The 134,421-nt window shown below is 55.6% G+C and overlaps 4 protein-coding genes across 4 annotated transcripts; 2 read left to right on the forward strand and 2 right to left on the reverse strand.

Annotated features, from left to right (window-relative positions):
* Positions 1 to 3,946: 3,946 nt before the first annotated feature.
* On the forward strand, positions 3,947 to 9,242 carry ARSI (arylsulfatase family member I). Its single transcript, XM_030329404.1, has 2 exons — positions 3,947 to 4,280; positions 7,634 to 9,242. The coding sequence occupies exons 1-2, from the start codon at positions 3,961 to 3,963 to the stop codon at positions 9,039 to 9,041; spliced, it is 1,728 nt and encodes a 575-aa protein (XP_030185264.1). The 5' UTR covers positions 3,947 to 3,960; the 3' UTR covers positions 9,042 to 9,242.
* Positions 9,243 to 16,489: 7,247 nt separating this feature from the next.
* CAMK2A (calcium/calmodulin dependent protein kinase II alpha) lies at positions 16,490 to 76,141 on the forward strand. The gene is given in 20 exon segments (XM_030329429.1): positions 16,490 to 16,718; positions 30,407 to 30,501; positions 37,675 to 37,734; positions 44,277 to 44,331; positions 45,189 to 45,254; positions 45,375 to 45,447; positions 48,475 to 48,577; positions 49,890 to 49,973; positions 50,104 to 50,198; positions 51,467 to 51,589; positions 51,965 to 52,048; positions 53,529 to 53,571; positions 56,020 to 56,060; positions 61,662 to 61,710; positions 68,998 to 69,073; positions 71,693 to 71,787; positions 75,906 to 76,021; positions 76,023 to 76,058; positions 76,060 to 76,104; positions 76,106 to 76,141. Coding segments are annotated over 20 exon segments (1,437 nt in total). The 5' UTR covers positions 16,490 to 16,656.
* Positions 76,142 to 87,036: 10,895 nt separating this feature from the next.
* Positions 87,037 to 106,454, reverse strand: SLC6A7 (solute carrier family 6 member 7). Its single transcript, XM_030329416.1, has 14 exons — positions 106,328 to 106,454; positions 101,122 to 101,305; positions 99,341 to 99,472; positions 98,925 to 99,159; positions 98,363 to 98,501; positions 96,808 to 96,942; positions 95,221 to 95,324; positions 94,966 to 95,090; positions 93,948 to 94,060; positions 93,567 to 93,698; positions 92,989 to 93,088; positions 92,713 to 92,813; positions 92,000 to 92,167; positions 87,037 to 88,742 (listed from the first exon to the last, which is right to left on the reverse strand). Exons 1-14 carry the CDS (start codon positions 106,358 to 106,360, stop codon positions 88,533 to 88,535), a joined length of 1,911 nt encoding a protein of 636 aa, XP_030185276.1. The 5' UTR covers positions 106,361 to 106,454; the 3' UTR covers positions 87,037 to 88,532.
* Positions 106,455 to 112,442: 5,988 nt separating this feature from the next.
* CDX1 (caudal type homeobox 1) lies at positions 112,443 to 128,248 on the reverse strand. Its single transcript, XM_030306679.1, has 3 exons — positions 127,804 to 128,248; positions 113,163 to 113,308; positions 112,443 to 112,643 (listed from the first exon to the last, which is right to left on the reverse strand). Exons 1-3 carry the CDS (start codon positions 128,246 to 128,248, stop codon positions 112,443 to 112,445), a joined length of 792 nt encoding a protein of 263 aa, XP_030162539.1.
* Between the last annotated feature and the right edge of the window lie 6,173 nt (positions 128,249 to 134,421).

The raw sequence follows: 134,421 nt of genomic DNA on the forward strand, positions 1-134,421 counted from the left end.
TGGTAACGAGGAGTGCAGTGTTTTTTTAAGCCCGACAGGAAGTAACAACACTATACCCCTGCTACATCTGATCTGCATTTTGTGTGCAGATGTTAGGCTTTTGGTACCGTTTTTTAAAAAATGTTTATTTATTTTCAGAGAGAGAGAGAGAGAGAGACAGAGAGAGAGAACACTCACAAGCAGGGGAGGGGCAGAGGGAGAGGGAGAGAGCGAATCCCAAGCAAGCTCCGGGCTGACTCTCGGGGCTCAATCTCATGACCCACCGTAAGATCATGACTTGAGCTGAAATCAAGAGTCGGATGCTCAACTAAGTAAGCCACACAGGTGCCCCTCTGGTACTGTTTTATTTTTTTTTTTAACTAAATTTTTTTAATGTTTATTTATTTTTGAGAGTGAGAAAGAGAGAGAGAGAGAGAGTCGGGGGGGGGTGCGCAGAGACAGAGAGGGAGACAGAATCTGAAGCAGGCTCCAGGCTGAGCTGTCACCACAGAGCCCCACGCAGAGCTCAAACCCACGAACCAGCAGAACACAAACCTGAGCTGAAGTCGGACGCTTAACCGACTGAGCCACCCAGGGGCACCACTCTCATACTGTTTCAATGCAGCTGGTCTTGGGGGGATGAAGGGGTAAGCGTGCATCTATGTGAATGAGGGTCAGATCTTCCCTATCTGTAGGGGGGGATATTCCCGCTGTCATTCACCTTGGAAAAAGGTGGGTCCTGAATTAGAAACTGCAGAGACTAGCTTAGCTGAAGAGGGAACTTCTGTTTCTCTGTGACTTACTTTTTGGGCCTGACCCTGAGACATTTTGGAGTTCTCGGGTCCATCTGGGCTGCAGTGGGGCTGATGGACACCGTGCCGGGGAAGGAGGCAGGGAGGCATCCTGTAGGGAACATAAAGGGAAGACGAGTGAGTCACATCTTAATAGCGATATGACCTGGATTCACGTTACTCTTTGTTTATTTCCCCCTTGTCATCCCTGAGCCTTTGGAAATGTCCAGCTGAAATGTTCCAGCCTGGTCCTGCTGTGTCACGGTATTAAAAGAAGAGTTGAGGGTCAGTGTTTATATCCCTAGGACGTTAGAGGGGAAATGGTGCCCTCTGAGGCCACGTGGGTTTCAGTGAGTATGAGGGGCTCTTAAACGTGAATACTGGCAACAAGAGTTGGGCCCCAGAGTTCCACCTACTCCTCTCCACGTGGTGATTCACCCATCACTGCCATCCTTTTATTAGGAAAACTGCCAGATTTCCTACAAAAGTAATCCCTTAAATTGGCCCGAAATCTGCCTCCCCGTAACATTCACCCACAGGACTTAGTCTCTTCTCCCAGAACCCCAGAGAACAATCGTCATAATTGTTCACATTCATTGAGTACTTACTATGTGCTGGGCATTTTCCTGAACACCGTGTTGTGTCTTATTTATATTCTTATCCCATTTCACAGAAGAAAAAACTGAGGCCGAGGGAGGCCAAATGACTTGCCCAAGGCCTGACCCCAAAAGAGTGGTAGGATTTGAACACATGCAATTTGACGTCGGTGCCCACAGTCTTGAACTGTTAGAAATTCTGCTGGTCTTGTCCCTATGACACTCCCCCTATCCCACCCCCCACTCCGAGATCTGCAGCCTGCGAGCTTGCCTCCCCAGACCTTTTTTTTTTTTTTTTTCTCCAGGCTGCATCCCTACCCCACCTCCCTTGCCGTTTCTCCTCATGCCATTTCTCCATGTCCTCCTGACCGAGGTCTGGGACAATGCACAGAATGCAAGACCCGAGTCCATTGGACCTTCTGTGACTTGTCCCACTTGCCCCCCCCCCCCCCCAGGACAGCCTTCAGGCTGAAGCCTCCTGGAGCACCATTTTAACAGCATTCCCCTCAGGAGGCTGTATTTTTCCTGTCTGTCCTCAACATTTCTTTTGCCAGAAAAACAGACTCAATTTTCCCTTCTGATAAATCTGGTCACCCTAAATATGGGGCTTTGAGCAAACAGGAGCGGCCGGCCCCACGCAGCCCTCATTTCAAAATGTGGATTCACTCGGGCTGCTATTTTGGAGGTCTGGTTTCTTTCCCCACACACAGTGGTTTTAAGGAAGAGGGAAGGGATCATGACAGAATACTAGCAGGGGAAAGATGCTAGCAGAGAAAACACACCTGGCCAGTCTTTGTTTCCCCAACTTCCCCAAACACTGGCGCTTTGAGAAGCTCTGAAAAGGAGGGTCCTCGCTCACATAAAAGCGGAACATACAGTGCTAGGAACTCCCCTCCTGGAGATGAGCATATCCAGCATTTGAGGTCCTGGTAGTAAAGAAGCCTAACTGGTTTTGTTTAAGTCAGCTTTCCCATTTACGAATGCAGCCTAGTAAAACGTCTGAAAACAATGCTGCGGAGTGGAAGTTGCAAAGGGCTCCCGACGGCCTAAACTGTTCCTCAGATAGGTTTGAGTTGGCCTGTGCGGTGCTTAAATGTGCTTCAAATTAGTTGCTAGCACTTAACAGTTGGAATATTTCTCATAATAATCTGGATTTGGGTGTCCTTGGAAAATCGGAAGATCTGGAAACACCGGGCCACATTCTTGCATGACAATGGTCGGGGGGGACACAAGGCTGTGGTCCTTGGCTCCCTGTAGCCCCTGCCTAATACACCATCCCCTGCTTCACTCATTTATGGTACCTGCCTGGCTCAGGAGTCTCTGGGGCTTGCCTTCTCCGCCCTGGAGATTTCCTTGGGTGAGAGTTGGCCTGCCGGATGGGGGAGGCCCATTCATCCATTGACTCATGCAACATGTACTCATGCAGCTTCTGGACCCCGTGGATACAAGATGTGTTCAACAGCCCCCGCCCTCTGGATTTCGGCGCTGGCATTCTTGCTGCGAACCGCAGGATGAGGAGGGGGAGGGGTTGGGGAGAGGGAAGCTGGCAAAGGCTTGAACCGCGTTTGCCGATTTCCAGACCCCCCTCCCCCCCACCACGCCGTGCTTGCTAAAGTCATCCCTGTTCTCCACTGCTGCCTCTACCGCCACTCTAACAGCCACTGAGCGCCAGGGGAGAAGCTACTAACATGCTCTGTGACTTACACGAGTTCCCACCCATCTCAGGGCCTCAGTTTCTCCAATTGCACAGTGACCCGGTTGGAATAGAAAACTATGCGCGTCCCTTCCAGGGCTGGCACGCAGAGATGCTAAGACTCCCAAGATCGAGGAACGTCTGACCGGCCCATTCCGGAGCTGTTCCACTGAACTCCAAGCAGCCCCTCTCCCTCCTTTCCCCGGCCCGGGCCGGGGCCCGGGAGGGGGTCGGAGCCAGAGGGCCGCCCGGGCCTGGGCTTCCCGCCCGGGGGCGGAGCCGCTGCTCCAGGTCCCGCCCCTCCACCTGGGATTCGGCCCGGCAGATGTTACAACTTTCTCGCATTCTCTCCCGCGGTGTCCCCCCCAGGCCCGCCCAACCCGTGCCTCCCTCCCCTTCCCCGCTGGGGTCCTGCCCGCCTCCCTGCTGGGAGCCCGACTCTTCTCCGGACTCCGGGCGGGGCGAGAGGCCGGGCTGGGGGCTGGAGGGTCGGGAGGAGGAGGAAGGGAAAGCAGAGGCGAGAGAAATTAGGAGGCGGGAGAAATCGAGGGCTAGTAGGAAGGGGAGAGCCAGAGGATGGTGGAGAGCACTTTTTGGAAGCAGCCACGCCGCGTCTCAGGCTGGCCCGGCTGAGCTGGGGGAGAGGGAGCGAGGGCGGCGCAGGGCGGGCGCGCAGGCGGCGGGAGGCGGCTCGGCGCGGGCCTGACCTCCCCAGAGCGCCCCGCTGCGGCCGCGCAGGTCCGGCCGCCAGTCCTGGACCAGCCCCTGGGCCACCCCCGGGGCCGCTGAACGATCTCGCAGCGTCCAGGCCGGCCAGCCGGCGGGCGTGCGGGCCGTGCGCCCTGGGCGCGCGAGGCGGTGAGGCCCGGGGAACCCTGTGCGCCGGGACGCGCGGGCCGGCATGGCGATGCACGCCCTCACTGGCCTCTCGCTGGTCAGCCTGCTTAGCTTCGGCTACCTGTCCTGGGACTGGTCCAAACCGAGTCTGGCGGCCGACGGTCCCGGGGAGGCGGGCGTGGAGCAGCCCTCGGCCGCTCCACCCCAGCCTCCCCATATCATCTTCATCCTCACCGACGACCAGGGCTACCACGACGTGGGCTACCATGGCTCAGATATTGAGACCCCTACGCTGGACCGGCTGGCAGCTGAGGGTGTCAAGTTGGAGAATTATTATATCCAGCCTATCTGCACGCCTTCGCGGAGCCAACTTCTCACTGGCAGGTAGGCATGACCCAGGCTGCTGGGGCTGGCCGTGCAAGCCCCAAATGAATCCGGTCTGGAGATTTCCTGTGCATTCACAGTCCCACCCCCCCACTCTGGGAGCTGGGAAGCAAGGACTCAGGGCCAGTTCTGAGACACTCAGACACGACTGTCTCCAGTCGCCTGTGGGATCATTAGTTATGTCCTTTATCCTCTCTGGGCCTCAGTTTCTCCAATTGTACACAGAGTGGATTGGACCATCTTTGAGGTCTCCTCCCTCTGATGTTCTAGGACACACATTACACACCATGTGAAGGAGACATCTGGTCATCCCTTTGTTGGAGGAACACGGCAGTCTCTGACCCTTGGGTTTTAACGCCGCTTCTGTATACAGACCCTGAGGCTACGAACAAGTCATTTCCCTTCTCTAAGCCTCCGTTTTCTTGTCTGTTCATAAACGGAGTGAAGAGGAGTGTTTACTTGAAAAAGAGTGGTGATGGGATGAGTTGTGTGTAACCTGCTTGGCTGTCAATAAATGGCAGCCCCCATGTCACCGGAGGGATTAGGGTCCCCAAACTGTTTGATGGCTGCGAGGAGAGGAAGGAAGCCAGGGAATGTCTAGATAGATAGACATTCTAGATAGAGCAGAAAGATATGCACAGGATGCCGTGACCAGTGGAACCTTCGGGTAGTTACTTCATCTCTCCAAACCTCTGATTTTTCATCTGCAAAGTCCTCCTAAATTGGCCGAAAGTCCCAAGGAGACGTGCTGCTTTCTCCGTAAGGAGTGGCCCACAGGCAAGGCGGCAGGATTACAGGATTAAAAGAGCAGGGAAACAGGAGGTGGGGGTGTAGAAGGCAAACTTTGGCCACTTAGGAGAAAATCCTTTGGCAAGGCTGAAGCTAATCCTCCTTGGATGGGGTCCAAGGCATGCCTTCTCCCAAGTTCCACCCAAAAGCCACGAGTATGATCTCAGGAACCGGAGCCTTGCTGTCCCTGTTTCTGGGTGGGAGAAACTGAGGCATGGAGTTAGGGAGGACCCAATTCATGCCTAGAGTCTGTAGCATCCGTTGGGGAGGGGGCTGAGAGGCCAGGTGGTTGGCAGGGGTCCCAGAGCCGTGAGTCAAAATAGGTGCCTTTTCTTCCCTCACTCGGGCACTCAGCATTTAGCTCCGGGAACAGCAAGAGAGAGCATCGGAGAAGAGGGTGAGGGGCTGGTGTATGGGTCGTGGGCGGGGGCGTTGGTGGTGGTGGTGAAGCCCAAATGTTGACCAACCTCCAGGAGAGGGAAGAAGAATCTGCATTCCTGAGAACTGTGCACAAGTTAGCATTTCTCTCTCGAGAGGTGACTTTGGGTTTAAGCAGGGGAATGAGCAGCCAACGGGGCAGTGTGCCAACCCCCTGATCTGTGAAGTGAGCCGAGTGTGGCTGGGCAGCGTCTGCCCTCCGCCCCCTGCAGCTGGCTCCATCTGACTGATGCTGACTGCTCTCATTAGTGTTTTGTTAATGCATCCAGTCGTGTTGGGCGAAGCTGGAGAGAGCCAGTGTCTCTCATGTTACTCGCTTACAGACGAGCTTCGGTGACTCTGAGCTGGCCCACCCACTTTACAAACCAGTGCTCCGTGGTGCCCAGCCCTAGGAAGAGACTCGGCTGTGACCGGGCGCTACGGTACTTCCTCTGTTAAATGGAATCGTTCATGAGGTTGACTGAGAGGTCTGTAGAGCCAGGATCACCGAGAGGTTTTCAGCCTGAGTTGTGCAGACCTGGGTTCAAAGCTCGGGGCAGCTGCTTGCGAGCTGTCTGCAGTCGGGCCTGTTGCGGTACCTCTGAGAGCCTCGGTTCGTCATCTGTAGAATGGGGATAATGGTCTCCCCTGTAGGTTTTTTATGAGGATTAAGTGAAACGATGCGTGTGGCCTATAGTGTTAAAAATGGCAGTAGTAGCTGATGATGGCTAACAACAATAACAGCTTTAAGTTAAGGAAACTAAAAACAGGAAAGCCCACCTAGTACCTGGGTTAAAGGTGTCAGGCCTTCAGGTGTGGGATTCTAAGACCCTAGTGAAGTTCCAGGCTTCTTATTTACCCTGGGACTTTTAAGACTTGAGTAAAGGTGGGACACCCCAAGCAGATCGCATGGGGGCCTTGACCACGGAAGGGACTTGAATGAATAAATGAGGAATATAGCATTCTGCTAACCATTCACTCCTGCCTCACAGCAGTAGTGTGTGTGAGTGACCGGATCCAGGGGCCACATGAACTTGTGGGTAGGCACATGAGAACAGGTCTTATAAAATCTGGGAACTGAAAGGTTTTCAGAGATCTCCCATTCAACCCAACTCCCCACCTATAGATGAGCAAACTGAGGCCACCATGGGGGAGGAGACATGGCAGCCTCGTTTGCTGGAAGGGAGCCTGTGCTTGGACTTGGCTTGGATTTATGTTCAAGTCCTGGCTTTGCCCCTGACCACTGAGTGACCTTGGGCAAGGCCCTTCCCCTCCTCTGGAACTGTGTTTTTAAAACAAGGTAAATACACTGGAAGTTGACTTGGGTGCCTTCTGGTTCTAAAATTGTCTGGGAGTGCCACCATTCGTTCGTTCTTTCATCCATTCATTCCGTAAGTAATTGAGTATCCTTTTAACATCACCTGAGTGCCAAGACCACAAAGTTGAGTAGAGGACAATCCGATTACAGATGATTGGGCCTAAGAACATGTACAACTGAGTAGAACCCCATGGTCAAGTAGGACAGTGATCAGGTGTACTAAATTTAACCCAGAAGCAAAAGTGACTCATTCTTGGAGAGAGTTATAAGAGACTTTACAGAGGGGGTAACATTTGGACTGGGCTTTGAAGAGTGAGCAGGAGTTTCCCTGGGAGGGCAGGACTTGCTCTAGGCCCCAGAGCAAATTAGTGGCTTAGAGTTTAGGGATTCTGAAGTCTCTGAAGACTGCCTGGGATACAGATCCCAACTCCAGTTACAGATTGTTTGAATCAGTGGGCAAGCGATTTCATGTACTGAGCCTCTCAGTTGCCTTATTTGCAGAATAATGTTAGCTACATTGTCATGATTAACCTGCGTTCGACTCTAAACTCCCCAGCTCCTAGCTGCGTGATCCTGGGCCGAGTGGTTTAACCACTCTGATCCTCAGTCTCCTCATCTGCGAAATGACCATAATATGAGCTCAACTAATTTTGAAGATTCAATGAGGTGATGCATTGGAAGTGCTTGTCACGTGTCGTAATACCTGCCGTACCTTTGCCGGAAGTGCTGGGCCCAGAGCCCACCTCGGGGTGAGAACTGGGGGCTGGTGGGCCAGAGCAGTGCTTTGTAGCTCACCCGGGCCTTCTTTGCCCTCCCCTCTTTCCTCCAGGTACCAGATCCACACGGGACTCCAGCACTCCATCATCCGCCCTCGGCAGCCCAACTGCCTGCCCCTGGACCAGGTGACGCTGCCCCAGAAGCTGCAGGAGGCGGGTTACTCTACCCACATGGTGGGCAAGTGGCACCTGGGCTTCTACCGGAAGGAGTGCCTGCCTACCCGCCGGGGCTTCGACACCTTCCTGGGCTCGCTCACGGGCAACGTGGACTACTACACCTACGACAACTGCGACGGGCCCGGGGTGTGTGGCTTTGACCTACACGAGGGCGAGAGTGTGGCCTGGGGGCTCAGCGGCCAGTATTCCACTATGCTCTATGCCCAGCGTGTCAGCCACATCCTAGCCAGCCACAGCCCCCGGCGGCCCCTCTTCCTCTACGTGGCCTTCCAGGCGGTGCACACGCCCCTGCAGTCCCCTCGTGAGTACCTGTACCGCTACCGCACCATGGGCAACGTGGCCCGGCGGAAGTATGCGGCCATGGTCACCTGCATGGATGAGGCTGTGCGCAACATCACCTGGGCTCTCAAGCGCTATGGTTTCTACAACAACAGCGTCATCATCTTCTCCAGTGACAACGGCGGCCAGACCTTCTCGGGGGGCAGCAACTGGCCGCTGCGAGGACGCAAGGGCACTTACTGGGAAGGTGGTGTGCGTGGCCTGGGCTTTGTCCACAGCCCCCTGCTCAAGCGGAAGCGCCGGACCAGCCGGGCGCTGGTGCACATCACTGACTGGTACCCGACCCTGGTGGGTCTGGCAGGCGGCACCGCCTCGGCGGCCGACGGGCTGGACGGCTACGATGTGTGGCCGGCCATCAGTGAGGGCCGGGCCTCGCCGCGCACAGAGATCCTGCACAACATTGACCCCCTCTACAACCATGCCCGGCACGGCTCCCTGGAGGCTGGCTTTGGCATCTGGAACACTGCCGTGCAGGCCGCCATCCGTGTGGGCGAGTGGAAGCTGCTAACAGGGGACCCTGGCTATGGCGATTGGATCCCACCGCAGACGCTGGCCGCCTTCCCTGGCAGCTGGTGGAACCTCGAGCGCATGGCCAGTGCCCGCCAGGCAGTGTGGCTCTTCAATATCAGCGCTGACCCCTACGAACGGGAGGACCTGGCTGGCCAGCGGCCTGATGTGGTCCGTGCCCTGCTGGCCCGTCTGGTGGACTATAACCGCACAGCCATCCCTGTGCGCTACCCGGCTGAGAATCCCCGGGCCCACCCTGACTTTAATGGGGGTGCTTGGGGGCCCTGGGCCAGTGATGAGGAAGAAGAGGAAGAGGAGGAAGAGGCAGGCAGGGCTCGAAGCTTCTCCCGAGGACGCCGCAAGAAAAAATGCAAGATTTGCAAGCTGCGATCCTTTTTTCGTAAACTCAACACCAGGCTGATGTCACAGCGGATCTGATGGGGAGTGGGGGGAGGTGAGGATCTCTGCCTCTCTAGATGTACTTCCCCATTCAAACCTGGCCCTGTTCCTCCCCAGGGAGGGGCCTGAGGTCAAGCCCCTGTCTGCAGGGAAATGGGGGGAGGCATCGAGCCCCTCGGTTGAAAGGTGGGGAGCTTGGCTTGGGGGAGAATAAACTAGACTGGGGTGCCTGGATTCCAATCCTGCCTCTTCACTGACTTGCCCTGTGACCTCAAGTGGCCTGCATGAGAGCTGAGCCTCAGTTTCCTCATCTGTAAATGAGCTCTGATGATGTTGTGGCCCTGTGGTGTGAACCTGGTGCCTGGGGCCATGGTGGAGTTGCCATTGACCTTGCCACCTCCCAGCTCGTTTAAAGCCTTGCCCTTGGACCCTGAACCTCTGTGGTACTGCTTGGGTGAGGGGCCCCTGGAGGCAGCTCGAGGCCTGGACTCCAGCTGAAGCATGGCGATCTGGCCACTCTCTGAAGGGATCCTCTGATGCTGAGGGTGGGGGCGCAGGGATGGGTCTTCACATGGCTTGGGCCAGTTCTGGGGCCAGACTGGTGCTGGGGGCTATGGCAGAAAGCTCTCCTTCTGGCCCCCAGGACCCAGAGGATTGACCTGGCTCTTAGCTGCTGCAGGATCAAGGGTGGTGGAAACAGCTGTGCAAAGAGGCCCTGAACCAACAGTCAGGACACTTGGGTGCCTCTTTGACCTTGGGCCCATCCCCTCATCTTTGGGCCTCAGTTTCCCCAACTGCCAATCGGGATGCTAGCCTGAGCTCTGCCTACCTCACAGGGTTGTAGAGAACTGGCCAAGGTAATGGCTGTGGAGGAGCCCGTGCACTTGATTAAAATGCTACTAACATGGAAGCCAGGGCTGTGGTGCGGTCTGTGAACGCACTGGGGCGTGTGCGCGTGCATCCTGAGGGCAATGCGAGCTCACCATTAACCAAGTGAATGGGAGAAGAGGTGGGTAGCCTGCCTAGGAAGCAGCACGTATGGGTTCTGGTCCAGTCCTGCCACAGGTCCACCGTGTGACCTCTGGCAAATCCTGGACCCTCTCTGGGCCTCAGTGCCCCCCTGTGTACAATGGACGCTTTAGGAGCCCCTCCTACTTGGTCATTCTGGACACCCCTGTGCGTGTGTGTGGGGGGGGGCATGGGCCGAGTGGTGGGAGGAGGGGCGTGGGGGGTTCAGAGCCTGCTCGCTGCAGAGCGCGCCTCCATGCACACACTGCGTTCTGCATATCTCCCTTCAGGTTCCAGTCGGTGCAGCGTGTGTAGGCGAAAGCCCTGCTGTGAATTTTGAAAATAGTTATTTTTGTCACTGGCAAAGGAGGCCTGTTAGGACTCGTCAGCTTGTGGATGAGCAGGACGGGTGGGGGGGGGGGTGGGTGCGGTGCAGTGGAGGGGGTTTGGGTGTTGGTTCCAGAGCTGCAGAGGTAGCTGAGCCCAGGAGTGAGAGTCTGGCCTGGGGCTGCAGGACGGAGGTGACCATCCACATCCTGGGCCCCTTCCTCCACCCCTCCAGCTGGAGCTTTCTCTGTCTCTAGGATGTCGACGCCTGGGCTGTGTGGGGCAGGGGCCAGGACTGGCTGAAGCCTCTGGATTCCGGCTACCCCCAGCACTTCTGCCTGCTCAGGAGGGAGACTCTGAAGAAGACGGCGTCCCAGGCCCAGCATATCCCACAGATGGGTTGTTCATAGTCTGCCCATTACCCAGGATTCTCCGGCTCTACTGGGTGCCTCTCCCAGCTATCTGGGCTGTGCCTTTCCAGAGCCGTGTGGAGCCAGGGCTCCCCTGCAGCTCTAGGCTTGCACCAGTTGAGTGGAGGCCTCTCCCATGCCTGCTGAGTTTGGCCCTGCCTTAGGTGACCTAGCCTCCAGCTCCCACCCTGCTTCTCTTATGCCCTTTGGGGGCCATGAGAGCTGGACCATAAAAGTCCCTTTATGTTCTTCCCCAGACACCAACACCTACCCTCCTGTGGCTGACGTGGCCTCAAACATAGAGGGCCCAGCTGGGGCTAGAGGCCAGCCCCTGCTCCTGATGCCCTAAGAAGGAAGCTCAGCCTCATCTCAAGCCCAGCTTAAAGCTTGCCTGGCTCAGAGTCCTACCTAACCCAGAACCTGGCACACAGCCCAAGAGCCCCACTCAAGCTTCAGCCAACGACCTGGTCCACAGCCCAGCAGTCCCCAAGCCTGCCTAACCAAGGTGCTGGCGGTTGACCCAGGGCTGAGATTTGTGGAAAGTACTGGGGTAAGGAGTCACCAGGACTAGAGTGTTGTGAGGGGAGGCTCAGCCTGCTTGTTGTGGTGTCTGCTGGGCCCAGCAGACAGCATGGCTCCTGCCCATCTGCTCCTTTCTTCCTGTGGCCCCTGAGTTTCCCCCAGCCAGGGCACCTGGGTCTGGACTCTGTTTTAGGCCCTTGACTGGCATTGCTAGGCGGATGCTTGGACCACCTACCTGGTGGGGAGGGGTGGATGGGAGAAGAGACCAGAGGCAGCGCTGGCCCCTTGGGTCACAGAGCTGGGGGAGTGGAGTCCAGAGATGCCAGACAGCCCCTCTATTTCCCCTTTGGCTGGACCAGATGTCAGCAGATCCGCCACCCAGATTAGAACCGGGGGTGGCCCTGTCCAAGCTGGGCCCTGCCTGTGGAGTCCTGGGCAGGGACAACCAGTCCCCCAGGAACCGGGAGGGAGCCCTGGACCTGGCTAGAGGGACAGGGCTCTGAGCCCTACCCTGGGCCTTGACAGTATTCCCTCCTCTCGCTTGGTACCTACTGGCTACCTTGGGACCTAGGCAAGCAGCCGTTCAGGGCCAGAAAGAGGGAGGGCAGAGCAGGGTAAGGGAAAGAGCACTGTTCTGGGAGTCAGGAATTCTGGATTATGTCCCAACTCTGCCCCTGACTTCTGCCGCCGAGGGAGGAAGGAGCAGCTTCCTTTCTCTGGGCCTTGGTCTCCATCTGTGTGGGACATGGGCTCCCTCAGGGCCCTTTCAGCCCTTGTGTAGGGCAAAGGGCATAGGGCAGGGGTGCAGAGGTCACACAGACCCCACATGGGTAAGTCATGTCACATCTCTGCAAGATACGCAGCGATCGTACCTATCTCACAGATATCTGTGGTGCGGTATAAATTGTGCAGTATGCTTAGCACAGGGCCTGGCTCTAAAGCGGAAATAACTATTTCTCGTATTTTTGGAGTCAGCGAAGGAACATCTTGTCCCCATATTTCTGAGGAGGAAATGGAGGCCCCAGTGGGAAAGAGACCTGCCATAATCACTCCTAGCCAACAGCTAGACTTGAACTTGGGTCCTCTAACTGCAGGCTGTGCTGTGCAGACGTTGGCCCAGCAGCCACCGTCCTCTGTCCCTTGGCTTCCTGCTTCCCTCTGCTCTGGAAGGAATGTCTCCTATGTGGGACCCCCTCAGGGGACAGCGATGCTCCCTGACCCCTCCCTCTCTCCAGAGTCCGAGGCTGGCATTACTTACTGCAGTTAATTAACCACATCACCCTCCACCTAGACCCTCTGCCGGATCATTTCTCTGTTGGCCCACTTTCCACCGATTCTGCCCCTCACGCTCACTGCCCTTAGTGGGACAGGCCTCGTGGGGACCCTTCAGACGGCACGTTTTCTGTGGTACCTGCCCAGGCCCTGCAGGACCCTGAGGCCCTTGGGCATGTGCCTGAGAGTATGTGTGTGGGCTGTGGAAGGTGGGATGACAGTGGGCTGGCACAATGCTTCCCGGGCTCTGATTGCCCCCACCCCCTTCCCACCTCTGCTATGGCCCAGGAACTTGGCCCTGGTCCCAGTTTTGTTTTTTTTTTTTTTTCCATCCCACCCCATAGACCCAGGGTATAGCTTGCATTCACGTTCAGGTTCTCCACCTTCACATGCCACAACTGTGCTCAGTGACCTCTTGGGCTCCCACCCCTGGCCACCCGCCCGCGGCATGCAGGCCAGCTCTTGAGTACCACATGAGTGTTACAGATGGGAGCACACGTGCTGGCTCGCATGCCTGCCATGGCCCTGGGGGGGTGGGGAGTCTGGCAGGCACAGTCCCCCCATTGCAATCATCGGCTCATTCTCCCCGCGTCGCAGAGGCAGGCCTGGCTCCTCGCTGCCCGCCACCACCAGGCACAGCTGCCAGCCTCGCGGGCACAGGGGAGGCAGTGAATTAGCTGTCGCGCAGGGCGGCAGTTCCACTCCAGAAGGGGGTGCCTGTCCGAGGCAGTGCCCACACCCCTGAGCTGAGCTCTCGAAGGTTCGGAGCACGCCGGGGCAGGGTGTGTATGAGAGTTGCCAAGGAGACCTTTTGTCTTCTTCCTCCTCTCCATGCATCTCTCTGCCAGGTCCTGGACGTCCCCCAGGGCGCACAGGGTCTGGGCCGGGCCAGCCCAGGGAGGGAGGGAAGAGGTACACAGCCGGGAGGCAGGAGGGAGGGAGGTAGAAACAAGAAAGGAGATGAAAAGGAGCAGGAAGGATAGGGAGGATTGAGAAGAAAGGGCTCAAGGGAGGGAAGGAAATGGGGAAAGGCAAGAAAGAGGAAAAGGAGAAGAGGAAGGAGAGCGGAAAGGGGAGACAGAGGTAGGGAAGGACGGACAGGGTGATGGGGTGACGGGGTGGTGTGAGGCCAGGTTGCTTTTGCCCCCTGAATCCACATAGGCCACCTCCATGGTCCCTGTCAGACACAGGGAGAGAGCCGGCCATTAGCCTCTGTTCCTCTCGTCCCTCTGGCTCTTGCTGCCCGGTGCTCTGCCCGGTGCTCTGCTCTCTTCTGAACATGCTTCCCTTCACCAGTGGGGACTGGGGATGGGGCGAGCCAGGAAACAGGGTGGTCCAGCCAGCTCCCAGAAGAGCAGGACTATCACCTCCTTTGTTCAGAACTTCAGACTCCCATTAATACAGCCTTGGGGCACGTTTGCTATTTGTTTTATGTGTTAATTTCTAAAGCCTCATTCAGTTAAGTTGGCACCAGTGAGCTAGAGGCCTTGTGAGCCCTCTCCTAGCCTCTTTGTTCTCGTTCTTTGTTCTACCAGCAAAAGGCTGCAAACCAGGCCAGGCCAGGGTGATGCTCAAACCATGAGCTCAACTCCAATGGGGACTCAGAGAACCGCGCCACAAAGTGCTAGGACTAGAGGATAGTCGTGTGTGCTTCCCTGACTCAGGCAGAGCGGCGTGAGGAGGGAGGGGCTTCTTATGAGTCCCTTAATAGTAATAATTGCCCATCAATGAACACGTACAGCGTGCCAGCTGCTGTACTCATCTGCTCCTCTCATGTAATCCTTAAACAGCCCTGGAAGTAGGGAATATTATGAACTGTATTTTGCGGATGAAGAAACTGAGGCACAGAGAAGTTAGGCTGCTCATCCAAAATCACACAGCCTATAGAGCATGGAATTCCTCTCCTCTCCCCTGGACAATGACTGAGGTAGCTTCAGTGGTCACTAAAGGCTGTTGCAGCACCTTCACGAGTGGAAGCCACCTCCCGGGGAGGGCTAGAGGGCCTGGGCAGGGAGGTGGGGGTGCGGTCCTTCCCCCACTTCCCCACGTCTGCCTCTCTTGTCTCTAGTGGTGTTCCGTGCCCAGCCCGCTCCCACCAGCTGTGCAGCCCCCGAGCACAGGCCTCTCTTCTCTGCCTCTGAATTGCAACCGTTGGCGGCAGGAGCGGGAAGCATTGTGCGCAGAAACAAAACTGAGTGGTTTTTCCTTTTTCTGAAGGTGGTAATGGTGCAATTAGTGGCTAAGCCATTACCCCTCCTCCCTAGCTCGCCTCCCCTCCTTCCCCTCGGCCTCCCTCCCATTTCTCTCCTGGGAAGAAGTGGCTGCATCAGAGAGCTAACCCCATCATTCTCTCCCACTCCCAAATCCCGGGAAGAGGGGCAGAATTGTGGGAGAGGGGACCCAGATGTCTCCCGGGGCCCCTGGACCTAAAGTAGTGAGTCAGGGACCCTCTAGGGCTGGGGATAACCGACAAGCAGACAACGTGTCCAGCAAGTGAGGTGACCAGTAAGGCAAGCTGGAGGCTCAGAGGGGTGGGGTAGAAACGAGGGTTTGGATCCTGGATCCTTTTATCCGACCTGTGCTCATTGTGGGCAAATGCTGGCAAGAGACCTCAGCCTGGTGGGCTGTGAAATGAGCTTGCGTGGAGGAGGTGGGTGTGAAATTCTGAGTCCAAGCTAGTGATGGGGGTGGTCATGGTCCTGCTTTAGACCTTCCTTTTCCTCTTCCAGAAACTAAAAACAGGCCTCATGTTTACATACTTCCCAAAGGCTTCCACAGCCCTTAGCCCACTCCTTCTTCACAACCTTCCTCTACAGTGGCAGCTTTGTTCTGTTTTGTAGAAAGGGCGCTGGAGGCTCAGAGAGGGGCAGTGACTTTCCCAGGGTCACACAGCTAACAAACGTCAGAGCGGGAGTTGAACCCAGATCCTTAACTCCAGTCCTTTTCCTTCCTAAACCCCAGGGCTTGGGTGAGATCTTGGGGCCATAGATCTGGCTGCTGCCCTGAAGAATCAAACTTGGCAGGGAAAATGAGAATGAGGAAAAGGGAATGAGGATTTCAGGGCAGGCCCATGGCCACTCCCCTCCATGCCAGGCCATGCCTCCCTCCCCACTGCCCGCCTCTGCCTCTTTCACCTTGACTTAAAGCACAAGCAGAAACTGGGACGTGAGCCCCAGGAGGCCAGATCTCCATGGTCCCACTGGGAACATGGGCTGGAGGAGAGGGGTGGGGATGAGCGGGCAGGCAAGGCAGTTCCCTCCAGAATCCGGATGTCTCCTCTGCATTTGTCCCCCAAGCTAGAGTGCCAGTGTGATGGACAGGGGTAGCAGAGAACAAGAGCAAATGGGGAAGACAGAGACAGAGGCCAAAACAAAATACAGAGGGGAGCAGAGAGATAGTTACAGACTACAGTGATCCACTGGGAGAGAGATCCCCATGAATTAGCCATCTTTTCCTGTAAACCTTAGAACCCGGCTGTTGCCAGGGCAACGGGGCAATACCTGTCTCTCCAGAGGAGATGAAGTTGCCAGGGTAACTGTATCCTGTCTTTCCTGGGGACCATCCCAGAATGTGGCACCCACCGGCCGTTACCATGGCAACTGCCTTTTTGCCCCACTTAATCCCATCCTGTCTGCTACAAGGGACCCACAGTTGGAGGTGGGGGAGGTGGGAAGAGAGAAGATCACTTGTGGATTAAGTTGGTTCTTCTCCCCCTCTCCAGACCCCTCCCTCAGTCCATCACCTCGGGGGGTGCTGGGTCCACCCGCCCTGGGCCCACACAGGCCTGCAGTATTCTGTGTGGTTAGGGCCAGGGCGTCCGGGAGCAGGTTTCGCAGTGGAAGGCAGGCAGGTGTTGGGGAGGCAGTTACCGGGGCAACGGGAACAGGGCGTTTCGGAGGTGGTTGCCATGGGGACCTGGATGCTGACGAAGGCTCGCGAGGCTGTGAGCAGCCACAGTGCCCTGCTCAGAAGCCCCGGGCTCGTCAGTCAAGCTGGTTCTTGGTTCGCGCTCGGCAGCGCAGGCAGGCGAGTGGTCCTCAGTTCCGGGTGCAGAGCAGCAGCGCCCCAGTCCTGGTCCTCCAGCTCCAAGCCTCGCCTGCCCGTCCAGCGCCAGGATGGCCACCATCACCTGCACCCGCTTCACGGAAGAGTACCAGCTCTTCGAGGAACTGGGAAAGTGAGTTGCACCTCAGAGAGTTCTGGAGGGTGCAGGGGGTCAGCGTCACGGGCAGGGGGTGTGCACCTGCGTGCTTCCTGTGTACCCATAGGGAGGAAGTCTGCGTGTGTTTGGGGACGCTTGCCTGTGCAAAGTGCCCGGAGCTGGGTGTAGGCATGTTTGTGGGTGCACAGATGTGCCAAGGCCAGCCAGGTGAGTGTGTGTGTAGGGGTGAAAGGTGGATGGTGCATGCCGGTGCACGCGTGCATGCACACGCTCACACACACACACACACACACACACATACATGGGGGCACATGACTGGGCACACACAGATTTTTAGAAACTCAGGGTTAAAAAGACATCTTCCCAGGCTGCTAAGTCCAGGGCTGGAACCCCCTGCCGACTTTCCCTTGAGGTGTTCATCTGGCCTCAACTTGGACACCTCTGATGGGAGAGAGTTCACCACCTCCCAGGCAGTCCTTTCTGACTTTAGGCACCAATGGTGACTGTGCAGAGTGGCCAACTTCTCCCTGAAAGCGCATCCCCTCCCCACCTTCCTCCTCCCAACTCCTCTTGGCGTGAGGGCACCGGTACAGCAGGGGTTAATAACCGAGGGACTGGTGAGGCTTCCTGGGTATTGGGAGGTGAGGAGGGGCAATCAGGCAAGTGGGGTGGGGGGGAGCACTACCATTTCAGGGGCGAGTGGTATACGGTTTCTGGTCCCTTGGCAAAGTTGTCCAGCTCCGGAGCTCATTTTATGCCTCTGATGACTGGCGGGGGGAGAAGGGTGGGAGCGTACGGGGGGGAAAAGCCACCTGGGGTGGCCCAGTAGGTCGTGGAGTGTCAGGGAAACACTCTGGCTGCCCCCAGCTAGGTGTGTGGAGGACCCAGGGATGGATCAGGGTAGGGGTATAGTTTGGAGGCAGAGTTTGCCCCTTGGGCAAAGCAGCTCCAGCGCCCCGGTGGTCCTTGCTGTGGCAGCAGGAGTGCAGGGGAGAGGGGCCCTGTGAGCAGATATGTGCCGGGGTGAGGTCCGGATGCGTGCACCCAGTGCACATTTTGGTGTGTGTTGTGTAAAGACTGACTCTGGGGTACACTTGCGTGCCCCGAGAGGGTAGGCAAGTGTTCACATGTGTGCAGCAGGAGGGGGTTGTGGGGTGTGCTTCGTGTGTAAGGCCGCCAAGAGTGGGCCCGTGCAGGTGGCCCAAGGGGTACCACCGGCTGATTTGCATGGGGGTGAAGGCGTGAATAGGCGTCACTGTGTGTGCCCGAGTGTGGCAGGTCAGAGCTACATGCACATCAGCAGGCAAATGTGTGTGGGGTCTGGGTGTGTGCAAACGTCCGTGTCTGTGTAAGGATGTCTGTGTCTGTGTAAGGATGCCCGTGTGGGCTTTGGGCACAGTGGTACCTCTCTGAGGTCTGGACATGCACATCCGGGTGTGGATGGGGGGCCACGCACACGGAAAGGTTTATGTGCGTGCATGCGAGGCCTGGGCCAAAGGCTCGGGTGGGAGTGTGGGTGTTGAAGGCATGTGTGAGCTTATGCTGGTGTCTGCATATGTGTGGGAGGTGGGCCTGTGGCTGTGTACGAGTAGGTTGCCTGCACACACACTCACATTCACATCCCAGGCTATCCCGACACCCTCAGGTATGCCCTGGGGCCCTGTACAGACACACACCCATGTGCAGATGTGTGCTCACTCTTGTCTGCAGACTTCCTGCGTTTCTGAGTGTGTTTTGAGCTGCTCCAGAGGACTGAAGCTGTCTGCTAAATGTGCGCAGGGCCCCTTCTCAGCCGGGCTCCGGTGCCCACGGGAGCCCAAGGATCCCCTGATTAGCTGGGATCTGCCTTGCAGGGCATGACCAAGGCTCGGCTCTGGGAGGACTGCGTCACAGGGTGCAGTGACATGGAGTTGAGATGTGACTCAGGCACTCAAAGTGAAAATAAAAGTGGTATTTTGCCCCGAGAGGAGATGGCTATCATGCAGACTGGGTGCTGTGGGGGCGACTTGGCCCAGGGAGCCTTCGGGAGCCTTCTCAGCCCCACTGCCGGCCAGGACCGGGGCAGGGGCAGGATTTCAGGGGACAGGGAGCCCTGGTGTGGCCACGGGAGGAGAACCGAGGGTGGCAGGCATGGCCAGGCCTTGTCTAATCCATTTCAGACCTCTCCCTTCTAGAACCATACGGGCTCCTAACCGTTTTTAGGTCTCATATTCCTCCAGGAATCTGACGAAAGTCTAAGTCTGCCTTCTCCAGAAGAAGGCGCAAACCTACAAAATGTCGCATGCATTGTCGGGAGTTTGCAGGACATTAGGAAGGCTGTGATGGGCTTAGGGTTACCGATGCTTGTATCGGAAAGAGAATGAGGCTCCACACCTCTTTTAACCCATGGCTGGGTTAGAAACCCCGGGACATATTACTGAGTGGGTGGGGGCTTTGCTCCGCGCAGCAGCGTTAGGCCAGGCGCCAGGTGGGGCAGGTAGAGGTGGGCCCAGCACACGGCCCAGGGTCTGGATCTCACCATCCGTGGCTCTGCGACAGCGGCCAGACCGCAGCCCCCTGTAGTCTGGAGATTAAAAAAAAAAAAAAAAAAAAGGCTGTGGTGGTGAAATAAGATGGCACGCGTGAAGATGTGGCCTGGCACCCAGTGCGCCATCAGCAGGGGCTGCTGCCGGAATCATTGTTGCCCTCAAAGGCTGGGCAGGCTGGAGCCCTCGGCCGGGGCCTGCCACATGTTTACCTTCTGTCTGGAGTTTGCCCAGCTTGGGGGAGGGGCCTGACCAAGCTCCTCTTCTGCTGGGAGAAGCGAGGAAGATGCCTGCAGGGCCCGGCCTTGGATGCTTGACCCACAGTCCCTGCCAGCTGGGACACTGTGGTCACCATGCAGGAGCTGAGTCCCTTATTCCAGGAACCCGCTTCAGATCACTGGCAGGGGGCCTTGGAGAGGCAGCTGGGTTGGCCCTGCGAGGGTACATGGGAGCCTTTGGACCTCCCGCAGGGCCCTGGGCTGCCCAGCTGGAGAGGAGGGCGTGTGCCTCTCGAGGGCTTCCTGGTGCCCTACTCGGTGAGGACTGGCTTATGATGCAGGCCTTCTAGGAGCCCAGGATGGGGTGGGCTACGGATGTAAGAGAAGCTGTCTCTCTCCCACCTGGCGGTCAGTCAGCTGGGTGGGGTGCGGTCTGGGCAGAGCTCTCAGCAGAGCCTGACTTCTGGGAAGACCACGATCGGGGCAAGGGGTCAGGTTCCAGGAGGCCGGGAAAGGAGGATGTCTCTTCCAGCCGTTGACATTCTCTGGGCTTTGGAATCCCACTTCTAGGAGAGGTTAGGGAGGCAGAGAATTGCTCTGCAGCCGTCCAGAAAGAGCCTCCGAAGGAGATTTTACTTGAGAGAGGGAGAGGGAGGGAGACTGGAGAGAGAGCACAGCCCAGTCTTTCTCTAGAAACTGGGATCCGAAATTGACTCAAGGGCAGTGTTGGGCGGAGGGAGGGGCTCCAGGGGCCAGCCAGGTCGGCAGAGGGACGGACCAGAGCTAGCTCCGGAGCCCCCTGCCCGCTCTTACCCCCACAGCTGTGTATCAGGAGCTGGGCTTGGGCCGGGCTGACCAGTGGGGGACATGGGGCCTAGAGGCTGCTCCCCACACTGGGGGGCCAGCATCCTGGGCGCTTAGGATCCCGCGTGACATGCAGGCTCTAACGTCTGCCAGTGTGCTCCACAATCCCATCCTTCCCCGGCTGAGCTGTTAGGAGCCTCAATGGGGTAATGTTGGGGAGAGGAAACACCTGGCCGTCCATACACCACCCAAAGATGGAGGTACACTTGCATTTTGCTTCAAATAACCTCATATTCACAGCGCTTTGGGGCCAGTGAAGCACCTCTCCAGCCATTAGCTCGTCTCTGAGGGAGGCAGAGGGCTTACTCATCCACCTGCCGGATGAGCAGACCGAGGCTTGAGAAGGTGGAATGGCCGCTGTGCCGGTGTCTGGCATCCGGGACATGGTGGGGAGACGGTTCACGATAGGGACCCCTCTCGCTGCTGTGTCGGGGGAGAGCCCCCAGGGAAGAGGGGCCATGACCTTCTGGGTACGAGAACGCCGAGCTGAGGCTTATGTTCAAACACGATTCTGCCTCGAATTTACCGGGCCACCCTGTGTGGATCCCTGGTCCTTTGTGAGCCCCAACTTTACCATCTGTAAAATGGGGATCAGAATAATTCTGCAGATGCGGAAATGCCCCATGAGAGGTATTGCCCTCCTTAGCTTCCCTCTGTGGGGGACACACATGGGAAATTTCAGACTCAAAGAACATCAGAACTGGAAGGACCATCCACACTCGCTATTTATAACCTAGATGGCGGGACCAACACCCAGAGAGAAATAGCCCAAGGCCACAGGGAGAGGCAGTGGCAAAGCCAAGGTAGGGGACCAGATCGTTCTCAGGGGCCAAAAGCCAAGGATGGGAAGTTGGGGGGGGGGGGCAGGTCTTCAAGGTGGGGAGGGGTGACGGGAACAGGGAAAGGGATAGACTTTCCTTCCTCCCCCTCCGAGCCATCCGAGCGGCAGGCACGCACATGTTCTGGTGCATGCCACAGCCCTCCACCCCCGCACAGCCACCCCCACACAGGCTGAGACACACTGACACTCTGCTGAGCCTCCCTCCTGCCCGCCTGCCTCCCTGCACAAGCACACAGTGACACTGCTGCCAGCACCCCTGCAGTCTGGGGCCCCGGCCCTCAGTGGGGTGAGGCCAGAGCCTTGGAATGCAATGCCTGCATCCGGTTACACGCGCACGCGCGCGCACACACACACACACACCGGTTCCAAGAGGGCATCCAGCCCAGGTCTACCTCCCAGCGCAGGGGGAGCAAGATGATGCTGGCTGCGCTCCTGGGCTCCCCCGCCCTGCCCTTCCCTCTCCTTGTGCAGGCCCCTTTGCCACGGTCCACCCTCTCCAGCATGCATGTTGCCCATGTTGCATTCTGAGCTTCTGAGCTTCTCTGGGGCACAGTAGGAAGCCTGCGTCCCTGGCCAGGCTGGCGCAGCCCCCAGAGGCCCAGCCCGGGCCCTCCGGCCCCTCTTGGGGCGTGGCTGGCCCCAAGGCGTCAGGTGGGGCCCCTGGAACTTTCCTTGCCGGAGAAGGTTGAGGGCCTTGGGGTCACGTAAAAGGAGAAACATGTCTGTGACCCTTGCCTCCCGGCAACAGGTATTTCCTGAGCACACACTCAATCCCACTCAGAGTACTGGAGTGAGGAGTACTCCTTTGTCTTACGGATGGGGAACCAAGGCCCAGAGAGGGCCAGGGCCTTGCCCAAGGTCGCACAGGCCAGTGGCACAAAAGAAGGGGGCACGCCAGCCTCTTTCTTGTCTGGTGCTTGGCTCTAGTGTCTCTCTCTGAACTTCTAGAAGGCTTCAGGGTGTGCAGGTGGATGGAGCCTGAGGAGGAAGCAGGCCCTCATCATCCCCCCCTGCTTCTGTCCGTTCAGGTCCTCTCTCCAAGGTCTGTGAATATCGTTCTATTTCCCTTTTTGTAACCCATTCAAGAAAACCCATGCACAGCCAAAACAAGGAATATGTTAGGACTTCTGTTGGTTCACTGTTCCCTGTGGCAAACAGAATCTTCTGGTTCCCAGACCTTCTGTGTCCCCCACAAGACTTCTGCTGGGTTGGCATGGGGCAGGCCTGTGGGGTGTGGGACAGCTCGAAGACACTGAGTCCCTGGCAGCGGGCGGCTACAGCCCAGGATGGGAGGAGGGAGATGTAAGGTTTCAGTAATAAGGTCCTAGAATTTTCTGGCTGCGAAATGCTATAGTCTGTGGGGTTCTGGGCCGAGCTGCTGTAGCGAACTGGGGAGAAGAGAGAGAACACCAAACAAATGGGGCCCCTAGCCCCCACAGCCCCTATCTCCTCTGATCTATTTGCCACTGGGAGACATGTATAGCTGTGTTTTTTTTTGTTATTTTAAAAGGGCATTGTGGCTTAAAAAGAAATAACTAAGGGGCGCCTGGGTGGCTCAGTCGGTTAAGCGTCCAACTTCGGCCCAGGTCACGATCTTGCAGTTCGTGGGTTCAAGCCCCACGTCGGGCTCTGTGCTGACAGTTCAGAGCCTGGAGCCTGTTTCAGATTCTGTGTCTCCTTCTCTCTCTGTTCCTCCCCTGCTCATGCTCTGTCTCTCTCTCTCTCAAAAATAAATAAAGATTAGAAAATAATTATAATAATAATAAAAAGAACTAAGAAGAAAGAAAGAGCGGGTTTAAAAATGATCGACAATTGACTTCACAGATAGGCAAACTGAGGCCCCAAAAGGTGAAGGGATTTGCTTAAAGCACTCGAAGGGGTTATTACGGAAACAGGATATCCCTTTTGTTTCTCGACAGATCTGACCCCAGCTTTTTAACTGGTCTGGAAATCTAGGAGCCCTCAGAGAATCTCATACGACCCCCTGGCACTTTCCTAGAAAAACGCTTCACTACAACCCACAGCAAGGGTGTATTATTTCTCAAAGATCCCTCTGCCCTAAAGTCCATCTGTGGACCCCAGGTGAGGGCCGCCTCTAATCTGAGAGTGTGGGGTATTGGAGAGAGCAACCGACAAGGAGTCAGGAGTCCTGGGTTCAAGGGCTTGACCTCAGTTTCTACATCTGTGGAATGGGGAAAAAGTCGACGTCACTGGGAAGATATCACTGGGCACACCAGCTCCTGATGCGGTCACATGTGGCCCACCCCGCGGCCCCTCTGATGGCCAGACATTCTGACTCCGTCTGCTCGGGCATCCATACCCCCAGGCCTTCCTCTCTGCTGAGTGATCAGATCAGCTAACTTGGGCTGTGAGTTACCACCGAGAGGTTCCAGACGCTGATGCTCTGACAGATAACGGTTCCTGTTGACCTGGAACTTTCTGGAATCACCCCAGCTCATCTCAGAGAGATGGAATGCTTAGGTATTTTAACTGAGGGTGAGGAGACTTTCCCGAGGAGACTGGACTTTGATTATGAGTTGCCTGTCACGTAGCATCCAAGCAAGATGATGAGTAGCTAGAAACTTGGGACTGGAATTCTGGAGGCAGGAGGGGCTATACAGAAGCAGGTTTCAATCTTGCATGATGGTCAGTGGCTTTTACCATCTGCAGGGGTGGTGGGGTCACAGATCCTTTGTGAAGCTGATGGAAGATATGCATCCTCTGCCCAGGATAATACGCAGACACAGAGTCATTTTGTTTAAATTTTATGTGTGCTCATGACTGCCCAGACCCTCCCCAGAGATCCCAGCTGATGCCCCGGTGGAGGGGCTGGAGGGAGGTGGTAAGAGGTCGGTGGAGAGAGAACGGGGAGAAATGATCTGGGGGGAGATGAGCAGGGGAAGGCACTGGCAGCAGGGCAAGGTCCCAGGGAGAGTGCAGCCACCTAGAAACAAAAAGGGAGGTGGGCCAGATGTCGCCTGGTGTGGGACAGGCAAGGGGGAGCAGGCTCACTGGGGCTGCAGGGGCGGGGGGGAGGGGCACTGGGTGGGCGGGCCTGGCACAGCTTTTTCCAGGGAGCCCGGGGGTGGGCACCAGATTGTGGTGGGTTCATGGAGTGTGGGAGGTGGAAAGAGGAGGCAGCGGATGTCGGACACTTGTTCTGGAAGTTTGGCAGCAAAGAGGGAGGAAGGAAATGGCCCAAGCTGTTGGGTCGAGAGAGAAGTTCTTGGTTTTTAATTTAAAAATTTGGGGTAGGGGGAGCAGGATGGTTATTTACTTTTCCAGAATAAGGGAGACCTGTTGTGTGTTTGAGGAAGCAGCCAGTGAACAGAAGACCCTAGTACTTGTCGGGGCCCCTGACAATCAGACCCCCTAAGGAGTCCAGAGTGGAGGGGGGTGCGGGTTCTGTGACTGTGCTGTTTCCAGAAGGCCCCCAGAAACTGTCTTCTGTCTGCTGAGACCCACGGGCACGCCCTGGGCTCTGGGCAGCTCGGGGTAAAGGTGGGGAGGTTTACTTTAGAGGAAGTTGTTTTGGTAGCAGGAGCCTCTTCCCATCCCTGTGTAGGAGAGACTTCTCCCAAATAGCCCAGGGGGAAGTGTGACTGCGGGTCCTCATCCCCATCTTTCAAATGGGGAAACTGAGGCCCAGAGGATAAGAAGCTGGTAGCCAAGCTGGGCGAGGCCCCAGGTCTCTCAAGCCCCCCCTCGAATGCTCCCCGTGCTCACCTGGCTTCAACGTCAGCATTCCGGGCTGGTTCAGGCCAGAGAGAGTGGTGAGCCCCCCGTGGGCTGACAGCCAGCAACTCCCAGGACACCGAGCCTGCCAGGCAGCCAGAAAGCAATTTCCCAGTGTGAATCTTGCTTTTCACGGCCCATTAGCACGTTCCCACATTCTCAGCCATGCTGGACCCACTCTCACCGTGCCCTCTCCATCTGTCTGTTGGAGAACAGGGCCTCCCTGCCTGCCTGTGCCCCCCCCCCCCAAGAGGGGCACGCTGCTCTGCCCTGGGGAGCAGCCCTTCCCCTCCTCACCGTGGCCCCCACAACCTCCTCTCCTGACTTCCTCCTTCTCTGAGCTTGGCAAACGGGGTCCATTTTGTTTCTGATGAAGCCAGCTGTTCTCATCACTTCGTAGATAATGATGCCTATAAAAGGCAATGTTTCTTGAGCATTTACTAGACTCCAGGGACTGTGCTAAAGCTATTGCATACCTTATTATCTCATTGAATCCTTGAAACAACTGCACAGGGTGAGTACTATTCCAGGCTACACTTTACAGGGGAGGAAACAGGCTTAGTGAGGTTAAGGGGCTTGCTGGTGAGTGGCGGCACCATGATTTGAACTCTGGTTGGTCTGGTTCGGGAATGCCTGTTCTTCTAGAACTTCGCCATCCAACACGGTGGTCACTAGCCACGTATAGCTGTTCGAATGAAATAAAATAAAAAATTCAGTTCTTCAGTCCTCCGAGCCGCATTGCAAGTGCTCTATGAGCATATGAAGCTAGCGGCTGCCGCGTTGGACGACACGGAATATTTCCACCATCCCAGAACATTCTGTTGGACGGTGCTGGTGTAGAATATTAAAGATGGAGAGGGCTCTGTGCTATTTCGCCTCATCCACACCTCAATTCCCGTGCTGCAGATAAAGAAGGGGAGGCCTGTGTTGGGGCAGACCCCTGCCCAAGACCTCCCAGCAGGGCTGAGAGCTGCGATTCTGTCCCTTCTGGGTCTGTCTGTCTCACAGACACACCCCTCCCTGACCACGTTCTGTGACCTGCTCTCCCTTCCTCTCAGGACCCCTGGTCACTCCCTTCCACGCTGACCTCCCCATCCTGGCCTCCTCCCCTCTCTGCCCTGGCCTGTTTCCAAGCTCCTGCCCATCGACCTGCCGGCCCCAACTTCACAGGGCTGCTGTGTTCAAGAAGGAGCTTAGTGGTGCACATGCATTTGAAAGGAGGATGGATGCCTTCTGGGTACGTGGGAGGCTGGTGCCCTCTGGACCAGTAGCTCTGAACTGGTTTTGATAAACTCCTCCCTCTGAGCTGCTGCTAAAAGCTATGCATCCTTGCCCCAGAAAAAAATGCACATACCTACTTTCAGAGGCGCAGGATGTCCTTCAGGGGGTACATGGCCCCTGCAGCAGCACTCCCCATGTTAGAACCTAGTTAGGACCCCCAGCTAGAAGCTGAGACTTACCCAAAAGCTTGGCGCTGTGTTCCAGGGAGGAAGTTTAGCGAATGTGCCTTCTACTGTTTTATAGCTGTGGCTCCTAGGTTCTCAGCTCCTGAGGCAGAGCCCAGGCTCACGCACCTGTCAAGCCACCCTGCACAGAAGTACATGTGCCAGCCCCTTCAGTGCTGATGTCCGGAGACAGGGCATCTAGGAGGACTCCCGCAGAGGGCAGGAAGGACAGCCCAGTTGGCTGGGAAACTATCACCTGAACCCGTGTGTTCAATGAAAACACAGATCCCCTGTGCCTCTGCCCAGAGGTTCTGATTTGGTAGGTCTGGATGGGGCCTTGGAATATGTATTTTAAAAATACCCCCAGGGGATTCCTGAGCAAGCAGTTTGGCAACCATTGGTCTAAGGTCTTTACCTGGAATGGATTTTTTTACTTAGTTTTTTCTACTTCTTACTTAGCATTTATTTCTTTAGTGGAGAAATTATATCCATCCCTCTTTTCCTGTCTTCCTCCCACCACCCTTCCATCCCTCCATCCCTCGCTCCCACATTAATTGAACTCCAGGCTCCAGACCGGACATGGGCTAGATGCTGGTCACTGGGGCAAGACTCCGCCCTGTACCCAGGAGCTTACAGCCTCTCTCCTTCCCTGCCCCCTGATCTCACTGGGGCTCTCCAACCTTTCCCAGAGGGGCCACCTTAAACACTCTGTCCCTTGGGGCCTTTGAGAATCGTGGACTCCAGCCGGGCAGGGACCTGAAGGTCTTTAGGCCCGTCCGCCTGTCTGTCTGTCGTCTCTTTGAGAGATGAGTTGTGTCCTACCTTCTTCAGGTGCCTGTTCCTATCCCTAACACCTCCGATGGAAAATCCCCTTCCCCGGTCTCGTTTCAGTCCCTCCCACTGCGAATTCAATCCACCTCCTGTTTCTGCAAGTAACATTTATGGAAGCCCCGTGGGCAGTAGACATTGGGTTCCCCGGGCACAGGCACGTGGAGCAGCAAGTGGAAGTCCTGGCCCCCAGGAACTTACCGTCAGGTGGGAGGGACGGGAGGAGCAACCAGCCGTGAACTTGGGCTAGATGGGTGGGTGTGGAGCGCTCTGGGAGCACAGGCCAGGCACCCAGGTCTTGCTGCTTTCCTGGGTGTGTGGGGGGGGGGGGTCGGGGTGGGGGGACAGCGTGGTGCCCACCTCAAGGAAGGTCCATTGCTGTGTGAGACTTTCTACTTGCCCAGGAATTCTGGCCTTCTAGGGCTTTCCTAGAGGTCGCATTTCCTGGTCTCCAGCCCCCTCCTGGCACTTTCTTCCTCATCCCTCCTCAGTCTCCCACCCTCTCCATTCATGCTGCCCAGACGTGAAACCAGTGACACCGGGCCCAGGGTGTACGTAGGGAGGGTGTCTGTGCCAGCCTGCAGGCCTCCTGGGCTTGGACCTACCCGTATGCTGAGGATAGGGCATCAGCGTTGGAGGATGTGGCCACGTCAGGAACCTGGGTGTGGCGGGCTCCCTTGGTGAGGGAGAGCAAATACCAGAGTTCCAGACCTGCCTACAGCTAGCTTCGCGGGTCTTCTACGCTGAGCTCCCAGAGTCTTGAGCTCTACTCCTGACTTAAGGAACCCGATTCTGCATTTCGATAAGACACCCTGGTGATTCACATACACCTTAAAACTGGGATGGGCACCTGGGTGGCTGTTGAGCACTGAGGGTTGACCCTTGATTTCATCTCAGATCTTGATCCCAGGGTCTGGGACCGAACCTTGCGCCGGGCTCCGCGATGAGCGTGAAGTCTGCTTAAGATTTTCTCTCTTTGTCTCCCTCTGCCCCCACCCCCCACCCCGCTTGTGCATGGTCTCTCTCTCTCTTTCTCTCAAATACAAAATAAAAATTAAAATAAAATAAAATAAAATTGGGAAAACCTGCCCAGAGACTCACTTCTTGCCTTTAGTCTGTGGTTAGGGGGCTAAGGGTGGTGCCTACGGTCAGTGTCCAGCTCCTTAGGGGCAGGGAAGGTTTATCATCTGTGACATGAAGGAGTTGGACCAGATGACCTTTGTGGGAGGGGGTATGACATAGTTCTTGGCTACAAGATCTAACCCTCAAACTAATTTTGTTTGGCCAGATCCTCTGTTTAAAAAAATTATTTTCTTTTTTTTTTAAAAAATTTTTTTTTCAACGTTTATTTATTTTTGGGACAGAGAGAGACAGAGCATGAACGGGGGAGGGGCAGAGAGAGAGGGAGACACAGAATCGGAAACAGGCTCCAGGCTCTGAGCAGTCAGCACAGAGCCCGACGCGGGGCTCGAACTCACGGACCGCGAGATCGTGACCTGGCTGAAGTCGGACGCTTAACCGACTGCGCCACCCAGGCGCCCCTAAAAAAATTATTTTCAAGAATAAGGTGCCAGTCTTTAAAAATTGGGAATTTTCACATACATATCCAGACTTCTGGCTTTTCTCAAAAAGTTGAACAATCTGGGACATGGGCCACACTCCACATGGCAGTAATCAGTGTCCCCATGCAAGCGCTGAAACTTATCCCTCGCTCCAGATTTTTTTCCCAGCCACTGATACTTTGAGGGTCAAGTCTCAGAAGCCTCTTAAAACATGTGAAAAGAGGCTCGGCCTTCATCAATATGAGACTCACAGATCAAATCTATGCTTAGTTGCCATTTTCCACCTGTCTCACTAGCAAAGACAAAAAAGCTTGATGATACACTGTTGACGTGGGCGAGGGAAATGGTCCCCTCACATACTAGAGAAAATAGGTTGGTACAATCTCTAAGATGGATAATCTCTCATTATCTGTTGAAATTACCGATAACACCTACCCTTTGACCAAGGAACACTGTGTCTCAAAGTTTATCCACAGACAGCTGCACACAAGACAAAAGTAATTCTAAGGCACACATAGAAGGTTAGTCATTGTTTGTAATATGGTTTGAACTAACCTAATTGCCCAGTGATAGGGGACTGGCTAGGTAAATTATAGGACAGCCATATGAATAAATAATGAGGAGCTCTTTATGTGATGATTTGTTTTTTGTGTTTTTTCAAGATTTTTAAAATCTTTATTTTTGAGAGAGAGAAAGAGAGAGAGATTGAGAGAGAGAGAGAGAGAGAGCGCAGGGTAGGGGCAGAGAGAGAAGGAGAGAGAGAATCCCGAGCAGGCTCTACACCTGGAGTGGGGCTCTAACCCACGAATTGTGGGATCATGACCTGAGCCGAGATCAAGAGTCGGACGCTCAACCAACTGAGCCACCCAGGTACCCCTCTTGTAACATACACAATTTGGAAGGAGTATCTCCAAGATATCTACCGAAAAAAGGTAGGGTGAAGGGGTGCCTGGGTGGCTCAGTCGGTTAAGCGTCCGACTCTTGGTTTCTGCTCAGGTCATGATCCCACAGCTTGTGGTTTGGAGGCTCGGGTCGGGCTCTGCGCTGACAGCACAGAGCCTGCTTGGGATTCTCTCTCTCCCTCTCTCTCTCTGCCCTTCCCCTGCTCACCGTCTCCCCCTCTCTTTCTCAAAATACATAAATAGACTTTAAAAAAAAAAAAAGGAGGGTGCAGAATGGTCTGCAAGTTCCAGTACCTTTGTGTGGGGGAGAGTATTTGTGGACAGCTGCTCAAGGACCTGGTAACACTAGCTGTCCCTGGGGACGGGACCTCGGAGACTGGGGTACAGGGGTGGGAGGGAGTCTTTCCAATCTTTTGAACGTTGAACCGTGTTGATGTGTTACCTACTCAAAGAATGAAAAAGTAAAATCTTTCAGAGACCGGGATGCTATGATTCTCACACTACACGATTCTAATGTTTTACAACTTGGAGAGCCCGACTTATTACAACTCTGCAAGGTTCGTCTCTCGTGAGGCCAAGGCCCGATAATCTGCTACCAGTGGTTCTCCCGGGTCTCCAGCCCTGCCCCGTCCCCGAGTCAGGCCACAGTTGTCCCCGGGAGCTCCTGCAGCGCCGCAGGAGGTCTCCCTAGCCAGCATGGTGCAGACGCATGGGCTTTGGTCTGTCCCAGCGATGCATCCCTTGGGCCCTTCCTTACCCCCTGCGCCTTCTCTGTCCTTCCAGGGGAGCCTTCTCGGTGGTGCGCAGGTGTGTGAAGGTGCTGGCTGGCCAGGAGTATGCTGCTAAGATCATTAACACCAAGAAGCTGTCGGCCAGAGGTAGGTAGCAGACCTATGCCTCGCCTGTCCTCTGGGGCTCTTGCTACCCTCTACCCCTTGGGTTAGAGCCAGGACCTGGGTCTGTCCCCGTGGGTGATGCTGCAGGAGGGAGCTGCTTCCTCCTGTGGGTATTATGAGCGCAGACCCCTCCATTTTCCTTCCTTCGGGGATCTAGACCGGAGGCCATGGCCTCTCTGCCTCCCACCCAGATGAAGGCAAAGGCTCCAGGTAGGACTTCCTTTCCCCGTTTTTCTGCCACTCGCTCCCTCTCTCATCTCCAGACCTCTGCACCCACCATTCCCTCTGCTGGGACTCCCTCACCTGGCTCCTTTTACAAGCCTGATCCTTTCTAAATCTTCAGGTCGCAGCTCAATGTCCCATCCTTTGAGAGACTTCCCTGACCCCCAAATCTGAGGGGTCTCCCCTATTTTATATGTTATTACTGTTTACCTTTGTGGCTTTACCCCAACCTGGACTTATCCCATTGACTGACTTGGTCCCTGATTTCACATCCATCTTGCCTCTTGACTTTAAGATTCAAGAGGGTAGGGTGGGTCTCAGTCCCTGCTATCCCCAGTACCTAGGATAGCACCCAACACATCCCAGTGCTCTACCAGAGGCCAGCTAACGCCAAGTACATTCTGCTTCAGCCACGCAAATCCACCCTCTTATCCCTAAATTTTCCCTAGAACGGTGGCTCCCCAAACTGTCCTCACCCCGGGACCCCCGGAGAGCTTCCAAAACTCCTGATGCCTGGCTCCTACCCACCGAGGTTGTGATTTAATCCGTGTGAGGTGGGACCTGGGTTTGGAAGAGATCCCCGGGTCATTCCAGTTTGGAAATGGTCCTAGACAAGCAGCATCTGCGTCACCAGGAGATCGTTAGAAAGGCTTCTTGTTTCTAGACTTAAGGAATCAGGATGTGCATTTTAACAAGGTGCACTGGTGATCCGTGTGGACACTGGAACTTGGAAAGCCTGCCCAGGAGCCTTGCTTCTTGCCCTGAGCACGTGGTTAGAGCAGGAATGGCAGTAACCATAGTCAGTGGGTTGGGGAAGGTTATCTTCAAAACTCCAATTCCTGCTCTGAATGGTGTCTAGCTGCCTTGGGGGTCCCCTGGAGGCGAAGGGAATTCTGTTGGGTGAGGCGGGTGCAGGTGCAGCCTGGGGGACGTCGAGCGAGGGGCTGGCATAGTGTCCAGCGGTTTGCCCGGCATAGGCAGCAGCTGTGTCTGGGCTGGAGCCCAGCAGGTGTGGGGTTCACGGAGGCTGTTACAGGATGTTCACATTGTCCCCCGCAGGCCTCCCAGCGGGCCCTGTGTTGACCGTGTGTTGCTGCCTTTCATCCTCTGGCTCAGTGCCGCTGGGAGCCCAGCACTTTTTCCTAGTCACTGAGTTCCCCCATAGGCAGCCAGTGTCCTGCTGGGAGAAGAGGCTGGGGGTGTGTGTGCGTGGATTCTCTGAGGGTCCCTGAACCTGCCAGGATGGCACACATTCAGCTTGAAAGCTGGTGTGGAAGGGTGCCACCTGTGGAAAGTCCGGAGCCAGAGCCAGGGGCAGGGGTCAGGGCGGGCAGGAAGGCCACAGGAATGCTGGGGTTTGCCTTGCATGCTGTGTGACTAGTGGCACTCTAGTGCCCTCTCTGTGCTTTATGTCTCTAGTGATCAAAGGAGACGTCCCAATCCCTGAGATACAGTGGGGGCAAGATTAGAGCCATGACTCGGGATGGCAAGTTGAGGTAGCTCCAAAATGAGGGAGGGTCAAGAACCAGTGTCTTCCCTTGATGCTGGGGCTCTTGGGCAGTTCACTGCCCCCCCCCACACACACACTGACAGGAAGAGACAGGTGTTTATGGGGGAGAATGGAAAGGGCATTGCCTCTTTTCTGGAAGGTAGGACTAAGCATTCCTCGGGCAGTATAGACTCTGGGCCGTGCCAGGAGGAAACTGCCAGGCACCCTGTCATTCTCTGGCGATTTGTTGAGGTTCTGACGTCCTTAGAGGAAGGTGGTCCAGGCCTAGGTGAGCGTGGAGGGTGGGAGTGGGGAGGTTCTCCGGGGAATCTTCTCAAAGAAGTTTGCCAACTGCCAACGCTCCTGTCCCCAGCGGGAGGGGAGGAGAAGAGCGGCTTTTCACAGGTTTCTTTGTTTGCCACTCATGGTGCCCGGGGTGGGGAGCAGTGTGATGCTGAATATTTGGCAACGTACCCTAAGCTTCTCCTGCTGGCACTCCCGGTGACTTTGGCAGCTCCCCGCAGGGGCCATGCCCACCCGGAGCATCCGTCCTCCCCTGGGCGGGGGCTGTGGCTTCCCCTTCCCCTTCCCCACCAGGGTCAGCCTCTCCTGCTGTTGCATGGCTCCCCAGCCCAGGAGATGTTTTCTTGCATGTATTTTAAAACTACTCTTTTAAAAAAAGAAATGTTTATTTATTTTGAGAGTGAGAGAGAAAGAGCGCAGGGGAGAGGCAGGGAGAGAAAGGAGAGAGAGAACCTCGAGCAGGCTCCTTGTCAGCGCTAAGCCTGACATGGGGCTCAGACTCACGAATGATGAGATCATGACCTGAGCTGAAATCGAGAGCTGGACGCTTAACCCACTGAGCCACCCAGGCGCCCCAAAACTACTCTTTTTAATAAGATACTTATAGTATAAACGGTTCCAAGGAGCCATAAAGACATGAAACAGAAAGTACAAATTTTACCTGTCCCAAGCCCTGCTGAATCCCCCTGGGAGCAGTTAAAAAAATGCAGCTGCCCTATTTCTACCCTGGAGGGTTGGATTCAGTAGGTGAGGCCCAGACTCCTATCAGCAGTGATGATAGCTAGTATATGCCCGGCGAGAACTCCCTGCCGGGGGCTCCAGATGCTTCCTAGCCCCAGCCTCACCCAGCACACAGAAAAAAGTCATTAGGGGCGCCTGGGTGGCTCAGTCGGGTAAGCAGCCGACTCGTGATTTTGGCTCAGGTCACGGTCTCGTAGTTCGTGAGCTCGAGCCCCATGTCGGGCTCTGTGTTGACCATGCTTGGGATTCTCTGTTCCCCCCCGCCCTCAAAAATAAATAAATAAGCATTAAAAAAAAGAAGAAGAAAAATTCATTAACATTTTAGGGCACGCTGGGCACATGGATGTGGCTGGCACAGCCAGGGGAGACTGACTGGGGTACAGACACCTTCACAGTACCCACTCTCTATCCGAGTGCTCAGGGGTCACTTCCTGGCTCCCTGGCGACCAGTCCCAGGACGCGGCATGAGCTCATTCAGGCTACCCCTGAGGTCCGTGATGGGAAGTAGGCAGTAAGACACATCTCTCCCGTCTTCCTCATCTTACTCCCCACCCCTGCCTGGCACTGTTGCTCCTTAGGGTTATTTCTCTAACCGCCCCCCCAGGATCAGGAACCCTGTTGAGGCCCTACAGAGGGTGGGGGCATTTCCTCTTGCAAGACTCTGAAGTCTATTTTTTCCCCCTGGTTCTTGTCCTGTGCCTCCGGCCAGAGTCCCACTGCCCACCTGCCTGCTGGAGCCCACCCCCTCTGCAGGCACAGACTTCCAGCCTGCCCCCATGCCCTGCTCTGTCTTGCCCTGCCCTTCTGGTGCTATCTGGCCCCAGGAACCTCACCCTGAACCTTACTTCCACTCACCCTTGCCTGCCAAGCTCCTGGGCAAGGTAGGACCCCTTAACCCCAACACCCTGGAGGTCTGCCCCCAGGGAGGGGGGGAGAAGGTTCACAAGGTATTGTAGTGGGCATTGGGGCTAATCCTTCCAGGTACCTGGGCAGGAGGCTTCACCATTGTGGGACTATATTGAGCTGGATGGATTGATTTGTCAATTAATTAATTATAAGAATGGGAGGCGATATATAGTATAGTAATTATTAACATGGGCTGAAATCCCAGCGCTGCCATTTTTTTAGCTATGGGACTTTGGACAAGCTGCTTAGTGGCTCTGGGCCCCGGGAGCATGGCAGCGACTGACAGACAAGGTCTTGCTCTCACCGCACCCATTTTCTAAGGGGGAAGACTGAAAATAACACTGAACATATAAATAAACTGGATAACTTCAGGTAGCAAGGAGTGTTATAAAGAAGACAGGGCAGTGGGAAAGTGATGGGGCAAGGGGACACTCAGAAAAGGCACCTCTGAAGAGGTGACGTTGTGCTAGACCTGCCAGGGGAGAAGGAGGCAGCCATAAGAAGACCCAGGAGAAGAGCATTCTAGGCAGAAGGCACGGGGCGAATGCAAAGGCCCGGGGGTGGGAAGGGGCTTGGTGTGCCTGAGGTCAGAAAGGAGGCGGCCACTGTGGCTGAAGCTCCAAGGCCGAGATGAGGCAGGACCCAGCAGGGTCTGGCTGGTTGTGGTGAGGAGTTTGGATTATAAGTACACTAGGGACTGTTGACGGGTTTGAAGCCAGGGAGTGACAGCAACTAATTCATATTTTAATAAGAGGTTCTTCGCTGCCAAGGACTATTGGCTGCATTAGGGACAGCATCCAGGAGCAGTTCCTCAAAGCTCTGAGTACTAACAAGGCTTGACCACCCCACTGAGTGATTCAAAAAAAAATTTTTTTTAATGTTTACTCATTTTAGAGACAGAAAGAGCACAAGCAGGGGAGGGGCAGAGAGAGCGCAAGACAGAATCCGAAGCAGGCTCCAGGCTCTGAGCCGCCAGCAAAGAACCCGATGCGGGGCCCGAACCCACGAACCATGAGGTCATGATCCGAGCTGAAGTCGGACGCTTAACTGACTGAGCCACCCAGGCGCCCCTGAGTGATTTTGATAAAGGGATTGCCCTTTTCATCACTGGGCCTCAGTTTCCTTACCTACATAACAGAGCAAGTCCTCAGAGGTCAAGAGAAACACAGTCCCTACATTCTTCGAGGAATGTTAGAAAATGAAAGCATTTCACAGTTATGAAAACCATTGGAAAACCTATATGTTTACGTAAATTCAACAAATTAATGCTTCTAGCGCTGGAAGTTGCAATGCGGTGTGATCTGGGCATCCCCCTCTTCTCTTCTGTGTGGGAATCGGCCTGCCCCCGCCCTGGAAGATATGAAAGGAGGCTGGGAAGGACGGGGGGCCAGGGGAAGCCCCCCCCCGCCCCGTGTGCACAACCTCCCCTCCCCCAGCCTGTAGTCCACCTTCAGCTGGGGAGCTGAGCTTACGCTCTATGGAAACAGGATTGGACTTAATTGCTTTGCTGATGAAAAAGCCACATTTCAGTATTGATCTTGGCTTCTGCAGCCCATGGAGGACGGCTGTGATTGTTCTAATAGTGATTGCTCTAATAAAGAGGCAGGGGAAAGCGGAGCTGGCTGCCTGGGGACAAGAGCTGGGACTTGCTTCATCCTTATAATCTTCCTTGGTGCCTGCCTGCCCTGAAGGGGTTATTCAGGGACTGGGTTCTAGTCCTGGCTCTGCCTCTGAGTATCTGCGTGAGTTCCCTGGCATGGGCCTCGATTTTCCCATTCAGAAATTGGGGGCAGGTGGAGGGGGTGGCAATGAGTCAGGGTGCAGAGAACAGTATAATACAGGGTTTTAAAGCTCCTCCCCGGAGTCTGCCTGCCTGGGTACAAAGTGTGGCTCCACTGATCACCACAGTTGTGATTCTGAGCCAGGTATTTAACGTCCCTGTTCCTCTGTCTCCTCCTCTGTAAAGCCAGAACGTGACAGCACCTCCCTCAAAGGGCGGTTGTAAGCACTTGAGATGCATATAAAAGTGCCGTGTAGGGGCGCCTGGGTGGCTTGGTCGGTTCAGCACCGACTTCGGCTCAGGTCATGATCTCACGGTCCGTGAGTTCGAGCCCCGCGTCGGGCTCTGTACTGACAGCTCAGAGCCTGGAGCTTGCTTCAGATTCTGTGTCTCCCTCTCTCTCTGCCCCTCCCCTGTTCATGCTCTGTCTCTCTCTGTCTCAAAAATAAATAAACGTTAAAAAAAAAAAAAATTAAAAAAAAAAAAGTGCCCTGCACAGCACGGGGCACATAGTAAATCTTGTAGATTTGCTACCGCCTCCTTTTTTGTTGTTGTTGTTTTAAATTAAGGCATCAACTACTGAACTGTGAGGAAAGCACCCAAAAGGAGATGGAGACATGCATAAAATGGGGACAGGGATGCCCACAGCACAGGGTCGTTGGGGGGATGGAAGGGGGTCATGGGTATGATTGTTCCCAGCAGTCCCAGAGTCAGTGACTATGGGGGGGAGAGGGGGCAGATTCTGAACAAGTCCTCTCTCCCTGGGGGTTTGGACAAAAGTCCTGGAAAGCAGGTGCAAGAGCTCTGGGTAAGCCCCGATGCTGTCACATGCAGGTTCTGTACTACAGATTCTTTGGGGCTCTCTGTGTCCCTGGCCCGGAGTCCCCTGTAAGGGGGGTGGCCCCTGCAAATTAATACGGTTCTTCTCCTGCAGAGCAAATACAGACTCCTTTAGAAAGGTTCGCCATTCAATGGTTTATTCTTTACTTCAATTATTTCTTGAGCACCTACTATGTGCCAGGCATTTGGGTAGATGCCAGGGTACAACAGAGACCAAGTTTTTGCCCTTAAGGGCACGAGCCAAGGTCCCGGTCCATGAGACAAGGTAGGATGTGTTGTCCAGGGGCCCTGAGAACCCAGAGGAGGGGTCCCTACCAGCCTGGCAGTCAGGACAGGCTGCTAGGAGAAAGTGTATCTGAAGACAGGTGGGATGAACGAGTGATGGCCAATGATGGCCGGGTGGGAGGTTGGAAGGGAAAGTTCCAAGCTGAGAGAACCACACAGGTGAAGGTCCCAAGCCCAAGGGAGAGGGTTGTGCTGGGTGGGTCTGGAGGAGTGCCTGTCAGTGGTTCAGTCCCAGCTGGAGCCTCATGGGAGGGGCAAGGCTGGGGGCGGGGCAGGGGCCTGCCCTGGGGGGCCCTTCCGGGCTCTGTGGTTGTGGCTCTGGGAGGTACCTCAGTTGAGAGCCCCGGGAACCAAGGCCCAGAGAGAGGAAGGGACTTCTGAGGCACTGCAACCTGGTCTCTCCCCCTTCTGCTGCATCCCGCTGCCTTTCTGGAGGACCCAGGGCCCCTGCCAGAGAGGCGAGCTTCTCCAGGCGGGGCCCAGGGGCTGCCCTGGCAGGTGTAGATCATAAGAGGCCGTGAAGAGGCAGAGATGGAGTGGGGGAAGGTTCCTCCCTCATCCGGGACTTACCTGGGCATCTGTGTTTCAGACCATCAGAAGCTGGAGCGTGAAGCCCGCATCTGCCGCCTGTTGAAGCACCCCAACATCGGTGAGCTGTGGGGAGGGGGGAGGGGGGTGGGTGGCACCCGGCCTGGTGGGTGTTTGGGGGCTGGGAGGGCAGCTGCTCTCTTCTCTGGGCATCATGGCCCCTGTTATGGGAAAGGGGGTACCTTTAATGGTTTCCACGTTTCTCAGAGACCAGCTTGGTTGAGGGGAAGGTGAAGAAGGGGCCCTTCCTCCCAGCCCACGCAGCTGCCGGCAGCCTCCTTCGGAAAAGCTGTTGCAGGAAAACTCCCGAAGCTCTGAGAGAGACGAAAATAGGCCAGGCTTGGCCTTGACCAGCACGCCCCACTCCCCAAACCTGCCCCATGCTGAGTCAGCCTGGCACTGTGGCCGGGCTGCCTGCCTAGCCCAGCCGCCTGCTTGCCCTCCAGAGGCAGGCTCCAAGGTGGCCCCGGTCCCGGGGTAGACTGAGCCCAGGCCGCCAGGAGAGGCCGGGCCTAGACCACATGTCACTGGCTGGCCTCCCACCTCCCCCTTACATGATTGGGGGGCTGCATCCCTGCCCATCATGGTTCTGAGTTGGGCGGCTGGGGGTGGGGCGTGGGGAGGAAATGCAGATTCTAGATGGAGTTCTGTCAGGGAATGGCTGTGTGACCTTGGGTGGGAGCCCCTCCCTCTCTGAGCCACTTTCCTCCCCAACTTCACAAGGAAGCACCCTCTGGATCATCTGGGCATCTTGTTAAAAGGTAGATTCTGGTTCAGTGAGTTTGGGGGCGGGGGGCAAGGTTTTGCGTTTCTAACACGCTCCAAGGCGATGCCGAGGCTGCTGGTTCCCAGACCACGCTTTGAGGACTAAGGCCTAGGTGCTCTCTGAGGAATATTCCAACTCTGACAGCCGCCACGCCTTCGCCCGTGGGGAGGAAGCATCTCTCTGTGCCCAGAGCCCCAAGGGTTAACTCTCCTGCTGGAGAGAAGCATCTCCATCTGGTATTTATACCCAAAAGGCACCTCCCCTTCCCTGTGCCCAGGGAAGGGGAGCAGAGCCGTGCAAACAGCAGCCAGAGGCTCCAGGGCCAGAATCAGAAGAGGGGCAGCAAGGCAGCTGGTGGGGAGCGAGGCTGGTTGGACCCCCGATCCCCGACCTGCTTGCAGACTCACTGTGCAGCCCTAGGCCGGCTCCTGCCTGGGCGGGGCCTCCACCTCCCCAGCTGTATGACGGACAGGATTGTGAGTGATCTCTGACGATAAAGTCCCACGGTTCTGAGAAAGCCTGTCAGCCCCAGAGGAAGGAGGTGGGGTGTGTGTGTGTGTGTGTGTGTGTGTGTGTGTGTGCGTGTGCGTGTGTGCGTAAGGGGGTGTGCTGCAGCTGTCTCAGGTCAACGCTGCCTCCTCTTTGCACCTCCTTCCCCCTCTCATTCCCAGCTGTGCATGGGGAGCAGTAGTCATGGGCTCTGGGGCTGACAGACTGCAGCTGAAATCCTGGGTTTGCTGCTTAATTGCTGTGTGACCCCGGACATGTTGCTTAACCACTCTGAAGCTCGGTTTTCTCAGCTGGAAAATGGAAATGATACCCACCTCATAGGGTTGTGATGATTAGATAGAGCATAGTACAGTGACAGTCCCGAGGTAAGTGCTTTATTATCATGAGACTGCTCCCCTTTTTCCTCAGTCCACACCTTTCCACAAAACCACCTTACCCGAAAATGTAACCTCCACACGATTCTCATTCCTCTGAGCCATCCAGGTGTTTGGTCAACAGTTTGGGGCCCTATATTTAACATGGCGGTGAAGAGAACGGGGTTTACACGTGGGGTCAAATCCCAGCTCCGCTGTTCACTGGGTGTTTGAGTGTGGGCAGGCTCTGAACTTCTCTGACCCTCGGTATCCTCCTCTGTGAGGGTAATCTTGATATCCACCCTCTACAACTGTTGGAGGGTTAAATGAGAAAGTGCAAGTAAAGCACTTAGCACAAGCCTGGCACATGGGGAAGTCTCAGCAATGATGGCTGTCACCTTTAATATCATTGTCATCTTTGAATCATTTACTCCTTCCTTCCTTCACCTGATAGCAAGGGCATCCGAGGCCCCACCGTGTGCCAAGGCCTCTGCTAGGGGTGGAGGATGTGCGGAAGAAGTGAGGATGGGGGTGGGGAGGGGGAAAGGAAGGGGCGGGGGTGGCTGATACACAGGGAAGTGGAGAGCCGAGCTGAGACCCAGACCAGGAAGACGCGGGGGAAGAACCCGAGCTATCTTAGGGCTGGAAGGGCCCTGAAGGGTGCTACTTCCTGAGCCTCCAAATATCTCACTTCTAAATAGATTATAGATTATAATCTGCCCAAAGAAATGCAAAGAGGTACAGCCGTGGATGCAAAACCCATGAGGCAAGTCCATGAAGCTAGATTGAGTCCTAGCCAGCCTGCTTGGTGTCTCTAGGCATGCTTACTGGCTGCTGCCCGTGTGTGGCCGGTGCCCAGCCCCAAGGGGACCAGGTCAGGGAGGCCGTGGCTTAGCACAGGGCGGCCCAACTGTGCCATGCACATGGGACAGTGCCCTACACTCTGTATTACCACCTGCTGATGGGGCAAACCCCAAAGGCCATCCCAGGGAGTAGGGGACAACCTTAGAGTTTCACAAGTGATTTGGGTGGGCAACAGAAGGGGGGCTGGTGGATAATGAAGATGATGGTGTTTTCATTTATCAAGGTTCTTCCCTGTGCCAGGCACTGTATTGAGGGCTTTACAAGTATCATCGATTAACTTCCAAAGCAGGCCAGTAGTGTTACCGCTACTGGTAGGAAAGGAGGATCAGAGAGGTTACCTAATTTGCCCAAAGCTGCAGAGCTTATAAGAGGCAGCGCTAGGAGGTGAGCCCAGCAAGATTGACTCCAGAGCCCAGGTTCCCAGCCGTTCTCTTTAGCTTCCCAAGTGGACATCAAGAATGTGTTGTCAGGGGGCATTGGATAGGTAAGAAGCACCAGCCTCTAATTTCCAAGAAAAAACTGGTAACTGTTGGAAATATGAAAGGCATGTCAGAAATTCATGAGCTCAGCTACAGAAATGAAAACTAGGTTACAGATCTATTTGATCTATGACAATATTTCTAAAAAGTCAAAAACTGACAGCATAACTCAACGACCACAGTCATGTCAATCTCTACCAGGTGGTGAGACCCTTTCACACCCTGCGGCGGCTCTTGAAAATTTCCTTTCCTCTTTGGCTTTGGACTCAGTTGTTTTTTTTTCTCAGGGTAGCCTTCACGGATGGGAGGGGAGGTTCGATGTGTCTTGTCTCCTGGGCTCGTAGCTATGATGGCACCTCCTCTCAGGGACTATCGCCAGTGCCCTCATGCAGGTGGGGGCTAGAATCCAGCCTGTGTTCCTGTCACCTGGCTTCTTAGAGGGGCAGCCTTTTAAATCAGCATAAAATTACCATCTGAGCTAGAGTCAATGCCTAAGGACCCTCCCCCTCCCCCAATTTTGTCCATTTCTCTGAAACCTGAGAATCTTCTCTAAAGGGGCTGAGGCTTCCGGTCAGAGGGTAGATCAAGGAGCCCGGTCTTCTTGGAGCTCCTCTCAAATGCCTCTTGACCCGGTTCTAAAAGCCCATTCTGAGATGGTTCTGACCGCAGGTTGGCTTCTCAGAGCTTCTCATGCTCAGGAAAGAGAAGTTAAAAACACACATGCCTGCCAGGAACCGAGTAGGCAATAAGGAGTCTACTCCCCAAGGAAAGGGTCTTTTTAAAAACTTTATCTTGTTACACTATCAATGCTAACTTTGTATGATACATGTTTCCATATGATATATGATGTCTGTACCTTCTCGAGTATTTTTTTTTAATTTTTTTAAATGTTTATTTATTTTTGAGACAGAGAGAGACAGATTATGACGGGGGAGGGTCAGAGAGAGAGGGAGACACAGAATCTGAAACAGGCTCCAGGCTCTGAGCTGTCAGCACAGAGCTTGACGCGGGGCTCGAACTCACGGACCGTGAGATCATGACCTGAGAGTATTTCTATACATATTATCTCAGGTCAGGTTTCTCAGAAGCGGAGCCTGAGGCAGGGATTCAGGTTCTCGTGATTTATCGAGGGTGTGTTCCCATGGAAGGCCTGCAAGGAATTGGGTGAAGCACGATGGAAAAAGGGAAGAAATTGAGCAAGGGTGTGGCCTCAGGTCAAGTCTAACTTTGACCCGATTCCAGGTGTGTGTATGGCGTACACACTGGAACATAAATCCTGTCTTGGGGTTGTCCCTCCTTAAAGCAAGGAGACTGCCCCTTTGCACCGACCCTGCCCTCCCACAGTAGTCAGTCCTTGGCTGAATGCTGCAGGTAACCTTGTACACAAGGTGGCTCTGTAGGCAGTGGGGAGTTCTCCAGAGAAGGGGGTCAATGTGAGCTGTTAGCAGCTAACCCCGCTGGCAGCTGCAGGATGGCGACCCCATCTTACCAAAGGGGACCTGGCCAGGGCACCAATACGGGGTTGCCAGATTCTGCACACAGAATATACAGGATGCTCTTTCCACTGCACATAGACATTTCAAAAACCGAGCCTACCTTTGCTTTGAAATGCCTTAAAAAATGGAAACAGGTTAATAGGTAGAGGAATGGGTAGAAACGTAGTGAAGCAAATATAAGATTAATGATAGAACCTAAGTGGGGGGTACACAGGTGTTCACGTGAGTGTATGTTTGAAATTTTTTATAATAAAATGTTGAGAAGAAATTAAAGCCGGATCACATAATATGTACTTGTAGGCACCTGCTTCTTGTTTTTGCTTTGAAATATACTACATACAGGGGTGCCTGCCTGGCTCAGCCAGTAGGGCATGCGACTCTTGATCTTGGGGTTGTGAATTCAAGCTCAAGTTGAGCGTAGAGCTTAGTTAAGAGCAAAATAAACATGTTTAACACGTCTTTCAGTCATTTATTTATTTAAAAGATTTTTTAATGTTCTTGAGAGAGAGAGAGAGAGAGAGAGACAGAGCATGAGTGGGGGAAGGGCAGAGACAGAGGGAGACACGGAATTCGAAGCAGGCTCCAGGCTGTCAGCACAGAGCCCGACGTGGGGCTCGAACACACAAACCTGAGATCATGACCTGAGCCGAAGTCGGATGCTTAGCCGATTGAGCCACCCAGGCGCCCCTCTTTCTGTCATTTATAAACACATATCATCATTTAGGAATTAAAAAAATTTTTTTAATTAAATTTGCATGCCTGAGGTTCCTGCCTGGCTCAGTCGGTGGAGTGTGTGACTCCTGGCCTCGGGGTTGTGAACTTGAGCCCCACGTTCAGGGTAGAGATTACTTAAATAAATAAATCTTTAAAAAAAATAATAAACTTGTGTTCCCTTCCTCCTCCATCTCTGGTCACATTCTCCCCTCCCCCATAGCAGACACCCACTCTTGTGTTTTTGATCCTGCTTCTCCAAACTTTATGTGCAGATAGGAGAGTCTTAAGCCATTTAGGGGACTCAATATTGAGTCAGAAATACATGCCCATGGCAAGAATTCAGATGGCACTAGGGCTCACAGTGAAAAAATAGTCTCAACAACTCACAACCCCTGCTCTCCCGATTCCCTTTCCCAAGGTACCCCAGTGCCCACTTCTCTGTATCCTTCCAGAGAGGCTTATGTCACAGACAGGCTTAAATACATCTTTTATAAAAAGTACCACGCACGCTGTTTTGCGCTTTGCTTTTTTGCCAAACAACATAATTCAGAGATGATTCTGAACCAGTGGATACATAACTGCCGTATTATTTTAACAGCTGTGTAATTTTCCGTTGTGCGATGTATCTTAATTCTCTGAGCCCGCACCCCGCTCTGTGGACATTTTTAGGCTGTGGCTCAGGGAAGGATGTGAAGCTGTCCTGGGAGAAAATGCAGTTGGTTGGCAGGGTGCAGCCCCCTAGAGTCAACCCCAGGCCTCGGGCCCTTCCTTCTAGAATCTCAGGGGGTAATTTAGGGAGCTCTGGGCTTCTGGGAGCCTTGCCCCCGTTCTTGGTAAATGAGGTAGGAAGAGATGAGTTTCTCAGCATGCTCACACTCAGGGACCACTGTCCCCCACGCCCCCCAGCTCTCTTATCTCAGACCTGGATACACAGTGGGGTTAGGCACTCAGGGCTGCATTGGTTGAACACCGGCTGGGTGCCTCATGGAATTCTCACAACAAGCCTGAGGGTCCAGAAGTTTCATTCTCATTGTCCAGGCAAGAAAAGAGAGGCTCAGAAAGGTGTAACAACTTGCCTGAAGTCACACAGCTAGGAAGTGGCAGAGATTTGAGCCATGGGCTGATTCGACGGTGCCATCTTGCCCTGCAAGAAGCTAAGCGTTGGGGGAAGAAAGGGGTCAAACTCTCACCAAAGCGGGGAGGGGTCTTTCGCCTTTAAACCCGGGCCGCTTCTGACGATGCCCGAAGTCAGTGAGCCATCCTTTACTTCGTTTGTCAAAGCACCTGTTACCTAGCTTGTGCTCAGTGACTGAGAAATTGGCATGTTGGCTGTTGGGGGGCGGGGGAGGGGAGGTGAGAGGGCAGGAGGGGGCAGGAAGCGGTGCTTCCGGGTTAACTGGCTGCCTGGGCCCCTCCCACAGTCCGGCTCCACGACAGCATCTCTGAGGAGGGACACCATTACCTGATCTTCGACCTGTGAGTTTGGGCCCACCCCGGGCTGTACAAGGGGTAGGGGGGCAGCCGGAGCCGGGGTGACCTGACTGGGTCCCTCGGCCCGATTCCCAAATGCTCCCAGGCCGGGCTGAATTCCCTCTTCTGAGACCGAAGTTTCCCAAATGTGGTAGGCCCGCCACCCAAGCAGTGCAGGTGGGGTTCCCTGAAAAGGCGACACATACCCGTTCCTCTCCTTGGCACAGCTTTCATTTTGCTTCTGTTTGTGGCCAGTGATGCTGGCTTTGCATGTCTGCTGGTGATAGAAAGTTTCCTTTTGGAGTCATTGTGGAGTTCTTAAAGCCAGTCAATGGAAGGAAAAACAATAATGAAATGATAGGTTCTTGGGTTGGCAGAGAAACTTCAGTGAAGGCACTGGTCCCGTCCATAAAAAAAACCCAGTTAATAGTGGGGGCGGTTCTGCATGTGTGGGTGTGTGGGAAATCTCTGTGCCTCAGTTTCGCGGTGTGCCTAAAGTTCCTTGAAAAAAATCAAGTTTACTAAACAAACAAACAAACAACAGTAACAGCAACAAAACCCAGTCCTTGGGCTTCCAGGAGCCTGATGACCCTGAGTGATACGTTCTGAGTGTCCCATCCCTGTCCTAAGTGCAGCCTGGACCCAGTGGGAGAGAAGGGCAGGTGGCGGAGGGGAGGGAAGTTGGTAGACGGGTGGGCTAGAAGCCAGGAAGAGGGTTCCAACAGGAGACACCCCTGGGGTTCCTCCCTTTGGGCTGAGGTTCTGAGGTCCCTGGGTCCCGTCCTTAGCTTCCTGGAGACTCTTCCGGAAGAGGCAACACCTGGGGCCTTTGTGGGAGGGTGACTTTGTGCCTGTCTCCTCAGGGTTACTGGTGGGGAGCTGTTTGAGGACATCGTGGCCCGGGAGTATTACAGCGAGGCTGATGCCAGGTGAGTGCCAGGTGCAGCCTGGTGATGGTGCCTGGGGCCAAGGGGGCCTCCCTCCCTGCCTTTCCAGCTTTCCGGGAGAGGCCTGCGTTCACACCGTGACCCCTTCCTCTCTCTCCCCAGTCACTGTATCCAGCAGATCCTGGAGGCCGTGCTGCACTGCCACCAGATGGGTGTGGTGCACCGGGACCTGAAGGTGAGCGACCCACCTGGGGGTGCAGCTCACCCAGGGAGGGGCAGAGAGAGACAGGGAGAGAGAGAGAGAATCCCAAACAGCCTCTGTGCAGAACCCGACGCGGGGCTCGAACTCCTGAACCATGAGATCATGACCTGAGCTGAAATCAAGGGTTGGACACTTAACTGGCTGAGCCACCCAGGAGCCCCCAGAATCCCCTGAGTTGGGCAGGGTGGGGAATATAGACGCCACTGTTCAGATCAGGAAATTGGGCTCAGGGAGGAGTATCTAGGCTCAGGATCCAGTGTCCTGACTCCTCGCCCCATGTGCCTTGGGCCAGACTGAGTAAGATGTAGTTAGACTGACAGTGCTGGCTACGAAGGGGTCCAAGGCCCAGCTAGGCCACTCTCTAGCCTCAAGGCCTCAGCTTCCTTACAGCGGGGTTGCCATAGCAACCTCTGCACAGGGTTGCTGAGGATGTCAAAGGAGACAGCACAGTGTCTGGTGCACGGACATGTTGTCATTCTTGTTTCTGGGTCTCTGGCAGGTGGGGGGAGAAGAAAAACAGGTCTCGGGGTCCTCAGAGTCCTTCCTCTTCCCACCTGAATGGGAAGATGGACAGACCTAAGCAGTCGTGCAGTTTAGGGTTGGCACGAGCCACATAGCCTTGACTGGTCGGCACAGACTCCTAGCTCTCCTCTGCTGAGCCTCATGGCATCGAGGCTGGTTACCTCGGTTGGTATCCCCAGTTTGCAGAGCAGGAAACTGAAGCTTAGAGTGTCTAAGGGACCTGCCCAAGAATACGCAGTTCAGCTGTGTCTGAGCTAGGACTGGAGCCCTGGTCTTCTGACCCCAGATCCTGTGCCCGCAGTGGCCTGGCCAAAAAGCCCCTCAATGCAGTTCCTGCTTCTACAGTAGTTCCTTCTAGGTGCCTTTGAACCTCTGCGTTTGGCCTTCGGTGACTCTGAACTTGCTTCTTATGGGGTATCCCCCTTGAACCACTGGGAAATGCTCCTTCAATCTTTCCTGTTGTGGGAGTTTTGTCTGTGAACCCCAGTTCTACCCTTTGGGGTCACACAGATCAAGCCTCCAGCTTGGAGCAGCCCAGAGACCCTAGGGCAGCTTTGTTGTACCTCCTAAGTCTTCTGCAGGCTGTTCTCCTCCGTTCCCAGGCAGGACAGGATTTCCAGGCCCTCTTCATCCTGGGCGCCCTCTCTGGGCGCCCGCCCTGGGCGTCCTCCAGTGGGACCCAGGTCCCTCTTTGGGATGCAGTGCTCTGACCTGAGCCCCTGCCCACCTCTATCATGAGCAGTCCATGGTTTCTCAGCTGAGCTCCCGTGAGCTCCTAGTCTATCAGTCTACACCCACAGGTGAGTGTGCACTCCCAGAGGGTCCTGCCAGACTGCAGGGCAGTTCTCCCAGAGGGCCTGTTCCCATTATAGCTACAGCCCCTGCACAGGAGGAGAAAGGAGGAGAGGCAGCGCAAATTTAGGCCACTCTGCATAGATTAATTAGTGGCATATTCATCAAATCAGGGCAGGACAGCTACCAAGGCCCAGGACACTTTGGGAACGCAGTCTCCAGAGGATAAAAGAGGCCTTAACGAGGGACGGATGGAGCTATATTTGTTTGGGTCCCGCCTAACTTTGGTCAGTGGAAGGTCAGGGGTGGGACCCCTCGGAAGTTCCAGTGGGGAAGGGGGTCAGAGGAAACCAGCTGTCTCCGGGGACTCGGAGCCCACGCCCCCAGCCCACCCCAAGCAGAAACTGGGAGCGCTAATGCTCATCAAGCACACGCTGTAGGCCACTGCCAAGGGCTCTACACAGATTAATCCGCACACCGCTCTGTGAGCTGGGCTTGATCCATTTTTCTGAGAGGAAACTAAAGCTCAGGATTGACATGGCTTGCCCAAGTTCCACAGCATAGAAATGGTGGACCTGGGTCAGAAGCGAGGGCTATCTACCTGCAGGATTCACTTCCACTTCCCTCTGTCCTGTGTAGGGGCATCTCCTCCTCTCCAGACCCAGCAGAAGACAGCAGCCTTGGGGTCCCAGAGGCCAGGCAGCAGATATGAGGCCCTCTCTCAGCCTAGAGTGGTTAAAATACAGCTCTAGAGCCTGACTTTGCCTCGATTCTGGCTCTATAACTTATCAGCTGTGTGATCTTGGCCAAGTCACTTAACTTCTCTGAGCCTTGGTTTCCTCACCTTCATACATATGCCAAATACTTATTAAGTGTCTGCTCTGCGCTGTCCCCTGTCTTAGGTGCGGGTGATGTAGTGGTAAGAAACTCACTTTCTATAGAGGTGACAGATAATGGACAAGCACAACAACAGATGGGGAAACATTACAAATTGTGATGATATCTCTGAAGATAGTCACAAGTTGCTAAGACAGAGGCTACCTGGGGGCTCCTCCTTTGGATAGTCATGGAGGGATCCTTTGACAGGGTGACATGAAGGTGAGAGCAGATGAAGAGAAGGGGTCAGCTCTGTGGAGCTCAGAGAAGGAGCAAGTCAGACAGGGGGAGCGGGAAGTGCAGAGGCCCTGAGGTGGGAACAAGCATGACTGTTTCGGGGAATGTAGGAAGGCTACTGTGGAAAACGGGGAGAATGATGCTGACCCCAAAGGTTGTTGAGGCCGTAAGATGATGTATGCAAAACACTTAGCCTAGTGACTGGCACCTAGGAGGGGCGCAATAAATATCGCTCCTTCTTCTCTATTATAGTGGTGGCTATTCCCCCAACTCCCTGCCCTCACCTCAGCCCCAGCCCCAAACCCTGAGGTGAGGTGAAGGAGGGGATGCGGGGTGGGGAAAAGGTCTTTCTGGTGCAGTAGATGGCGGTGTTGCCCTAGGGTCGTCCCCTGTCTGGGGGCTGAAGCTCGGGGTCCCGTGGCTGGGACCGGAGGGGAGGGTGCAGGGCACCTCTGGATTGTCCAGCTGCTCCTCCGTACGCCCAGGCCCCCGGAGGTGAGGTTCTGAATCTGCTCATCACTGTCTTCTGGCTCTTTCCTCCCCCACTTCACTCTTCTCTCTGGTCCTGGGAAGCCGGAGAATCTGCTATTGGCTTCCAAGCTCAAGGGCGCCGCGGTGAAGCTGGCGGACTTTGGCCTGGCCATAGAGGTGGAAGGGGAACAGCAGGCATGGTTCGGTGAGTGGGAGCAGGGGGTGCCAGGGGCACTGGGGGCCGGCCTTGTGTTGACACGTTGGCCTCTAGGAGAGCCCTGCCCAAGCAGGGGCAAGTGGGAGATGGCTCTTGCGCTAGCCAGGGCTCTGGGAGCAGCGGTCCCAGGCCACTCAGCCCCTGGTCACTGGGTGTTGCCCATCCTATATCCACGGGGCTCAGGCACAGGGACACGGTTATCATGAAAAGAGTACGTGGCTTCTTCACACGCACGTGCACCATCCCTCCTGGCTAGGGGGTTTCCACGGGTTCCCCTAACAGCCTGGGTACCGGGGCTAATTATCCTGATTTTACAAATGGGGAACAGAGGCTAAGAAACTTGGAAGAGCTCACGGGAGATCAAAAGGGGAAGAGCCAGGATCTAAGCTCACACAAGCCCGAGCACTCTGAGATTCTGGCATAATTAAGTCCTTTCCGCTATCTGGGGAAACTTTTTAGTGGGCACTTTTGATCATCGGTTAAGAGCCAGAGCTCTGGGTTCAAGTTCTGACTCTGCCACTTAGGAGGTGTGTGATTTGGGACGAGTCACGTCACCTTGCTTGAGCCTTTGTTTCCTCACCTGTGAAATGGGGGTGATAACAGCACGTTCCTCAGGGCTGTGTGAGGAGTGAGAGCAGACGTGTAAGTGCTCAGCTCCGTGCTTAGCACACACACTTAAGAGATAGTCACTGTTCTTAGGATTATCTGTTAAAGTACTTTGGATGCCTGTTTGTTGCCAGCGAGGTCCTCTCAACAATGCCGGGAGGTGGTGAAGGGAGGCGTCCCTAATCCCTCATTTGACAGATGAGGAAACTGAGGCCTCGAAGAAAAAGAGACTTAAGGCAAAACCAGAGCTGGGGAGAGTCCTCCTCCTCTCCCAGGACCAGCTCCGACAAGGGTGGGGAGTGGGCAAGGGTTCTGCTCGGCTATAGCTGACACGGCAAGGACATTTTGTCTAGCGTGCCACCAGCGCTTGATAGTGGCTGCAGGATGGCTGTTAGAAGTGAGGGATGCTGAGTCAGGACCCCACGGGAAGGACTCTGGGATTGATTGATGACTTCTGCCATAGGCTCTGGAGTGGGGGTAGTGACAGGTGCACTGTGGACTTGTCCAGCCTGGTCTAGAGGCTTTGCTGCCTGGCCGGGCCAGAGCTTCCTGCCCTCGACACACTCTTGGGGGCAGGGAGTGTTTTCCTCATCTCCAGGGCAACCTCATCCCTCTTCCAGCAGGATCTTGCTCTGGGTTGCTAACGTGCCAACCTCTGTGTGTGTGTCTGCCTGTCTGGGTGTCTGGGGAGCAGGGTTCGCAGGGACGCCTGGATACCTCTCCCCGGAAGTGCTGCGGAAGGACCCGTATGGGAAGCCTGTGGACCTGTGGGCCTGTGGTGAGTCTACCCCGAAGTCGCCTCATCCCCCCAGTCACCTGCCCCTCTGCTGCCCTCTCCTTTCCCATCCTTCCCCTCTTCATGGCTCCTCCCCACAGGGGGGTGAGGCTTCTCCTGGTCCTCTTCCCAGGGGTCATTCTGTACATCCTGCTGGTTGGGTATCCGCCATTCTGGGATGAGGACCAGCACCGCCTGTATCAGCAAATCAAAGCCGGCGCCTATGATGTGAGTGTCCCTCCTCTCTCCAGCCTCCCTGTCAACCCCTGTGCCTCCCTCCTGCCCTCCCAACCCACTTAGGCCCCCTGCCACTCTCTAATTGTGGGGCGGGTAGAGCCTGAGGGCTGATGTGTGAGGCCTCGCCTCATGGTTGAGCCTCTGTGTGACGGGATTTAGCCCGGGGCCCCAGAGGGCAGAAACAGCACCCAAGTGGGATGAGAGGTGGAGGGTAGGTCCAGAAGCCAGACTCTCAACTCCCCCCCACCCTGCTCCTGCCAATAGTAATGCACACATAAATAATAATAATACCTAGCACTGATACAGGACTCTTCTAGATGCTTTATATATATATATATATATATATATATATATATATATATATATATATATATTACAGCTAATCTGCATACCAACCTATGACAGAGGTGTGAGTATTAGTCCCATTTTACAGATAAGATAGCTGAGGCGCAGCGAGGTTAGATAACTGCCCACACTGCATAGCCGAAAGTGGTGGAGCTGGGATTTGAACCCAGGCAGTTTGGCTCTAGCGTCTGTGTTCCTAAGGACCAAGCTATACTGATTTTCTTTTAAAAAAAATTTTTTTTTAACCTTTATTTATTTTTGAGACAGAGAGAGACAGAGCATGAACGGGGGAGGGGCAGAGAGAGAGGGAGACACAGAATCTGAAACAGGCTCCAGGCTCTGAGCCATCAGCACAGAGCCCGACGCGGGGCTTGAACTCACGAACCGCGAGATCATGACCTGAGCCGAAGTCGGATGCTTATCCGACTGAGCCACCCAGGCGCCCCTATACTGATTTTCAATAAGGCTGCTTCTATCAAGCTATGCGCTCTGGGTTTCACGTCATATTTAATCCTCACAACATCTCTAGAGGCAGTTTGAGAGTCACATGACTTGTCCAGAGTCACACAGCCTAAGAGGCAGAGCCAGGACTTAAACTCAGCCTTCTGACTCTGGAGTCTGGCCTATAGCCGCTGGCCTACTGCTCCCCAGACAAGGCACAGCCTTAGAACAACAGAGGAAGTCCTCCTTTCCCTCTGGCCTCTGTTCTGATTTGTCCCCGGGGGCAAAGCACCCTGTCCCTCCTCTGGTTCCAGGGGAGTCCCTGCGTTGAGGGTCCCCACTCCTCCTGGTTGTGGATGCCCGAGTGGATGGGCAGTAGGACCCCTGCCTGCTCCCCTGCCAGTCAGGGGCTGGGGGATCGCAGGGGTGGCCTGGGCTAGGCTGGGCAAACCTGGCCCCTCTGCCCCTTCCAGTTCCCGTCACCAGAATGGGACACTGTCACCCCGGAAGCCAAGGATCTGATCAATAAGATGCTGACCATCAACCCATCCAAACGCATCACGGCCGCCGAGGCCCTCAAGCACCCTTGGATCTCGGTGAGCCTTCCTCAGCAGGGCCCTTCCCAGGAGCCCCTCCTGACTTCAGGGTCCGGACCCCCATGGCTCTGCCCCTGGCCCCTCGGGCCCAACATGGGGTCAAGGGAGCTTGCTCACGAGACGCTGCCCAGCTGTGGTTCTCAGGGAGAAGTGAGAACGGGAGGCGTTGACATCATGACTGGTGATGCTACTGGCATTGAATGTCGGGTGCCCGGGGTGCCAAGCACCTGCAGCGTGGACAGCATTCCCTAGAACAGAGATTTGTCCCCCCGCCCCTCCCCCCCAAATCCCTACCACATCTCCTTGAGACACCCTGCCGAGGGGCCCTCGGGCGGGCCTGGCCTCCACTCACAGACCTTTCCCCTCTTCCTCCAGCATCGGTCCACTGTGGCCTCCTGCATGCACAGACAGGAGACCGTGGACTGCCTGAAGAAGTTCAACGCCAGGAGAAAACTGAAGGTAACGGGTCCCCGCCCTCCCGAGCCCCCCCGACATGGAGTAGCTTGGTCGGGTCTCCGCAGAGGCCGAGAGACTCCCTCACAAGTTCTTTCCTTCACTGAGTCAACAAGCATTTACTGAACATCTACTGTCTGGGCTGGGGAGGGAGCGGTGGAAAGGACAGACAAGGAAGCAGGACATTAAGGGGCAGTGGTGAGTGCTGTGCCTGGGCACACCCTGGGGCTGGAGGAGTACACAGCAGGGCCACAGTCGAGGTCTGGGAGGACCACGGAAGCATCCCAGGAAGACTTGCTAGGCAGACGCCCCAAATGACAAGCAGGTATTAGCGGTGTGGAGTCAGTGTGGGCAGATGTTCCAGACGGAGAGAAAAGCTCGTGCAGAAGTCCGGAAGCGTGGTTCCAGAGTGGCTGGTGAGGGGTTCTAGGGGGTGAGATGGGATGGGGCAGGAGGCCAGGGGCATGAGAGATCCGGCTGCCAAACACAGGAGATGACAAGCCAAGAGACGTGGTCAGGGGTCACGGCCCAGAGGAAGCCACAGTGGGACCCAGGTGGGCCCGGAGCTGCCAGCCTCTCAAGCAGGTCATGTGTGCCCCCAGGGCTGTGATAGCTACTGGCCTAGACCTTGCCAGGGACCCCACGAGCAGGTAGGAAGAATGACTGAGGAATCTCCAGCCCACTGGAACAGAGAAGCCATCAGAACGCTGAGTGACAGGTGCTGAGGCCTCAACTCATTCAGAACCTCCTCACCAACTGCTCCCAGACCTGATGTGGCAGCTCAGGAAGGGGACACGGGCCAAGGGGGTGGTGGGCAGCATGAGGCCAGGAGAACTAAGTCCCACTGCCCCCCACCCCCCCAACCCCCACTGGGAGCTGTCGCAGAGGAAATCTCAAAATGTCAGAGCCATTTTTCATGTCTTAAAATCATGAACTGTCAGACTCAGAGAGTGTCCAGATCAGACTGTCAGAACGAGCAGGGTGGTGCCTTAGCCCCCTCATCGAGACAAAAGAGTTTCTTTGTTAACCCTCCACGGCTCTGAGCGCAGGAGCCCCAAGTGGACAAACTAATGATGAACTGAGGGCTCGAATGCACCGGGTGGAGAGTAAAGGGGGCCCGGGAGGACAGGTCTATTGTCCTTGTCCAGGCAGGACATTTCCTTGGCCTTTAGGAGCCCCCACTGACAGGTGTCCCTGAGCCCTTTTACCAGGCCAGTGGAACCTATTAATATCTGCTGCTAGGGTGGCCCTGTTCCAGGAGCTGTGCCAGCTAAGGCCTAGCTCTCCCCGACTTCCCCAGGGAGGCAGGGACAGTCTCTGGGCTGTGGGGTGAAAACAGATGGAGGGGCAGGGCAGAAGGCTTTGGCTTTGTGTCTGAATGCAGCACCTGCCTCCCCTCCCCCCACCCCTCCTGTTTCTCTGTCTCTCCTCTCCCCCCCTCACCTCTGACCTCCTGTGCCCCATGCCCCCTCCTTCTCTGTTGCAGGGAGCCATCCTTACCACCATGCTGGCTACCAGGAACTTCTCTGGTAGGTGGTGGGACCTCAGAGCCCCAAATATATCCCACACAGGTCTGTTGGAAGCGCTGCCCTGTTGGATATCTGGGTGGCCTTGAGCCAGGGGCCTGGGGAGAGTGAGGGTTACAGAGGACCAAAGACTGGGGGCTTAGGTCACTTGCACCCACAAGTGGCAAGAGGTGAAAGGTCAGCAGGCCAAAGGCCCATCAGGAAAGGCTAATGCCCCAACCTCACAGCGATGCTGGGTTCTCAGGCTGGGCCAGCCCCCAGGGGGAGTCCTCCCAAACACTGGGGTACACGTCCAGGCAGGACTGAAGTAGGCCCAGGAAGTAGCAATATTCCTGTTCCCCGCTGTTACTGAGCCCTGTGCTAAGCAGTCCCCACGCTTTCACTCAGGTGGCCTTTGGTGACAAGGCAGTGGGGGCCATTGCTAGGCAGAGAGAGGCAGAGCCTGCTTCTGGTGCAGCTTTGAGCAACCCCGGAGCAAGCCCTTAACCACGACGGGTCACCAGGGAGCCGGGGTAATGGTCTTTGGCCTTGGCCGTAGCCGGCTGGTTAAGGCAGGGAGTACCCAACGACCTGTGGCATGTGGCCCCAAAGAGAAAAGGAAGGGATTTGCATCAGGGCTTAGCAAGAAGCTCCCCTTGGCGCATGGGAGAGAACCCAGGTCAATGCTTGCCAGAGGCTTCTCTCTGGGGAGCCCGGACAGCTGACGGGGCAGCTGAGCAGATATAGCAAAGCTCACCCGAGGGGCCCTCTGGTTGAGGCTGGGCCAGTCGGAGAGGGCTGCTGTGGACACGTGGCCGGCTCCACAGCAAGGGGTCGGCTCTGGGAAGCTATGGCTCTGGCTTCCCAGAGAGTCTATCTGCCCATTGAACCAGCTGGAAGAATGAGACCCACGGGTGGGAAAACTCTGGAACTTCACATTTGGGCTTGCCCCACCGCATTTAACTGCCTTCCCACTCTCTCCTCAGACAAGGATCCTGCAGTTCCTTAAACTGAAAGATGAGCCACCCAGACAGTCAGAGTCTTTTTTTAACGTCTGAAGGGCCCCTAGAAACTCTAGTCCAGATGGTGCCCGTGGGTCAGTTCCCATCTCTTGATGGGCTTGTGGACCAGTGGTGTTTTAAAACAGTGGTGTTTTTGAAAAGAGCTCCCAGCACTTAAAAATTAGGCGATTTCATAGAAAAACTCAGATTTCTGTCTTCTCTTGAAGATCAGAACATGTGACCTCATGGGACCCACAGTCCTGCGGTTGTGGGCTGGAGCTGAGAGCGCCCCCTTGAAGCTGGAGGGGCAACTACTCCCCCTGTTCTTCTGTACACCCCAGTCCAGCCCACGAAGCTCATAGAAGCTTCCGTACACCCCAGTCCAGCCCAGGAAGCTCATTCCTCCCAGCTTTGGGATCCAGAGGCACCCACCCCTGCATTTACTTTCTAAGAGGGAGACTTGCCTGGAAGGGGTCACAGGTAGAGACGTGAGAAGGACTGGGAAGCTGGGCTAGCATGAACCTGTCATTCTGAGCCTCTGGGGCGTCCATGTCCCATGCCGCCCCTTTTCCCAGGCTCCCCCTTTCCCGGCGTCCGGGAGAAGGACTTACAGTGACTACCATTTACCGACCATCTACTGCATCGAGGTCAAGTGCTGTGCTAAGCACTTTATAGTTATCCTGTCTCGCGTAACTTAAGGCATTTGTTTGAAGTCTGAAGCGGCCAGATGCCGGGCTGGGCAGGGCTGGGCATTCCTGCCGATTCCTGGCTGCTGCCCTCTCCAGGGGCTCTGTCCAGGAGGCAGGGAGGGAGGGAAAGAGGAACAACAAGAGGAGGGGCCTCCCTGAGAACCGCTGCTCTGCTTTTCCCAGCACCAGGGACACAGCCAGCCCGAGCATGGGGCTCTGGAATTTAGGGGTAGGGAGGCCTCTGTAGGGGTGGGTGCTCTGGCAGGGATGGGCCCCAGAGCGGGGCATCTGCTTCTCATCACCGGCAAAACGACGCTCGCAGCTGTCCGGAGTGAGTAGGCAGGGCTGACACATGACCTCCGCAGCAGCATGGGGCTAAAATTAGAGTGGGCCAGGGTGGGGAGGGAGCGTCCAGCCCCGGGCCAGGCAGCCAGGCCTCTGGGTTGGCCACCAGCAGCACGGGTGGTGACTGGGATCCAGAGGGAATCCCTGGGCTGAAACAGCAACCCCACGGGCCTGGGACACATTGATCACCTCTTACAACCCATGGGGCCAGAGGGTCACACTCAAGATTGCTGAGAACGGGGGAGCCCAGGCCCACCTAGGGGGCCACCGGCAGGCCAGGCCCCAAGGAGGAAGGAGGAGCAGAAGGAGGAGGTGTCCCCCGGATCACTGAGCCGGCTCCGCGCCCTCCGCCGGCCCTCGGATGCTGCTGTTCCTTACCCTGTGGGCCTTGGTGCCCTGCCTGGTGTTGGTAACCCTCTACTTTTTCTCCTCCGCAGGAGGGAAGAGCGGAGGAAACAAGAAGAATGATGGTGTGAAGGTAAGCCCCCGGGAGCCCGGCAGGGCCAGCGTCAGGCAGCGTTTCCACCAACAGGGCCTGCCTTTCAGGGCTGGGGCGAGACCCAGGCCTTGCTGAAGGTGTTGTGGGCAGATGTGGTCACTCGTGGGGCCGGGCTGTCCCCAGGATTGGGGGGGGGGGGGGGGCGGGGGGGGGGGGGAGGGGAGGGTTGAAAGTAGGTGGGAGAGGCAAGTGGCCAGGGGAGTTGGGGCGGGCGCAAGGAAAGGGGCAGGTCTGAAGATACCTGTGGTTCTCTGGGACGGGAAGACTGGAAAGTGAGAGGGTACAAAGAAGAGACAGAGCTCATCATGAGGGGTGCCCTCCTCCTCCCCGAGTGTGGGCTGGCTGGAACGGGCCCCTGACCCAGTGTGCACCCCAGTCCAACCCACGAAGTCCATGGAGGTTGGATAGCCAATCATCTGACAGAGGCACCCACCCTGTCAAGGCCTGCCGGCTCAGGGCCAAGAATCTCCTCCTCCCCATGACCCAGGCCTGCCCTCTGTCCCCACCCCCGATGCCCTGCCCGAGCTACTTCCGCCCACACCCTGCTGACCCCTCCTTCCCTCCTCTCTCTTCTCCCTCTGCTTTCTGGGGCCTGGCCCCCCCTCCCTCTCCGGCCCCCTCCTCCCCTGCCACTGGCTTGCCTTGTGGGCTCTCCTCTCTTGAGACCCTGCCTTTTTCTGGGCTCAGAGCCCTGCCTGGCCAGGACCCCAGGGCTGGGCTGTGCCCAGGATGCTGGAAGGTGTGGGATGCTGTCCAAACACAGCCATCCAGGTGGGCTGGTGGCTTCATGGCTTCATTGTAGTGGCATTTATGGTCTCAGGCCACTGGCTTTCGTTTGGTTTAGGGGTTGCATGGGAGGAGATCTGGGCTGGCTGGCTGAGGCCAGGATCTGGGCCTCCTCTCTGCCCTTAGTCCTCTGGGGGCTAAGTTTTCCTCATAAGCGCAATGTGCAATGGGTTGGGGTGGGGGGGGCATGTGGACTCCATCATTTCTAAGATATAAGCTTTAAAAACAGAAAAGTAAAAAAAAAAAGCCAACAAAACCCTATCTAATCATTTTTCCTTCTCATCTTGGGTACGTGAGGAATACATAATTAGTTGGTTATCAGCCAAAGTCAGGGTTTTCAAACTGAACTTCTTGGAGCCTGAAGGTTCTGGGGAGGCATCCCTAGCAGCAGGGAGCACGGGATAGAAGCGGGAGGCTGAGCGGAGAAGATTCTCGGCTTCTCACACCCACTTCAGCCAAATCGCTCCATGTAACAGACATTGCAGTGGTTAAGGGAGCCAGGGAGGGCTTAGCAGCTAGAGACCTCAGCTGGTTATTTCATCCCTTGAGCCTGTGTTTCCTCATCTGGGCAATGGGAGTAAAAGGGATTCCCACCTCCGGGGCTGTTTGTGAGGATGAAGCAAACCAGCGTATCCTGAGGATTCAGCAGGGGTACTGGCGTGCGATCCTCGCTCATGAGATGCTAGGCAGTATTATCTTTTCTGTTTTCTAGATTGGACTTGCAAGTAAGATTTCCCTTGAAAACAAAGTTTGATCAAGGAAGTCTTTGGAAACACAGCTCTAAAGCCAACCCAATTTATAAAGTTAACACACACCTATCCCAAATCCTAGGATGGAATCCAGAATTGAGTTCTGGCTGCCTGGCTGTTTTGGGTCATGCATGAGTCAAATGCTCTCCCCCCTCCAGTTGGAAAGGGTAATGGGGGGAGGTACAGTATGAGCGTGGCCCAGTTTGGAGCAGCCGGGGTCCTCTTGGCCCTAGTGGGTAGACACCGGGGGTGCTGGGGTCCCCGGGAAAAAAATCATACTCGAAGGACATAGGGCAGAGGTCACAGGTGCGGGTGGGCTGTGGCTGAAGTCAGCGGAGGAGGAGGGGCGGAGGGAGGGTTGCCCCGTCTGCTTGGCTCTTGGGTGTGGCCCTGGCAAAGGCTGACACAGAGCCGTTGGGTGTGAGGTCAGGTCGTCCCTCATAGCGGGTCTTGGGATGAAGCTCCCTTCTGGCTCCTCTCCAGCCCAGGCCAGGAGGCAGAGGCTATCTGGGGGCAAGGACATCACGTAGCATGGCGGAACTCTGGCTAGTCACCGCAAGGCGTGCCAGTGGGCCCAGCTGGAGAAAGAGCCACTCCTTCTTGCAGCAGCAGGACAGACCCTGAGCGGCTTCTCAGGTGGCTTTGGTGTGGATGAAGAGAAACCCAAAGGCCAGGAATAGCCAGAGTTAACCAGGGGCCTGCCCGGGAGTTGGGGAGCCTAGCCTGCAATGTGTTGCTCTGGGGGGTCCAGTCGTGTGTTTCACTATGAGTGATGCCGGACCTCCAGTCAAGGAACCGTTGGTTTGATGGGCCCCACCGTGCCCTCCTTTGGCGATCTGGGTCATCAGTCCTGCCATCTGTGCAAGGGGAGAATGGTAGGTGTTTCCTGTGGCCAGTGAGTGGCCCTACACCAGAGTGGGCCCTGGGGGGGTCACAGCATGTGCTGCTTGGAACAACACACATTCCGCCCAAGTGGGGACGTACATATTCTTCTTACCACTTGGTCCCTAACGAACCGCCGACTTCATCGGAGGCTTTGCTGAAGCCCCAGTGATTGCTTCCAACGCTGGACGGGAAAAGGGCTGGTTGGGGAACAGAGATAACACCGTACTGTACTTTATGGGCTTTGAAAGGCAACCCTACTTTACGTCTGCCATCTTTGCTAACCCTAGAACCATGCTTTTGCACGTGGTTCTGGGAGATGTGGCTCTGCTTTTGGTGAAAGCCCCTGGTCAGTGCGGGGTTATTATTAGCATCGTCATCGTTTGAGATCCGGGGAAATCGAGCCTTCTGTTGGCAAGAAGTGATGCCCTCCACCCCCGCCTCCCAGCCACCTCTAAGCCTCTGCTTCTATGAAGAGGCGGCCGACCGCTCCCACCCCTCAGCCCCACTCACTGCCCCCTGTTGGTGTCCCATCCGTGCCATCGTGATTCCTCTCCCCCATGTCCCATCCTGTCACTGTATGTCCGAATCTGACGCAGTCTCTGCTCTGTGTTCCTCCTCGTGGTCCCGCCTGAAGCCCGGCCCCCCTGCGTTCCTCAGGTTTCTGCTAGAAGAGGGGATGAGGGGCTGGCCACGGGCTGCTGGCTGTGGAGTCTACCAAGCTGGGGGCAGATCAGGACTGTGAGACTTTACACTGGGCAGTGCCCAGTGAGCCACTTCTGCCACATCTTTGGGGCTCTGGACGGAGAGCACAGGATCTTAGGCTCCTCCTGGCCCTCAGAGGATCCTGGATCTGAAGTCAGAGAGGGCAGACTTAGACTAAGGATCCTCAGAGAATAGCCAGTGCTCTGCCGCCCCCCACCGCCCCCCACAAAGGCCTACACTGAGTGCATCTCAAGACTGTCCCTGCTCACAGTACAGCGAGGAGAACAGCTTCCAGGCCTCTTAGACGTAAGCGCTTCCAGGAAGGACGGGACTTTGCAGCGCCATCAGGCTGTGGGGCCTGGAGACCTGACAGAGGAGAAAGCCTGCATTCAGGGGGTTCCAGCCTCCCCTCTGCTACCAGCTGGCTGAGAGACCTCGGTCAGGTCACTGCCCGTCTCTGGACCCCAGCTTCCATCCGTCCAATTTTAGCATCAGTCTTGACCTACAGCCCCTCCTGAAATGTGAGTCTTTGCACCACCTAGCTTAGGAGTGAGCGAAGGAGAAGACAATCCACACGTGTCCTCCTCTTTCTCTCCTTCCCATGGTTCCCCAGTCCAATAATAGGAATGAAGCTACAAATCCCCCAAAACTGGAGTAGAGGAGGGAGGGCAGGGCCTAAAGACTCAAATTCTGGGCTCAGCCATGCGTCTGGCTGGGCCTCAGTTTCTCTGTCACCAGTAAAGGAGCTGAACAGGCCAATTGCTGGGAAGCAGGATTTCAAAGGCTACTTAAAGGACTGGTTTCCACACCGGGACCTGCTTTGAAGTCACCTGGCGATACTGTTTAAAACAGAGATGCCCAGCCCCGCCCCACGCCTAGTTATCAAACTCCTGAGGGGCCTGGTGATGTTTATTCTCGGACAAGTTTCCCAAGTGACTATGACGCTCAACCCACCCAGGAGTGGGGTTCTTTCAGTAGAGACACACATGGGAGTCTAGGAGGAGACACGGGGCCTCATCTCCAGACCTGAGCGCCCTCTCGTCCGGAAAGAGCTTGGCTTCCGGAGGCCTTAGGCAACTGGCATCCAAGCCTGGGATTGGTTCCTCCCCCGTCAGAGCTTGGTGTAGGGGGAGCCCTGGTCCAGGCGAGGCCCGGTCTGGAGCTTGCCGGTCGGATGGCGAGCCCCAGGCAGTTGTGCACGAGGCCCCGAGAGCTTCAGGCTGAGAGAGGATTGGCCATACTAGGGCAGCTCTTGCTGGTGGCCCTGACTTCGTGCCCCAATGCCACGCTGGCGAGGGACCACAGAGGGTGACCCTGAGGCCCATCATCCTTCCAAACCTCCCCTGTCCTTTTGTTTCTCTGATCCCTGCCGTTTCTTCTGCTTCCCTGCCGTTTTCACGCTGTGTCTTTTCATGTCCCATCTCTTCTCCTTGTTTTTTCCAGAAAAGAAAGTCCAGTCCAGCGTTCAGTTAATGTGAGTGTCTGCCCGTCTCCCAAACGCCGGTAAATGCTGGGCCTCAAAACCCTCGCTCCCGCCTCCCTCCTGCAGGGCTGCACTGGGAACCGGGGCGGGGAGAGGGTGCTCAGGGCGTGCTTGGTACGTGTGTGCCTCGTGCGACAACATGTGTGTTGTGTGTGCGTGTCATTGGCGTGTTTCTGTTGACACCTCCAACTCCATGGCCCAGACCAGCAGCCTGGCGGCAGACCTGAGAGCCCCCTCAGGTATGAAGGTTGATTTGAACCCCATCCCACGTCCAGCCCTTGGCTTCTCGCTTCTCCCCGCCCTCCGCTCTGGAACTCGTCTCAGGGCTTGGTTTGTGCCAGTTGCGGCGAGGGGGGGCTCGGTTTGGCCAAAGGAAGTGGGCGCCAGAGAGGCCCTTCTTGAGCTTTTCGATGCTACCCAGGGCCTGCCGGTGGCAGAGGAGCCACCAGCCCCTGCCTCTGTCGAGGGGATCCAGTGGTGGCATGGTGGCCCACATCCCTCTTTTTCTGACTCCATCGCTGTCTCCCTCAGTTGTGTGGTTTTTCTCCCCCGGAGGCCCAGCCTCTCTCACACTGGGCCTCCCCGCCTCTCTCTCTTCCTCTCCTGCCAGTGCGTGTATTCCTTCCCCGTTCTGTGGCCACCATATGCCTTTTCTGCTCTCCCACACCCCCTCTTGGCTCCCTCAAGCTGACAGGGCCAGGGAGCCCTCCCAACCCTTCCAGAAAGGCCAGGGTTCTCCTTGCAACCATCCCTTCATCCACGCCCCCTGCCACCAGCCACCCGCTCAGCTGGGCCCTCCCCCTCCTTAGGCCTGGAGGTCTGGCAGGGTTTTCAGCGCAGCATCTGGATGGCAGAGCCGGCGAGGCTTACGGAAACCGGGCCACAGCATCAGGCAGCCGGGGCGGCCCCGGAACTGGCCGTGCGTCTTCCCGCTTGCCAGGCAGGCCTCACCGTGTCCCGTGTTCTCTTTGGCAGGAATCTTCAGAGAGTACCAATACCACCATTGAGGATGAAGACACCAAAGGTAGGGGGGGCCTTGCCTCCAGTGTCTGGGCGCCCTGGGCCTCCCAGCAGGCCCCCTTTACTGACAGCCCGGGCTTGGAAGGGCCCCAGTACCAATGTGCGTCCTGTTCCTCCACAGAGAACGTGGCTGTGGCCGCTCATAGCCCGGGCACGCTGCGGGGCACTGTTTCCCCATATGAGGTGCTTGGTCCACTGGTGGCGTGCAGATAGGCTTTTCCTGTTGTAGGGGTCACGTATGTAGTTTGGTACGTTTTAGGGAAAGGATTAACATAGCCAAGTCATAGATGTATCACAGTGGTAGATGTTTTCTTTTGAATTTTTAAAAAATGAGTTGATTTGGGGGCGCCTGAGTGGCTCAGTTAGTTGAGCGTCTGACTCTTGATTTTGGTTCAGATCACAATCCCAGGGTCGTGGGATGGGGCCCCATGTTGGGCTCCATGTTGAGCATGGCGCTTGCTTAAGATTCTCCTTCTCTCTCTGTGTCTGCCTCTCTTCCCTGATCTCTCTCTCTCTCTCTGTCTCAAAAAAAAAAAAAAAAAAAAAAAAAGTTGATTTTAGGAGCACCTGGCCAGCTCAGTCAGTGGAGCATGCGACTCTTGACTCTTGAACTTGGAGTCCTGAGCACATAAAATAACTCTTAAAACGTCACTCTTAAGTGCTACTGAAAGGAACGGAAAATTGATATTCACTGTGCAAAATCTGGAAAAAATAAAGTCTATGTTGCTCATAAAGAAAAAAAAGAACTAGGAGTCCTGAGTTCAAGCCCCACATTGGGCATAAAGCTTACTTTAAATAATCAATAAAAAGTGAGTTGATTTTAAAAACACGAAGCGATGATAGGAAAGGAAGGGGAAGCAACAATTCAGAAAGTTCAGTTGACAGGCGTATGAGAAAGACCTACTGTAGCCAGGGGCTAACAGTCCCCAAAAGCCTTCAGATGGATGAGGGAGAGGAACCTAGATAACTGGGACTGGCTAGTAAGGGAGAAAATAGCAAGGACAGTAACAGGAACAGTGGCTGCCTTTTGTGGGGCACGTGCTAGATCTGTTCCACGCACCTGACATTTACCTGCACTTCACAACACCCCTGTGAGGCAGGTGCTGTGATTGAGCCCCTTCTATGGATTGGGAAACAGAGGTCGAGTAAACTGGCCCAAGGTCCTCTAGCTCATAAGGGTAGGATTAGGATTTGAACCTGGGCAACGTGGCTCCGGATGCTGCCTCGTAACCATGGCTCAAAGGTGTGGCAGGCATGCTTGGAGTGGGAGCAGAAAGGACGAGTGTCGACTTTTGCTTGGGGGACCCCAAATCCCCGGATGAGTTTGTGATGTCCCGATGTGCTGCTTGCGCCCGGCCACCCCGCGGGACAGGGAGACCAGCCACGGTGGGTGGGGGTTCGTTCTCACAGCTCATGGTGGAGACACCTGGGGGGTGTCTGTAATTTAGAAAAACACGGTTGGCTTGGAGAGATTGCAGCTATATCCGTGTCGACGTTTCTCAGTGTAAACATTTGCCTCTAAAAGAATACAATGAAGGGGACAGAGCGGTTACTATGTAACAGATTTTTTTGGTACCGTTGCATTTCCGCCTCTAAGGTCAGTGTGACCCACAGAGCACCATGGCTACCTTCCGTCTCTGCCAGGATGCCTTGGGAGACCAGCCCCACCCTGTGTGTGTCCCTGGGTGGTCATTCCCAGCTGGGCATGGGGGCACTCTATCACCACGGCCTGGGACTAGAGCCAACCAGTCTTCCGTGATGGCACCCTTTAAAAATAGATTACCTCGGGGCGCCTGGGTGGCTCAGCATGTTAAGCATCCCACTCTTGATTTCGGCTCCGGTCACAATCTCACGGTTTGTGAGATCGAGCCCCGAGTCTGACTCCCGAGTACTGACAGTGCAGAGTCGGCTTGGGAGTCTCTCTCCCTGCCCTCCCCCCACTCGCCTGCACTCTCCTCCCCCCCTCTCAAAAACTAAATAAAAACTTACCAAAAAAATGGATCATCTTAAAGAAAAGCTCCCTGTTGGGGTCAAGTCTGCACCCTAAGTCCCTCAGGTATGATTTTCTAACCACATTCCCAGCCCTTGCCCCTGTGGATCCTGATTCCATAGGTTTGTGGTGGACAAGACATGGGCATTTCTAAGGCTTTCCCCACATTAGAGGTTCACTGTCTTAATGATGAGAGGCACTGGGATTTTGAAAGGCTCGTTGTGGTCTCATAATGCTGGTCTCAGAGCAGGACGGGGGTCACGGATGTAAACTGGCTCCGTGCTTCTTCACTGCGGTCCATTTTCTGGGTGACCTTGGGCAACAAACTCAACCTCTCTGGGCCTCAGTTTCCTTCAATAAAGAGATGATGACGATAGTATCCATTCAGCGGGTTGCTGTGGGGATGAAATGAGAGGCTGTGTATCAAGTGGCTACACAGTATTTGGCACATAGTTATTGTTTAATAAATTTTAATTTCTTAAAAAAATTTTTTTTTATTCCTTATTTAGTTTTGAGAGAGAGAGAGAGAGAGACACAGAATACAAGCAGGGGAGGAACAGAGAGAGAGAGACACAGAATCTGAAGCAGGCTCCGGGCTCTGGGCTGTCAGCACAGAGCCCGACATGGGGCTCGAACTCACAAACCACAAGTTCATGACCTGAGCTGAAGGTCCAACACTTAACCACCTGAGCCACCCAGGCGCCCCCTAATTTCTTTATTTTCAAACTGGAGCTTAGGGCTGAATGATAAGAGGCCACATAACATTTCCTTGGAGCATTGATTTTACTCAATGATTATTTTGAGACAAATATTTATATGTTAGACAGAGAAATGTTTGGAACAGAATGCAAATTTGTATGCATTACAAGTGTAAAATGTGACCCGTCGAAGACATTGTCCACATGGAGTAATGGTTCTGGCTGGCGTCCCTGAGACCCACATGTGCAGCCATTATCCTGTCCTCTAGAGACCAGGATGGGAAGATTTGTGAAGTCTTAAATTTTTTGTTCACTTACGCCCTTTTTGTAGAGGGGAATCTGAGGCCCAGAGAGAAAGGGTATATCCAGGTTATTACTGGCAGAACTGGGACCCCGTCCCTGCTCAGTCTCCCACATGTAAAAGTCCATGTCTGATGGAAGAGACACTGGCTCAGCCGGAAGCTTCTCCCCGTGTCTGGCAGGAGAGAGGAGCCCTGCGCCTCCCCAGCTTCTTCGGCCTCAGAGAAAGTTTCAAGAAAAAAAAAAACCATTTTCTGGTGTAATTTGTTAAGTCTTCTTACTAAGTGAGAATAGCAGCTGGTGGGGTAGATTCTGACCTAACATTAAAGTTAATTAGAAATGTCATCCTCTAGGGAACACTTCCCCTGAGCAAAGAAAGAGACATTAATATTTCAGAGCACCTCAGGCTTCATGCACAGGCCTCTCACCCTCTGAGCTGCATTGAGGCCCTGCCAGGGCTCCTTCCCACTTCCCTACCTCCTCCTGGTCAACTCCATGAAAAATTAATTTCCTCCCCAAACCCAAAGAGCTGCCTCGAATCTGGGCAGAGACTTCTGGGAAATGCCCAGCCAGGAATGCTGATCCAATCTCAGTCTCGGCATGCTGTGTGACCTTGAGAGAGTGCCTTAACCTCTCTGGGGCCTCAGCTTTCCCATCTGTAGGGCAGCACTCCTGGATTGAATGAATGGACACCTGGTAGGTGAGAAATGCCAGAGATTGCTACTGAGCAGCTGCTGAATGGATCTCTCACGCAGCAACAGGACTGCTGAGGACATGGAAGGAACCCAAAACCAGAAGAATTTCTCCACATCTCAGAAGCACCAGACTCCCAGATTTCCCATCCCAGAGATGAAGCTACTAGGGGAGATTTCTGCTCACTAGACTTCCACTGCTGGCAACTTGATGTCCTGAGTGGCCGGAGGCAGAGCCAAGTTAGCCATAGTCTCTGGCTGCATTAAGAGAGGTATAGTGTCCAGAATTAGGGAGGGGATAGAGAGTGTTACCCAGACCTGATATGCTGCAATATTCAAGCCACACTGAGGTTTGTGTGCTCACACTCAGAGAGGCATTAAATAGCTCAAGGATGCTCAAAGAGTTGATGGCCAGCTTACGTCAGATCCTGCAAATCCCAAACCCAGAGGCTTTCAGCCCTAAAAGAGAAGACTAGTAGAGGGGGAGGGCCGAGGGTCTGGGGAAACAGGTGCACACTTCAGAGGCCCCAGAAGGCAGAAAGGGTAAGAGAAATATAGAAGGGGCTTTCAGGGGGGAGATTCTGACTTAAAAGAAGGAGGAGGTGGGTGCAAAGAGAGGGAGATGTCAAACAGGGCAGCAGGCTGCAGACCCCCAAATCCCAACCCAGATGGAACCATCACGTATCAGGCTTCTGGAAACATCCCTGCCCAGGCTGAAGACCAGAGGCTGTCCTCAGGGAAAACTTCCAATTCAGAGATTTCCGGATGACAATAATCACAGCTCTTATTTACGGAGTGCCAGGCACTGCTCTAAACGCTTTAGATTATGCATCATTATTACATACATGAGTTGATATAAAGGGTTTGGAACCGTAGCTGGTCCTTAGTGAGAACCATCTATGTATTAGTTATTCCTACTGATACATTCTTAACTCACTCGGTCCTGGGAACCACCCTGTGAGGTAAGTAGTGTCCGTAGCTCCGTTATACGTACGGAGAAACTGAGGCACGCAGAAGCACCTTGCTCGAGGTCACAGTTATGAAGTGGCAGAGAATCTGGATCCAAACCCAGGGACTCTGGCTCCAGAATCCATGCCCCTGACCGCGTCGCTAGCCTCCCTGAGATGGCAGTGAGAGGCAGCCCACAGGAGACAGGGCGTTGATTAAGCACAGGCTCGTGCAATGTCAGGCTGGAAGGAATCGTAAGGTCTGTACAGAAAAGGCTAGGAGGTGGGACAGGTGCCATGGCCTGCCCGGAGCACGTGGCCCGCTCTGGATCGTCAGCCTGATTCTGCGTGGGAGTGGAATGAGGCATCTCCTGGCAGGGATGGGTTTCTTCCCACCCTCTGTCTCCAGGAAGGAGGGCAGAGTCGACCTGGAGGCCAGGCTCTTGGGCTCCTAGGGACAGGGACCACCTGGCAACTTGGGCAATTCTAGTACACAGGGTGAAGACAGCAGCCCCAGGCCCCGGTGTTGGGTCCACCCACTGATTCATTCATTCAAGCCTCCTCTGCCCCCGCCCCAGGCAAGACCCAGAGGGAGCCGGCAGAGCTCAAGGTCTAAGACAGGCTCATTCCCAGCCTGGTAAATCTTAGCAGAGCCAGCAGATAAAGAATTAGCCCCTCACTGTGGTACTGACATTGGAGAAAATCACCAGTATGTCTACGGAGCACCCACTGTGTGCCAAGAGCCGTGCTGGGCACAGGGTCCCTGCCCCGAGAACAGTATGACGACTCTGGTTGGGGCGGTCAGCCCACCGCAGCAGACCGGCCGACCTCTCTCACCTCCGGTTTGCTCATCGCTGATGTGGAAGTGATGGCCACGTGAAGCTGTGCTGTGAGGCTTCGAGATTCCGCAGGTAGAGCACACAGCACAGTGCCTGATGCACTCGTTCGTTCAGGGATGAGTGCCTGGGGGGGGCCAGGGGTCCCATCCCAAGTCCAGGATCCTGTGCAACACGGGCAGCCACGCCCAGCTTCCGTGGAGCACATATTTGAGTTGGGAAATAGATGAGCTTACGGGCCTGATACGTCAGGGAGCATGTGGGTGTGGGGGTCCTGTGGAAAAGGCCGTGGGCTGGGAGCCAAATTCTGCACCCAGTGTGTTCTATGTCCTCGGTGCAAGTCACCCCCCTTACTGGGCCTCCATTTCCCCAAAAGTCTGATAAGGAGGCTGAGTCCCTGGTCCCCAAGGGTTCTTTCAGCCTGGATGTCGTAGGACCCTGTGTCCTCTGGGCCTGAGGTGAGCTCCCTGGCGTGAGACGGGGTGGGATTGCGTGGGCGGTGGTGAGGAAAGGGGCAGGGACAGGGCCTCAGCCAGGCGTGGTCCCCTCTTCGGCCCTAGACTGAGAAAGTGACAGTGTGCCCTTGAACCTCACCGAGGCTGCTCCAGTAGGCCGGAGAGCTGACTGGGTTTGGAGTGAAGCTTGGGCCTGGGGTCGGGGGAGGGGGGGGCGGCCTGCCGCCAGGGAACCATGCGAGGCTTCTGGTGAGACAGCCCTGCCGGGAGCCACGACACCAGGCTCCAGCTTCCTCTGTCACGGAGGCCCAGTGTCCTTGTGGATCAGATGGGGGGCACTGGCCCTTGCTGACCTCCCGGGGTGTCTGTGAGAAGCGGGTGTGGCAACCTGTGTAGGAGAAGGCAGAAAATGGCAGCGCTGAAAATGCGTACCTACAGTGGGCCCGGGGGTTTCGTGCGCATCGCCTCATCCCACCTCGTTACCTCGTTACTGGGGGTGGGGGGGGGGGCACTGTTGTCCCCGTCTGACAGGCCAGGAAACAACCCTGTGGCCTTGTTACACAGCGTGTAAGGACCTGCGCCGGCATTTCCATGAGGTCTGTCTGGCCTTCAAGTCTGGGTTTGGCACTGAAGGGATGAGAGGTGGTGGTGTTTCCATTTCACAGATGGGAAAACCGGGGCTCAGAACAGCACACATCTGATAGGAAGCTGATGCCTAACCTGTACTAGAAAGACCAGTTATTTGTAGTGTTTCAGGGGTGGCCAGGGGAGGCCAGGTCTCAGCAACTGGGATTCGTTAAGGCCTAGAAAGTTCTGAACAGCTCAGTGCCTGATTCCTACAGGCACCCAAATAGACCCAAAACGCTCACCCAGACCTGAGGGAGAGTAAAGCCCTAAGACCTTCCTTGGGGGCCCCAGTTTGGGCCCGGGGTGGAGGGCCCTGGTTCATGGCTACTAGGTCCAGCCCCACCGTTGACCTGGCTTTGATTCAGGCGGCAAAGCAAGGGGATGGGGGCGGGGGGCGTATTTTGGAGACAACCTGGGTTCAAATGAGACCTAACGTCAGAATGTCTGCATGCACGCCTCACTGAGACAAAGGCTTCCACCTGGAGCACCGGCTTTGCCTTCTGCAATTGAGGGAACCATCACACCTTTTCCCCACTTTCCTGGCCTCAGTTTTCTGCTTCTGTGGAAATGGGAGTCATGATACCTACCTCCCAGGGATAACGTGAATATAAATGAAGACAGTCTCCACGAGGCCCTCAGGTCCTAGCACAGGATCTGGCACATGATAGGGACTCAGAAAATGGTAGCAGGTGCTTCATTACTATTTCTATTACTATCATTTCTCTGTGTCTCCTCCTGCCTTACAGTGCGGAAACAGGAGATTATAAAAGTGACAGAGCAGCTGATCGAAGCCATAAGCAATGGAGATTTTGAGTCCTACACGTGAGTTGGCTGGGCCCATTCTGCATGTCATGTCCAGATGGTTTGTTCAGGGGGAGGGGGTGCTGATGGCTAACTTTGGGGGTCCCGGTCTCTGACCCTCAATCACTCCCTCTGCATGAGCTGTGAGTCAGACTGAGCTCATAGGTCTGTTTTGCATTTAGACTTATGCTTTAGTGAAGCTTTCTGTTCATAGTACTTTCTCTGTATTTCGGTCCTCCCTCTCCTCCTCCTCCTCCTCCTCCTATCTTGTTCCTCAGGAGGGGCTCCAACCAAACCCCTTTGCTTCTCCAAGGAAACAGAGGGTGGTCTCCACCACAGCATGGGTCTCCTCAGGAGATGAGTGGGGAAGGAGGGGAGGGAGGTGGGCCGGGCCGCTCTTCAGACCTGCTGCAATGGGCCTGACCTCAGGAGGGCAGGGTAGGGTATGTCCTCCAGGGAGCAGGGGTGAGCAAAAGAACCTCAAAACAGAACCTTAATCCTCTGGGGGAATAAGGCAGAGTGTCCAAAACTAACATTAAATGAAACAGGTGGTCTGAGACTGTCCCCTGCGCATCTGGACCAGCCTTTCGTGGGGCGGCTGTGTGCAAAGGCTGAGCTGGAGCGCCCCCCTAGTGGTCACCCATACGCCCCTTCCCTGGTCTGGCCCAGAAGCAGGCCCCACCTGGGCCCTTAGTCGACCCCAAGGAGCGGGAGGAGTCTCCACCACTCAGGCAGGGCTGACAAGACCCCACATATGCTTTTTGGTGGGCAAAAGCTGCCAACTGAGGCAGAATGACCCTCGACTGTTGGGTTCAGATGAAGGGGGAAAGTTGTAGCCGGGGTTTGGTTCTTGGGCAGCTGGTTCCTGGTTTCCACCGTGCCCAGGAGCTCAAGTTTGTCTCCCAAGGGTTTGGCAGGCCAGGTGCATGGTAATTGTGGGAGAGTGTTGGCAGCAGCCGATGATGGCAAGGCCCCAGCAATCCCCTGGTTATGTCTGGATGAACAAGGACTCTGGAAGGGACAGGTGTGAGACAGGCCACACGTATGCACGTGTGTGTGCACTTGTCTACAGTGCATGTTTGTGACTGTGTGCATAAGGGCCATGCACAGGTGTGTATGCACGTGTGCACCTGGGTAAAGCATGAAAGCCCAGAAACACGCTGTTGAATGCGTCTTGTGGCCAGCCCTAAATGTTAAATCGGCCACAGGAAGAGTCGTCGAGTCTCTCTGGAAAGATGCACCCAAGGAGGGGGAAAGAGAGGTGGCTTCTGTGGACCCCAGCCCCCCACCAGTGCCATTTCTGGGGACCCGCTCTCACCTCTGTGATGTTACTTTCTCTGGCATCGGTAGCCCACTCCCGGTTCTGACCCCTTGCCACGACCCCTGGAGCCTTTGGTACCCTGAGTCTGGCCCTGTGTAACCCTCACTCACTGAGCCTCAGTGTCTCTAGATGTATAATGGAGTTGGAGAAGGTGGTCCCTGAGTCCCTTCAAAGGCAGGGGCTTCTCCAGTGGGGGTGCTCAGTCTCCCAGACACTCAGAGCTCAGACCCCCCAGCCTTGGAGGATTCTGGAGCTGAAGGGTTCCAAGCATCTCCTATGGTCTGAGCAGAGTCCCCAACCCCCGGCTAGTCCGCCTGGAGAATTTGAGGGGCTGAGTGGAGAAGTGCATTGTCTGGGTCACATGGACAGGACAGTCAGGGAAGAGCAGGGAGACAGTGGCTTCCAGTAGCCAATGTCCAGCTCAGACGATGCCGGGCCTGATACCCATCCACCAGTGTCTCCGGTTCCTCCCCAGGGTTGGGATCTTTGCTTGTGCTGAGGTACTTCCTGTCCCTGGCTTCACCGTCATTGTCACAGGGGTCTGTGTCGTGCCACAGATCCTAGAGACCTGGGGGTGGGGGTGGGGTGGGGGAGATGGCCTTTTTCCTTCCTCAACCTGGATGTCAGGTTTCCCCAGAAGGCTGAGACCTGGAAGGGTGCTCTGAGCTGAAAACACACAGCAGAGGGCCTCCTCACCTTGCCCTGTGAGCCTCCCTCCCAGGCATGAAAAACCTGACGGAATGCTATTTTCCTCATGTTACAGAAGAGGAAACTGCGGCTCTCGCTGAGGGCAAAAAGGCCATTTTTAAAGTAGCAAAACGCACCCCCTCCAGGGATGTACCTGTTTGGTGAGCAGAAGTCACTTTGGTGTGAAGGAAAAGGTCCTCCCCACCGGGAAAAGCCCCTCTGGCTTCTGCTGCCCCCGGCGGGGAGATGCAGGTTGGAGAGGCCCGCACAGGCTGAGTCGCTGAGTCAGCCCCCGCCTGGGGTCTCTGCACGACGCTTCACCGCCACTCATGGCATGCTTGGTGGGTGATGTTAGGCCACTAGCCACTTGCTGGGGATCTTATAAACAGTGAGTGGCAGGGCCAGGGCCCGAGTCGAACCCTGGCCTCCCAGTTCTACCACTGGATGGTGGTGGGTGCCTCATAGCACAGTTTGCAAGCCCTGTCCCACCTGCTGACGTCACTGATTCTGTGAGGTGGGTTCCATCCCTCTGGTTTCTCAGGCCCACCCTCCTCCAGTCCAGGCCCTGGAGTTAGAGGGTGGCCCCAAGAGGCTACTCCCAACTCCTCTTTCCTCTGACTTCCTCCCCCTAGGAAGATGTGTGACCCTGGGATGACAGCCTTCGAACCTGAGGCCCTGGGGAACCTGGTCGAGGGCCTGGACTTCCATCGATTCTATTTTGAAAACTGTGAGCAATCCCTTCTCTCTGGGGTGCCTGTTGTCTGCTCTCTGTTCCATGTCCTGCCGGATGGCACAGCAGGGTGACAGGCAGGGCCCCCGGGGAAGCTCAGGAGCCAGCGAAGAGGAAGATCCCGTGTGGACAGGGGTTGGTACCACCTTGGTTCCCTCTCATAACCTGGGCCCATCCGACTGCCGGCTGTCCCTCCGGTGGCTGAGGACGGGGACCTGGGACAAGTGTGACAAGCACTCCCAGCCCTCTTCCCCCCTTGACCCTGGGAGGGCTGGGGGAGGACCTTTGTTCCCATTTTACAGATATGGGAGCCTTCTTGCCGGAGCATGTACCCAAGTTACAGCCATCTAGACGCCTGGGGCTGCCCCAGCTGTCCAACTGGTCACAAGCTGGCTCATGGCTGTTAAGGCCTGGGGTGGGCCGTCCAGGAAGAGGAGGGGACCCGAGCTCACACTGCTGTGCCCCTGCCTGTTTGTCTAGGTCTCTGTCCGCATGTCTGTCCTTACTGGGCCTCTCCTCTGCAGGAGAGACCCTGGCAGCTTTGCAACCAGGGGCTGTCAGGGGCTGAGGCTGGGCCTGACCGAGGGCGCTTTCTGCCTGTGTCCATGTCTCATCTTGGCCAGGGGTCAGACAGGGACGAACCAAAGCACATGCAGGTTAGAATCATCTAGCTCAGGACCTGAGAAGTGGCATATCCAGGGTACCCCAAAGGGAAGGCATATACCACTGAGGCTACCCAAGATGATTTCCGGTGCACGTGGGCATCACTTGAAACAACATTGGTTCACACAGTGAGAAAGTTGGTCCCTTTCTAAATTCTCTTTCAATACGTCTGGTTTCATCAGGGGAAGGGCTCAGCTGGGTGCTGGTCTTAAACATCTCTCCAACCTTCTAATTTATCTCTTCATCAAAGAGAGAACGGTCTCAGGCTCAGATCCTTTGCGGGCAAGAGCTCGGAGCTAGGATTACATAACTTTATTTCATTTACACTGGACTCGTGATTAAACTTGTATTCTGTGATACTGGTTGTTCATTACTGATTGTGCCAGGAAGTCTTCTTTTATAATAAATTGGCATAAATTGATAAAGTGTATTGATTTAAGGACGGATTTTAATGAAGTCAGTGGCACTTGTAGGTGGCTAAAACAAAGGGGGCATTTAAGTGACTGAAAAAGGATCTAGTCCAACTCTATATACACCCAGAAGGGAAAACTGAGGCCCAGAGAGGGGAAATGACTCATCCAAAGGAACCCAGAAAGTCAGTAGCAGAACCCAGTCCTGACTCACTCCTTCCCTTTCCTGCCCTGGGTCACCCCCTCTCGACTATGTGTTAGCAGCCCCCAGCTGGACACTCCTCTCCTGCCTGCACCCAATCTAGGGGCTCAAGAGCACCCCCAAAAAGCTGCGGAGAAGGAAGCTGCATTTTCCCTTGATTAATCAAACTCTGATATTCCAAGGCTAGCAATGGAGGTTAAATTCTCATGTGAAGAGAGGTGGCTGGACCCCAAGTGTCCCACCTCCCTGGAGCTCCCTCGCTGATCACCATGGCCACCTCTATACAGGCCTGTCCTCTGGGGGCGCTGGTTCCCCAGAGTGGACTCCCCAATCCCCAGCCAATAGAGCAGAAACCAGGCTGAGCTGGCTCTAAAGGCTCAGGGGTGGGAAAAAGAAAATAAACACAAAGAGAAGGCTGAACTAGTTGTTGGCCTGCATCCAGGCAGGGGGCCCCATCACAGCACCGGCCCCCTGGACTGCAGGTTTGAACGCCGAAGGGCCCATGAGAGCAAGACCCGGAGTAACGGCCCGCTTTGAACGCCGAAGGGCCCATGAGAGCAAGACCCGGAGTAACGGCCCGCCCCAGGCCAAGTCTCACCATCCAGCCTGTTTTTCCCTGCTGGTGCTGGAGGACCTGGCCCTTTCTCCCACGCTGCCCACAAGGGTGGATGTTAGAAGGCTCCGGTCTAGTCAGAGACACCAAATTAGGGTGGTCATTTCTTTACAAACGTCCGCCAGAACCCCAGCCCTTGCCAACAACAGCAGGGCGCAGTGCCCTCAACAATGCTGAGCTTGTCTGTCCCTTCTGAGATGGTTCTAGATTGTCCTAATTCAGTCCCGTCTGGAGACTGACTTCTTCTAGGTTCTACTGCATTTCCTTCAGGAAGTGGCCCCAGCTTGGGACAAGTCAGATTGCTTCTCTGGACCTCAGCTTCCAGATGTGCTAAAATGGACACGTTGAACTAGACGGTCTGAGTGCCTCCAGCCCTGATTGCTGTCAAGGATAATTGCTGAGGCCTCCTTGCATTTGGTAGGAAGGCCCTGGGTGACCTTTGACCTCGGAGGTCTCTCCCAAGCCTATAATGCAAACGCTCTACATTCTCTCTGAGAGCCCCACATTGTAACAGTCTGTTAGTGTAGTCTACATATGTAAGACTCAGTGATTTGGAATTCTGTAGGCAAAGCCTGGTATAGTGAGATTATAATATTAGGGATGCTTCCAGTAGTCCTGGAAAAAACAAAAAAGACATTTTATGTTTTCTAGGAAATCGGTGGTTCACAAACCAGGCTGGGCTTCAGAATCAAAGGGTGGGGAGGGGAAGGGGGCTTTTTAATAGTATAGATTTTTGAATTGTCATCTCTAAGGGAAGAGATGGGCAGTGTATATTTTAAGTCAGCTCTCTACGGATTTGAACCCACATCTGGGCTACACCAAGAGAAGGCATGAGGGTTCCTCTAAAGCCTGGGACCCTGGTGACCCCTGTCCAGCCCCTCCCTGGGTCATTGTCTTTCTGTGCTTTTGTTTTCTATCTTGCTAAAAAAATGGAGAGTTCCAAGAACCAAAATAATTAATCCTACTACTACTACTAATAACAATAGTAACTCATATTTTGCATAGAGAAAGCTGGTTTCAAGTACCTTTGTCAGTTCTGTCCTGATCATAAGAGTTATGTATTTCCACCTAACTCTGGAGAACTCCACGACCTCACCCCATGACCCCTAATTCCATCCTTACAATTCAAGATCCTAAGATTCTGCAGTTTCAATATTACCCAGGTTTCCATAATTCTTTCTGTTTGCCAGTAGGGATAGCAACTGAGGGGTCCACGGGCCATCTGGACTGTACATATGTTTCATGGGGCTCGCATATTTTAAATTTGAGTTAAATACCAATAATAAAAATGAAGCATTTTCACATAAACATCCAGATTTCTGGATTCTCTTGAAAACTCAGAAGGTGTGGCAACGTGGGTTCCACTTAGAGCTGACCCTTGAGCAACATGGGTTTGAACTGTGCCGGTCCACTTATACGTGCATTTTTCCCAATAAATACAGCACAGTGCAGTAAATGTATTTCCCTTTCCCTATTAACGAATAACATTTTATGTCCCTTAGCTTACTTTAAGAATATAGCTCATAGTACAAATAACATACAAAAGATAGGTTAACGGACTGTTGGTGTTATCAGTAAGGCTTCCAGTCAACGGACGGTTATTAGTAGTTAAGTTTTAGGGGAGTCAAAAGGTATATGTGGATTTTCAACTGTGCAGAGGGTGGGTGCCCTAACCTGCGCCCCCTCGTTGTGTCCAGGGTCAGCCGTACTCGCATATCAGCCACCAAGGAAGCTGTGTACAGGGTGCCCTTGTAGGTGGGACATAGTGTCACCAGTCTCCCCCATTCCTATGGCTCCCTGACTCCGAGGCAAAGGGTCTGTTGTCATTAGCATTTTACACCCAGCTCACCAGCCTCGTTTATGTACACGCCTGGCCCCCGTAGGGAATCTGGGTTTGAGACCCTGGTCTAAGTTCATCTGATTCTGCCATCATATTCCTATACTTCTGTGTGTCTGAGATACCGTGATTCTAAAATCCCATTCCCCTGTGTTTTAAAGAAACTGGCATGCCTGAAATCCATGGTCTCTAAGCTGGGATCTGATCTAGTCATCTAGAAGGTCTGCCCTGACACCTAGCTGAGCCCTGTCACAGACACCCCTCCTGTGGAAATGAAGCAGGGGGCGGGGAGTGCCTCTGCTGAGAGGGTCGCTGGGAGATGGGCAAATGAAGGACGTGAAGATGGCCCCCAAGTGCATCTCCTGTGCCCCCCCCCATCCCCACCTCCAGTGTGGTCTCGGAACAGCAAGCCCGTGCACACCACCATCCTGAACCCCCACATCCATCTGATGGGTGACGAGTCGGCCTGCATCGCCTACATCCGCATCACGCAGTACCTGGATGCCGGGTGGCATCCCCCGCACGGCCCAGTCGGAGGAGACCCCGTGTCTGGCACCGCCGGGATGGCAAATGGCAGATCGTCCACTTCCCACAGATCTGGGGCGCCCTCCGTCCTGCCCCAGTAAGAGCCTCTCCTTCCCGCCATCTGTCATCTAGGGCGATCTAAGGAACGGGGTGGTGTCAGTCTGGAGGGGGACATGTTGGGGCACTTGGGTGCTGGAAGGCCATGGGGTGGGGCTGGAGGACCACAGGGAGGAGACCAGGCCTGCAGGTCCCCGGTGGGGGAGGGGGGGGCCAGGTAGGGTGCTGGGTGGGGCCCACAGAAGCAGCTCCGACTCCATCTAAGGACGGGGGAGGGGTGGTTGCCCAAGGAAAGCATGACGCCCCTCGAAGCAACCGCCATTACCCACAGACATACCATTTCTTACAGTTGAAGGACCGGGCCGGGGGCCCTGTACCGCAGAGATGTCTCTTCGTTCATGGAATGTGGCTGCTGGTTCTCCCACTTGGATTTGGCTGGAATTCCCCCAATCGCGTCACCCCATCCCACCACCATCACCATCACCACCACCGCCACACCTGCATCAAGAAAACCCGTCTGTCCACAAAAGTTATCACGACTTCAGAGCAAATACCACATCTCCCTGCCACCACCTGTCACTCTCCTGCCAGGGCGAGGCTTCCTCGGGCCTGGGTGCCCTGGGTGCCCTGGGTGCTGGCTCCGAGGACCCCCCCCCCCCCCCGGCTGTCGCTAGCCTGCTCTTGCCTTGGCTATAGGCCAGAATGCCCAGCTGTGTGTCCCCCAGGGGCTGAGGAAAAAGAGGGGCAGAGTCAGGAGGAATGTGGATCTGCCCCCACCTTTCTCTGTCTCTCTCCTTCCAGGGTCCCCCTCAACCCCTGAGCCAGCCTCCCCTGTGGGAGAGGGTGAGAGAGGAGCAGACACCAGGAGTCCCCACCTGACACTGCCTCCCTAGCTCTTCTCCCATCCTGTCCCCTCCTCCTGTCCCTGCGGACCCTTCCCCTCAGCGTGTGGAGCACAACCGTCTCAGGGTGCCCTCACTCTTCTCCTCCGGCTGATGTTCACCTCCAACAGTAACTCCCATTCCACCCCTTCCATCAGCCCTGGAGAATTCCAGCTCCGTCACATCTGAGGGAGAGAATCTGATTGCTTTTTGGGGGCAAAGAAGGCAACATTTAGGTATCACTTCTACTTGGACCGCATGCCTTTTTATAGCCAAACTTCTGTGTGTTTCCTAAATGGATTTTGCGTTCCTGGATATCTATGTGATAACTAAACCTCTCAAATTATTGTGGGGAAGGTCAGGTTGGGTTGGGAAGGGACGTGGGAAGAGGGATGAGGGGTAGTTTTTTTCTGTTCTAGGTCTCTTTCTTTCTTCTTCTTCTTTTTAATGTCATCTCTGAGATGGACTTTGTCACCCGTGGTTATCTGGGGTCGAGGTGGACTCAGTCCCCGGGGATGGAGGGGTGCGGGAGGGAGGGGGAAGAGGGCCTCATTGACATTTTGGTCCTAAGGTTCCTTTTCAGGACTGTAGAAACACCAGATGTTAGAGCTAAGAAATAGCAAATCAGGGCAGAGAGAGCCGATGGGGGGGGGTGGGGGGTGGGGCGGGGGGAGGTTGTCAAGACGGAAATTATCTTTTTTTTTTCTTTTTTTCTTGCCTCCCAAACTGAGGTTCCTACTACGACGCTTCCCAGCTTCCCCGGATTTCATTCCACCGCATCTATGTGCCCTCTCAGCCCCTCCCCCAGTCTTTGGGGGTTCACGAGCATGTGTCTCCATTGCCTCTCCCCTCTGTATCTGCTGGTCCAAGCAGAGCACTGGAATTTCTCTCCTTCGCGCCTCGTCCTGCAGCCGTGGGTTCGAATCTCTTTCTTTTCCTTTCTCTTCCCCTCTTCCCCTGGGATTGACTCTGATGTGGAATGCTTGGCACATCCACTAGGATCTACTGTCTGCACTGTTTTTCTTTGCATGACTTTATATGCAGTAAGTACGTCAAAAAAAAAAAAAAAAGAAAGAAAAGAAGAAAAAACACTCAGCAAAACCAATCTACATGTTTTGGACAAAAAAAAAAAAAAAATAGAGGTTGTATTCTCAGTGTCCGACTCGGAATTATGTTGCCGCCTCTCTGTGCTTTTGGCCTCTGTGTGGCCGTGTTTTGCCAGCATGAGATACTGTCCCCTCTGGAGGATTTTAGGGGAGGAAGAGCCACATCCCCAGGGATTTGGAGGAGGCTCTGGTTCCCCCGAACCTCTGGGGAGTCCTGGGTGTTGGCTGGAGGACTGGGGGGATGTTTGATCCAGGACTTTCTGAGTTTTCCCTGATCATGAGTTGTCTGCTGGGCCCTTTGCACAACTGCTGCTGCCCTGGGGACAGGTGAGGCAGGCTATTCTGGGGCTGCAGGCCAGGATAGAGGCTGCCTGGGCCTCCTGGTCTCCAAACTGGTTGATCACGGCCTCTATCCTTGGCAGACACCCTGTTTGCTGAGGCCAGGGGCAGGCACCTGGTCTGCCCCAGGTCCAGAGGGCTTCCCAGTAAGGCCCAGTGATCCCAGCGTCCCAGCAACAAAACCGCCTGCCTCCCTTGTGAGCTGCCAGCTCCACACAGCCATCCCTAAGCCAAAGGTGAGGGTGCAGCCTTCACAGGGGATGCTGCAAGTACCAAGACAAAGTCTGGTCCCTTTTCCAGCCTCAGTTTCCCCATCAGTTAAAGGGTTAAATATTCCTGCCCAGCCTATGTTGCAGAGCTGATGGGGGATCAAAACAGGACGGCGAAGTGAAGCCCGATGTACCTGCAAGAACTGACAGGATCCACTGGCTGGACCCCTGCGTCATTCTGGGCCTTGACCAGCCCCCACTTCTCCCCCACCTGCCCCTCATTCCCCTCTTCGGTGCCCGTCACTGCTTATTAGCAGTGGACTGTGGGGAAAGAGCCATGCTTTGGGGGTTAGTAGGATTCCATCCCCAGTTCTGACCAGACTTGCTGTGTGAACCTTGGGCAAGTCCATTTCCTGCTCTGGCCCTGGGTTTTCCACCAGGGTACTGAGCTGGAGGAACCCCAGTGTCCCGATCTTTATTTGCTGACGTGCCTCCCGTCTACCGTGTCCAGTTCCAAGTGCCAGAGAAATGGAGGCAAGGTCCCTACCTGCCGGGAGGAAACGGCCCCACGAGGAAGGCCACTCCTGTCGGCGGGTAGTCAGCCAGTGTGGACCACAGGCCATCAGCGTGATCCTGAGCAGCACGCAGGGGAGGCTGGCAGACAAAGGGGCCCAGAGCCCACCCCCCACCAGACAGTGAAACTCTGCTCCTCTAAACATCCTGTAGACGCAAAAAAATCAGACCTAAGACCAGACCTAGGCTCCAGCATGCGAACACCTTTATAGGAAAGTATTCTCCCAGGATTACTCACACTGTGGCACTAATCCTGACCCACGGCCTCCTGTCTCCCAAAAGGGAGAACCCTTTGGGGGATGTTTTGCCATACTCCCATGCTGGTTTCTTGTTACTATTTGTCTGGGGGCGGGTGGGGTGGGGGGGGGGCGTTTGTTTCAGTTCTTTTCTTTTCTTTTTTAAAACTATGTGGCTGTGAATTTGAATGACCACTGCTCAAAACTTCTGCTATTGGGTGGGGGGGGGGGGAACGGGGTGTCTGTTTTTATTGGTGTTTTCAGTGCAATAAATAGCTACAAACTTCTGTGCACTTGAGGTCTCCCTGTCTCAGTCAAGCACGGGCACTGGGTGGGTTTTGTTTGTTTCCCAGTACAAGATCTCTCCATTTGCAAAATAAAAGCCAAGGTCTCCCTTCTGATTGGGCCAACTTGGTCTCATGCTCAAGCCTGAGCCAATTGCAGTGGGATTGTGTCTGGACCCTGTGCCTAGGCTTAGAGCCATGGGTGGGGCTGGCTTTCTCTCAGACACATGGGGTGCCCTTAACAAGAGTGGGTGAGGGGAGGGGGGCGGTGGATGCGGGTTGCCACAAACAGCAGCAAAGTCTCTCTCAGGGGTCTTGGGCGAGGCTCTTCTCCTCTAGGCCTCCTAGGCCTCGTTTCCTTGTAAAATGAGGAAATTGTTCCATAAGTCCTCCCCACCTATTCTCTCCCCTCAGCCGAACCTCACAGACAAGCCCCCAGGCCTCCGAAGTCCTGGAGACGGGTTTGGAGAAAGGGGTAAGGGAGAAAATACCTTCCAAACCCACAATCTGTGGACAGAATGCCTGGGGCAGGGGCCTTGGGGCTGGAGAGAGAGATGGCTTGAGAGGCTCCATTGGCCGAAGGGAGGCCCCTGCCATATTAGAGGCCAGTTGGTTCTGAGCCCAGGATGTCAGGCGGACCCAACATGGTGATGCAGAGGCTTTGGCTCTCCTCAAGGCCACGACAGGGTAAGCACCGGTCCTGGTTTGCTGATGTTAGGATTTCCTGTAGTAAACCTGGGACAGCCTTAGGCAAGGCAGGTGAGCTGGTCACTCTCAGCCTGCTGCCACCTAAGAGGCCTGGATTCCACAGGATCAGGGAATGTGCCTTCTGGAGCCCACAGTCCCCTCTAGCCGCATGCTTGGGACATCTGGGACTCCAGAATTCCTGGTACCAGCCACTTCTGGGATCTAGCCTCTCCGCCGGTATGCAGGGTGGCCACGAGGAGTGCTGAGAAGGGCAAGGGGGGGGGTTGCAGAGGAATGTGGGCCTTCTATTTGCCCTCTTGCCTGGAGTCTGCTAACCTTTGGCACCTGGGCTTCTCCCAGCTCCGGCCTTCAAACAGCCTTCGGATCTCCCCACCTGGGCAAGAGGAAGGGCCCGAGGGTCTGTGCTGCCATTGCAGACAATCGCCAGCAGGTGGCAGCACAGGAGCAGGCTCCAGCAGTCCTGGGCTCTGTGCCTCCAGTCCCCAGTAGACCTCAAGAGGTATCCTTTAAAAATTTTTTTTAAATGTTTTTATTATTTTTGAGACAGAGAGAGAGACAGAGCATGAGCAGGGGAGGGGGCATAGAGAGAGGGAGACACAGAATTCAAGGCTCCAGGCTCTGAGCGGTCAGCACAGAGCCCAACGCGGGGCTTGAACTCAGGGACTGCGAGATCATGACCTGAGCTGAAGTCGGAGGCTCAACCCACTGAGCCACCCAGGCGCCCCTTGAGGTACCCTTTAACTCAGAACGCACCAGCTCCACCCAAAACACTACTATTGTCTGACAGTAGTGTGACCCTTTATAGTTCACAAAGTGCTTTCATAATACCTCTTTGTCAGTTAGAAGAGCCTTATCCTGAAGACAATGAGGCTCAGAGGGTAAAAGGCTTCTTGCCAGACAGAACCCGGAATCCCTTCAGGGCCTCTGGTGACCCAGTCTGTGTTTCCCCGTCTCTGAACAGCCAGCCAACTGTGGCTGGGATTCTTAGGAATCTTTGACCATCTGTCCCTCCATAGTCCTACCCCCGCAGTCCCTACCATCCCCACTGCCCATTTGCTGTGAAACCCGCTGGCTCCTCTCCTCTTGCTCAGTGCACAGCGATGCTCCCTCACCCTTCAGGACACAGTTCTGGTGTCTTCTCCTTGGGGAAGCCTCCCTCACACTCTCCCAGCACTTGCTGGGTTAGGGCCCTCTGTAGGCTTACCCAGCCCCCATAGCCTCTCCTCATAGCGCCCTGGGCCGAAGTCACCTAAGGAAGAGTCTGCGAAGCTGAGGGCTCCTTGAAGGCAGTAACAGCATCTTGTCGCTGCTCCCCACACGCACAGAGGTATCATCACGCTTGCTCAGAGTAAACTCCTGCAATGTGTGCCTCAGCAGTGGACGGAGGGATGGCTGGTGCAGGGGGCTGGAACTTCCCACTCCCCCACTTCTGCAGTAACAATGGCGAAGTCTTCCTTCACACGAGGTACCAGGCACCCCTTACTCCCGGGCTCTCAGGATCCCGGGTTTGCCCCTCCGCTGGGCACTACATTTCTCTTCTTTCATTCCATGTACACAGAGACTGGTAGTGGAGAGGGGAAGGAACCTGACCAGGACGGCCAGGGTGTGAGGGAGGGAGGTGGGTTTCGGGATTTTTAGCCCCTCCAAACACCTGCTGGGGCCTGCTGCAGCCAGCTGGGCTCTGAGGAGGGCCCAGTGATGAGCTGGGCATGTCTCCCGTCCCCAGAGAGGCCATCCCAAGAGTGAGGGACATGCAGAGAAGCAGAAGGCAGGACGGGCTGGGGTGGGGGCTGTGGCTGGAGGTGCGAAGTATACAGAACCAGAAGAAGGAGCAGGAGAAGCGTGGCAGCGACTGGGATTGCCCGAGAGGCTTTGTGCACGTGCCCCACAGGGTGAAATGGTGGGGAGGGGTGGAGGCCAGAGCAAAGGCTGAGAGCCCAGCACAGTGGATCAGGGAGGGTGGGGAGAGAAGAGGCTAGGGAGGAAGCTGTTGGGGCCAGAGTGTCAGAGGGCCATGTGGGTCCCAAATGTCCCTTGATGTGGACGTGTCCTTCTAGGGCACAGGTAGGTCCCCAGCAATGGAAATGGCCTTCCCCGGACTGGACCACAGTAAATCTTTTAGGAAACATCCCCCAGCAGGTGCTGGGAGTGTTTGCTCAGGGCGGGGCGGGGCAGGTCAGTCCTGTGGGAATGGCCCCTCCTCCTTGTCCTTCCTCCTGGGACATGCCCCACCCTCCCTTCTTTACCTGGGCCTACCAAGGTCTCAGAAGCCACTTCCCTCTGGGCATCCTAGCCTTACCATTCTTTCCTGGGCTTTGGGCCAAAGCTGCACGATGGATGGAGCTATCTAGAAGTAGACTCCCCCTTCGCCCAAGAAAAAGGGGAGAATTATCATCATCCTCTCCCAGTGTGTCCTTGAGTGAGTTACTCTCCTTCTGTGGACCTCAGGTGTCTCGTTGTTACAACGAGGGGGTTGAGCCTACGGTCCCCAATATGGGAACCGAGTTGGCTATGCAGAGTCACCCAGGGAGTATGCTAAAAATACAGACGTTTAGACCCTCCTCACAGAGGACTGGATGCATTAAGCCTGAGCTGGCCTCCAGGCAGCTGTAATTTCGATAAGCACTCCATCTGGGGATTCTGCACCAACCACCCCATTCTCCCGTTCCCACAGCCGTGCTGGGAGCTGGAGGACCAGTTATCAGTAAACCCCACCCCAGCCTGCCCGCTTCCCCATCCACTCCCCTGACTCAGCTAGATCAATATTGACCACTGGCCCCTCCCCTGCCCCTGCCTCTTGCCACCCCAATCCTTGAAACTCTGTGAGACCCTGACCCCGGGTGAGCCGAGTCAAGGTCAAAGCAAGCCTCGGAGCCTGGAGGATTTCAGTGCTGCCCTACTCCCACCCGGAATCTGCGCCTCCTGCTGGCTTGGCAGGACCTCCCAGCCCATTGGTGACACCATCCAGTTCTTCACCATTAACTCCATCCAGCAAGAGGGTCCAGGTCCTGGAATCCAGCTCCGAGAGATGAGCACCGCTTCCCTCTGTGGCTTTCCGACCCATTCATTTTACAGGTGGGGACACTGAGGCGCAGCCTCCCAGGCCCCTTGCCATGGAACTGGAAGATGCCAGCTCGCCCTGAGGCTTCCACCATTGCCTTGACCCTGGCTCCAAGCACACCAATCCCCACCCTCCTTCTCCCTCTGTTGGTTGGAGGCGGGAGCTGGGCCTCAGTTTCTTTATCTGAACTAGGGACAGCAGGCTCATGAGAACCATCCCACCTGCAGGCCTTCTGCCTGCCACGGTTTGCGCTAAGCACTGATCGCTTTTTAAAAACTATGCACTGAGCGCCTATATTATCCCATGTAATTCCCTGCAGAGGAAAGGCCATTGTTCCCATCTTCCATCTGAGGGTCAGGACACTGGGGGTCAGGGCAATGAAGCAGCAGACCCAGTTGAGTCGTCCAGCCAGTGGACGGCTGAGTCAAGACTGCGCTCCGACTGGCAGAGTCCAAGCCTGCCTTGGCTCCTGCTGACTACAGTTCTGGAAGGGATGCTGCTCACAGATGCGGTGGCTGTCAGTGGGAAGCGGCTTTCTTTCCCTCCAGTAGAAAGCGATCCGGGATGGGGTGCCGGGAGGAGGCCTCGGCGTGGCCAAGGGGGGGCGGGCTGCCGTTCTGTCCTGGGGGAAAAGGTCAGGCAGCAGGAAGTCAGGCGGAGACAGAGGGGTGAGGGGGGGGCGAGGGAGGGGGTGCTGGCCAAGGATCCGAGGGCAGGCAGGCGGCCCTAGACGCCCTTCCAGGGCAGGACCAGCGTCAGCGAGGCCTCAGGCCCCAGAGGGAGTGGCCTGGAGCTCAAGGAGCCAAATTTTCCATGAGCCACCAGCAAAAAATGAGTCTGGAGAAGAGTGTCCACCGCAGAACCAGAACTGTAGGCTCAGCAAGCCAGGGTCACGTGAAATTCAGAGGGGCTGGGACTGTCTTAACTCTTCGCTGGCTGTCCCTAGAGCTACCAACAACTGCTTTCAGTTGCTGCCGCAATGTGCAAAGTGTGACCTGATGCTATGGGTCCCTGACGGCCATACAGCCAGGGAGGGGCAGAGCTGGGATTGCACCAGGTGACAAGCCCCCCACCACGATGCCCTGCCCCAGTCCCAGGTGCCCTGGGCCCCAGGGAGAGTGCTGCACATGTCCTAACTGCACAGAAATGAAGTGGGGTGTCTCCGGAGGCCGTGAGCACCCCATGCAAGCCAGGCTGGCTGTCGTGGCTCGCGCCAGGTGTAGGGCTGAGCCAGGCTCCCTGGGGATGCGAGGAGCCCACGCCTGGTGGAGGATGGAGGGTATGTGGAGGACAGACCTAAGAGAATGGATAGGAGTCCCATGGATGAATGGGGAGGACTCTGGATGAGGAAGCTTGGGCCGGCTCAGGGCACCATGTGAGGTGAACTTGGCTGGGGTGGTAGAAGGGAGCACAGGGGGCAGGGCCTCCTGAGAACCAAACACAAGGTACCCGGTGTGCCCCCGTGTCGGCTGTTGACCCTCACTTGACTTTGGGAATATGGCTGACCCTAACGGGGCCCCCTCCCGCTTCCCTCTCCCCCTTGGGCCTCCCAGATATTTGCTCTTGCAGATCACAGGCTGGAACTGGAAGTGACTGCAGGTGGTCAGCGCCCCATCTTAGCGCTTCCCAGTGCCCGCCAAGAGAACATCGTCTCTGATGAGTTCTAGAACATTCCTAGAACAGCAATGAGGGGCCCCAGGGCACCCTCAGCACACCTGAGCCAGGCACATATGCTGCCTCCCAGGGCCCCCCACTGGCCTCCCCGGGTCAGGGGTCCATGCACACAGAGGTCAGCTGAGAAGGGGAGCAGAACACTGAGTAGAGGGGGGGGCCCTGGATCCGGCCTCCGCTATGCCACGTTCTCACCACAGGACACAGCCCTACTACCCCTTGCCTCTGCAGAGCAGTGGGCCTGCCAGCCACCCTAACGGAGCCACGCTGTGTCACTTGCTTCCCATCAGTTGCTCATGTTCAAAAATGGGAAGCTTCTCACAAAAATCCTCACTCCCAGCTTGTCTTGAAAAGCCAGGGTATCCAGCAACCTGGGCCCCTACTTCTGAGGGTCAGCCTCCCCCGAAGAGAGGCACGCTTTGTTCTCTAGTGCCCCACGGTCCCCACCACTGACCAGCCTCTGCAAAGCACGATCCCGCACCCGCTTCCCTGCTTGCCGGGTTCTGCAGGCGCTGGATTGTCACCTGCTAGGGCGTTCTGGGATTCTAGGCTGGGGTTCTACTCCAGATGGGGCTGACGTCTTCCTTGAGCTGCCCACTACGTCGCCACGGACCCCTCCAGCCAGGTGTTCCTGGTCCCCAGTCAGTTCCCATTGCAGCCGGGCCCGGCTGGGGTCTGTTCTGAGCCAGGGAGATCTGAAGTCAACGAGGGAATGGGGCTGGGGGCACTCGGGGGGTTGGGTCTGGGGGCGTTTGGGGGTTGGCGCTGGCGGCAGAGGTGGGAGAAGGGTGATGTGGCAGGACAGCCTGTCTGGGAGCAGCGGAAATGGGAAAAGCGGGACACACTGGAAGATGGGACCGGGGAGGGCAGACCAGGAACCCGCAGGCCCAGGAGCAAGGGGAAAGTGAGTCTTGGAGGGACTGGAAGTGAAACTGGTGGGCTGCACAAACTCCTGGTATTCTCCAAATCCAGACTGGGAACCTGGGAGAAGAGAAACCTAGACTTCTAGGATCGCCTATTCTGGACTCCCAGGACCCCAGGCTGCACCCAAGAGGCTGGGCAAGGAGTACTCGCAGGACCTTGGCCCGGGGCCTGGGGTCTGTCCTAGAGAGAGCTGGGGGGCCTGGAGAGTGCCCTCTCCTGGGCTGGGGCCACTGTGCTGGCACCAGGGGCCTCTGTTAGCAAGACTGGAGCCTGCCCCCAAGAGTGTGGGAAGAGGCACCTTGAACTGTGAAGGCCATTCTTGTGCCCTCAGCAAATTAGCAAACCCATCACTCTTCCTCCACCTACGGGCCCCAAAGAGGGGCAGGAGGGGGCCTGGCTCTTTGTTAGGGGAAATTTATTAATATCCAAAATAGGCAGCGGCCTTTTCTCCCACCCCCAGTCAAAGCCTTTGCAAACACCTGGGCTTCGCATTTGAAAGGCCCTGGGACTCTTTTATGTGGCAACGTCCTGCCAGGAGGGGGTGGGTCGCACCAGCCTGGGAAACTCTGGGCCCCTCCCAACCCTGGTCTTCTAGCCCCAGCTGCACCTGTGGGTAAGGCTGGGAAGCAGCTGGAGGGGGAAAGGGGACGGCCTCCTGCCTCAGCTGGGTAGTCTCGAGCAAGTCTTCCCCTTCGGTGGGCCTCAGTTTGCCCAGATGTACAAGGGGGGGCAAAGCTGTCTTCAAGGGCTTCCTCCTCTTCACCACCCTTCCTCAGCCCACCCACCCACCACGGCCATAGCACAATGGCAGAGCAAGTGTCAGAAGCCGGGGGACCCGGGGAAGCAAACAGCTGAGCCTCGGTTCCCTCGGCCGTCCAACGGGAGCCGGAGAGCCCTGGGCTGCCCACCTCATGGTTCTCAGTGGTAAGGAGAAGGGGTGAGAAGGATGAGCTCGTTGGTGTTTATTGACAACAAACGGACGGAACATGGATGGGCTGGGGAGACAGCAGGACAAAGGGCACAGAGGCCGGCCCGCTGCACGAGGGTGCTCTGCCCCGCTGGGGAGCACCGTGTGGGCAGAAGCTCTACTCAGGCATTTGCACACCCCACCCTTATCTCTCGGGGGCGAGTGGGGGCCCCAGGACAGCCCCCCTGTGCCGGGGACTGAAGATGCCAAGGCCTCTGGCCACGGGGCTGAGTCGGCTGCCCTGGGCTCGCTGGCTCCGCACCCCATGCCTGGGCCCGGGGACCCGCGTCCCGGAGCAGGGGTGGGCAGCATCAGGACCAAGACAGCCACGTGTGCGGACCATCTCCAAGCCTCTTAGTTGCCTTGGTCGTCCACAGCCAAGGCCAACTTCCCAGCAGTGCCCGGAGCTGGAGGAGACAGTGAGGGCCGCCAGGGCAGGGAGAAGGGAATGCAGGGGCTTTGGGTCCTGACTAGGACCCCTCACTCCCACCTGTCCACTTGTGTCCTCTGTCCTAATCATGCCCAGGGCTCCCTACACCAGAGGGCGGGGGTCCAGTGTGGGAGGCTGCCGGCCCTTTTCTGGGGGGGAGGGGAGCGTGGGGTCCTCCTCCTTTCCCCACCCCACCCCCTCACTCAGGCCACCGCCCCTCTTGCCTGCCCTCCACAGGCCTGCTTCCTCCGCCCTGTCCCCTTGAAGCCACCCTGCACGCTGACCCTGAAAGATATTCTATCAAAAGCACACCCAGATCATGCAAACCCCTGCCCACCCCACGTCCCTCCTCCCCCTCCCCCTCATTCGTCATTCCCACCTGGACCCTGCTGTAACCTAGGAACACTTTGGTTTCTGCCCGGGGCTCCAGGGGAGGCACGGGGGTTACACGGGGGCCTCCATCCCCTGCCCTCCTCTTCCTCTCTCCCTCCCAACTTGCCCCATCCTCCAGGGCCTTCAGGCCCCACCTCCTTCAGGAAACCTGGTGGGCACATGAGTCCTCAGGGGTCCTTCTCCCACCTGACTTGCTAACCCTTGATGCCTGGGGCCTCGTGGGCCTTGCCATGCCCTGGGCGTCCCTGCCCAGCTCGGATTCTGGCTGTTCGAAGTGTATGGGGAGCCTCCCCTAGAAAAGAGAGGAGTCTGGGCCCTGAACGGAGATGAGAAGATGCTCCCACCTGCCACATGAGAAAGGGAGCTGGTTGGCCAGCAGGCCTGGCGTCCAGTCCCCTCCGCCATGTGACCTTGGGCAAGTCCCTCCTCCCTGGCCTCAGTTCATCCATCTGCGAAATGAGGGCTGAGCTCTGAGTGGGTTTGTGTGCACGCGCGGAGAAGGTAGACGGAGGAGAGGCAGAGGCCACAAGAAAGGACTTGCACGGGGGACCGGCATCACCCGGGGCAACCTCCCACGGCCTCGGGGCCTCTCAGAGCCCCAGAGGGCACAGCTACCCTTTGCGGCCGGGCAGGCTGTCCGCCTGCCTCCTGTCTCACATCATAGACTCCTCCTCCTCAGCGATCTCGCGGTCCACCTCGATGGCAGTGTTCTCGAAGCTGGTGATGCCCCCGTACTTGCGCATGTGCACCATCAGTGGCTTGGGTGACTGGCTCCCCACGAGCGTGGCCACGTACATGCCAGTCCGGTTCTCCTCCAGCGATGGGCCCCAGTCCATGGTCGGTCGGCTGGCCTGCTGGAGCCGCTGCAGCAGAGCAAGGAGAGCGGTGAAAACGGCCGGCGCTCGTGGTGCAGTGCTTCCTGGGGCCGGGCACCGGGCAGAGACCTCACCACGGCACCTGGATCAGTGCGCGCAAGAATCCCAGGGGGCCCGGGCGGTAGCACCTTCCCGAGGGGAGTGAGCCACACGCCTGGATGAGAGTCCTGCTCTGCTGTCACGAGCTGGGTGGCCTTTGGGCATGGGATTTAAGCTTTCCATGCTCTGTTTCCTCGTCTGTAACTGGGGGATCATGATGCCCTCACGGGCAGGCCCTGAGATGCAGCACTTAGCAGGGTGCCGGGAACAGGGCAAGGCCCAGTAAATGGTGTCTGCTGTGACTGCAATCCAGGAGCCCACTCTGGGTGCCTTCCCCTAAATGCTGAGTCCTAAGGAGCTGGGCGGTTTGGGAAAGAGCCAGGAAGCAGGAGAACTGAGACAGGACTGTCGCTGACCTTCCAAGTGTCTAACATTTGGCCTCGCTCTGACTCTGATGTCTGACCTTTCCCTCTCAAGCCCCAGTTTCCATGGGAGGAGGGAGGTGACTAAGACAATGACTAAGTCTGGACGTTCTAGGGTTCCTCCCTTTTCCAACTACATTCCCCAAAGCCTTCTGCCTGAGCTGCAGGGAGAAGAGCCCCAGACCCTTGAAGGCAGACGGACAACCAACATCAAGTGGAGCCTGCTGGGTGCAGATTCAAGGAGGATAACGTGTGCAGTGCCCTTAGCCTAAGGCCTAGCATGGCTCCATACTCAAAGCATGGTGACACTTAACTGTTGTAGAGCATGTCACCCCACTGCTCAGAAACTTGCCAGTGGGTTATCATCTCACTTAGAATGGAACCCAAAGTGCTCACCATGGCCTCCACGTCCTGGCCCCTGCCTGCCTCCCTGACCTCAGCTCCGACCACTCTCCTTCTGCCCTCACCTGCTCTGATCCAGTCTTGCCGACCCCCTTGCTGCCCTCAAACATGCCAGCCCCTCCTGCCTCAGGGCCTTTGCACCGACTGTTCTTCTGCCTGGAATGCTCTCCCCTTCCAAAGCTAGATAGATCACCCTGTCGATTTGGCCAGGTGTCTGTCCCCACACACACCCCCACCCCCCTGGGAGGTCTTCCCAGACACCCTGGCCAAAATACCACCTCCCATCATTCTCTATTCCTAAATTTAGGGTTTGTTTTTTGTTTTTGTTTCTGTGTTGTTGTTGTTTTTTTAAGTATAGTACTTGCCACTACCTTTATGTATTTGTTTGTTTATTGTCTGTCTCCCACATTAAAATACAAGCTCCCTGAGGGCAAGGACTTAGGTCTGTTCCCAGCTGCACACTAGTGCCTAGATCAAGACTTCCTGACCTGAGAACCGTGGACGTTTCGGCCTGGAGAGTCCCTGCGTAAGGGCTGTTCTGCGCACTGAGGATGGTTAGCAGATCCCTGCCCTCTCCCCACTGACGCTGTACTCTTACGACAATCAAAGTGCCTCCAGACATTACCAAATGGCTTCTGAGGGCAAAATCGCCCCCGTGAGAATCCCTGGTGGGGAACAAAGCATTCACCATGTTCTAGCCTTACGCTAAATGTGGGCTTCTTCAATCCTTACAGAGTCCCTGGGAAAGGGGCATTATGACTTTCATCCTCTACTCCCACAGATACTATCTGGAGGTAAAGTTCAGCAAGGTCGGTCACCTTGGCCAAGCTCACACAGTGGTCATCCTGGGGTTTGAACCCAGGCAGTCTGATTCCATCCTAAACTTTTAGAATACTCTGCTTTTCTGCCCCTCACAGTTCTGAAGATGCTGACGAGCCTCTTTTCTTCTCACAGCAACCCTTATGGGTAGGTGTCACTGTCCTCACTTTAAGGAGAGAGAAAGCAAGGTTCAGAGAGGTGTGTTAACTTGCTTAGGGTCATGCAGCTGGCAAAAGGCAGACCTAGGATTCCTCCTAGTGTGTCAGTGCTAGAAGCCCTGGTTTCTGAAGGTGGCACTCCGGACCTGGGAAGTCCTCTGCAGTGCTGACCCCACAACAACATGGTCCCGCCACCTGGCTGTCTCCTCCTTTCCTTTGCAGACACCCTGGCTGTCACGCAAGGAGACAGGTTTCCTTTAGAGGTACAGGTGGGGCTCCCGAGGTTCAGAGAAGGCAAGGCGTTTGCTCCTAGTCACACAGCAATTGGAGACAGAGCGGTGGCTGGACTCCAGGACTAGCCTGTGGTCTGGGTGGTGCAGTCATTTCTGCAGGGGGAGGGCTCTGAGCCTCTCTCCAGGTGGAGATGTGAAGGTGGGGTGGGGGACAGCTGAGGTGCAGTGGAGCTCTATGGGAGGTGGGAGAAGTAGGGAGCTGACGAGCAGGCTGGGGGTGGTGTATGGAGGGGCACAGGAGGCTCGATTTGTCACCAGTTCCGGTGGTGTAAATATTCCCACCAAGGTCAGTTTCAAGTTATCGATGGTTTAACAACTGGCTCACAATATCCCTGAGTATTTAACAATTAGCTCTTATGAACCAGCACTTGCTGGCTCTGTTTGGGGGTCCGTAGGCTCTTCCCAGGCCCTAGTAGCCTCCCTCAGCTCTGCTCACTATGACAGCCTCTTGCCCCCAGAGGACTCCACACCCATGGTGTCAGAAGTCCCAAGAGTGTGATGAGGCTCAGAGAGGGGCAGAACACTGCAGTGGTCACACAGCATCACAGCACACCCGCTGGCCCACTCCCCTCTTCTGAGGCCTGCAGATCCCCGTGCCCAGACAGCTTGCATTCTCTGTGCTTTCTAGATCTCTTCACAAAGCCTGGCGTGGGCACGGCTCCCACCATCAGCCCGTTCTCAGGCCACCCGTGGGCTGCAGCAGGGAGAAGAGTGACAGTCCACCCTCTGGGGTCCCTCAGTGTTGCCTTCTGACCTTGAGTTTCATAGGGAAGCTTTGGGCTGGTGACCGGAGTCTAGGTCCTGACCTCTGCCCGACTCACAGTGGGACCCTGGGCCATTCCCTTGTCCTCTCCCCAACACACGTGGACACTGGCCAACATCGGTGGTCTCTGGAGTGTGCTCCCCCTCAGAGGCCTCGAGTGGCCCCGGGGGCCACAGGGCAGGACCCGAAGCCCCTTGAGACTGCCTTACCCCAAGCAGGATTCACAGCTCAGGCTATTGGCTGGAAAAGCCTGCAAGGCCCTGGATAAGGTGCTGGTGCAGATGTGTTCTGTTCCAGCAGGTGGGCCCGGGGCTGGGCCACGGGTCGGGAAGACCAAGGGCAGACTTACCTCCCAGAGCGAGCCCTCCTCCCGGAGCACGGCCACCAGCATGCCGGCTGGGATCATGAGGCAGGACAGCAGGCCCATCAGGATGCCCAGCAGCTCTGCCCAGGCTGGGAATCTGTAGCTGCCGTACTCTGAGGGCTGGTACTTGACGATGCTGTATACCAGCAGGGCCTGCAGGCGGGGGCCCCAGCATCACAGTGGGCTTTGCACAGGCCCCAGGGCTTGGGGTAGCCCAGGTCTGAGCTACCCGAAGGCCTGAGGGAGCCCAGCTCAGAGCCACCCAGTGTCGGAGATAACCTTAGCTGTGCAGAACCTAAGATGGTCCATCCTCGGAGCCTTTGCAAGGCCTGAGACAGCCCAGCTCTGAAGCACCCAATTCCTGAGACAGCCTGTGCCTGAACTGCTTCAATTCCAAGGCCAAGAAAGCACAGACACAAGCAAACACACGAGCCTCAAAGCCCCCGCCCTAAGGCCCCGAGGCCTGAGAATGCCCCACTCATTTTGCCAACCAAATGCAGGGCTAGGGCCAGCCCGGATATAACAGCTGGGGACATCAAGGGGACGGGAGTAGATGAAGATCCTGGTGCCCACCCACCCCTCAGCCCTGACAGAGGCCCACTCCAGGCCAGGGCAGCCCTACCGGCCTGAGTGCCCAGGGCGGGGCCCTACTCTCAGCCCCGGGGCCCCAGCCAGCAGCCTTCTTTCCCACCCATTACCAGAAGCGTGGCCGGGGACAGGAACAGCCAGCAGGCCCTGAAGTACAGGCCCGGCTTGAAGCCCAGCATCATGTGGATGTCCCGGCAGAACCTCTGGATGCCTGCACGGGGGAGGGGAGGAGAATGGCCCCACCAGCAGCCCCTCCTCCACCCCAACTGCCCCGACTGGAGACCCTGGCCCTTGGGACCGGGGACCCAGTGCAGGCGGGCTCCAGAGTAGACTCCCACCCTCCCACGGTGGGGAGCCTCAACGCCGCCTCCCGTGGCCCCTCTCACCATACACCCGGGTAACGGCGAGGCACGTGGTGATCACCACCACCATTAGCCCGAAGCTGGCGCTGTAGTCGTCCAGAAGCACCAGCCAGTACATGCCCCCCTGGAACACAAGTCACAGCTCTGGGGTTCCCTCACCCCGGTCTTGCTCCCTGCTGCAACACCTTCTCCAGGCAGGAGGTGGGCAGGAAGCAGCCAGGCCAGCGGTGACAGCAAGACGGTAACAGTGGGACGGCTGTCTACCTGCCAAGCCCTTTACACACACCATCCTGAGTCTCACAACAATCCTAGACGTAGAGCCCCATCTTATTGGTGGGAAAACAGGCTCCGGGAGGGGAAGCCACTTGTCTTGGGGTCATTCAGCCAGAGCAGGAACCAGGCTGGAGGCCAGGTCTTTTATACTTCCAAGCCAGGACTCTGGGTCCTAGACCGAGCTGCCCTCGGGGAGAGCGCCTGGGGTGGGCCAGCTTCCTCCCGAACGGGAACAAGCCGGTAGCCCAGGGAACGATCACAGACATTGCTGCGGGCGCCTGCCCCTGCCTCACCCACCAGCTGCCCACCCACCCCGAAGCACCACTCACGTCGGTGGTGAGGACCAGCCCCATCAGGTACATGGCCACGCAGATGAGCCCCGAGAACACAGCCTTCTTGGGCCGCAGGTAATACGGGAACTCGTCTGTCACAGCTGTCACAATGGTCTCCAGGAAGGCAAACTGGGGGGAGGGGGGAGGAGGGTCAGAATTCTGCCCCCCTCACAGCACACGTGCACAGACACCCCCAGAGGTACACACAGACACATCACACGGACACATCACGCATAGACACAGCACACACAGACGCACACACACACAGTCGCACATCTCACACAAAGACACACATCACACGTGGACACACACAGACGCACCCACCTCACAGACACAAACACACACCACAGGGGGCCCGCTGGCACACACGAGGCTCACCTGGCTATCCAAGCCAAGAGTCAGGAGCATGAAGAAGAAAAGGAAGGACCAGAAGGGCGACAGAGGCAGCATGGTCATGGCCTGTGGGTAGACGACAAAGGCCAGGCCGGGGCCTGGGCCAAGGGCACAAAGAGTCAGCAGCCTGGGGCACGGGGCAGGCCCCCCACATGCACACTCAAACACACGTGGTCGCTTACATCCACCGGGCCATACTAGTTCAGCCAAGCCCAGAGACGCACGCTATCTGCACACCTCTAACACTTAACTCCTAGGACGCAGGCCGGTGCATTGTTGGTGCTCAAGAAACATAGATTGATAAAATAAATGGATTAACAATGAGTGTGTGAGAGGTGCTTCGGTGGCTCAGTCGGTTGGTCATCCGACTCTTGATTTTGGCTCAGGTCAGGATCCCAGGGTCGTGGGATCGAGTCCCACATCGAGCTCCATGCTGACGATGGAGCCTGCTTAAGATTCTCTTCTCTCTCTCTCTCTCTCTCCCTCTCCCTCTCCCCCGCTCTCTCTCTAAAATAAAAAAAAAAAATGAGTACATGAATAAACCCAAGACCCAACATAAAACCTCACTTGCATACACTTACGTATACCATCATTGACACAAACAGTCCACTAACACACACACTTAGACACGTCCACTGGCACCAGACACTGATTCGCATCCTCATTTGAACCCTCAGTTCACGTGCACACAGACCTCTTGACATAGGAAATGACTCACTTGGACAAACAAGGCAAGTTACTAAGATGTGATCAAACATAAGACACTCTCGCACAGAAATCCATTTATCTCCGGACTCAGGTTGACGCACACCCCCTTTGCACTCGGACACCCAGAGACCGGCAAAGACACACGCGTTCGTGTGCGCGCAAACCCACACACGCACTGGACAAACCCATCCGCGACCTTGCCGGTCCACGCTGTGCTCCCTGGCCCAGCCCCAGCCCCAGCGGTGCCCCCCCCCGCCCCACCCCCTCACCCACCAGGGCTGGCCGGCCTGCCCACCTGCTTTGGCCACTTGGTCCACAGGCACACCCAGCTCCTGAGACATGTAGCCCAGCACGGAGAAGATGGCGAAGCCAGCCAGGATGCTGGTGATGGCGTTGCCCAGAGTGACGATGAAGGTGTCTCTGCCGGGAGAGGTCCGGGCACAGAAGTCCAGGCCAGAGTGAGCGGGCCCCGCCCTCACCCCAGGAGGCCCGCCCTGGCCAGCCACTCTCCTCCCTGCTCTGGCCTCGAGGGCTCTGAGGCTGCACTGACCTATAGATGTTCTGGTGAAACGTGTTGTAGGAGGCAAAAGTGAGGAGACCCCCGAAGCCCACACCCAGGGAGTAGAAGATCTGAAGAGCAGCTTCGATCCACACCTGTGGCAGGAAAGGGTGCAGATGGAGAGCAAAGAGAAGGGGCTGCACACCGTGGCATCCAGAGGGCCAAGGAAAGAGGCAGAAGGAGGTGGAGTGAGAGCGAGTCGGCAGGTCCAGGGATAGTGTGGTAAGGAGCCCGGCTCACAAGTGACACGGGCTGGGAGCAAACCCTGTTCCAGCACTTACACTGCAGGACTGGGGAAAGTCCCTTTCCGGGCCTCAGTTTCCCCAACCAGGATCTAGATGATCGCTAAGCTTGGTCCAGTTCTGAAGGAAGTGGCGTCTCATGTAAATTTTCAGTAGATTCATATTGACAACAAGCCCATTGGAACCCCTTTCCCTCCTCCCTGGAGGTGGAGGGACCTGGATTTGATTCTAGCTCCCCACTTTCTAGCTGTATGGCTTAGACATGCCACAGCTTCTCCCTGAACCTCGGGCCCCTCCTCTGAAATGAGGGTGGTGGTGAGGACTAATGACCACATATGTGCAAAGTGCTAAGGCGTGGTCAGGCGGGCATCCGTTAATAAATGAGAAGTGTTAAAGCCGTCGGTACCATTGTTTCCATAATTACAAATGCCCTCCTTGGGGTGTGGAGTCAGATCTGGGTTGGAATTCTGGCTCTGCCACTCCCTAGCCCTGTGACCTTAAGCTTATCACTCTTTTGGGCCTCAGTTTCTTCATCTGTAAAATGGATGAATAATGTCTTCCCTTTTTTTACATTTCTTTTTTAAGTTTTATTTATTTTGAGAGAGAGAGAGCACACACGTGCTCGCACGGGTTGGTGGGGGGGCAGACAGAGATAATCCCAAGGAGGCCCCACACTGTCAGCGGGCACCATGAGTGCAGAGCCCAACACGGGGCTTGAACTCAGGAACCAGATCATGACTTGAGCCAAAATCAAGAGTCAGACGCTTAGCCGACTAAGCCACCCAGGTGCCCCTTAAGGTTTATATATTTTTTTAGGACTCTACATCAAATGTGGGGCTCAAACTCATGACCCCAAGATCAAAAGTCGTACGCTCCTCTGACTGAGCCAGCCACGTGCCCCAGAATGTCTACTTCATAGGATGGTGAAGAATAAGTGAAAAAGACACACAGTGTAGAGCACAGAGCCGAGCCCAGGGTCTGGTAGCAGGGGCCCATCACATGGAGGATTCCTACCCCCTTCTTTTTTTTTTTTTTAACGTTTTATTTATTATTGAGAGACAGAGAGAGACGGAGCATGAGCATGAGCATGGGAGGGGCAGAGAGAGGGGGAGACACAGAATCCGAAGCAGGCTCCATGCTCTGAGGTGTCAGCACAGAGCCCAACGCGGGGCTCGAACTCGCAAACCGCGAGGTCATGACCTGAGCCCAAGTCAGATGCTTAACCGACTGAGCCACCCAGGTGCCCCCCCACCTTCTTTTCCCCAGGGGCGCCCTCTTTCTATTCCCTGGCTCAGGCCTGACCCCTCCCTCTATGCGCCAGCCCCGAGGGCCTCACCTTGGAAGACAACAGATGGTGGAACTGAGGGGTGAGATAGAACTGGATGCCCTTCCAGGCCCCTGGGAGGGTGACTCCTCGGACCAGCAGCATGAGCAGGATGAGGTAGGGGAACGTGGCCGTGAAATATACCACCTGAGGCACGATAAGTGGGGAGGGAAGGCAGGGGTGACCTTCCTTCCACCCTGCTCCTTTTCCAGAAGTCCCTATTTTACCCAACTCGCCTCCCCAATCTTTGGGTAGGCCAAGATGAGAAGAGCCATCATTCATGATGCTTTTCTTTCCTTCCCTGCGCCCCTCCCTCCACACATGGATCCCTCAGCAAAGTCCTGTCGCTGCTTCCCAAGGAGTCCCTGACCCACCCACTCTCTCCAGCTCTGCAGTGCCCTGGTCCAGGCTGCCTTCGCCCCTTGCCCGGAAGCCTTGCCTTGCAGGAGTTATGAGAGTTTCCCCTCCGATGCCCCTAGCCCAGGAAAGCCCACCTTGCGTGGTCAGCAGCCACTGCACATTCCAAAACTCCCCTCCATCCTGTCTCCACCTGTTCCCAAACCTCCAGCCATTTTCTCAGCAAACGCCACCAGGTCTCAGGCTCGTCACTGTCCCGACTTACACCATGATTGTTTCTCCCCTCTTTCTCATTGGTTTCTACCCTACCTTTCTAGTCTCTTTTGGTTCTGTTCCTTGTGGGCGACCCTTCCCAGCATTTTGCACAGGGACAAGTTCTAATTTATAAATGAGTGAATAAACCACTCAGAAGGTTTCCAAGTCTTTCTAAAACAGCTTCATGGTCCTTCCCACCCTTCATAACCTCAAGTGGGCATCCGTGGCTTTGTCTGCCTCGCATCCATCTGGTCTCCTTCAGACACCAGTCACCTGACTTTCCCTAGCTGGGACTGACCCCATTCCCAGCTCCAGAGGTGGGCACCTGACCAGACCCAGCCAAGCAGAGCACCCCACCCTCCTGGCCACAGTGATCGGTTCAGGGATGGGAACATGACTCAGCCTACACAGTGAGACCCAGTTCTAGGGTTTTTGAGAACTGGAGCAAGGGAGAACCTTTCACCAAGCAGGTAAGATACAAAGCACTCCTGAGAGACCAAGAGAACCACATTCCTGATAACATCCTTTGAACCCCTAGACCCAGCTGTACCTGAAGCACACCCTCTGGACTTTGCAATCGAATGTGACAACTGGGTTCTGGTCAGTTACCTCTGACTCATACACCCACCTTCCAAGCATTCAACAAACACATGTGGACGGAGCCTCTTCAAAGTGCCAAGCACTGGGTCAGGATGCAAACTTGAATAACAGATCAGTCCTGTCCCTGGCAAGTTTCTAGCCACTGCCCACCCTTACCGCCATATCTTTCTTCCTCCCCCTTCCCAATCCCTAGCCAACCCCCTCCACGCCCCCCCCCCCCACGCCCCTGCCCCTGAACTTTTTCCCAGTAGGAAGTCTATTCATCCTCTCAGGCTCAGTCCATGCCCTGCCTCCTCCGGGAAGTCCTGACGCCTCCCAGCCCCTCAGGCCTCTAGGGCCTCCCAGAAGGCCCTACCTTGCCCGAAGACTTCACGCCCTTGAGGATACAGAGGAACACGATGACCCAGGCAAGCAGCAGGCAGAGGCAGAGGTTCCAGCGGATCTCCCCAGGACTGCCAATGCCCCGGCTGCCTTGGATGTGGAGAACGTAGCGGCTGTGGGGGATGGAGATTTGAGAGTCCTCTGGTCACCCTGCCACACGCCACACACGCGGGGCAAAGCTGTGGCCAGCAAGGTTCCTATCACTGTTGTCACCAGCATCATGATTGTCCACCAGCATTTACTCAGCATGATTATCCAATAGGCTGGATGGCACAATCGTACCTTCTTTCCCTTAATCCTCACAGTGACCCTCAGAAATATATGACCAGACCCACGGCAAAGGCAGAGCATCAGAAGCCAAATATATTGGGTAAGGTTGCACAGCTGGTCACTGAAGAGCTGGGATTAGAACCGGGGTCCACCTAACACCAGCACCGGCACTCGGCCTTCCAGGTGCACGCTGAGCCCCTGGGGGACGCCGGCCCATCCTCGCCCCCTCCCTGCTGCCGGCGGCTAGGGGCCCGCGGAGGCCTGACCTCCAGTACTCCTCGCTGGGGCTGACGGTGCTGGTGAGGTTGAGGGGCAGGGCTCCATTGCCATCCTTGGAGCCTCTGTGCTCAAGGCAGAGGTCTGTGTTCCACCAGTTGCCACAGTGTTCCCAGGGCAGGTTGCTGGTGAGGGAGGCGAAGAGGTAGAAGAGGACGTAGGCGATGATCATGTTGTAGTAGATGGCCACCAGGCCTACGATGAGCAGCATGGCCGCGCCGGCACCTGGGGGTGGGGGAGTGGGGGCTGCCCTCAGGTCGAGGCCTCCTGCAGGCCAGGCTGTGTGGCCTCCGGAAGCCATCCCCTCTCTGAGCTTCATCCCCCCGTCTGCCTAGAGGTTGGGGGAAGGGGGCAGCCTCCCTGCCTCCGCCAGGCCCGGACCCCTCCTGGGACGATGAGGCCTCACCTTTGAAGAGGGGGCTGATTTTCCAGACGGCCAGGGGTCCCAGGCTGGAGAACTGGCCCAGAGAGAGCTCGAGGAAAAAGAGGGGGATGCCACAGATGGCCAGCATGAGGAAGTAGGGCACGAGGAAGGCACCTGCGAGGAGGAAGGAGGTTGGGGAAGGTCTCGGGTGGGTCAGCTCCCCTAAAGCCCAGCTCCGGCCCCGCCCCTGCCCTGATGGCAGACACCTGCGACCCCACGGAGCACTTCTTGTGCGGACTGGGACTGTCCTTTTATACCAGCTCACTGAGAGCCAAGGGGGCTGGTGGGGATCTCCCCACCTCTGCAGCCCCAGGGCCCAGAGGAGGGCTGGGCCTCGAGCAAACACTGAGTGAGTGAACGAATAAAGGAGTGAATTCCCTGCCGGAGAAAAGTGCAAACGCCTCAGTATGGAAATGAATGAACACCCTGCAGAATCTGGCCCCGATCTGCCACACCCCCTTAGATGCTTGTGGCTGCCACGGGCCATCCCCTGTGCCCAGTATCCCTCCCCATTTGCTTCTCATACCAGTAGCTGTCTCCTTTAGAGAACTGCCCACCACTATAGGGCTCTGGGAGGACTGTCACTCACAACAGCCACCCCACCCCACCCCCTCAGATGTATTTATCCCAAGCCAAGCCAGTTCAAGACCTTCCCTGCGGTCCTATATGGATTCACTCAGAGAGAACAGTTCTGAGGATAAAGTCATTCCAGAGTTGTCTGTGCCCCGCCCCCAGCCCAACCTCAAGGAGGGAGCCTGTCCCAGCAGAAAATGAGGTGAGCACCCAGAGAGAAACAGAATCAGGAACCAGGGAAAGGGAGAGCCAGCAGAACTGGGGCCATTATCGAGTTCCTAGAGCATCAGAGGCCAGCTACAGTCCCACACTCCGGTCACAGCAATTCATCTTTTCCTTGCCTCATCTACTCCTATTTGGATTTCTGTCGCTCTGCCAATAGGTGTTTCTTCAATGAGTTTGGCAGAAACGGGAAGGAGGCTTCGAGGGTGGGTGGGAACACGCTGGCTCTCGAGAAGCAGAATGGAAGGTGGAATGTTGGGTCCGCCACCAGATGACCTTGGACAAGGAACCTGGCCTCTCCAAGCCTTGGCCGTCAGATCAGGACAATGGTGCCGCCCAGGAGGGTTGTCGTCAGGGTTAAGTGAGAACACCAAGCCCGGGGCCTGGCAGATGGTGAGTGTTCAACCCCAGCTACTGTTAATGAGACATCAAACAGTCACTTGATGGCGAAGCAGGGACAGCGGAGGATTTGTTGAAGATGGGGGAGACTTCACGTATGCAGTCTGAATGGAAGGAACCAGGACAGGAGGCGGATCGAAGATTTGAGAGTGAGAATGACTGATGGAGTGAGGTCCTGACGGGGGTGGGGGAGAAGGGGGGGATGGGAGAACTTTGAAAGCACAGTGATGGCTGAGAGGCAGATAGAGGCTACTCTCAAGAAGTGGAGGAAGCCTCTCTGCCCATCTCTTGGGGTCCGGGAAGGGCCAAGGCCTTGGGGGAGAGCCGAGTAGGTATCCGAACTGGGCATGAGGGAGACAGAGGAGGGGATGAGTGATGAAAAAAGACAAGGCAGAGGGAGCTCGCTTCTCCCAGCCCCGTTCAAAGCCCCAGTTCAAAGAGTTGAACTGCTTTCATTTCTGCTCAAGGTCGCAGGGGAGATGGTGGCCAAGGCCACTTAAAACCTCACTCCACCCCCAGCCGTGGCCTACTAGCCTAGACGCCCCTCAGGCAGGCCCTCGGGCCCCTACCTCCTCCGTTGGTGTAGGCTCGGTAGGGGAAGCGCCAGACATTCCCCAGGCCCACGCAGTAGCCGATGCAGGACAGCAGGAAGTCCAGTTTGCCTGTCCAGTTCCCCCGGTCCGCGGCAAAGTCCACATCCAGGTCCACGTCCCCCTGGTCACTGGGGGTCATCAGTAGGTCTGGGGTAATGGGCTGCCAGTAGGAGAGACCAAAGGGGTGAGGGAGAAAGGTGAGGCCAGGGTAGCACTGTGATGCCTCCGCCCCCCTAAACAAAAATGAGAATATAAAATCAAACAGGGCTAAATGCAAAGATACTCTCCTGCTTGGGAAAATCAACCGCTCTTGCCTGGGCTCACGTGGTCCTATGCAGGAGCGTCTCTGGGTTGCAGGGAACTACAAACGTATGAGGCCAGCAGGATGGCTCAAGCACTAAGAGAGCTACCTGGGTCCCAGTTTGGTTAGCACAGAGGTCAGATGAAGGGATGGTCCTATGTTGATGACGATGCGACGACGATCTTAATGACAGTTACCGTGGACTGAGCTCTTACTACGCGCTCCGCGCACTCAACGTTTCACCTGATTTCATTCTCAAAATAACGCTACGAGCTAAGTAAGTACTGGTCTAAGCGCTGCTTCACTCATGAGGAACATTGAGGCTCACAGAGGTGTCATGATTTTATGAGGCTGGCTGGTGGAGAGCTGGGTCTCGGGCCCAGAGCTTCCTGACACTGGAGCCCGTGTCTTCAACTGCTGCTGCTGGCCTTTTTAAAAAAAATTGTTTTAAAAATGTTTACTTATTTTTGAGAGAGAATTAAATTTCTTAAAAAAATGTTTATTTATTTTTGAGAGAGAGAGTCAGAGTGCAAGCGGGAGAGGCAGACACAGAATCCAAAGCAGGCTCCAGGCTCCGAGCTGTCAGCCCAGAGCCCCATGCGGAGCTCGAACCCACAAATGGTGAGATCATGAGCTGAGCTGAAGTCGGACGCTTAATCGACGGAGCCACCCAGGTGCCTGTGGTGCTGGCCTTTTGTTACTCTATCCTGGGCACCATATTTTAAGAAAGACATAGGTTGGAGCATGTCCGCTGGGGAGGTGGCCAGACAGGACGGTGTTCAGGAGAAGTAGTCACGGGAGGACAGGGGAGAAGTAAGGGCCCTTCGCATAGAAAGAAGAGGCCTTGGAGGGAACACGGGTTCCCCTGAGGGAGGAATTGAATTCATTCTCTAGTGGCTCAGGGAGGCCTATGGAGTGCTGTGAATCTTAGTTCACGAGCAGAAAGAGGCTACTGAGTTCTGGTCTATCTCAGAAAGTCACAATCTTCCTGTCATTACAGGAGAGATACGTGCACAGAGGGGAATGGAAACCAGCAGTCCCTAAGATCCCTTCCTGCAATTTAAGGAGGGTGGGGAAGTGCACTGGGCATTCTCCCTTCAGACTGGGGCTGGGAAATGGAGGTCCTCCTCCAGCCGCTTAGAATGCTGGCCCTGGGGGTGAGTTAGCCTGTAGGGGAGCCCAAAGATATCAGGATAACTATCTACAATTCAGAGAGCAGTCCCCAAAGTGTCTCCTGGAATGGGTCAGAAGAAAGGGACAGCCACACCCTTCCTGCTTGCCTCTGAAATTCAGACCCTTGGCAGAGAAGAATGCAGCTGCAAAGAAGGCCGATTATCAAACCTCATGGTTTTGAGAGAGGAGAAAGGACGCCCTGTTTCCTGCTCAGCAGTGGTTATAGGAAAACAGTGATATCTCTGGACTGGGAGTCAGGAGACTACAATTCTAGTACCAGGTCGGTGCCACTTCACAGTGTGACTTTAGGAAAGAGTTTTCTGAGCCTTGTTTCCCCATTTAGACACAGAAGGCATTGAATAAATCAGTGTTTCCAAAAACACATCCCTTTGGATGTTCACAGGTGCTCAGCGGCAAAAAGGATTCTTGAGGCAAAGGAGTTTCGGGAGGGATCGTCTGGGTGGCTCAGTTGCTTAAGCATCGGACCCTTGATTTCGGGTCAGGTCATGATCTCATGGTTTGTGAGTCTGAGCCCCGAGTTGGGCTCTACGCTGACATGGCTGACAATGTAGAGCCTGCTTCGGATTCTCTCTCTGCCCTCCCCCCGCTCCCGCTCCCCCCACTCCCCAGGCCTGTGTGCACACACTCTCTCTCAAAATAAATAAGTAAACTAAAAAAAAAAAAAAGAAGAAGAAGAAGTTTGGGAAACACTGGGTTAACACAAAGCAAAAGTTTTCTTTACTGCAAGACTTGTCAGATCCTTTAATGGACCAATACCCACTGCAATTCTCCAAATAGGGACTAGAACAGACAGTATTCTGCAATTCTATTTAAGAAAAGGGTTTTAAGAAGCTAGCATGCTGAGCTTTATGCAGAGAAGTGTAGGTCTATCTATTAGTCTTCTGGTTCTAATGGTCTGTGAGGGAGGCTTCACCAGAGGCACTTACAGTGGTTGAAGACCAGATCAGGTCCTAGCACAGGGACTCAGTAATCAGTTATTGATGAGATACTTCCCTCCCCCCCTCAAATTCCCATTCCCGGCACCAGCCAAGTAGGTGTCTACACACAAACTGGGTGGTGACAGAGGAGGCTTTGCAGGGATAAAGACGGGGAAGGGAGAGTGCAGGTGTCACAGGACTGGAGGTGTCTGGCTGGCTGCGGTGACAGGGTCGGGGCAATGGGTTCAGGTGGCAGAACGGGGGTAACAGTACTGAGGTGACTCTCAGTGACAGTGGCGACCATAGTAATGATCCTGCCTGAGGCTGGCTGTTGGCCAGAGGGCCAGCGGCAGCAAGGACAGCCTGGCATAATTATGGGTGATGGTGATAATGAGGAAGAGCGTGAAAAAGCCCTTTCCAGTAATTGGGCTTGCGGTGATCTCAGACATGCTGGGCTGAGGGCAGCAGTGGCCCCCAGACTGATCTGAAACTCACCCCTGCCCTCTGATGCCCCTTTCCACAAGGTCCCTCCCCAGCTGGGTGGGTCCTAGCTCTCTGGAATCACTCCCTGCCAGGCGAGCTCCGGGAGGTATGGAGGAGCAGCTAGTTAACATTGGCCCCTGAAATGGGGTAGTGTGACAGGCCAGTCACCCTGTGACCACCCCCCCAACCCTGTTCAGGCCAGCTGGCAGGAGGGCCCAGTAATGAGGTTCCTCTGATCTCTCCTGAGAAGCTGCTGCCCTTTCTCTGCTCACAGAGCAGTCCCGGCTCTCTGTTTCCATGGTGACAAGAGTTCCAAGAGCAGGATGCTGCCAGCTCTTCTGTCCCCCACCTCCTCCGATCAGAGGGAAGCCTGCTCCTGCTCCAGGGACAGGGGATTGGGTCCTCCAAAGATGAGCCAATCTCAAGACCACCTGGAGCCCCCAACCCCACCATGGATGAATCCCAGGAGGCTGGCACAAAGAGGATGGGACTGGCTGGGAGACAAGGGACCAAATCAATGGGGCAGGGTTGGAAGCTTAATGAGTCGCTTCACACTTCCGCCTGTGTGTGAAGCTCCCACCCCCGGTCCCCCCCCCCCCCCCCCCCGCCGCCTATCCGGAGTCACGCAGAAACAGAATCGTGGGTTTGCCAGACCTGCACCCCCTCTTTTAAGAACCAACAGATGTAGGTCACTAGCAGCAGCAGGGGCCGGAAGAGGTTAGCCTGCCCCAAGCCAAGGCTCTCACACCTTCTTCAGGATGCGAGAGACAATAGAAATGTGGAGTCCAACTTCATCATTGTGCAGATGAAGACACTTGAGTTTCAGGGAGGGAAACAGACGAGCCCAAGGTCAAAGAGCAAGTTAAGGGCAGACTAAGACCTGAACCCACCCTCCCTGACTTTCAGCCCAGTGCTCGTCTCTGAACACCGCTGTTCCTTTGCTGATACCTGGCATTCCTCACTCCCTGCCCCATTCACCTTGAGACCCAAGGAGGGGACACAGAGGCCAGGCGGCCCCACCCCTGCCCTGTTGGTCCTGGGCTACTCAGCCCACCTTTAGGAAAGCAGCTAGCTGCATCTCCCACGTCTGTTTTTGCCTTGTCTATAAAGTGGGGCTAGAGAGACCTAGCCCCCAGAATTTTGGAGGATTACATGAGATAAGGCTTTACAGACTATGGCTATTTACATACTGTGTGGTCTGGTGGCAGTGGAGAGGGGAGGAAAGGAAAGGAGAGAGAGTAGGAGAATGGAAAAGAACGGAGGGCAGGGCCCAAGAAGACCCAAGACACACACCGATGGCCCCAGATGCAGGGGCAGAAAGCGTGAATTGGCAGGGGAGGGAGGGGGGCAATAACACCAGCCCCTGTGAGTTCTCTCTCATATCTACACCTACCGGCCCTGTGGGGTCACCACATCTCCCACCCCCCACCCCCCACTCTTAAGCCCAAAGCAAGAAAACTTGACCCAACAACACAGGCTCCTCGGGCCGGGAGGTCTGACCCCACAGGAGGAGGTGGGAAGGGGCTGAGGTCCCGGCCCAGGGCTCCAAGAACATAGATTTGCCCACCTCTCTCATGCCAGCCTCCACCCCACCCCCGTATCCCTTGGCTCTCCCATTTCCTCCCTCCCTGCCTTCGCCTCCTGCCAGCCCTGCAGTGGGGCAGCCTGGGGTCTTAGCAGGGAAGCTAAAGCCGGTGGGGAAGAAGCAGGTGGTGGGTCCCCGCAGGGCAAAAGCGCGGGCAGGAAAGATAGCGTCCCCCTGCTGGCTCTCCGCCGCTGCTTCAGTGTAGAGCGCACCCGATGAGGACCAGGGCGGCTCCCCACCCCCCACCCCTGAAATTAGTCCAGCTCAAGGCTGGCCCTCGGCTATTCATACATCCCCAACCCCAATCGGCCCCCGGAGGAAACAGGCGGGGGGGCTGGGGAGGGGCGGGCGCCTGGCCCCAGCCGCCCTACCCCACGCCTCCTGGGGTTTCAGACACCTGTTCGAAGGACTCGGCCCAACGAACCTCGGTCCCCTCACACACATCCCGACGCCCAGATGGGGAAGGCCGTGTTGCCAACCCTCCTTCCAACCGCACCCCCCCCCCCACCCCCCTGCCCCAGCAGACCGCGACCCCGCCCCTCCTTGCCATCTAGCTCAGCCCGGACTCCCCCAGAACCTCGCAATGGTCCAGGCGCCCTCCCCGACCCTCCCGGGGCCTGGACGGGGGGCGGGCCTCTCTCTGCACTCCGCCTTCAGGTGTGCCCCCGCCCCCGTGTGCGCCCCCTCGCCCTCGTGCCCTACCTTGCGATGGTGAGCTCCCTGGAGCTTCTTCATCTTGGAGGGCGGGTTACCGGGGCTTCCCGGCTTGCCTTCCCCTGAGAGCAGAGAGCGAGCGAGGGAGCCAGAGATCGCGCAGCCGGCCGGCCGCCGCGACTTTGCCCCGGCGGCTCCCGCGCACCGGCTGGGGGGGCGCGGGCTCGGGCGCAGGCGCTGCCGTCTGTCGGCTGCGGGCGTGGGGCGTGGGGCGCGCGCGCCGGGCGCCACGAACGCCCTGCCTCTCCCTGCGCAGCGCCCCGGGCTGGGGAGGGGAGCACGGCTGCGCCCGCGTAGCCACCCAGACAGACGGCTGACGGACGGACAGCCGGGGGGATGCGCGCGCCCCCGCACGCAGAGCTGCGGATTGGAGGGGCCGGAGCGCGGGAGGAGGGGGGGTCCGAGACGGAAACCCTCGGAGGTCCGGAGGCCTCGGGCCACCGTCTCCTGCGTGACCTTGGGCAGGTAACCTGCCCTCTCTGGGCCTTCCTTTCCCCAGTTGGGCAGTGCACGGACACTAACAGCCGGGCTCTAGGTTCCAGCGATCCAGGCAGCGCCTCCTCTTTGCTGTGTGACCTTGCCCACATTCCTTAAGCGTGCTGTGCTGCCTCTTCATCTGGAGAATGGGGTTAAGAATCTGCCCTCCCTTACAATGATGCGAGGAACCCAGGGAGATTGTGCATAGAAAACAGGTAGCACCGGGCCTGGCACATAGCAGGGGCTCAGCTGGCGTTTATCGACTGACTAGAGGTTGCCCGCTTCTGCCAAGAAAAGGACACAGCAGCCATTAATCAGATATTTTTCAGTCACCCACGGTATTTATTGTGCCAGATCCTGGGCTAGGTCCTATTGTCTCAACACAGGGACCCGGAGAGACAGATGGTGCTATCCCTATTTTACAGATGAAGAAACTGAAGCAGAGAGGTTGAGTCAAGGTCACAGAGCTAGTGAGTGACCCCAGTGACGGAGTCAGGCCTCATGGACCTTCTGGGCTGGTGGAGATCTTGAACATGTCTCCTTAACCTGGGAAAGGTTTGGGCAAGAAGAGACAGGGCAAGCGTCGCCGTGTTGTTGTCATGGCTTGTGACTTAGATCGTGAGCATCTGGGTTTCTCCCACCAGCAGTGTGACCTCAGGACTGTTAGAATTTCACATCTCTAAGATGAGCCAGCAGCCACCCCGTGCCCGACTGACCTCTCCGAGCAGCGTGAGGGTCCGTATGAGCCTGTGACTAGGATAGGAAATTATTAGCTAGAGCATTCATGTTCTTTCATCTATGGGCCTGAACTGGTATAAGCTAGTGGACCCAGCATATGCATTGCAAATCATGCCCCTTTCACTCAAAGGTGTCCCAGTTCGGACACTAAATCATAGGGTTGCCCTACCATCAGCCAACATGGGGAGGTCTTTGGGGAGAGTGAGGATAAGGGTCTGCTGCCTCTCATACCCCCGGAGTCTGGAAGGGGCAAGAAGGGTTTACACTGAAGTGTGCTTCGGGAAAGGGGCTGGCGGGTTCTGGGCACACCTGCTCACCCAGAGGCCCCTTTCTTTAAGTCCGGCCTCAAGGGCAGGCCAGGGGCTCTCCAGATACAGGAGGAAGGAGCCCTTTGGGCCTGAATGTGAAGGGAAGGAACATTTATTGAACCCTACTGTGTTCGTTTGATGAAGGCTTATATCTAATATCTAATTTGTAATTCTTTCCAACAGCTTGGGAAGACAGGTTTGTGCGTCCCCATTTTGCACCTGAGGAACCTGTCTCAGAGGAGTGAAGTCATATGCCCAAGGCCACACAGAGCACTGAATCTCTGGGCTTTGGACAGAAGCCAAGAGGGCAAAAGCCAGCAGCTCCTGAATCCAGGAAGGGCCAGGCAGGACCCACTCCCCCCTCCCCCAGGGACTGTCATCTCTTCTCTTACAGGACAGGCTCCGGCTTTGCTGAACAACCCCCTCCCATTGGTACGTGGGTTTCATCAGATCCTACGGAAGGTCCGGAGAACCACAGGAAGAGGGAATAGAGGGGAGGCATTGGCTTCTTTGGGAAGCCTCACCACAGCCCTTGTTGGAAAAGTCTGGTCTTCATCAAACAAACAAAATCCCAACATCTTCTAGAAGATATTGTCCACATAAGTCAGTCTGCCCACTGAACCCTCAGTCACCCTCAGAACACCAAGCGTGTTGGACGTCCCCTGCAGCCGCTGTCCCCTCTCCCCTCTCCCAGAGGAAGTTTGGTTACTACTTGGCAGAACGACAGCACTTAGGAATCCCAACCAGTAAATAATCTCTCTTTCCCTCTTCCCGCCTCTCTCTCTCTCTCTCTCTCTCATTTCTCCTGGTCTCACATCAAACCAGAAGTCTAATGGAGATGTGTGCTGATTTAAGGAAAGTGTTAGATGAAAATGTACTTCCTTTTATTATATACAGAGATATTTTTAAATGCATATAAATAAACATTTTTAATTTGCTGAAACGTTCAGACTGTATCACTGTAGAGCGTGTGTTTTGTTACACCAGCGAGTGGCGACTGTAAAAAATGAGGAATCAGGCTGCTGGGTCCATCTGGTATGATTCAGAGAAAGTGGCTCTGGTGCGGCCATGCTGGGACAGGATTGCCCTCCAAAGCCGCCCTCTCCTAGGCCTGCTGTGCTCCCAGGTTCTGCATCCCATTGGCGGGGCACCTCATCCACCAGGAGCCACGCTGGTTTCCTCGGACAGATCCCCATCACAATCCGTTACACGTGCGTGTGCACACACATACCCTGGGGGGCGGGAGACCCTTTCTATTCCTAGAGCTGGGCTGAGTCCTCCCCTAGAGTGGAGCTGTGGCCCTCTCTGCTCTGCCCACACTGATCTCTTGGCAGTCGATAGGATAGCTCTACAGACTGAGGTTCTCAGCGGGGCATTAGGGGTCTGCAGATGAAATTGCATGCAAAACATAGTGCTGATGGGCACGCTTCTGATTTGCTGGAGGCCATGACCAGGCCATGGGCCTTTGAGGGGCAGGCCAAGCCATATCTGATGTTTGTCTGGAGCCCCAGTCTCCAGCCACCGGCGTCTGCCCCCCAGGGGGAATGGGGACATAAAATTGCTATATACAAAACAGAAGTAACAGCAGCTCCTCACGAGAGGAAAGCTAGAATACCTCTTAGCACTGGGCTGGCTTCTGGGTCCGACAGGACAGGAGGGGTCCCTTTCTTTTTTTAAAAATTTTTTTTAACGTTTATTTATTTTTGAGACAGAGAGAGACAGAGCATGAGCGGGGGAGGGTCAGAGAGAGGGAGACACAGAATCTGAAACAGGCTCCAGGCTCTGAGCTGTCAGCACAGAGCCCGATGCGGGGCTCGAACTCACGGACTGTGAGATCAAGACCTGAGCCGAAGTCGGACGCTTAACCGACTGAGCCACCCAGGCGCCCCAGGAGGGGTCCCTTTCTTGAGCCACAACACCCCAGGCTTTGGGGGGACCCTCTGAGTGATAGGGAACTCATTGCCTCACAAGGCAGCCCATGACACTGCTTGAAAGTCCCTTTAGATAAAGGTTTCCTCTTTTCTGGAGGTTGACAGGTGATCAACCTCACTTGTGGGCCCAACCTAGCCCCCTGACCTTCCACGTGGGCCCCACCTGCCGCTCACCCAGCCTGCCAGGCCCGGCCACCGCCCTCCCGCCAGACAGAGGTTTTCCTGTGGCTGGGGACAGGCTTGCCCTGCCTCAGATCTTCCACACCACCATCTGTCCTCAGCCTTGGGGTGGTGGGGACATTAGGTGGGCCCGCCAGCATCTCACAGTAGGACACAACAGCCCCGTAAGCAGGTGGCTAAAAGATAGCACCTACCCTGTGCTAAATTCTGGATAGGTCAAAGTATTTCATTTCCATTTGCCAAACGAGGAGGCTGAGGCTCAGAGAAGCTAAGTAAGTTGTCTGAAGTCTCAGAGCTTGGAGGTAGTCAAGCCGGAGGCCAGGCCATGTGACAAAACGTGCCGTGAACACCGAGTTACAGCTGAAGCATGGCCCTCCAGCTCACAGCACCCCCACACTCCAGAGTGTGTGGTGCTCCCTGGGGTGCTAGCAGGGGCTGGTAGGGGGCTCCTGGGTAGCAGAGCATGGAGAAGGCTGGATTAAAGAAAAGTCAAGGGGTTTCTTTGCTGCAGGACATATCAGAGCCTTTGATGTGTTTACGTACCACTCTCGCCCCCAGAAGGGTTGAGTCTGCGGGACTTGCCAAACTTACTTGACCTGAGCCACTTCTTAAATGAGGCCCAGAGAGGAGATGCAGTTACCCCAGGGTCACACAGCAAATATTTGTGAAGGTCAGAATCCGCACGCTGCCAACCACACCTGCCACCAACCTTCCTCCTCTGCTCTTGGAAGCATAGTCCTTTCCCTGGTACCGCCTTGTTCCCAGGCCTTAGATGCCCACCATCTTCGGGGAAGCTGTGCTGTCTCCCAGGCCACCAGCAGGAGGAGGGGGAAGTGCCTGCTGCTCCCAGGGGCTTGTGTGGGGACTGGATCCACCTTGTGCATTGCTGCCACATGCCCCAGGAGCAAAGGGCAGGCAGGCAGGCTGCACACACTTTTTATGGCTGGGCCACATCCCAGAACGGTAAACAGGGGCAGGCAGCTGGCACCAGAGGCTTCTCAGGAGCGAAGGCCCCAGACTTCTGCCCGCCCCTGGAAGGGAGTTGAGAACAGTAGCTTGTCTCAGGAGTTAAAAAAAAATTATATTTTAAGTTCACATTGTTAGTACTCTTTTTTATGAGTATGTTGGTCTTTTTTTGGTCTGACAGCACCTACTAGACCTTTAGGCCTCAATCCAAACATCACCTCCTCCAGGAAGCCTCCCAGACCTTCTGCTACAAGCTGGGAGCCCACTCTGGGCTCCCCGGATGCTCTGTTCCTTTGATGCCCAGGGCATAGCTCCGACTGGGAACTTTTATGGGCCAAGGAATTTTGTGGGCTCAGCCAGGCCTGGCACATGGGAGTTCCCAATGAATATCATCTGTTGAAAGAAAAATGTGAGCTGAAAATACTTGAGTAATAAAAAAAAACAAAACTGATATATTGGGTCTGATGATTCTGCTTAGAAAATGCACTTAAAATTTTACATAGTCTCATGGACTTACTCTAACAATGTCCTCTTTTGATCTTTCAAACACATTTTAAAGGTGACCTTGTTACAGGCCTACAGAGACTGGAGGGGACCGCGCAATTGTTAGGGAAGGGTGAGGACAGTTTATGCTTCTTCAGCATCTTCCCTTAATGCTGTGTACAATGATTTTTATACTTCTTTTTAAAGAGAAAAAAAAATTTATTCTTGAAGCTGCATCCAAGAGATTCCACTCTATGTACAACGCTTGCCCAGCTGTGAGCTCCGCTTGGTCCAGAGGAAGTCCCCCGGGGACTCCCTGGGGCCTGGGCCCTAAGGGACAGCCTAGTGGGGTGACAGCAACTAGGCAGGTGGACGCTGCCTCTCTGGACCCCCCTGGCTCCCCCCATCTGGAGGCCCCACTGAGAATGCTCGCGGGGGGATATGGCTCTGCGGTCCAGAGGGGTCGGTCATCAGAGCCTCTCGCTCTGGTTCCGTCTTGTGGGCTTTGCGCTTTGCATCCAGCCTGGACGGGGGTCAGGGCAATTTGCGGTGGGGGGCAGCCGGAGGGGAGGCTGCAGGAAGAGGCAGGTGTGAGCTGACCGCATCCCTCCCCCTCGGTTCCAGGCTGCAAGCTTTCCATCTTCTCTTAGCTCTGCCCCCTTTCTCCAGAGTCAGTGCACTCCCTCCAGAGGCCTCCCACCCTTGAACCTATGGAAGGGGAGGTGGGACCTAGGGACTTATGGCCCCTCACCTAGCCCTCTGGGGATTGAGACCTCCTATCCTGGGTTCTTTTACCCCCCTGAGGCCTAGAACACAGGAGCTGGAAAGGTCCTTCTCCCACAGGCTCACTGCACAGATGGGCCAAGGGGATGCAAGGGCTGGGTGGGCAACTTGTCCAAGGTTACCTAGAAGGTCAGTGGCAGGGCTGGGACTCAGACGGAGCCTCCTAGGCCTTAACGGGAGCCACATGCCCAGCGTCGGAGTCCCCAGGCCCCCAGCCCGCGGGGCGGGGGCAGGGGGCTATGGCAGATACTCCTCCTTAACAGGCATTGGGGAGGAGGCACCCAAGAGGCTGGCAGAGCTGGGGCCCAGGCCCCCCAGGGACGGCCCAGCTGCAGTGGGGGCCACTTCGTGGGCTGGCGGTGGGGGCTGCTGCTGCTGCTGCTTCTTTTTGTTCACTTTGCGCTCCTTTGCCCGCCGGTTTTGGAACCAGATCTTCACCTGTGGTATCAGAGAGCAGAGATGGGCTAGGCTGGGGGGGGGCAGGGGGGGAGACCAAAAGGCAGAGCGAGAGGAAGAGGGAGGATAGCTGGGCTCTTATTCCTCCACAGGGGGCTTCGGGCTTCCCTCCTGCACCACCACCCGGACTATTCATGGACGCTGAATACATCCTCCCTGTCTACAACCTGCAACCCTAAAGACAACTTTCTCTGTAACCTCCTCTGTCCCCATTTTCTAAGGCCATGCTCTAACCCCCCCTCCTCCAGGAAGACTTCCTTGGGCTCCCTGGGACTTAAACAAGAATCATCATAGCCTGCTGTAGCCTATAGCTAAGCAGATCCCCTATCCCCCCCGTTGGGGGTCAGGGATAGTGGGGTTTGGGTTTCTGCTATGCCGTGTGACTATGGCCAGAGACTCAACCTCTCTGTTCTCCCTTGACTGAGTCCGTAATCTGCCTGACAGCCTGGAGGCCAGACTCCCAGTACTGCTCCCGTGGTTAAGGTGGGGGTACCCACACACCTGCCGTTCAGTGAGCCCCAGATTGGCGGCCAGCTCTGACTTCCGCCGGATGGTGATGTAACGGCTATAGTGGAACTCCTTTTCCAGCTCCAGGCGCTGGTGGTCGGTGTAGACCACGCGGTACTTGTCCTTGGTCCGGGTCTTACCTGAGAAGCAGAGGGGCCAGGAGACGTGGTGAGTGGGGGGGTGGGGCCTGTAAAAGGCCCAGGCAGGGCCCTGTGAAGGGAGAAATCCAGGCCCCCAAGGGAGAACCCTGAGGTGGGGAGGGACACACACCGAGGCCTGGGGTAACAATTACTCCCCCAGCGTCAGGCTTGGAGACCCCCAACCTGAGAGGCAGGCACTGCTCTCATGCCCATTTGGGGAGGCACTGAGGCTCAGAGAAGAGAAGCAACTCACTCAGGGTTACACAGCAAGCTGCTGGTGGAGCTGGGGTTTCGGTCCGGCTCCTCTGACCCTACTGTGATCGCCAGCTCCACCAGCTCTAACCCAGCAGTTTCCAGATGCCGCTGTGCAATGGACACTTGGGGAGCTTGCGGAAAACACAGCTTCCCGGCCATCCCTGACCCTGTGAACTGGAAAGCCTGGCGATAGAGTCTGCATTTTTAGCAAGCCCCCCTGGTGGTTCTGATTCAGGATCCTGAGACCACAGGCACTCACACCGGCGACACGGAGGGTCACCTGGCAGGCCAGGCCAGATGGAGACTAATGACGAGTCAGCTGCCCCTCTTTCCAGTGCATGAGAAGAGAGTGGGGAAGAGCGACCACGGGTAGAGGCAGAAGCTTGCCGCACCGTCCTGGGGTGGGCGCTCCTTAATTTCCGTCAGACCCCTGGCAGCTGCTGGCCCCGAGACCAAACAGAAAGCACTGAGACAGCTGGTGGCCCTGAGGACCTGTCAGGTGCCTCAAAAGGCCCTGGCCCTAGACACCAAGCCCCAAGCTGGGGTTGGTCTGCCCAGAGCCATCCACCCTGCCGCTTCTTCTGCGGGCACAGAGCAGTGACTCAGGCTCAGGCTACAAATATTTACTGAGCTCCTGCTGTGGGCCAACCACTGGGGTATACCAGTAAGCAAAACTAAAAAAAAAAAAAAATCCCTTCTCACAGTGAAATTAGGTTCTAGTGGAGGGAGCTAGACCAAAATAATTTGATATGTTAATACTACGTATATGATATGTTAATTGATAGGTATTCCAGAGAAAAAGAAGGCAGGAAGAGAGGACTGGGAATTTGGGGAGGAGAGAGTATGTGATTTTAAATAGAGTAGTCCATGAAGGTCTTACTGAGAAGGGGAATTTAAGCAAAGATCTAAAGGAGGCGAGGGAAATAGCCATGCAGGTGTCTGGGGAAGAGGGTTCCAGGTGCAGGGAACAGCAAGTGCAAAGGCCCCGTGGTGGGCGCATGCCTGACATCTGACATGTGTGAGGAACAGTGAGGAGGCTGGCATAGCCAGAGTTCAGTGAGCCAGGACAGAGGGGCAGGCTATCCAGAACCTTACAGGCCATGAAAGGGACTCTGGGTTTTACTCTGTCTGGGATGGGAGCCATTGCAGGGTTCTGAGCCCAGGAGACAGGAAGTCTGATGTAGGTTTCAATATGACTTTGGCTGCTGCATGGAGGACAGATTGGCAAGAGGATGGGGGAAGCACAGATAGTCCCGCAGTAACCCAGGAGAGAGAAGGATGTGGCTTGGCTTCTCTACAGGGCTCAGTCTGGGGCCAAGAGCTGGACTTGAGGACCGACTGGGGTTAATGTCAGGGCTCTCTTTGGGGCTGGGATCAGAGGTCTGTCTGGAGAGAATATTAAGAGTCATGCTTGGCCTGGGCTGGTGCGGGGGCCTGACTAAACACCAGCTTCCTTCGTAAGAAGCTGAGAACTTGGCTATAAATAGGAGGCACACGCAAGCACTTTCAGGCCCACACGTGTGTCCCACCAGGGTATGGCGGGTCTTGGAATCACCATCGACCCTGCTCCACCTTACCCAGTTACCCCCACACAGCCTGGCCTTTACCCCCCCGGGGTCACAGCTCTGGCTTTGCCTGTCCCTCAGCATCCCTGTGCTAATCACCCACCCCTCTTCCAGCTCCCGCCCCACTACTAAGCCCACGCAGCTTGGCAGGACGGCCACCGGGCTCCCCAAGAGCCAAACGGTTTTGCGGAAAATGGGAGACAGCAGATGTTTCTGGGCTTTTTTCCTTGGGTTTCCTGCCAGAGCGGCAGAACCGCACTGGACGCTTCCACATCCACTGACCTCAGCCCACCGCCTGATGTAGCACGGGACAACTTCGGCCCTCGGCCAGGTCTGGCCCAGGAAAGGGACAAGGGAGTGGCTGCCGAGGCCTTGGCTCCAGATGGGCCCTTCCTTGGCCTAGAAAATTCAACGCCAACTCAAAAACAGTTCTGCCTAATGCCACCACCCCCAGAGCCCAACAGAGCTCTGCATCTTCGCTGGGCTAACGCCAGAAAAGGGCTCGGTTTAGTCTCCTCCCATTTTACGGATGAAGAGACTGAGGGTTCCAGCAGGTTACACAACTGCTGGAGGTCCAAATAATAGAGACCTCGTGAGTCCTTCTAGTTCAACCTCCCTGGACAGTCGGGGGTCACTGAAGCCCCCTGCAAGTGTGGACCTGCCCAAGGCCATGTCATCTGGTCTAGAGTCCCACTCCTTGCTCCTGGCACAACTCCCCACCCCGTCAGGCTTAGGGTCCACAGAGCCCCCCAAGAGGCCCCCTAATCCTGGGCAAGAGACGCTCAAAGAGCAGACCACTGCTATACTTGTACTTCTGGGAAGGGAGGGGCCAGATCATGGTGAGGGCAGGCCCCCGAGAGCCCTGGGCTGGGGCTCAGAAGGGGGGCATCTTTGCCGAGGGCCATCCTGCCTGGTAGTGGTATAAACCCTGGGCTCTGGCCACCCAAACCGTAGCTTGACTCATCCCAGATTTGAGGAGGGGGGTACCAGATAGGAGATAGGGCTCGAGCCGCATAATTATCTCTTGCTGTTCCTGCCAGGGCGGACCCAGCCCCCAGACCCTGTCGCCTCCTGTCTGGGCCCAGGAGATGGGGCTGGTAGGCTCAGGAACCACTGGCCAACCTCTATCTGGTGAAGCTCTCAAAGCACACCATTTTACTGCTAAGAAAATGGCTCTGCCGAAGGACAAAACATTTGGTATCACACTGTGGTCCGGGAACCAACAGATTCCATATGCTGTCCACGGAGTAATAACTGGAACATGCTCCTTGGAGCCCAACTTGGTACTATCTAGCCTCATTTAACACGCACCCTTCAAGCCATTAATCCCAATTCCTGGAATTGATCTCACAGAAAAAGTGCCCAAAGCTATGGCTGTTTTGAAAGGCAAAAGAGTAAAAACTGTACATGTCTACACGTAGGGAACTTGCTAAATAAGAGATGGTACGTCCACGAAGAGGAACACTATACTGGGGTGTCTGGCTGGCTCAGGTGGCTGAGCGTCTGACTTCGGCTCAGGTCGTGATCTCGCGGTCCGTGAGTTCGAGCCCCGCGTCGGGCTCTGTGCTGACAGCTTAGAGCCTGGAGCCTGCTTCAAGTTCTGTGTTTCCCTCTCTCTCTGCTCCTCCCCTGCTCATGCTCTGTCTCTCTCTGTCTCTCAAAAATAAATAAAATGGTAAGAAAAAAAAAAAAAAAGAAAGAAACTATAAAGGTCCCTACATACTAATATGGAGTGATTTCTAAGATATGTTGAGGAAAAAAAAGACAAAATATCGTGAATGGCATATTACTGTTTTTTTTTGTATAGAAGTGGGGAGACACACACACATACATACACACTCACACATGTATGTGTACCCATAGAATTCTTTCTAAAAGAATATACAAGCCAATAACAGGGGCTGCCTCTGGAGAGGGAGCTAGAAGCTGTGGGGCCTCAGGAAGGTGAGAATGTAAGTCTTTGAGAGGATTCTCTTTTCCTTTCTTTTCTTTCTTTCCTTCTTTTTCTTTCTTCTTTCTTGTTTCTTTCTTTCTTCTCCTCCTTCTCTTCTTTCTTTTTTCTCTTTCTTTCTCTCTTTCTTTCCCTCCATCCCTTCCTTCCTTCTTTTTCATTTTCTTTCTTTCTTTCTTTCTTTCTTTCCTTTCTTTCCTTCCTGTCTCTCCTTTATTTCCTTCCTTCCTCTCTCTCTTATGTTTATTTTTGAGAAAGGGAGAGAGAGAGAGAGAGAGAGAGAGAGGGAGAGAAAGAAAACGAGTGGGGGAGGGGCAGAGAGAGAGAGGGAAACACAGAATCTGAAACAGGTTCCAGGCTCTGAGCTGTCAGCACAGAGCCCGGAATGGGGCCTGAACCCACGAACCACAAGACCATGACCTGAGCCGAAGTTGGACGCTTAACTGAGCCACCCAGGCTCCCCTCATTTGTTATTTTCCTTCCTCCCTCCCTTCCTTCCTTCCTTCTTTCCTTCTTTCCTTCCTTCCTTCCTTCCTTCCTTCCTTCCTTCCTTCCTTCCTTCCCTCCTTCCTTTCTCTTTTCTCTTTCTCTCTCTCTCTCTCTCTCTTTTTTTTTTTACCATGTGCAATATGAATTTGTATTTTTAATGACAGTCAGGAGCCCTGGGCTCCAGTCCCAGCTCTAGGCCAGAACTCTTGACTGCCCCAAGCCACCCTCCCTTCCCCCTCCTATGAGCACCTGTGCCATCCAGGAGCCTAGGAGGGAGGGGTCAGGGAGGTGTGTGAGAGCAGCAGGCAGGGAGAGGGCCCTGGGATGAATGATTTACAGGCCCCTGGGATGCTGGGGCTGAGAGGGAAGTCCGGGCTCCTGCAACAGGTGTCTGACGGAGGCCAGCCGCTCCCAGCCACCTAATGAATAACCCTCCGGGCCAGATGCCAGTGCGAGTGGGTGGGAGGGGGGGTGGGGAGCCCCCTCCAGCTCTTCAGTGGTGAGCACACCAGGGAAGATCCTTGGATAACTCACCCAAATGAGAGGCTTTCTCTTTGCTCAGGCTTTGGGACACGAGGAATGGCCCATCCGTGTGCACTGGGCGGCTGTGGAGGTAGCAAAGTCCCCATCTCCGAAAGCATGCACACTGGAGGTCCTGGGAAGCTCTTTAAAAGCACAGATTCTAGGCCAGAAATTCAGATTCAGTGGGGCTAAAATGGGACTCAGGGATTTGATGTGTGACCAGCTCTCAGGTGCCCCAGGCATGAGGTGGTCTGAGCAAGCAGACCTCTGGGATTGTGCAGTACAGCTTCTCACTGGCTGGGTGATCTAGGACCAGTCACCTCAGCTTTCTGAGCATCATGTTCTGTATCTATACAATGCAGGCAACTAACATTCTAATAATGGCCAACATGTCCACGTGTGAGGTGCTCGCACACATCTCTCAACAATTTACGAAACCGGGCTACTGTTATCCCTACGTACAGATAAGCAAACTGGGGCTCAGAGAGGTCCACACATCTGGCAGGTGGGATTTCAACCCAGGTCTGTCGAGCCTCAGAAAGAGCACTAGAACCTCTCACACAGGGTGAGGTCTCCCATAATTATCTGCAACCACCGGGGGGCACAGCGGATCACTTGACATAAACGGAGGACGCCTAGCGCAGTACCTGGCACTTAGTAGGTGCGCAAGGATGGGCAGACCGTGCTGATTTCCAACAGCGGCACGATAAGCCATGTGGCAGAAAGGCTGGGAAATGGATCTGGGCAATGGGGGATGTGCTGGATGAGACTGTTTATTTATAAGGTCCTCTCCAACTTGGAAACATGAGGCTCCCAATGTTTGTTGATTCTCTGGTTGTGTTTGTTATTTTTGCCGAAAGAATTCCGAGACCGATTTCCCTGTCTGAGAGCCTAGATACCGGGCCTGCCCAGCTGGAGGATAGGGGACAGGAGCCACAGCGGCCTGCGGTGGGGCCTTCCCACCCAGCCTGGGCCAGGCGAGGACAGAGTTCAGCCTCTGTCCCCAGGGCGGGGTGGGTGGCTCCAGGAAAATCGAATGGCCCCCCGGGTCAGCACTTCCTTTGCCCTCTTCCTGCTAGGTTTGTGGCCCTGGGGAAGCCACTGCCAGTTCTGGCCCTCAGGGCCTGGAACACCGACCCAGCCTCAACCCTCCATGCCCCCTCCCTGTGTGGTCCAGCCCCATCCTGACTGTGCATCACAATCCCCCCCAACACACAAACACACACGCAGTATGCACACATGTACGCAGGTAGGCCTGTTAAAAATACTCCGGCCCCGATCCACGGCATCCTGCTCTCCCTGCCGTCTCTGGCAGCCCACGGACGCTATTCTGCACCACTAGCTGAAGTCAGCGTTTCCTGGCCCCAATTCTGTGCCATCTGTGTGGTCCTGAATAAGTCCCTTCTCCTCTCCAGGCCTCAGTTTCTCCGGTGCATCAGAAGAAGATCAGCGCTGAGGGCCTGTAGATTCTGAAGTTCTCTGCAGCTCTGAGCCCTCCTCTAAGGGCTTGGGCCCAGGCCGAAGGACTCGACAAGTGACTGAACTTCTTCGGGCTTTGGACGGGAAAGCAGTTTGTAAAGGGCAAAGAGCTAAGGGGATGTCAAGGAGAGCTGAGCTATTTGCGGAAGCGGATGCGGGAAGGGTCCCTAGGGAGACAGAGGAATGCGGCCCGATGGGGAGCTGCAGGGCAAGGAACACACTGGCCTGCGAGCGGGGAGATCCGGCCCGGCCGCTGCGTATGGATGTTCGGCTTGGGCTTGATTCTCCATCCCACCAGCAGGGGTGGGACCTCTGCTGTGGCAGCCCTGACCTGGCTGGTTTCATGATGAATGGATGTCCCTTCCTGGGCCCTGAGGGTGTCTACTGCGCCCTGATTGGGTCCTTGTTCCGGCTGTGTGGCCAGGCCCAGGCTGCTCCACCACGGTTCCTCATTTAAGCTCTGGAGCAGGGGTGAGGCTGGCATGGGGGGGGGGGGAGGGGCGTGGGGAGGTCCTGCAGCCTTAGGCCAGCTTCTCCTCCCCACCTTCGCCCTCCTTCCCAGCCACAGCACTCAGCTGGCACTGCACCCTCTCCTCCCAGGCCACCCTGGCATCGTCCCTTGCCATGTCTTCTCCGTGGAGGCACACGGCCTGGCCTGGCTGTGGGAGGCAGTGAGAAAGACAGAAAAGTTCAGGGTCGGGGAGACCTGTCTGTTCCACCCCAGCCTGGCCACAGGCCAGCGACGTGAGCCCAGGCAAGTCACCGAACCTGTCTGGATCCCAGGAATACACCTGTAAACTGAGGACACGAATTAACTAACTAGTGGCTAGTTAGCAGACTGGACAGAAGAGCTACCCAGCACTTCCGCGATCACAGAAAGTTCAACTGGACAGCCCTCCTAGACCAAAACCCTCCCTCGGGCCAGATGCCCACAGCTGTGTCGCATCCTAAGCGGAGTGCGCTTGTCCTATCTGCAAAGCAGCCTGTTCTTACATCCACCACCTACTTGTATTTTCCCTCGGTTTTTCCACGGGGGCGCCAAAAAATAAGGGGGGGGGGCCCTTGACCCAGAACAGCCCTTCTACGACTGGCAAACAGCGACTGTGTCCCTCCGCGTCTTCCCCCAGGCCTGAACAGCTTGAGGCCTCTCTGAGCTGTTTCCCGGTGCCCCTTTCAGCCTTGCCCTACCAGGGTCACCCTGGAAGTCAACTTCCTGCCCGACTGTCTGCAGGCCTGGGTCCTGAGGTCACACATTCTGGGTGCGATGCAGGGAGGGGCTCTAGGCTCCAGCCCTTTCCTGGATCACGGGGTGACCTTTGCAAGCCCCCTCCTCCCAGCGCCTTGCTCCCCCGGTCCGCTCCGTGAGGGTAGGGACGATGCCGTCTTGCTCCCACAGCCCCACAATGGTGCCTGACACACAGTGAGTACCTGATGAGTCTTTGCTGAATATGCAACAGAAATCTGCTCCTTGGTCTCCTTCATCTCAGTAAATGGCTACCACCCTCCAGATACTCAGGCCAAAAGCCCAAGAGGCACTTCTGGCCCCCACAGCCAACCCATCAGCTGGTCAGCTCAACCTCGGTCCTTCTGTCCAGCTCCCCTGCTCCCAGAGCCTTAGTCAAAGCCACTAATCTAATGCAGAAATGTGCAGTTCTGGGGTCAGAAATACCCGCATTTGAGGAAATGCTAAGCACGTGCCGAGTACTTACTAGGTACTAGTTCATGTCATTATTACTATGGTAGATGATCAGGATTGATTTGTTAAACCATTCCTTCCCCTCTTTCATGGGAGGGGGGCAGATTAAAAACAAACAAACAAAATAATTACAAACTGGGATTAGCATGAAGGAAAGTAAGCATAGAGCTGAGAGCCAGAATAAGTTGCAGGGGTGGGGGGGGGGCGACCTCCTTTAATTGTTTTGGGGGGGGGTCTCCTGGAGGAGGTGACATTTCAATCAAGACCTGAAGGTTGAGGAGGTTTCTATATCAAAGACAAGAGGAATGTGCCAGGAAGAGAGAACAGCATGTGCAAAGGCCCTGTGGCAGAGAATAGCAGAGCAAGGGGCAGACAATGCCAGCTCCCGAGAGCCCCCAGTCTGCCTTCCTGGCCAGAGTCCCCAGTCTGCCTGCCTGAACGAATAAATGAACGAATGGGAGAGGCACATGGTGAGGCTGGAGAGACCAGCAGAGCTCTGAGCCCTGGGGTGAGGGGTTTGAATTTGGTTTCAAGAGCAACGGGAAGTCACGGGAAGGTGTTGAACTTGAAGGGTCAATCTCGGCTTCCACTAATGTCTGCCCCCTCCCTGTGCACCCCTACAAGCTTGAGGGCTGAAGTGTGGCATGGGGAGGGTTCAATAAGTTCACCCACGTTGACTCCAGACGCAAACGTTGTTTCCAAATCCCAGGAGCTCCAGAACAGAAACCGGAGGGCCAGCGCACGAAGATAACTTGCTCCTGACAAGCCAGACCCTACTGCTAACAAAGTTGTTTTAGACCTTCAGAATGATTCCCTGAGCTCTCGGCGGCAATATCTGCCAAAGCGGGGGGGAAAAAAAAACACCCAACCAAAAAAAGCCTTCTGCCACCTCCTAACTGGGTCATTCCCCTTCCCAGCTACATCTGAGAGACGAGGTGTCAAATCCAGCTTCTGCCTAGAGAACCAGTTTTAAACAGCCTGGCCCCTGCTGTGCCCACCCTCCCCCCCATCCGCATCTTCCAGCTCCTCCCTGACCAGCCTCCTTTCCCCACCCGGGCTGGGACGCACATGGGCAGGGGTCTGGGGCTGCTGAGTGGGTTGCTTTCTTTGGTAGATACTCCCTAGGCCGTGGAGTCTGGGTTTGAAGCCCATGCTGTTTGCATCCTAGCTATGTGAGCTCGAGCAGGTACCTCACCCTCTCTGAGCCTCATTAACTTTATCTGTAAAATGAGGCTAATAATAGATCCTCGCACCTCTTAAGGTCGTTACGAAGCTTAAGTGAGAAAACCCGTGCAAAGTTCTTGGCACGCTGCCTGGTGCACAAGGGAGGACTCAACCAGTGCCATAGTTCTCAGCTTTGCCACGAGCTCCTGCCCCCGGGAAGGCATGGTGAGAAGGACGGGGCTGACTCTGACAGGTCCTTGAGGGAGATGGAAGGGGTAAAGAAGACAGTGGTAAATGCTGTGAAAACAAGGGCCTGACGTAGTGCTTGGAGGGGAGGAAACCAAGGAGGACTTTCTAGAGGAGGTGGCCGTGGCAGCGAAGGCACAGCGTTTGAACTAGTGAGGATGTAGGAAGGAAGGGTGGGTAATTTAGGTTGAGGGACCGGACTGGAGAGGCAGGGAGTGTGAGGTGTGTGTTTCCGTGCACCTGCTAAGGACAGGCAGAGACAGTCATGGGCACTGATATACTAAGTACCTACTGTGTGCCAAGCAGAGGGGCTGGGCTCAGTGGGCCCCATTGCTTCAAGGTACAATCCTATTATTATTTTTTTTTTTAATTTTTTTTTCAACGTTTATTTATTTTTGGGACAGAGAGAGACAGAGCATGAACGGGGGAGGGGCAGAGAGAGAGGGAGACACAGAATCGGAAACAGGCTCCAGGCTCTGAGCCATCAGCCCAGAGCCTGACGCGGGGCTCGAACTCACAGACCGCGAGATCGTGACCTGGCTGAAGTCGGACGCTTAACCGACTGCGCCACCCAGGCGCCCCTCCTATTATTATCCTAATGTTATAGTGGAAGAAACTGAGGTTCAGAGAGACGATCCAAGTTAACTTGCCTGAGGCTCGGCAGCTTCTAACAGAAATGCAGTCCCAGGCCTGAGGCTCCCAAACGCAGCCGAAAGCCACCCCCAGTAAGCATTTCTGTATCTAGACCAACTAGTGAGAGAGTGTCTTCAACAGCCCTCTCAAGAGGGCTCTGAATGCCACAGAAATGGGGCTGGATTTGAAAGCAATGAAATGACATACAACGAGACGGGCATTCCAAAGGCAGTGGAGAGCCACGGAATGTTCTGGATCAGGCGATGTGCCTTGAAAAGGTACATCTGGTAATGGTTGTGAGGACAGCTGGGGTATCAGAGAGAGGGTGAAGGTGAGAGGCCAGGCTGGTGGCATACGGGCCAACAACAGAGGGGATCTGGATTGTGGTGGGGAGAGGAGGGTTCATCCCCTCGCCGGGCCTCAGTTTCTCTGTCTGAAATCTGAAGGGGCTGGCCCAAGACCTAAACCCTGCTGCAGCAGCCTCATCATCCCCGCGAGCATCTCCCTGGCCTGTGTGGGACATCAACCACCCCAAAGGCCACTAACCTGCGAAGTATTGTCGATTCCCAAGGAATAGATGCTGAGCCTTTGACAGAGGGTGATGTATAACCCTCTTAATGACAAAGCTGGTATTTATATACGCCAACAGGGAAGACCACAAAATAGGACCCCTTATAGTCCTGTCCTATCCTGGTCCCAGTCAAGTGACAGCAATCACTCAGAATTGGTTAATATTTTGATTATGGGATGGAGCCCAACAGCCTCTCCCTCCTCTCTCCAGTTCTCACTGTCCCTCAGGGTAAAGCCAAGGTGGTAGTCCCAGTCTCATCTCAGCCACCTCCTCGGCTGAGGCTGCAGTACCGTCCCAGGAGGGAGAGGGGGAGCAACCAGGCTTCCATCACAGGCAAGAGCTCGATCAGCTGGACAGTCATGGGCCCATCTCCAGGGCTGGGACCTCAGAAACATGTCAAAGCCCAGATCTCATCTCCCCCCCTCTTCTCTCAGAGCTGTCTTACTGTTCCTCACACTTGTCCTGTTCATCCATTCAACAAAATGTATCGAGCCCCTACTAAATGCCATGCACTGAGATGGCATCTGGAATGTAGTGATGGGCCAAATGGACGTGGCTCTGGACCTCATGGGCGTTTACCTTGGTGGGTGGGGAAACAGACAACACACACACACACACACACACACACACACAAGTGGGTAAACTGATAGCAGGGTTAGTGCTCTGAATGAAACATGGCGAAGATTATCAGTGTGTGTATAGGGGGAGCCTTCCCTGGGAAATCATGGAGGACCTCTCTGAGGAGATGACCATCAAGCTAAGACCTAAAGGCTGAGAAGGAGCTAGGCCTGCCAAGAGTCAGGGCCAAGGAGTTTTCAGGAAGAGGGAACAGCACATGCACAAGACCTGCGGCAGGTCATGGCACATCTGGGAAAGTAAAAGAAGGCTGGAGTGTCTAGAGCTTGGTGGCCAAGGAGAGAGTAAGTAGCCTGGGGCGAGGCTGGGGAGGCAGGCGGGGGCCAGGTGCTGATGCTCTACAGTCTGGTGGACTTCAGGCAGTCTAGATTTTCCAATGGGAAACCATCGGAGAAATTGTAACAGATTCCCCCAACATCTATCCCAGCTCAGCCTCCACTGGCACGAAACAAGTACATTGTTTGCCGTCCCTGGGCTTCAGTTCCCCAACTGCCTGTTTGGTCTCCCAACTGTCCAGTTCAAATGTTCTAGAGTGCTAGAAGCTCAGGTGCAGGAGAGAAGGGGCTGGCAAGAGAACCAGGTGGCCAGCAACATTTGTTGGGGGGGGCGGTGGTGTGCTGGCAGGTGCTGACCTTCCCTTTGCCATCCTAGACAGCAACATTACACGGGCAGCACGCCAGAGCCCCGGGGTCTTCATGGCTCAGAAGGAGAAACTGAGGCCACAGTAGGTGGGGGGGGGGGGCTTGGCCTCTCTCTCAGGATAGGTCTGTAACCCCATTCCAATCCTGCCCCATCTCAGGAACACTGGTCAGATGTCCCTGGGCAGACAGGCAGCAGCTTCTAGCTTCTAGAAAGCTGGCGATCCTGTGTCCTCAGCAGAATAAGTCTAACCTGGCTTCTGGGGCAGCCACTCTCCTTGGGAGCCTGCAAACCTCCCTTGGCCCTCTCTTTCTACTTTCTGGGAGTGAAAGGGGAAAGGTGTTCTGCCTTTGGGCAGACTTACAGCTGGGCCTCCTATCTGCCTGGGGACAACAGTTTTCAAATGACTGGTTGAGACCAGAGGCTGGGGCCGGGTTCCCTCGAAGATCCTATGCCCAGAGAGGAACGGCGATTTGCCTGACGTCACACAGCCTGAAAGTTCCTCCAGGCCTCCCACCTGTCCTCTGACCCCCACTGGCGCACCCTCTCCAGGTCCTTGCTCCTGAGGAACTCCTCCTCCATCTGGACCTCTCCCAGCTGCCACCTCGCCATCCATCTCCAAAGCTGCCTGATCCGGAGGAAGCAACAACTAGAATAGAGAAGCAGGAAAAGCAGGCTTCTTTCTCCAGGGAACGGACACAAAACCGGGAGTCAGTGGCCCCAGACACCTCCTCTCATTCAATCTAACGCAGGGTTCTCAACCAGGGTCAACGGAGAAATCATTTTGGAGCTTCTAGAATCCCTCGGATTATCTGCTGAATTAGGCAACACTTTTTTTCTAGGGGGAAGATTTGTATTTTCCACCAGATTTTTCTAAAGGGCCCCTTTAAATTTTTTTTTTCAACGTTTATTTATTTTTGGGACAGAGAGAGACAGAGCATGAACGGGGGAGGGGCAGAGAGAGAGGGAGACACAGAATCGGAAACAGGCTCCAGGCTCCGAGCCATCAGCCCAGAGCCTGACGCGGGGCTCGAACTCACGGACCGCGAGATCGTGACCTGGCTGAAGTCGGACGCTTAACCGACTGCGCCACCCAGGCGTCCCTAAAGGGCCCCTTTAAAATCAAACAAAGGTACAAGACCCTTCCCTATCATGTCACAGATGGTAAAACTGAGACCCAGAAAAGATGACTAATTTAAGAGAAGCTATTGTTTAGAGGATTAGAACACAGGCGTGGTGGTCAATCGGCCGGGGTTCAAGTCCCAGCCCCACCATTTACTGGTTATACGTCCTTGCATAAGGGTTTAACCCCTCTAGGTCGTAGATTTTTCATCGTAAAAATGGGGATGATGACAGTACCTTCAATAATGTTGTAAGAATTAAATGGGTTAATGCACGCAAGGTCTTAGGTAGTGCCTGGTCCGTTAGTAAGTGTTCCATAAACGTTAGCTGTTAGTATTTAGCCAAGGTCACACAAATGAGTGGCAGAGCTGGGGCATCCACCCCAGTCCTCTGAGGCCTCTGGAGGCTGATAGGAGCTTCTGTGTCCCTGGGCCTTCCAAGAAGGTGCTACAATTATAGCCAGACCTCCCCAGCATCTGCCCCAGCGAGTGAGGAGTGTGTGTGTGTAGGGACATGGGGGTGAAGAGAGAGAGGAGGTGGGGGAAGTCCCAGGCTCCCTCCCAGCTGGAGGAAGGGGGGAGGGGTCGGACATCAAAGAGTGGGCAGGCCAACTTCCCGCCCCTAAGGCCAGGTGGCCTTTGTCAGGACAGGCCGGACACAGTCGGGACAATGGGGTATCGTGTTCACTTTCCGGCCAACAGGAGTCACTACTGAGCCAAGGGGCAGCCTGTTACATGACAAAGGGGGGACCTATAAAGGAGGTCAGGCCGCCCCTCATTAAAGCTGGCCCTTTGTCCTGCCCCCTCCTCTGCCTTTGAAGAGGGTGGATCAGAGAGGCCTGCCTGGGGGCAGGAGGTTCACTGTCTCAGGAGCCAAACAGTAGCCACCTTCCCAACTGCTCCTGCTTTCCCCTCCCCCAGGGTCAAGAGTTCAGGGAGGGCCCTGGGATGGCAAGGTATGGACCCCCACACCAATTCAACCGAAGAGGGCTCTTTTTCAGTCCAAAGGATATGACCCGCCACTCTCTCCACTGTACTGATGGGGGCACTGAGACCTGGAAAGGAAAGTGATCCGCCTGTGTTCACACAATCAGTGCACCGCCCCTTCTGGGTATGGTGTGCAGCTTCCTCTTGGGGCTGGGATAGGGGGTGGAAGAAAGGGATGACCACCAGGGCCAGTGTTGCTGAAAGAGCCCTGGCATAAACCTGGGGACCCGCGTTCTAGTTCCAGCCTTGCCAGGCAACCACAAGGCGAGCTTCTTCACTTCTAAGGGTCTCCGTTTCCCTATCCATACAGAAGGACAGGTTGTGCTTCCTAAACTAAGGCTCAGGCAGGCTGGGATTCTGAAGGGGGGAAGCTGAGAGAACAGCACCCCCCCCCCCCGACCAGAGAGGCAGGGAGGCCCAAAGGGGGGACCCACGCGGGGCCACGGCAGGGGTGAGACAGGGGGCAACTGGGCCTGGCCCCATCACCTGCCGGTGCCCAGGGGAACCTTCCAAAGGCTCAGGGCGAAGGAGGGGTCCTTACCGCTGCCACAGCCGCCTCCCGCCGCCACGCTGCGCCGCATCCACTCGTAGGGCGTCCGCCTTTGCGCTCCGGGCGAGGACGGTGCGCCCGGGCCGCCGAGGGGCTGCGCCAGGAGGCTTGGGCCAGGCCCAGGGGGCGCGGGCACCGGGCTAAAGTCCGGAGGGGGCCCGAATGCCAGCGGGGCTGGGCTGGCGGCGGGGGCCGCAGGGCCTGGGCCATAGGCGGCGGCCCAGTCGTCCTTGGGCGCAGAGAAGGGCGCGCTCCAGGCCGCAGAGGGTGCGGGGGCCGGCTCCACGTGAGAGTAGCCGGTGAAGTCGGGGTACTGCGAGGGCCCAGGGGGCGCGGGCGGGGGGCCGTAGGCTTGCGGGCCCAGGCCGAGGCTCGCGGGCCTGGCGGGGCCGGGGTAGACCGGAGAATCCTTGTCCAGCACATAGCCCACGTACATGGTGGCCGCGGGGCCCCGCGCGCATGCTGGGCCCTGGAGCCGCCGCTGCCGGCCGCCCCGACGAGCAGACTGTTCACCTGAACTCGCGGGCCCTGCCGCCGCGCCCGCCCCACCCAGGCCTTTTATAGCTCCGGGCGCCCGCGGCCCCAGCCCGGGCGGGTTTGCATTTCAAAGCGGGGGGGAGCCTCCGCGCCGCGAATCAAAGGGGGAAACCCGTCGGGGGCGGGGGGTTCAAAAGGAGACAAATTGCTGCCCCAAGCGGGAGGTGGACGGGCCGGGGCCTGGAGGGGGCGGGGGCGCGGAGGACGCGTCCCGGGCGAGCGTCGAGGCATCGCTAGGTGTGGGGCTCCTGCGGGGCCGACGGCCTGGCGGCCCGAACACTTCCTTCTCCCTGGGCCGCGTGGACCGCCCGTGACCCCATCTTACAGGTGGAGAAAAGGGATCCGAGGGGCCGGCGGGGGGACCCCAGGCCAGCGTCACACAGCCACACCGGGCCTGTGGCGCACTCCGCAGTGATCAGCCTGAGGTGAGGGGGCAACCCGACTTCAAACAGGGTTCCCTCTGTAAGGTAGCGGGTCCTTAATGTTGGGGGGGGGGGAGGGGTCACGACCCCTCTGAGCCTCCGAAGCAAGCTGTGGAGGTTTTTCCGGGAAAATGCACATATGCACATACAGGAGTCTGCATACAATCGGGGAGTTTTCCTGAGTTGACTCTCCAGAGAAAGTTCTTAAAGAGGGGCATCTTTAAGAGGACATTCTGGGGAATTTTTCACAATTCTCTCAGCAGGCGCTTCCCTCCCCCGCCCCCTTTATTTTACTAAGAAGTTTCAAACATACACACAAGTGGAATTTGTAATGAGGCACTATATACCCATCACTCAGCTTCAACCATTATCAAGTTTTTGTAACAGTTATTTTATCGACTCCCCTCTTTTTGCCAGAGTATTTTAAAACAAACTTCAAACACCATGTCATTTCACCCCTACATACTTCCGCATGCATCTCTAAAACACATGGACACTTTCTTGCATAATATGCCATTAGACACATCTAACAGAATTAACACAAATTCTTGAGTCTTATCTAACACTCAGTCTGGATGCAAAATTCTCCAGTTGATTTTTTTTAACAGTTGGCCTGTGTGATCAAGGTCTAAAAGCTTTGGTTCACTTATAGCTGGGGCCCATTGGTATTTTAAACGCTTCATGCGTGTCCCTCCCCCTATTAAAGAAAGACTGGTAAACATTTCACAGCTACCCAAGAGGGAGTGTGTAAAACAGCTGAGGAGCCCGGAACGGGCAGCAAGGCTGAGAGATTTGGGGAAGGATTCATGAAGGACAAGGCCCTGGGTCAGGAAGTCTTGGGGAGATGGGTTCCCTTTCCACGGGGGGTGGGGTTAGGTGCCAACGAGCTGCACAGAAGCCCCCGACGGTGTTTGATCCTCCAACATTTCCTGGGGACACCCTACCTGTGCAGAGACGTGTGGCCCCCAAAAGGTGGACAGAATCAGGGTCTTATCAACCTGTCCCTCCCTTGGGTCACTGCATTAGTTTGCCAGGGCAGGTCAGCATCATTTCAAGGCTACATCCAGACAGATGTCAGGATCTGAATATAATTTACAGGGTCCAGTGCAAAATGACAACGTGAGGTCCCTTGCTCAAAAGTTATTCAGAATTGCAAGATGGCGACAGAGAGGATTTAACCACCCACGGGGCCCTTCTAAACACTGGGCCTTGGGTGACTGTACAGGTGACCCACCCAGTGAAGCTGGCGCTGGTCAGAATATTGTCCATCTGGGGTTCCAATGGGTACTATAACAGAATCGGGGACAGGAAGCACGGAGCTCCCCTTCCTGATCAGAGGAACTTTCCATTGTGCAGGTGGCAGCAGTGAGGCCCAGCAAGGAAAGGGGCCATGCCCAAGTTTATGCAACAAAATGAAAGCCAGTGGGGAAAGGGAGCTGCCTGTCACTGACATGGAATGAGCCCATGGTTGCCTCTGTGGGAAAGGTTCCCTTTCCCAGGTCAGGAAGGGGGCGTGTTGGTGAAATTCTGACTCTTTCAAGTGGTCAGTCAAAAATTGACAAGTATACAAAGAAGGGAGAAGAGGCCCAAAAAGACAGGGTTCTCCTCTCTGAGTTGACAAAACCGGGATTGCTCAGCAGGAGGAGAAAATCTGGAATGGGACTTGAGGTTCTGAGTTTGGGGAGCCGCGCAGGACAGACCTGGGACCTGAGAGAGAAAGCTGTAGGCATAGACAGACATAGGTTTCAACCCATCCATAATAGAGTGCCCTCTGAAGGGCCATCCATTAGGAAATGGGCTGTCAGGAAATAGAGAGTGAGCTCATTATCACAGGAGGTATGCAAGTGACTGCTGGAGGTCTCTGGTCACGGACGCTGCAGAAAGCATGCCTATCCTGGGGGACAGGAAGGTTGGTACTTTCTGGGTGCCCTCTAATTCCAACAATATGCTAAATCAGAGCTCGGGAATAGATACAGGAATTCATTTGCTCGTGTGTTCATTCATTTGACAAATATGTATTATGGTAGTGAGGCCCTGCCCTTGGGGTTTTATAGTCTGGTGTGGGGGGGGGGAGAAGCATGTATGAATCAAATAATCACAGATAAAGGTGAAATTACATCTTGGTAAGAGCAGCGGGGAAGCCGGGCAGGGGTCCAGAAATGACAAAGACGGTGCCCAGGACTTGGGCGGTGGCTGAGAGGTGAGGGCCTTTCGGGCAGAGTGGAGCCTATTTCCTGATCCGGGAGAGATCAAGACCAGGGAGCCCTGAGGCCTGGGGGAGTCATCCCACCGGCTTCGTGATCCCCTCAAGGGAACCCCCTCAGGGTTGTCCTCTCCCAGGGTGGAGGCTGGGGTAGGCCTCCTGCTCCACAGATACATCCTGGGGGTAGGCCTCTATTTCCACCTTTCCCTGGGCCTGCTCTTTCCTGAACCCTGGGTGTTGGGAAGGGCGGGGCAAAGCAGGCTGGCCCCATTTCCTGGATGAGGAAGCACAGAGAGGTCCAGGTATCTAGGCAAGGTCACACAGGCACGGGGCTGGGCCCGGAAGCTGGGTCTCCGGACCCCACTGGCCTTTCTTGCTGCCCACCCAGAGTGCTCGAGGGGTCCTCGGCCCAGCCCTGCTGATCCTCCAAGCACCACCCCCTCCAAGAGAGTAGGAGAGCAGGGACAACATAGACTTCGCCGCATGCTGACCATGGTAGACCCTTACAGAGCCAACGCGCTCCTTCACTCAGTGCCAGGCAGGAGGCCAAGTCATTTGCATGTATTATTTCAGGTAGGGTGAGGCAGGGTCTTGTTACCCCCACCTTGCAGATGAAGCAGCTGGAGCTCAGAGAAGTGAAGTCACTCCCCGGAGGCCACATGGCAGGTCGGTGGCCTCTCTGGAAGTTTTTCTTTCCTCTCCAGCCTGGGAAGGTCGTGCGCTGTGTGCGTCTCTCTCTTAAACCCGGGGTTTTGCTTATACAAATATCTGCTTCCTCTTCCTCCTCTGGGTCATGCAAAAAAGCCTCAGTTCTCCCGTTACCCTCACCTTTAGATGGACCCCTCCAACCAGAGACCCGAGACCAGCCCTGATGTGAATCCTGCTTCCCCCTCCTGAGAACACTGTAACCTTGTTCAAAAGTCCCAGGCGGGGAATCTGAAATGGCAGGTCCCGCCCACCTTAGCCTCTGACTCGAATGTGACCTTGAGCACCTGCCTCCCTGGGCCTCAGGGTCCCCATCTGCCCACTGGGAACTGGTTGTCTCAGACGGTGGTCCAGCACGGTACCGTGACTGTGCGGAGAAGCCCCCGTCCACCGCGTCACAGCCTCTTCCTCTGATAGCCCCTTATCTCTGGGAGCAGCTGTTTATTGGACCCTTCCTTGCCTCTGGCTCCCCGGTGGCCCCTCTTCCCTCTGGGCTACTCTCACATACCTGACCACAGCCTCCAGGGGTGGGGCGCAGAGACATGGCCTCATAAAGATCTTGGTGATAACTCGGTTTCTAAACAGGTTTATGGCCGTGGAAGAGGAAAGGTTCTGGGCTGAGCTTTCGGTTGGAAGTGGATTGCTTAAGAGAGGCTGGTGGCCTGGCTTTCGACTTACCCAGACTGCAGCCCAAGGGCCTTGACTCACTCTGTGACCTTAGGTGAGGAACTCTCTCTGTCTGAGCTGTTTCTTTCTTTCTTTTTTAAATGTTTACTTTATTTTTGAGAGAGAGAGAGAGAGAGAGAGACAGAGAGCAAGCAGGGGAGGGGCAGAGAGAGAGGGAGACAGAGAACCCGAAGCAGGCTCTGTGCTGACAGCAGAGAGCCTGCTGCGGGGCTTGAACCTCAGATCATGACCTGAGCAGAAGTTGGACGCTGAACCAACCGAGCCACCCAGCCTGAGCTATTTCTGAGGTGAAAGCAGGGATGGCCGTTCCTGCCCTGCCCACCTCCAGGGGGCAGAGGTGAGGCTCACGGGTGGGTGCTGGGGCTCCTGCGACATGTCTTTTCCTTCTGCACCCCTCTCCCCACCTCCCCCTCCCGCACCTTTCGTCTGGTCCTCCAGAGGCTGGGGCGTCACCTGCTGGCACTGCGGGGTACTACCGGAAGGCTCACAGGCTGCCTGGTCTCCAACTTGACCCTCCTGCCAGACTCCCTGATTCTCCTCCTGCTCCCTGTGGGGAAGGAAGGCAGCCCTCCAGTACATCGCCACTTAGGGAGCAGAAAGGATGCTAGAACCTAAGGCCTAGGGGCAGAATCATCTGAAGGGGCAGCGCATCGGACCCTTTGTTCAAAGGAGATACAGCAGCCAGGGAAGGAAAGGAAGGTCACTCCGTGAGTCAGTGGTTAAGCATGGACTGGGGCCCACAAGTCCTAACTCCCTATAGGGTGCATTCCCACAGTCTCTATTTACGATCCAGTGCTGGAGGGAGGGCAGCCAGTCCATAGTCAACTCCAACAGCCTCCATACTAGCCCCCTGCTGTCGCCTTTGTTAGCCCATCCTTCACAGTGCACTACAGTGACCTGATCTTATCAGTCCCTGTTTAAAATCGTGCACTGGCCCTCCTGACCCTCAAGACAAAACCCACAAGACCCTGAGGCCTGGCCGCTGGCTTCCTCTCCAGGCTCTACCCCGCCATGTCTCCTCTGTTTCTCAACCATTCTTTTCTTTCTGTTCAAACACACCAAGTTCTTTTTGGCTTCCAAGTTTTTGCATATGTTGTTCCCTCTACCTAGAACACTGTTCCCACTCTTGTGTTGTGTGTGGCCTCTTAACCTCAGGCTTCAGTTGAAGTATTTCTTTCCCAGAGAAACCTCAATCTGCCTAGACAAAAGCCCCCACCCTTATTCTTCATCTTTTTCGTCACACTGATCACAATATGATATCACTGATTTGTGGTTTCCTTGGTGTTTGCTTGTGAGCCCTATGAGGGTGGGGCCCATAGTAGGTGCTCAATTAATTTCTACTGTATGGATAAATGGTAAGAGGGACAGCAGAGCCTGTGGGTCAGACTCTGCCCGGTTCTTGCTATGTGCCCTCCTGCAGGTTTCGGCCTTCTCTGGGACCCAGTGTGTCCAGTGAGGGGGACATATGTGTCCTCTGAGGGCCCTGTTGTTCTGACGATCCTTGAACCATCCGTGTGTACCAGGGCACACTCTTGATTTCTGGGGCACTGAGACTGAGGTCAGGTGGAGCCTGGGAGAGGCTGAGCGAGGTAGGCAGGGTCCTATCTCCAGGGACCCTGTCAGGCTTTGGTGGCTATAGTCTGGCCCAGGGAGGGCAGCACACAGCGTATTGAGTCCTTTAAGTGCATCACAGATTGCGACAGTCTTTCAAATCATTCCCAAGGAATCTAGGGTGGGAGTGTGGCCCAAAGTCCACCCCCCCCTTAGTTCTTCTGCCCAACCAGCCAGCCACTATGTCGAGTGTCCAAGAGGGGAAGAGGCCTTTCCCAATGTACCCCGATTCTGGCTCCCCAGCTGCAGGTACCAGGATCTACCTGCTCAGTGCATGCAGAGTGGAAGGACACCGAGCTGGGGGTCAGGAGTCCCGCGTTCCAGGACCTTTCTCTCTCAGCTAACCTCAGGCAAGTCTTCTCCACTCTCTGGACCTCGGTGTCCATGCCTGTACTATGGATGCACTCTTAGGACACTTCAGGCCCTGACATCCAAGATGACTGT

This window comes from Lynx canadensis, chromosome A1, assembly GCF_007474595.2.
Source record: "Lynx canadensis isolate LIC74 chromosome A1, mLynCan4.pri.v2, whole genome shotgun sequence".
Taxonomy (NCBI): Eukaryota; Metazoa; Chordata; class Mammalia; order Carnivora; family Felidae; genus Lynx; species Lynx canadensis.

Bases quoted from the DNA above. Each gene is read 5' to 3' on its own strand.
- SLC6A7 (XM_030329416.1), bottom strand. From the start codon at position 106,360: ATGAAGAAGCTCCAGGGAGCTCACCATCGCAAG. The intron at 101,306-106,327 runs GTAGGGCACGAG...TCCTACTGGCAG, and splicing joins AGGGAGCTCACCATCGCAAG to CCCATTACCCCAGACCTACT. The intron at 96,943-98,362 runs GTAGGGCCTTCT...ATCGTGCCTCAG, and splicing joins GCGTGAAGTCTTCGGGCAAG to GTGGTATATTTCACGGCCAC.
- CDX1 (XM_030306679.1), bottom strand. From the start codon at position 128,248: ATGTACGTGGGCTATGTGCTGGACAAGGATTCTCCGGTCTACCCCGGC. The intron at 113,309-127,803 runs GTAAGGACCCCT...TCTGCTTCTCAG, and splicing joins GGGAGGCGGCTGTGGCAGCG to GTAAGACCCGGACCAAGGAC. The intron at 112,644-113,162 runs GTGTGTGGGTAC...CTGATACCACAG, and splicing joins TGGGGCTCACTGAACGGCAG to GTGAAGATCTGGTTCCAAAA.
- ARSI (XM_030329404.1), top strand. From the start codon at position 3,961: ATGGCGATGCACGCCCTCACTGGCCTCTCGCTGGTCAGCCTGCTTAGC. The intron at 4,281-7,633 runs GTAGGCATGACC...TCTTTCCTCCAG, and splicing joins AGCCAACTTCTCACTGGCAG to GTACCAGATCCACACGGGAC.